The 141,334-nt window shown below is 45.2% G+C and overlaps 4 protein-coding genes and 1 long non-coding RNA gene across 10 annotated transcripts; 2 read left to right on the top strand and 3 right to left on the bottom strand.

The window, feature by feature from the left end:
- Positions 1-29,737: 29,737 nt before the first annotated feature.
- On the top strand, positions 29,738-37,505 carry nptx2a (neuronal pentraxin 2a). 2 transcript variants are annotated; one of them, XM_064315721.1, is made up of 5 exons: positions 29,738-30,685; positions 32,515-32,731; positions 33,063-33,307; positions 35,415-35,594; positions 36,281-37,505. In XM_064315721.1, the coding sequence occupies exons 1-5, from the start codon at positions 30,230-30,232 to the stop codon at positions 36,506-36,508; spliced, it is 1,326 nt and encodes a 441-aa protein (XP_064171791.1). In that variant the 5' UTR covers positions 29,738-30,229; the 3' UTR covers positions 36,509-37,505. The 2 variants fall into 2 exon arrangements, with proteins under 2 accessions (XP_064171791.1, XP_064171792.1); XM_064315722.1 differs by having other exon boundaries at positions 32,518-32,731.
- Positions 37,506-57,388: 19,883 nt separating this feature from the next.
- On the top strand, positions 57,389-89,700 carry baiap2l1b (BAR/IMD domain containing adaptor protein 2 like 1b). Of its 3 annotated transcripts, none has more exons than XM_064314409.1 (14): positions 57,389-57,828; positions 63,512-63,587; positions 63,928-64,014; positions 74,240-74,301; positions 75,718-75,789; positions 76,850-76,984; positions 78,880-79,032; positions 79,548-79,703; positions 80,118-80,238; positions 80,461-80,668; positions 82,378-82,437; positions 82,639-82,774; positions 86,960-87,000; positions 87,602-89,700. In XM_064314409.1, the coding sequence occupies exons 1-14, from the start codon at positions 57,778-57,780 to the stop codon at positions 87,672-87,674; spliced, it is 1,431 nt and encodes a 476-aa protein (XP_064170479.1). In that variant the 5' UTR covers positions 57,389-57,777; the 3' UTR covers positions 87,675-89,700. The 3 variants fall into 3 exon arrangements, with proteins under 3 accessions (XP_064170479.1, XP_064170477.1, XP_064170478.1); XM_064314407.1 differs by having other exon boundaries at positions 57,390-57,828; positions 82,639-82,816; XM_064314408.1 differs by having other exon boundaries at positions 57,391-57,828; positions 82,639-82,810.
- Positions 78,363-80,535, bottom strand: LOC135243003 (uncharacterized). Its single transcript, XR_010326526.1, has 2 exons — positions 80,399-80,535; positions 78,363-78,948 (listed from the first exon to the last, which is right to left on the bottom strand). It is a non-coding gene; the product is annotated as an uncharacterized LOC135243003 (long non-coding RNA).
- A 1,526-nt stretch (positions 89,701-91,226) lies between the features above and the next one.
- bri3 (brain protein I3) lies at positions 91,227-95,983 on the bottom strand. The gene is made up of 3 exons (XM_064314411.1): positions 95,443-95,983; positions 94,124-94,226; positions 91,227-92,993 (listed from the first exon to the last, which is right to left on the bottom strand). The coding sequence occupies exons 1-3, from the start codon at positions 95,594-95,596 to the stop codon at positions 92,861-92,863; spliced, it is 390 nt and encodes a 129-aa protein (XP_064170481.1). The 5' UTR covers positions 95,597-95,983; the 3' UTR covers positions 91,227-92,860.
- Positions 95,984-101,919: 5,936 nt separating this feature from the next.
- Positions 101,920-137,327, bottom strand: LOC135243181 (serine/threonine-protein kinase LMTK2-like). Of its 3 annotated transcripts, none has more exons than XM_064314805.1 (14): positions 136,774-137,327; positions 127,274-127,404; positions 126,440-126,599; positions 124,848-124,924; positions 124,359-124,483; positions 123,458-123,545; positions 116,408-116,538; positions 111,797-111,881; positions 110,729-110,859; positions 110,167-110,316; positions 106,387-109,591; positions 105,933-106,065; positions 105,571-105,823; positions 101,920-105,308 (listed from the first exon to the last, which is right to left on the bottom strand). In XM_064314805.1, the coding sequence occupies exons 1-14, from the start codon at positions 136,874-136,876 to the stop codon at positions 105,287-105,289; spliced, it is 4,794 nt and encodes a 1,597-aa protein (XP_064170875.1). In that variant the 5' UTR covers positions 136,877-137,327; the 3' UTR covers positions 101,920-105,286. The 3 variants fall into 3 exon arrangements, with proteins under 3 accessions (XP_064170875.1, XP_064170873.1, XP_064170876.1); XM_064314803.1 differs by having other exon boundaries at positions 101,920-105,312; positions 105,575-105,823; positions 136,774-137,326; XM_064314806.1 differs by lacking the exons at positions 116,408-116,538; positions 123,458-123,545; positions 124,359-124,483; ... (2 more) ...; positions 127,274-127,404; positions 136,774-137,327 and adding an exon at positions 116,217-116,405 and having other exon boundaries at positions 101,920-105,312; positions 105,575-105,823.
- Between the last annotated feature and the right edge of the window lie 4,007 nt (positions 137,328-141,334).

Consider the following 141,334-nt stretch of genomic DNA (forward strand, 5'->3'; position numbering starts at 1 on the left):
GAGATACAAATAATCTTTTGGCATTCTGATCAAAATGAATTTTTTGCCACACAGGCTAATAACATTTGGAAACCCTAAGAGCGATTTCTGTTTTAATTTACTCATGTTGAGCAAGCTAGCTCGAGCGTGACATCTCATTTTCGACTTTTCAACTCGCTTTCTCGCACTTTCTCTTTGAATCTCTCAGTGCTACCAGAGGCTGTGTAAATATCATGATCGATAAACAACACGAATGTCAGACACCGAAAGACGATTGACTCAAAGAAAAGAAAAAAAAAGAGTAGTTATTTTGATGTGGTTCAAAGCTGGATCTTTGCCCGTTGTAATCAATAAAACAAGTCCTTGGAAAATCTGCGGTTATAGAACGCAGTGCATTTTCTCCCTGCATTTTTGGCTCTTTCTTCTTCTCCGTAATAACTGCAGAATCCTGAGTTAACCCGGCTGATGGTGATATACAAAAGATACAAAAGGAGTTTATTGAGATAAATCATTAACCGGCCAGCCATTTAAATGCACTCTCTGACTAACGACTGAGCCAAATCCACACCTCAGTCCACTAATAGGGACGCCCATGGCCCTGCCTCTGTGAAATATGAGCAGAGTGGGGACTGAGCACTGGAGGGCTTTACACAACTCAGTGTGACCAGTGGCCATGCTGGTATTTTTCTTCAGTTAATGAACGGTAGAATCTTCGTAGACACACACACGCACGCACGCACGCACGCACTAAAGTGGTGTCAAGTACCTAAAACTAAAGGAAATTAAGTGAAATTAATCCACTAAAAAGTGCCTCAACATTGCATTTTAATTAATTTCCTGAATTGACAGAGCTGGGATGGAAATGACCCTGGCCCACCCACCCACTCACACACACTTTCTCTCTCTCTCTCACACACACACACACACCACAGACACACACACACTCTCTTTCTCACTCACACACACACTATCTCTCTCTCTCTCTCACACACACACTTCATCTCTCTCACACATTCACACACACACACACACACACACTCATACTCACACACACACTATCTCTCTCTCTCTCTCACACACACACACACACACACTCATACTCACACACAATTGCAAATGGCTGTTGTGGAGGTGCTCAAGCAGAAGGCGTGTTTATTTATTTACCGGCAGGAAAAGGGCATTGTGGGCCCTGATTCCCTCCACCTCCTCTCGAGGCCATCTGATTTCCCTCCACCCCCACTCGAGGTCACCTGATTCCCCCCACCCCCCCTCGAGGTCACCTGATTCCCCCCACCCCCACTCGAGGCTAACGCGGCATGCTGCTTCCGCCAATGCGCCGTGTGCCACTCACTCCGCATATCGCCCGCCCTCCTGTGGAAACGCTGCTCACATTGCCAGATAAAACGTGGCCTTCAGTTCGCCAACGTCTTTGGTTAAAACCCAATTTCTCCTCTTCTTCTGCATTTGGCCATGAACCACAAATGGGCCAGAGAGAGAACGTGTGCGAAAGAGAGAGAGAGCGAGCGAGAGAGAGTGTGTCATTTCCTGAAATTCTTTAACAATAGACACCAGTACATGTCCTGCACATTACAGTTTTAAAAGAAACAACCATTTTCATTGGGAGGTCTAAATTCTCAGTTTATATGATTCTCAGGGGGTTCTGCCCAAATGTTTTGAGATCTTATTGGCTTGATGAGAAGTCATTTCGGAAACACATCTGGCCCAGGTGTGTTATGAATGACCAGGCCTTTGGGAAGGATTAAGGATGGAGCCTGCGGCTAAAGACGCAGAACAGGTTCTGTTCTTCATAAGAGTCGCAACCGCCTTGGTCTGAAACTCCTGAAGACTGCTTTTCTGTAGCTGCTCCCGATTGGCCGATGTTTCTCTGACGGCGCGGGACTCAAGCGAATAGCCTGCTGCTCTGTCCTCAGCGCACCACGCGGCCGTGAACGAGCCCAACCGGCTAATCCCAGCTGTCCGCGTTACGCATCGCCGGCCTGCGTCAGCGCGCGGGCGTCCGATCGCTCTCGCTCCTGACGCGCCGCGGCGGTGACGAGATCATTTCCTCGCCAGCGCGTCGCTCGCTGGAAGCTCAGAAACGATGAAAAGATGAACCAGGGAAAAGAAAAGAAAAGAAAAGAAGAGAAGAGAAAAGCAGCGGACGGACGCGGCGCACGCTGTGACAGGACGGCGGGAGGGGCGCGGCCGCGCGGCCCGGGTTCGGGGGGACGGGTGCGCTCGGGGAGCCGCCGCTCATTACGCGCACAGCCGAGGCACGGGAGAAGGTCCGGTTGCCATAGAAATGCCCATCAGGCGAGGACCCCTGTCAGGCGTCAAGTTTTCGGTACGGCTCAGATGTGTGACCACAATACCCCGCCCGTCCCCGCTCCCCCTCCAACCCCCTTTGAGCTGAATCATCATCATCATCATCATCTTCATCGTCACTGCCATTCATTAGTGACAGTTTCCATCAGCGTAGCGACAGTAGCTCCATTGTCAGCGTTCTATTTTGAAGCTGTTGGTGAGGGACTTCACACTTGGGATGGGCAGCCTGAAACTCGCTGATCCACACTTCCATTTCCTGCCGGGAGCTGAGTCACTCCGCACACAGCTTCTCTTTTTACACGGCCCCAACCCACAGGGCTTCAGCACAACAGCCCTACATCACACAGCCTCGCTTCTCATATCTCTCCAATTACTCACTCTCTTACATCACCCTTAAATCACATACTCTCTAATACTACCCTTAAATCATATACTCTCTCATACCACCCTTAAATCACATACTCTCTAATACTACCCTTAAATCATACACTCTCTCATACCACCCTTAAATCACATACTCTCTAATACTACCCTTAAATCACAATCTACCTTATACTACCCTCAAATCACATACTCTCATATCACCCTTAAATCACAATCTACCTTATACCACCCTTAAATCCCATACTCTCTAATACTACCATTAAATCATATATTCTCTCATACCACCCTTAAATCACATACTCTCTAATACTACCATTAAATCACAATCTACCTTATACTACCCTCAAATCACATACTCTCATACCACCCTTAAATCACATACTCTCTCATACCACCCTTAAATCACATACTCTCTAATACTACCATTAAATCACAATCTAGCTTATACTACCCTCAAATCACATACTCTCTCATACCACCCTTAAATCATATACTCTATTACATCACCATTAAATCACATACTCTCTCATACCACCCTTAATCACAAACTCTCTCATACCACTCCTAAATCCCACAGCCTTTTATACCACCCCAAATTTACACACCCACTTATATCACTCCTAAATCACACACCCACTTGTATCTCACACCCTGATATTGGCCCAGCATCACACACTCTCATATGATTCCTCCCAGTCTGTGGGAGAGAATAAAAGTCAATGTGTAACCCTGCAATCCAAACCCGGGACTACTGGCACAATGTTACTAACAGCCTGCACAGAATTACCAGTCAGTGTTCACAGCAACTGGGTCACAATGCCTGCACCGAGTGATTGACATTGATTATAAATGCCGTTTGACAACACTAGCCTGCCGTTAATAGGTGCTAACCGGCTCCTAAGGATTCGCAGCAACCGCTGAAGGCAGATTGGCGTGAGATTGACAGATTGATCAGGAGGACAATTAAATTTGCAGCCCGTGTTTCAAGGGTCAGGAGAAGATATTTTCCTGTGTTCGCAAAAACATATCCAACCTTGAGCTGTGAATGGCTCAAGATGCGAGTTTGTCTCTGTTGTTACACAGACGGCCTTCTATTCATAATCAGAAAAAAAAAGAAAAACCAACACATTTTTATTCGCTACATTTTCTTGCGAACAGTACAGCTTCTGGCATGATCTTGCTCACAATGAGGGCACGGATTTATGAATTTTTCAGCGAGCTGTCGGCTGCGGAGTGATCATCTTTGCCGTGGAAACAAACGCGGAGACGCGCGCGGCGTTTGCGCGGGCGCGGCCCTCGACGTGGCGGCCCTCCAGTACCTTTCTGACATGAATGATTAATCCATCGCTGCTTTTATGTTTCCTCTGGGGTGGTTTTTAATACGGGCTCATCAACTCTTCCGCTAGCCGCTTTAATGACTGGAGGCTGGCGGATGAAACGGATCGGGCTTCTGCGCATGAAACAGCCGCTGTGCAGAATGAACCGCTAACCGCCGCCAGCTCCTCCCTACCTGTTCTCCATGTTTACCTGGAGCTAAAAACATTTTTTTTTTAAAACTCCTGTGCCTCGACGTACAGCATTAATACGTGCAATAACACAATGATTTTGCGCATGACAAGCGTCTCCTTTGTGTAGATCTGATTTTCTTTTAGATTTACTGCCTTAAAACTGAGAAGGAGGGGCCATGCTTCGCGTGTTTGTACCGGACTGCTTTTGAGCCCGTTTTTTTGTTCTGTTTTCCGGATCGATACTGTGCCGGTTGCTTCATCTATAATTCATCCGAATTTTACCTACTACTGCAGCCACTCCTTACGATACATGCGAGAATTTGCACGGCAGTGATAAAAACCAAAAAATAAAATCAATTCAAACAAGTCTAAGAACTCATCTCACTGCGTCAGACAGTAGAGGAATCATGCATGTTTATCATACATACATGTGTATTGTGCAAAAGACTGAAAGGTACATAAGAGTACATAAGAGTCCAATCGGGTTGATTCGACACTGAGCATTTCACTGTGTATGGTTCTTGAAAGAAGACCAGCAGGCTTGGGCCGTTCCTGGCAGGGTACCCCGAGTATGATGCAGTGAACTGAACTTCAATCTGGAATATAATCTTAATATACCAGTGCTGGCTATACCACAGCTGGCTGTGGCCCGGAGTGGTCACGTGGGTGACTGCCCAACCCCCGGGGAGTTACGGTGTAGTATGTCAGGTGACTATGGTCTGTCTGATAGAACAGGAAACTGCGTGCAGCAAGAAAGAGAATATGCTCAGGGCATAAATAAGGCCTTCTACTGAGCCTAAACAGAAATAATATACAATTCAGAAAGCATTTAATATGTGCGGTATATTTCCATATACATACTGTATGCATGAAATCATAATCCACCACAGCTGATGTTTACCCCCCCTGCCGATTGTAGAGCGAGGCAACAAATGTCAGCAACACCTGCAGTGCATGCCAATCAATCCTGTCAGATAAATCATTGGCCTTCATGTGAGCCATTCTGCTGAGCCTGTGGTGGGGATCATCATCCACACAGCAGAGAGGTAGACATGTCTGAATAAACTGAAAACTAGGATGCTGGCAATCAAGAGTTCAAGAGCTGAAAAAATATTACAGGTCATTGCTAGGGCACACCGTCATACCTTAGCTAAGCACAAAACAAGAATTCACAATGTCTAAATCTCTGCCTGTCTTCAGCTCTCTTAAGAAAACAGACATACCCTCTTGAAAGGCCACAGTCGACTGTTTGCTTATATTGAAGCTGAATGTTGATTTTTTTAAAACACGGGTATCTAAGTTTTGCTTGTTGAGAAAACGTCATTTTTCTGGAAAATGTAAACAGGTATTTATAAATTAACACCAGGACAGGTGTTTAGGTAACATGGTAAGTGAGTTGGCAGTACTGTACCTATTTAGACCAAGACTAATTGCAATGGACATCCATCAAAATACATTTTGACGTAAAACATGCACACAAACAGACCATAGCTTCTAAGTCTCGATGTGGAGGTTATAGTCCTTGAGGTCGGTTATTGGAAGGGCAGGAACGGGTTGTTAGGGTTACTGGTGTGTCTCATTGTTGTAAAATTCTTTCCAAGTCAACGTTTTCCATCAGCAATGATTCATGGGGCCTAATTGCCGATTTGTACATGCTTGAAGGCCTTTCCCTCGGTCTCCATGCAGACATAGAGACTTCCCCATGTGTATTTTAGGACAGAGCTCACCGCGGTGAGTAACATGAGAGTGGATGCAATCAAAGGGATGAGAATGATGTTCTGCCTTGACATTTTAATGTGAAATAACATGGGGGGGGAGGGGAAAAAGAGGGTTAGAGAAGGTTGAAAAGGCAACATCTCTGTTCGCCTATGGCTCCCTGGCCTTGGCTTGTAACGTAACCTTGACATCTTTTATCTTCTCGAATTGCAACGTCAAATTGCTTTCTTCGTGTCCCAGGTGGACCTTCTCCATTCTACAAAGCAGATGCTGTTTTACTATCCTCAGAAACCCGCTTTGATAGCTACCCCCCTGAGCACTTTACCAAACTAATTCATATTTCATAACCAGATCTGAACCCGGTGCCAAAGGTGCAGAAGGAAATTATTCTATACAGCACTCGTCCTCTCTTTATAAAAACTACTCCAGACTCACTCGTCTCAGGTATATTGAGCTTGACTGCCGTCTTAATAGCATTAGACAACCTTGAGTTCCTCTGGGGGCAATGAAGAGATTACATTTAAAAGTCATGGGTTGATTTCTCAAGTAACATACACATTCTCCAGCACAGAAAGGCGAATGTCTTTGGCAAGCCATTTTATCACTTAATGGATGTTAATATTTAGGCATCTCAGTAATATTCTGTCACATGAGGTTGCTTGCCAGTTATTTGACTTTGCAGGCAGAGATGCATGACGTTTATTTTCGCTGTAATTTAAGATGAATGCAAGCTTAACTAAATTAATATAGAATGCATTGCGGAGTATTAGAACGCTACTGCAATCGACGTGCAATCAACCGCTCTACGACATATCTGGCTGATAAGTCACAGAACGGTTGATAGCAGCCTTGGAATCAAGCTTTGGCTTGATATCAAGAGTAGCTTATGTGTAAATCAAACAAACACAAGGACGATACTGCAATGATTTATAAATTTTTTTTTGTTTTTTTTTTTGTTTTTATTGCCAAGCTTGTGCAAACAAATAATCTTGAGATCAAGGATCCCCATCCCTGAACACAACACAAAACAGGTCTTCGCACATCGATTTCATGTGGTGATGAGTGTACTGTAATTAGTAGGGGTGTGCAGAGATGTCATTATCTGTATCTGTATCTGTTCAACCAACAAAATTATCTGTCTGTGTATCTGTATTCGGATAGAAGACCGGAAGTGGGCGTGGTTTAGACAAAAGTCCCGTTAAATCGGGCAAACGTTGTATTTTCTAACCTAATATTCATTGGCAATGCAATTGTTGTGCCTTCAAAGCATCAAATTGATTTAATATTGGCATATAAATAATTCTGAAATATATTTCCACATCCTCATACTGTACTTTTCATCTCTCTCTCTCTCTTTTTATTTTTAACCAAACAAGGTTTTGTGAACTGCCTGAACCTATGGTCATTCTAGCAGTACGCTCCAGGAAACAAGCTTTTTAACGATATATGATTCAACCAGGTCAGTTTTAAAACCGTAGAGGCATTTAATCATAAAATATGTTATCATAAGCTCATTTTATGCTTTGTGTACTTGACGGTGTTATATTATCATCTAAATGAACTATTTATAACGGTTATTTAGCTTTAGTTTGTTCATTTTATGAAGCTATATAAGTTATAGAAACAAAATATCAAAAAATATCAAAATTGGCATATGGAACCAAAATCATCGTTTTTGACGGCGCTGCCTCCCCTTAAACGGCTTTAAAATGCTGGATTTTGTAGCACATTGATTTTAGAACTGTTAAAAGGCAGAGGTGTCCCTTTACTGAGAAATATATATATATATTTTTAAACCTGAACTGGAATTTTTTTTTTAAAAACTGGACCGGAATAAAAAAAAACCTGAACTGGAATTTTTTTTAAAACTGGACTGGAAGGAAAAAAAACCTGGACTGGAATTTAAAAAAAAATTGAACTGGAAGAACAAAAACCTGGACTGGAATGGAAAAAAAAAAACTGGACTGGAAGAAAAAAACCTGGACTGGAATTAAAAAAAAAACTGGACTGGATTGAAGAAAAAAAACCTGGACTGGAAGAAAAAAAACTGGAATGGAAGAAGAAAAAAAAACCTGGACTGGAAGAAAAAAAAACCTAGACTGGATGAAAAAAAGGGTCATAGTAGGGATTTTTAAATTTTTAAATTTTAATTTTTTTAGCTATTTTTGCATTCCCTCGCTACCTTTTCGTGCAACTCTGGTAATTCATCTTGCCCTGGCCCTGCATTTTGGATGGTGTAGTGGCATGCGCCCTTTTGTAATGTCTAATGTTGATAAAAACGGAATGTCATCGCTTGCAGTGATTTGTTAACGCTGTTTTGTTAACGGTGTTATATAAGGAATAAACACGACGGGCTGTCCCGTCATTGGAAATTATACAACGGCTTGGCTGAATACTCGATTCTGATTGGTCCAAGGGTGGACATTATTTCTCAGTAAAGGGACACCTCGGCCTTTTAACAGTTCTAAAATCAATGTGGTACAAAATCCAGCATTCTAAAGCAGTTTAAACAACAACATTATTCTTTCGCTTTTGAATTGTAGTTACATCCCCTCCCCTTTTCAATGTCCAATTTCACAATGTGTGGCAACCTTGAATCACATTTCTAGTTACTGTTGCTAGCTTTATTTACGCATCCCGCAAATTGGAATCGTCCCTTATTTGGACAGTAGAATAGGCGTTGCGCATTTAACTCATACGGGACGCATTTTCATCAGTATTTTTGTGAACGATTGCATTTTTAGTAACTTCTGTTTTGAAGACAATTCAATAGTCAGCTAGCTAGCTAGCTAGCCGGGACAGCAAGCATGCCGTGAGACCATTCTGAACTAAAACCAAAAATTTTAATATAGGCTAGGTAACAAGAAAGGCCAAAGCTATTGTAGAGAGAGACAGTGCTCTATCAAGAAGCTGCTCGTAGGCAGTTTACTCTCTTATACCACCCTTAATTTACCGCCTGCAGGCATCAACATAAGTAACCTGCATGATCGATATCACAAATAACGGAAGAAGCATCTGGCACGACAAGGTGAAACAAACTACAAGTTGATATCAGGGAAGACAAACATTGCTATCGTCTTGTTTGGTATAAACTGTTTTGAGGAAAAGCAATGATGAGAATTTAAGAAGTTACATTATAGCCCATGATGTCAATCAAACAACCAGTAATTGGTGGTGGAAAAAACGTGCTACAGGTGTTATTTGTCTCTGACATAATGATCTAAACAAATATTTAATCAGAGAACAAATAATCTTAGTCAATGATTTGTCAGAGCACGAGTGACTAGTTCTATTGTTGGTTTATACGGCATGATTTTCAGCACAAACAGTAGTGGTGTCTGTAATGACCGTTTATGCAGTGGCGGCCATGCACATGGAATGGGCGCTAAATTGTGATTATTCTTGAAACTGTGCACAGGGAACAAATCATTCTCATGGTGTTATTATCTTTCTCAGGAAAAAAAAAAAGATCTAATACTGGATAATACAAAAATGTTATTATTATACAAAAATTTAACTAGATGTAATACTCACAGCAAGAATTTTTAAAAAAATGTAAAAATCTAAACGCCCACAAAGAACAACAATCACATCTGGATAAGTGATCCTTACCAGGATACCTGAAAGGGATAGTTCACAGTCTAAAGTTTTTGACATTTCAGTTTTGGTATATGTTTTTGTCCAGCCAAGTTTTTGCATGTGATGAAAGCACTTTAGGTACTGAAGTTTCTGAAAAGATGACAGTTTTACTGTGGCAGGTATAAAGAAAATACACTTCAGAAAACTCCAAGCAGCTGGTACAGCTATAGTATGCTTCCAGAGACTATACATACAGTATAAACACATGAATTCATTCAGAACTATAAGCATAAAAAACAGTGATAATTATTTGCCAGCACTACTTTCCTTCTCATTACAAAAGCAACAAAAGCAGGTCACTCCCAGATAAATGCCAATATCATAAATACAGTATTGTAATACATTATAACAATGTAATAACAAAAGCAATAATAGTATTAGCAAGAATAGTAGTTATAAGGATAACAGTGATAACATGTAGACTAGGGTAGAGTGTTTAGGGGTTGCAATCCCTGCAAAATTTATGCGCTTAACAAATTTGAGAGGATGGAGTGTGGTGAGTTAGAGTTAGTGTTGGCGGTGGTGAGGGCCTGGGGGCAGGGTTTGGGGGCACACAGATACTCTGGTACTCTGTGAGGGTAAAAAAAAAAAAACCATGTTGGGGCACTGAGGCAATTTTTACAATTTAAAATAAAAAATAAAAGAAAGACCCATTAGCGCTAAACTGTCAGAACAGATACAGTTGCAGGGAATGCAGGAGCATGCCTGCTGGCCACAGCGCCCCCCCTGGGGAACAGCTGAATAATGCAACAAAGGCCTGGCTCCCCGCCAGCGCAGCCAGTTTAAAAGGCTCCTTCTGACGGACTCACCCTGGGCCGCGCAGCTCCTCTAAAACCCGCGGATTAGAGGGCGCAACTGCTTCTCTGCTCTTCCAAAATCCACCTCAACTTCCCCAGGTTTGGGCCAAGGACCTTTTTTAACCTTTCGTTTGATTGGTGGAGCAGCGTGGGCCCGCCGAGCCCGCCCCCGCGCTCGCAGGGTGTCGTCTCTCCGGGGGCGTACAGTCATACCGCGGGCGGCCAGTTAGCGGCTGGGGGCGCTAAAGCAGCCGTGGCCAGAACGCGCCGGTTTGGGCTCCGTTTGATTTCGCCGATTCCCCGTTTGTCGACGGCAGGGGGCCGGGGTTCCCGTGGAGATGAGAGCGAGCTGTGAGAGGCGGTCCTGCATGAAAGGGTGCGCGGGGCGGGACGCGACACTGGACCCACCCGCTCGGCCCCCAACCACCCCCGGGGGTGGCCCGGGACGGAAGGAGATGAGATGGCTTCGGCCCTGGAGGCAGAACACCTCTGTGCTCACACAGCTGAGACTATTAACGGCACAGTGGCACATCAGAGATGTGTCTGTCTGCCAGGGGGAAAGGGAACTGGTCTGCAGCCATTATTATGCTGTTGTTGCTGTTGTTATAGTTATTGTTGTTGTTGTATTATTATTATTATTATTATGATTAATGTAGTTGTTGTATTGTTATTATTATTATGTTGTTGTTGTATTATTATCTTTGTTGTTGTTGTTAATGTTATTATCTTAACTGATACCCTTATCCACTGCAACTTATGCGGATAAGATCTTTACATTGTATCCATTCATACAGCGGAGTGCCGAGCTGAACAGCCAACCTGGCGCAAAGATAGGTGCTTCTTTTTCAGAACCATCATCTGATTTTCCTTCCGGCACACTGACAATGTGTCCAGTGGGCGATGAGGAGGTTCATTTGGCTGGCTCCTCACGTCCGCTCTGATAGAGACATCTAAAATATGAATCTGCCCAACCGCTCTGTGGAATTAATTGTCAGTGGAATTTCTTTTTCTGTATCGCTGAAAACCAAGGGAGCCATTTCAGTCCACCTGCTCAGGAAAATGTAGAGCATGTGTTTCAATGGTGAATATTATAAATGGGCAGTTCCCAGCCCTGTTCCTGGTTATCTACTGTCCTGTAGGTTTTCACCGCACCCCTAACCACACATGCCTCATTTAACAGCTAGCGAACTCATTGAGCTGCTTATTAGTAAAATCATGTGTGCCAAATTAATTTTAAAATGAAAACCTGCAGGATGGTAAATGGACTGCATTTATATGGCGCTTTTATCCAAAGCACTTTACAATTGATGCCTCTCATTCACACATCAACGGTGAAAGGCTGCCATGCAAGGTACCAATCAGCTCGTTGGGAGCAATTAGGGGTTAGGTGTCTTGCTCAGGGACACTTCGACACGCCCAGGGCGGGGGATCGAACCAGCAACCCTCCGACTGCTGGACAACCGCTCTTACCTCCTGAGCTATGTCGCCCCTATGGTAGATGGTAGATGGTAGATCTCCAGGAACAAGGTTGGGAAGAACTGTTATCAATCATTATTCAGAATCTTGCAAACACGCTTATATTGTATTTATTATGTGATGTGCGGTGTATATTAACCAAATACATATGATCAATACATGCATTATGTACCTTATGCATGTTTGTTTTCTATGTGCGATTTATATTGTTTTTGGGGAATTTTACATTTCAGAATGCAAATCTTTTTTCTCAAGGGTGCAGTCTCTACAGAATGTTTATTGCATTATCACACATTACCACCTGAAGTGAGAGACAGGGAATGGCAGTATTCCCCCGAGTAACATTTCCTCGCTGACAGACAGACAGGTACGTTCCTCACGGGTGGAGTTCAGAAATACTGCACAACACCCGCCCACGTGATGACCGATCTCCAAATGAAACATAACGAGAACAAGAAAAATCTTTTCGCAGTGCAGCGAACCGGGCACAGGGGCCCACCAGCCTGGGTAGAGGCCTCGTTCAGAATTCAACGCACGGCGCCACCTTCTACACCCCAGGAGATCTAGCGCGCCCAATGACCCACAATGCAACAGCCAGCCATTCGGGCTCAGAGCACTCGACTCTGTTTGAGAACTAAGAATGAAAAGACACATAAACGAAGCGAAGATGACACACAGCACATCGGCACATCAGAGACGGAGTTGAGGACAGTGGGATGGGGGGGACAGGGGTACGGGGGGGGGGCGCACAGAGAGGGGCACAGTTTCCTGCTGTGCGCTCGCTCTCTCCGTCTCTCCGGTTCTCTCACTGTCTCCCGAAGCCCGTCCTTCAGAGGGATGTATGAAAGAGTGTGTCATGGGGACCCAGAGACCGAGCGAGCGAGCGGTAAAAAGGAATGATAAATCACTTCAGCTGTGCCTCATGCTCCCTCCGCCCAGCTGCCGTACGCTACGGAAAACACACACACGCTCACGAACCACCGCTCAACACACACACTCACACACACACACGCGCTCACAAACCCCACCTCTACACACATGCTCACAAACCCCCACACAACATACACGCTCATAAACCACCGCTCAACACACATGCTCACAAACCCCCACTCAACACACACGATCACACACACACACGCGCTCACAAACCCCACCTCTACACACACGCTCACACACACACACGCGCTCACAAACCCCACCTCTACACACACGCTCACAAACCCCACCTCTACACACACGCTCACACACACACATGCGCTCACAAACCCCACCTCTACACACACGCTCACACACACACATGCGCTCACAAACCCCACCTCTACACACACGCTCACACACACACATGCGCTCACAAACCCCACTCTACACACACGCTCACACACACCACTGCTCACAAACCCCACCTCTACACACACGCTCACACACACACATGCGCTCACAAACCCCACCTCTACACACACGCTCACACACACACATGCGCTCACAAACCCCACCTCTACAACAGCTCACAACCACCGCTCAACACACGCGCTCACAACCACCGCTCAACACACACGCTCACACACACACGCGACGCGCGCGTGCGCTTCAAAACCACCGCTCTACACACACACTCACACAAACCCCCACTCAACACACACGCTCACAAACCCCAACTCAACACACACGCTCACACACACGCATATGCTCACAAACCACCACTCAACACACACGCTCACACACACGCACGTGCTCACAAACCCCCACTCAACACACACGCTCACACACAAGCATGTGCTCACAAAGCCCCACTCAACACACACGCTCACACACATGCATGTGCTCACAAACCCCCACGCAACACACACACTCACACACACGCACATGCTCACAAACCCCCACTCAACACACGCTCGCACACACACTCACTCAACACACATGCAGGCAGGCACGTACAGGCACACACATGCACACACATGCACACAAACCCCCACTCAACACACCCGCATACACACACACACACACGCAGGCACCCACGCACAGGCACACACACGCAGGCACGCACGTACACATGGCTGTATTTACGCTGCAGTTCTTGATGTGTGAATCAGATTTCTTTCTGAGTGTTTACAAGTCTACGCAGGCTGTATGACTAACAACAGCGTAATGCAGGTAAGGTTGACATGGCAACAGACAGACGCCAACAAGGAGCCCAGTGAAGTGCGATGTACTGTTGCTCATTGTGCTTCAAAGGTAAGATTTGCTTGCGACAGCAATTGACAGTAAGATGGTGGACAAGGGCTATCGCATACGGTGGTTTAAAGTGCGCGATCACAAATTTGATGACTTCCAGTGGTCGGAAAATTTTAGAACGAGAAACGGAGACCTTTGAATATTTGTACCATTGTCTTTCTTGCCATTTTTCCCCACAAAGCCCTCCTTTTCACCGGCCAATTCCAGTCAGGAGGCGTGTGGGACTAGGGCTGCGGTGGCTTGGAACTGGTGCTGGATACAACACTACCGCACACCTGTTTGGCATAAGCACATCCTCGGCATGTTTGATAGCGTGTGTGCAGTTTGTAAGGCCCTGCGAAGTGAACTTTTCGGAGAGTCCATTCATTTGCGCCGAGGTAGTCAACTCCTAGAAAGTCATCAGTGGCCTCTGATCTGGGGGTTCACTCATTGCAAGAGAGCGGGTTACAGGTCCCCTATTCCCACCGTAGCCCTGGCCGAGAACCACTGCAATCATTTTATTCGCAAAGTCATCTCACAAGCAGTGCTGGACCATGAACTCTGGTGGGATTAGTATATCATATTTGCATGCCTCTGTTTTCTGAGCATAGAATTATTCATAATATACGCTTCAGAGGGTTTTGATTACTATTTGAAGGAAAAAAAATAGTAACACAAACACGGATAGCAAAATATTCTGTCGGTAATCAAGTTTTTAAATACCAGCAAACATTTCCAATTCTAGTTTTTTCAAATCTTTTAGCCAATGCAATTAAATAAAACAGCAAAAGGGCAAAATATTTCTGCACTTACACACCCATGAACACACACACACTTAGATAGTTACATACATATACACACACATGCGCACACATGCACTTATACATGCATTTACATAGCCACACACATACACACACATCCGTACACACACTTATGTATGAATACCATGTGTATATTTTTTCTCTTTTGTTTCAGCGATGTAATGCGATATGTGAGTTCATGATGAAACGATGTGATGTCATGATGTCCTGACGTGATGTGAGACAAAGAGATGTGATGTAATCACCCACACAGAGTGTTTGCAGGCATCGTCAAGGTAAATTTAAAATACCTCTCCAGATGTAAAGTACCATGAAAAAGTATTTGTCCCCTTTCTGATTTCCTCTATTATTGTATATTTGTCACACTGAATGGTTTCTGGGAACCTGCGTAACCTGAGTAAACACAAACCTGAATAAACACAAAACACGTATTTCATTTATTTAATGAAAAACGTTATCAAACACCTATATCACCCATGTGAAAAAGTAACTGCCCCCATAACTGGTTGCTCCATCTTTAGTAGCAATAACTGCGACCAAACGTTTCCTATAATTTGATATCAGTCTTTCATATCGACTTTTAGCCCACTCTTTTTTTTTTCCAGAACTGCTTTAATCCAGACAAATTGGTAGGTTTTCGAGCATGAACTGCTCGTTTCAGGTTCTGCCACAGCATCTCTATTGGGTTCAAGCCAGGACATTGATGAGGCCCCTCCTAAACATAAATTTTGTTTCTTTTAAGCCATTCAGATGTGGACTTCCTTTTGTGTTTTGGTATCATTGTCTTGCCGCATAACTCAATTACACTTCAGCTTCAGCTCACGCACGGATGACTGGACATTCTCCTTTAGAATTTTCTGGTACAGAGCAGAATTCACGTGATGGCAACTCGTCTAGGTACCGAGGCAGTAGAGCATAATCACACTACTACCACCATGTTTGACTGTTGGTATGATGTTCTTATTGTGAAACGCTGCATTTTCTTCACGTCAGACATAATTTCATGAACACTGACCTTAGGTGAGGCTAGAGAGGCCGGCAGAATGTTCTACTGGGATATTTTGTAACTTCCTGGACGAGTTGTTTCAGCACCCTTGGAGAAATATTGGCAAGCCAGCCACTCCTGGGAAGATTCACCACTGTGCTCCATTTGGAGGTAATTGCTCTCACTGTGGTTCAGTGGAGCACCAGAGCCTTAGAAATGACTTTTTAACCCTTTCCAGACAGATATATTTTAACTTTTTTTCTCATCTCTTCTGGAAATTCATTTGATTGTGATATATTGTGCTTGTAGAAATTGTGTGGTGTCTGCTTCACTCTGATGGCAAGGTCCAATATTAGTGAGGTTTAGCAGGGTTCAACAGGGCTGCCTTCAATCAACTGAATCTGATTATCTTTTAATTTGGTTAATTGAGAAACTAAGGGGGCAATTATGTTTTAATATGGGCAATATGGGTGTTTGATAAATGAAATAATAGTACAAAAATGTTTTTGGTGTTTACTCAGGTTCCCTTTGTCTAATATTACATTTTACCTAAAAATCTGAAACCATTCGGTGCGACAAAAAAGCAGTAATAGAAGTAATCAGGAAGGGGGAGAATATTTTTACAGGGCACTGACTCAGTAGCACCTCTCCACCTTTACCGTCGTTGAAAATGCCAGAATCTATGAAAACAAATCAGAAATGCTTGCTGCTGTGGTCCTGTGGTATGTAGTTGGCATGGCATCCGGATTCAAAATCAAATTCTCGGGAAAATCCATCAACTTCTGTATGAGGTTCTGGAAGCAGTCATCAGCAAAATGCATGCTACGAACACAGATTCCCTCAATGCTGTCAGGTACATCCACGTGATATTTATAAGTAAATTCCACCCATTTTTTGTTTTTAGAGTGGGCTCCTTTAGTAACTAGTGAGACAAAGTGCCTACCGCGGAATTGCATCCTAAAACTGAATCTAACATTTGTCAAAAAAACATGCATTCCATTAGAATATAGAAGTATGTGACCTTGCGAAATAAGGCCTTTTATTTGTAAAAATCGAATGAAAAACAAGTTAAGACTTTTAAACGACCCGCAGACACCCCGCCCACGTTGGTAACAGCTAAGCCTATTGACAGGAGCAGATGTCATTATGCTGCAGTATAATGCCATGGTGTCTGTGTGACACAGTCCCTCAATTCAGAACTTCAGATTGTCTGATAGTACTGATTATGCATCAGGTTCTTTCACAGGAGTTTTAGAAAGTCTGTATCGGTTGGCCATGTTTTCTGAAGCAGAGAAGGATGGCGCTATGTCCCCCGTGACACACTGCGCGTCTCTATTTCTCTCTCACGGCGGGGGGAAGAGGAGAATTAGAGACAGGGAGAGCGTTGCGTAACTCACGGGCGGCTGCTAGCGCTCGGTCCGCAGGTGCTGCGTACAGACGGCGGAAGCGGCTCAGTCATCCCGGCGGCGAGCGGCGCCAGGGACGGCCAATCTGCCGCTCCGTAACACCAGAGCCTGAGCACGAGCACGCCGCTAACCGCGACCGCCCCATTGGTCAGATCGGACGCCGCCGCTAACGCCCGCGTGTGCCCTTCGCTTTGCTGTAGGGGATGCGCTGGAGCGCCCTGGGGCAGGACGCACCATTACGCAATCGTGCAGCTGTGTAAATGAACAGGGCTTCATGCCGCAACAAGTCTGCAATAGCGCACGAAGCAGTCAGGCACACCGTGGGATATGCTGTTGTCTTTACATAAGAAGGGCGTGAGAATGCTTAATGATGAGAACGGACAACACAGCTCATCTGGGCTCGTTCACCTGCATACTAGACTAGAGTACCCTGCCGTGTCAGTCTTTCATTCCTTTGAGGGCCTTCTCTCCCTCCTACACGACTTGGCAAGCTGCTCCGTGCTTTTCTGACGGTCGGCATGAAGAAGATATTTCTCAATAACCTCTCTTTTGTGTCCCTGCAGACGGCCGAAGTCGGTCTGTAATTTTACGATGTTTGAGAAACCCCGGCGATCTCCGGGATGCGTGCGTGTCTGTCTGCCTCGGAGAACTGAGAAGAACTCGATACTCGGTACTTTTCTGCTGCTGTTTGCTTTCCAGGCAGTCCAAGCCCAGTCGAGGCTCATTACATGTGCTGAGCACATCCTCCGGGGCTGTGAGGAGAAGCCGCTCGAGCCCTCTGCACCGCAGGCCTCTGCAGGCACACCTGCCCGAAAACTCCGCGGATTAGCGGCTTCTACCGCGCTCAGGGAGAGGCGGACGCAGACTGGCTGCAGCGGGGGGAACAAAATGGCCTCAGAGACGTGGCGCAGAGCGCGCACCTGTCAATCACTGCCGACAGCGCAGTGTCATAAATACACACAGCTCTCTGCGTTGCTCTCTTTTGACTCTGCTTTGAGCGAGAGATACAAAATTCAGACCTTTGAGATACGCAAGAACTGGCCCTGATGCAGCACTGTATGCTCTCTAGGGCAGGGCAGTGTCTCCAACCCTGGTCTTGGAGCGCTGTGGGATTCTGGTTTTTGCTTTGAGGAACCAATTCGGATCCAATAATAATTAGCCGCTTTAATTTCTCAGTTAATTGCAGAGTAACAGCCAAAACCAGCAGACCCTGCTGCTTTCCAGGACGAGGGTTAGGAAGCCCTCCTCTGGACCATGTGCAAAATTGAGAAGCTTACACAAAAAGCTGGATGAACTACTTTTGTCACAAAACTTCCTTGGTTTTAAATTTTCTTGACTTGAAGGTGATATTTCATTCTATAGCTCAGCGAGCAACAAGTTCTAAATGTCCCTGGAGAAAGTGGGTATGTTTGGCATTGAGAAAAGTGGTAGTGTCAGTGAAGGAGAAAAGATAACAATGCTGTGGACAAATTGTGCAGCAACATCATGGAGACCTGCAGCATTCCTATTGGTTGTATTAGATACCTATTTGGTTGTTAGATACTTCGAGACAAAACTGCACCCGGTAGGGAGGCCCGGTAAATACATTCCATGGCGGTGTCATTCAGCGAGGGGGCTACACAGAGACATAGTCAAAGAGATGCTTGTTTGTGAATTTCAGACTAAAAGGAGCAAATGTCCACAAGCAAAAGCCTGCTGATTTTTTAAATGAGAATTGATTAGTGTGCAAAGCAGGTTCCTCACATTATGGTTGTGGCTCAGTGTTTGTCCCAGAAGTCGCAGGTATCAACTTTCCCAGTTTTTGCCATTTCTGCAACTTCCCCATTTTTTGTGCTTTCTGTGATTTTTTTTGGCAGTTTCGGATGCTAACTCGGAACCTTACCATAGCCTACCGTGTGATTTGTACAGGCCTAGCCATTTTATTGACAAATGCAGGGAGAAACAAAGTGCAGCGATGTACACAGATTATGGACTGCGCTGGGATCCAGCTCCCCGTCCTTGCCATTTGTTGCCGTCAGTTTGAGGAACAGCGTTGATGTTGTGCGCTCCTTCTCCCGTTATGGTACTGTCTGTGACAACAGGTCGCTGCATCAAAGGCTCGGACCTTGCAGTGTACACGTTGTACCGTTGTACCAAAAGTTCAGGAAATCAGAATGGACACACGGTAACCCTGTTTTACCATATTAGCAATGCAACTTAAGCGTGCTCTGCTTCTAATAACATTCTGCAAATTAAAGGAAAAAAGCATGCTCTTCCATTCTGTGATGGATGGAAGTGGTTAAATGCACCAACCTATAAGCATATTACTTGTATCTGTCCCTAATGGCAACTGGCCACTTATTTTTTGAAACTTCAAGCACATGCTGTTACATTTGCATGTGTTATTCCAACTGCTGTGCAAGAGATCTATAAGCTAATTTTTTAACAGTTTTATGTTTTTTTAAAACACTCTGTGAGGTCTGCCACTTTTTTCAGTTTCACATGATTTTGGACAACCTTGCCATGACTACTTCGTGACTTCAGCCGATATTTTTTCTTTGACCAACACCCAACCTTAATTATTTTCAAAGCCAGAGCTTCAAAGGCTAAAGCCGCAAATTCATTTGACTCACCGGATACTTCCTTCCAGTAGGTAAGAGGAGCTTCTGGCTTTATTCAAATGCGGAGCAGCCACTGCCACAGCACTGTCCTTGGTCATGTCCTTTATGAGTTTTCATGACGTGCCTGAGGTTGGAATGCTTCAACTCCAGGGGTGAGGAGGCGGGGTTATCAGTATTAAGAATGCGGAGCAGAAGGTACAGAATGTGACATAGTGGGTTCACTCGGAGCGAGTATCCCCCTAATGAAGTACCGGCTCTCTAATTAATATGTACTGAAGCAGGGAGCTGGTGTCTGCCAGGCCCCAGGGTTATGCGACTGCTTCCCCTCTGTGCCTGTTAGAACCCCATATTGCCCTGTGATAGGACTACCCTGCAGGGTGATTGGGGGTGGTAATTGGAAGAGACTGCACATTAACAGAAAATAACAGCGAGAACTGGCTATCACAGAGCCATTGACATAAGTATAAGTGGTTCAAGAAATGTATTATTTATTTTGTAATTCTCTTAAAATATCACTATTACTGAACATGTGGTTTTGTCAACTGGAGAAAGGATCGACCGAACATCGCTGACTTCCTTTTTCGGGGAAAATGACATCTTAGACGTCATTTTCTAATGGCGTATTCTCGTGTTTGTTTTTTGTGTGTGTCTCTGGGGGGGGGGGGGGGAGGGAGGGATTCTATGTACATTTATATGCAGCCATTTATCAGGTGTTCTTATCCAGAGCAAGAAGAGCATAAATAAAGGCTAGGCAAGCATAAAGTCTAGCAGGAGCAAGAGGTAGATAGAGTATACAGTACTTAAAGCAGGAAATGGATTTGAGGGTACAGTGTTAAATATAGCATAAGTGCCGGTATATCTTTGGGTATTCAGGGCTGCTGGGTGGCTCATGCAAAGGCACTGCACGAATAGACCCCATGTTCTGGTATTGAGTCCAGACTGTGCCATGCCAGTGCCAACTGTGGCTGGCAGCCCCACAGGGTGTTGCACAATATGCTGTAGTGCTGCCCAGGGATGGATGGATGGAACATTTTAAATATTATGGGAATCCAACCCAGAAAAAAATGTTTCGCGTTAGTTCAACCTAAAGTTACAGGATGCAAACAGGTGTGCTCTGGACAATAGACAGTACTGATGTCCTGACCACTGAGGTGTGTGTGTGTGTGGGGGGGGGGGGGGCAAGGGAGAAACACTTTTTGAGAGGGGGGGGCCTTTAGGGAAGAGATAGCAAGGTAACCAGCGGTTGGGGAGTAGAGTGGTCTGACAGTAGTCTAAAGTTTGAAAATAGTATGCAGGTAAGAAGATGCGTGACCTCCTGTTGCCCTGTAGGCCAAGGCGAGAGACAGTCTTTTTTATTTGGGCCATTGGTATCCAGTGGAGGGAGACATAAAGCTGTGACATACAAGTGTTCTGGCTGCTTAAAAACTGAACAGGCTGCAGCGCTGGATAAACCGTGTGTATGGACAGCAACCCAATCACGGGAGACCTTCGGTTGAGTTTGCCCTGAAGTGCCTGCACCCTCTACACTGGGCTACAACTGTTGAAACTCTCGCATATTTAAAGATTATTAAAAGACTTGTTGAGCGTCCTGTGTCGTCATGGTAACTCGGCTGCATCAGGAAGGATGTCTGGGCTTAAGTGTATTGCCCAGGCTGCCTACGTTAGGCTCTCAGGATCCTTCCACAACTCAGGGTAAAATAACTGCCTCAAGCTGACAAAGCCTGCTGTGTGTGTGTGTGTGTATAAGTGCAGGCAGTCACAGTTTGGTGTTTAATAATGTTTTTTTAATTAAGCTAGCCAAGAGCTGCAGTGTAATGACTGAAAGCCTTTTGAAGGTAATGAGCCATGCCGGCAATATTTAAGCAGGTTGTATCGCAGCGATCCTGGCTGCTCTGATATTATTGTAAATTATATGCGGCTTTCAAATGAGAGATTATTATTACTCCATGATTAATCCACAAAGTGTGTTTGCTTCTCCTTGTTTTCTTTTCTTTTATCCAGCAGTGGCATGAACACAACAAGTGCTGTCGGCATTTCTGACCCCATTTCAAGTTTGGAGAAACGAGGGCTTCCGTACGGTGCATCGTTTAAACCTCAGAGGGAAATTGTTACTGGATCTTAGATGTGTTCCCAGGAAGTGGAGCACATCAATGAAGTGTGTGTGCGTAGAGTTCATGGGGCTAAAATAATAAATGGTATAAAGTAATCACTACGTTAATGACAAGTTGGAACCAAAGCCAACTAGGGTACACAAGTATGCTACCAACTATTCAGCAGAAGCAAGGTGTGGCAATCTTTTGTTCCGTTCAGACGGTAAATTTACATTAAAGCACCCTGGGGAGTAGCATGTTGGCACTTGCCTCATTGATTCTGAGGCACTGTTGCTACAAGCCATCTCAGTGGTTGCGTGAATGCAGGATTCAACACTTTATACGCGAAAAAAAGAGCCAAGATGGAGGAGAAAATAAACACACTGCATTCTACGCACGCAAATATTCCAAGCTCGTTTTCTAAAAGATTACAACGGGACATAACCCAGATTTGAACCACAAGAAAAATAATTATTCCCGTTTCTTGAAGCCAATCATCTTTCGGTGTCTGACATTTGTGCTGCGTGTTGATCATAATATTTACACAGCAGTCGGTAGCATTGCGAGATTCAAAGAGAAAAAAGCACTTAATTTGAATGAAAAGTCAAAAACAAGGTGTCATGCTCTCGCTAGCTTGCTCAACATGAGTAAACAGAAAATGCTCTCATGGGTTGTTTTTTCCAGTGCTGAAAAAAATTGTTTTGATCAGAACGGCAAAACATTAATTGTAGCTTATTTCATCCCACTTCTGTTACTAGTGGCATAATAAAATTATAAGTGACGTACATTTATTGTTTTATTATTTACTGATTTGGCATATTATGGCAAAAATACTTATTACACATATGAATTAGGGTAAAACTCCTTCCATGGGGTACCGAGACCACAATGTTGCTGCAGTTTCTACCAAACACTCACATTCTGTATGTATTCTCAAACCAAATGTTATTTTTCTAAGGCATTCTAAAAATTACTTTCCCAAGGACTGTTAGCAGATCTGGGCCAAGACCACATTTAAAGTACTTTAAACTAACAGAATTCTGGAGAAAACACTCCTGCAGATTCATCAGATTTTTCAAGGAAACTTGTCACTAACCAAAAAACATAATCATTGAGCAATAAATTTGTTTTGATTATTGATACATTTCCTTTAAATAGTTTGAAACCTAGGTTGCTGGGTGGTTCATCCTGATAAAGCATTGTTCCAGTGTGTTGATGGGCTCTGTGGTCTGGTGTTGGAGCTGGTCTGTGACAGTGCTGGCACAGCCCCACAGGGCAATTTGTAATGTATGTGGCAAACCACAATTTGCTATAGCATCGCGGCTGGGATGGCCACATCTTGCTGCTCAAGCTAAACATGTTTCTTCCAGAGATTTGTGGAAGCAGTGGCTTGGTACTTGTTTTGTAGAGCACATAGTGGTCTGTATTGTCCTGAATTTATAGCAGAGGCAACAGTATTGAATGGACCTGCTGAACCTGACTATGTTTCCAAATTAGGCAAAAGAATTTAATTAAATTAATAAAGAATAAAAAATGCAATTAACAATAATCTGTAAAAAAAGATTTACTGGTGTTAAAACTGTTACTTCATAATTATTTCATAATTATTTGAACAACTCTCTGATCTGGGTGTTAAATGTTGAAAGAGGGGAGAGAGAGGGAGGAGAGGCCGGACTGTTGAGGGCAGGGTTTGGTATCAGTCCATAGACCAGGGCAGGAGGGTCAACCGTGACTGGAGCCTCCAGAAACAGCCTCAGCTCCGGTCCCAGTCACACGGTCGCAGAGAGCGTGGCTGAACCCGGGCCAGGCGATGATAGCATCACCATGTGGTGCGTAGGAGGGCACGGCAGAAGACTGTGGAACGGCACTGTTGACATCACATAATTATGGGCTGAGAAATATGTTGTTTGCTTGCCATGAAATGAAAACACCTTTAACTTTAGATGTGAGACTGCATAAGCGAAGCGGTTTAGAAACACGGGCAGCTATCGGCGGAGCTGCCCTGACTGGTGCTACAGGCTACAGGCGGAGCTGCCCTGACTGCTGCTACAGGCTACAGGCAGAGCTGCCCTGACTGCTGCTACAGGCTACAGGCGGAGCTGCCCTGACTGGTGCTACAGGCTACAGGCGGAGCTGCCCTGACTGGTGCTACAGGCTACAGGCGAGCTGCCCTGACTGGTGCTACAGGCTACAGGCGGAGCTGCCCTGACTGGTGCTACAGGCTACAGGCGGAGCTGCCCTGACTGGTGCTACAGGCTACAGGCGGAGCTGCCCTGACTGGTGCTACAGGCTACAGGCGGAGCTGCCCTGACTGGTGCTACAGGCTACAGGCGGAGCTGCCCTGACTGGTGCTACAGGCTACAGGCGGAGCTGCCCTGACTGGTGCTACAGGCTACAGGCGGCCAGCTCGACACTGCAGGCTAAAATGAGCACTGCCACCTCCCTGCTTAGTGCTCACATGGCGGGGGCTCTGGGCAACGACAATGGGCTGGCATTCTGACGACACACACACACACACGCACGCGCTCGCAAGCACGCAGACGCCCGCACGAACATGCATACACACACAGTCACACACGCCCTATCCACCCACACCACACTTACTCATGGATGCAAGCACACACAAACACACCCACAAATGCAAGAACAAGAGTAAACTGTAAGCAAAGCACCAACCAACTGGAGCTCACAAAGGTTCATATTCTTCATTTGTGTGGAAAAGCTTGCAAAGCTTAAACATTTTTAAAAATGTAACATTCATAAAAGATAAACCAGCTTCTCAGTAAAGTTGAGGTTGAAGATTCAAGCGTTTCAGCACCTTGCCTCAAGTTTAAAGGATAATTACAGAAAAAAAATGCCATTTCAATTACAAAAAGAAAAATTTTAAACACACATAATCAGACAGTGGACAACTGGTAGAGGACTAACAATGGAGCATTAAAACATTTCATGAAAAATAATTTTCTTTATGAAATGTATTTATGAAAGCTGTCCCACCACTTCCTGTTTTTCATATTAATCTTCCACGGCCTCACAGGTTCATCCTTGAAAATCAACCGAAATTAAATCTACTTGGTCGCTGCTCTTTGCTATTCGCGTCAAAGCAAAAGAGTCCACCCTTCACCTCGGCGTTCCGCACAAAGAGCGCAGACCTCCAACACTCGAGCCCCTCCAACACTCGAGCCCCTCGAACCCGACGGCACGCCCCTCGGCCGCTCCGCATTGTTCTCAGGAAAAGCGGTTAGACTGTCCGCGGTTTCTCAAGGTGCAACGAGAGAGCTGGGATGGAAGGAGAAAAAAAAAGAAATAAAAGAAAAGAAAGCTTAGCGCGCCTGCACGGCGGTGAGCCATTACTGAGCGCGTTCGTTCAGCGCGCTGCAAGGCCGTGCCTGAGCGCGGAAGAGAACACGCGCAAGGACGCTGGCCTCTCTCAGTCTTCAAAAGGCTCTTCCTCCCGGGTTCTGTCCGCACTGCACAAGCGCACAAAAGGGCCTCTGAGCACGACGCTTTTGTTCCCGTCGCCATTGTGACTGTCCACTTCCATAGCCGATCCGGAGGGACTTAAATAACGCTCATTGTGATGTGTTAAATATGCGGACCGCATTTACACAGTAAAGCCGCAGCCAGAGCGGCTCGCTAAAGTGCTGTGTGGTTGCGTCTCCTCCAGACCTGGGTCAAACACGTATTTGTTTTGGATTCTTTTCTGTGCTCTACTGATCTTGCCTGGTGTAACTGAGCCTGCCAATATGACCAGAAGGTGGGGTTTGCACTTTTTAAAGAGTATTTCATTGGTTCCAATGCACCAGACATGATCAGTAAAGCGTAAAAAAAAGTATTTGAATCCAAATAAATAGGTATTTGACCCAGGCCTGGTTTCCTATGAACACCCAGTGGCAAGGGGAGGGTGAGAGTGCCTGAAAGCCACCGGCAGAACGGCCCGTGGGAACCGCCAGGCCTGGCGGTGGCAGGTTTGGACCGGGTCCCGGCGCTCCGGACGGGACAGCGGGCGGACGAGCGCACAGGTGCCAGATCTCCGGCGAGTGGGCGGGCATGGCAGAGAGCTCAGCTGGGCTCTGAATCATTGACTGCTGCTCCCTGATGCGAGTGGAAAGAGAAACAGGCGGCACGTGCAGGGCCAGCGAGGAGAGAGGCACCAAACACACACCGGGAACCAGCAGTCACATGTGCTGTACACCGGGAGCCAGGAGCTATATGTGCTGTACACCGGGAGCCCAGAGTGAGGTTAGAGAGACTCTGCGAGTTGGGAGTGAGATTTTACAGAGACTGTGAGTAAGGTTCAAAAGACTGTGTTTTTTACTATGCAAGTACAGTATTCATTTTACTGTCCATATGTTTCCAGTGCTGGTTTATATTTGACCGAGACTTTCACTGAAGCTGATGCAGCAACAAAGACTTCTGAACAGGCTGCAACCTAATGGACTTGCATTCAAGGTCTTTCAGAAAATGCAGAAAATGCAGAGGCTCTGTGAGCTGAGAGTAAGATTCTATCCACCCTGCTGTTGACCTCACATGAACCACCAGACCATTTACAAATAATACAATTTGAATGTAAATAACTTTATTTTACTTCTCTTCTGTTATATTTCTGATACGAGTCAGGGGTCCCGAATTTAGTCCAGCTGAAAGTGATCAGGCTAAGTGTGTATAAAGTCTCATACCGCGCTTGACATGAATGAAGTACCAGGATGGAGACGCAAAGCTATCTTCTACAATGCCCCGAGACAGAATTAAAAATGGAGACCAAATAGAATCAAAACATACAGTCTTAAAGTGATTTAAAGTGGGGGGGGCGACATAGCTCAGGAGGTAAGAGCAGTTGTCTGGCAGTCGGAGGGTTGCCGGTTCGATCCCCCGTCCTGGGCGTGTCGAAGTGTCCCTGAGCAAGACACCTAACCCCTAATTGCTCCCAATGAGTTGATTGGTACCTTGCATGGCAGCCTTTCACCGTTGGTGTGTGAGTGTGTGCGTGAATGGGTGAATGAGAGACATCAATTGTAAAGCGCTTTGAATAAAAGCGCTATTTAAATGCAGTCCATTTACCATATGTAAATGCAGTCCAAAGTGCTCAAGCTGAAATGTCATGCACACAAACACGAGTGTCCATGTTTACACAGCAGGCATCCTGGAACATATCTACGGTCTTCAGTGCGTCACGGCAGCGCCTTATGAAAGGTAGACCATATATGGGTATAAACAGGAACTGCTTTATGTGGAAGAAGGACGGGGCCAAGGATGCTGGAATGAGCAGGAAAAATTTGTAATTACCTTCCCATACAAACACAGTAGGCCTTGCAGGACATAATATACAGGGTTAGGACAAAATAATGGAAACAGTAGATCACATGAAAAAGTACTTACATTTGAAATAACTAAATCACAATAACAAAGTAGTTATACAGGTCAGTCATATTAATTAAAGTGCCAATTAGCAATATGTATCAGCGATAAAAAAAAAGTACTGATAATTAGCAAGGTGATATGCGAGTTTCTAAAGCAACGAGGTGACTAGCAGTTCCAAATAGGCCAAATAATCAGTGTCTGAATTTCATGAGTCACAAAACTGCAAAATATGGAAATGGTGTCTGTTGCCAACTTTTAAACATGGTGGTGGATCTGTAATGGTATGGGCAGCCATTTGATGGGAGTCGCTGGGTCTGAGGATTTCTCTGTGCGGTCATATAACGGCCAAGAGATACAAAGCCATTTCACAAGACCAGGTTCACCCTGTGGTGCAAAACACGATTGCCTCATTCTTTTCCATATTCCAAGATGATAACTCCCCCTAAACATCATTGAGCCTTTATGGGAGATCCTGGAGTGTAGAGTCACTAAGTAGATTTCCACCTTCATCCGTCAAAGAACTGGAGGCTTTCACTCTTAAAGAATGGTCTAATATCTCATCGCACACAGTTCAGAACATGTATAACATCATTCCAAGAAGGACTAAAGCTGTTCTGAAAGCAATGTAGTCAATATATATATAAACATTCACACACACACAGTGCCGTGAAAAAGTATTTGCCCCTTTCCTGATTTCCTCTATACCTTTGTCACACTGAGTGGTATCAGATCTTCAGAAAAAATGTAACATAGACCAAAAGGAAACAAAACATTTTTAAATATTTCATTTATTTAATGGAAAAAGTTATCAAATACCCATGTAAAAAAAAAGTAATTGCCCCTTAGTTACTAAATTAACCAATTTAACAAATGTAATTGACGATTAGATTCAGTTCATTGAAATCAGTCAGGCTTTACTGCAGCCAGCCCTGTTGAATCTAAATCTCACTCATATCGAATCTTACCGTCAGAGTGAAGTAGTCACCACAAAGTTCAGGAAGCACACTCTGCCACGATCAAATAAAATTCCAGAGATAATAAAGTTGTTGAAAAAGATCAGTCTGGAAAGGGTTATAAAGCCATTTCTAAGGATCTAGGACTCAAGCGAACCAACATGAGAGGCATTATCTCCAAATGGAGAACACCTGGAACACTGGTGAATCTTCCCAGAAGGGGCTGGCTTGCCAATATTTCTCCAAGGGCGCATGGATAACTCATCCAGGAAGTCACAAAAGATCCCAGAAGAACATCCAAATAACGGTCACATTATGAAAAAGATCAAGCAAAAATGGAGTATAAAGGCAAACACCACTGATACAAAAGAAAAACAGAGGTCCCATTATTTTTGGAGTAAGGAAAATACAGCATTTCACAGTAAGAATATCACACCAACATGTTGGTGATAGTGTGGGATGCTTTGCCGCCTCGGGACCTGGACAACTTGCTATTACTGAAGGAACCATTAATTCTGCTCAGTACCAGAAATTTCTTAAGGAGAATGCCTGGTCACCTATCTGTGAGCAGAAGCTGAAGTGTAATTGGGTTATGCAGCAAGGCAATGATCGAGAGTGGGCTAAAATTCCTCCAAAGCAACTGATATCAAATTACAGGAAGTGTTTTGTTGCAGTTATTGCTGCTAAAGGTGGTGCAACCAGTTATTAAGTTTAAGGGGGCAATTACTTTTTCACTTGGGTGGTATGGGTGTTTGATTACCTTTTCATTAAATAAATGAAATAATATTCTTACAATGTGTTTTGTGTTTACTCAGCTTCCCTTTGTGTGAATATTACATTTTGTGTAAAGATCCGAAACCATTTTCAGTGTGACAAATACGCAATACTACAAACAAATACTTTTTTTGTTGTTTTTTACTGCATTGTGTGTGTGTGTATATACATATACAGGGCTTGACACTAACACCCGTCAAATGCGGGTAAAATCATTGTAGTTTATAAAAGGCATCTGAAATAATTAAGCCAATCTGAGGTGATGCTGTTGTTGTGTAGGATAGTGATTAAAATGAATTTTTCAACTAATTGTCTCGCTCTCTCTCTCACACACACACACACACACACACACACACACAATGTTGGAGGGTGTATTCTAGAGCCAGTGATTAACCACCACAATTTAGGGTAAATAAGCCATTTTGCTGGTATAGAACGTTTCCTTTCTTATGATAAACTAATGACAGAAACAAACAAAATATGATAGAAATCTGTTGGAAAAAACATGCAGCATAGCTATAAGAAGAATAAACTGCAGCTACGCTTGTTTTCCGTCTCCAAACTTTAATTCCCACCCCCAACGCAAAACTGCTATAGCAGGCACGCGCACGCAGACTTCAAAAGAGTGCAAGTGATGTAATGTCACTTTCGGCCAATCCGAGCGCTTCACCGGCAGCGCCAAGCTCCGTATATTCATCTGTTGAAGAAGCGTTGCTGTCTTTTCAGCACCACGGCGAGTCACTTCGGAACTGCAAGTTATCAAGAAACATCTTCATCGTCATTGGATTTTTATCATTTTTCATCTGTTTATTTTTCTTTCGAATATAGTATACTTTACTCATTTGAAGAACGCTTTCAGTGGTCAATTATAGATTGTTTAAAATGATACATGTGTAATTTAAAGCGCAAATATTTTCATTCGCGGCGCTTACACATTCAGTCTTGCTCGTACTGATAAATATATATCCCCTTGCATTTTGTCGCATAAAGACTCAGTTATTTAAAAATGTGCTTTTGACAGCTCCGGAATTCTGGACTAAAACCATTCGTCTGATTAAAGACAAAAATCAAGTAAAAATACTATTCAGAAGGGCAGCAGAGTTTCCGGATATCACTGGTACTCGCACGCTCGTGTGAGAGAAGTTAAGTTGCTGCAACAGCCTGCAATAGGTAGCTTACTGTAATCTTTATTCTTGTCGCCGGTATGTTCGTCTTCGTCGTTGGACTGCTTTACTTTTACGCGCTGGGTAGCGGGAGAATTGTGCGAGGTCATGACGCCAAGGGTACCCGCTTTGTTTGCAGTGCGATTCCCAAAAACGTGGATCCGAGCTGCTCGTTTCCCCCGAATCCCATGCAGAGCACGAGTGCGCAGGAGGACGAGCTGAAGGGCACGGTCATGCAGCTGCGCGAGACCGTTCTGCAGCAGCGGGAGACCATAGTTAACCAACAGGGCACAATCAAGGAGCTGACCTCGAAACTTTCGCGCTGCGAGACCTCCGCCCTGGACTCACCAAATGACGGAAAATATCCAGGTCAAGGGTTGTGGAGACAAGACTACGGCAAAAACACCATGGGGGACCTCCCTCGGGACCCGGCGGAAACTATCGACCACCTCGGAAAGACCATGCAAAGTCTTAAGGATCGGCTCGGGAATTTGGAGGTGAGGAATTGAGGGGTGGTGCTTCCAGGTGCGCAAGAGAATACCGAGTGAAAATGCTAGAATGAGCTTTTGTGGATTCATTATCAATCCTACATTAGGCGCCCTGACCAGTTAACATTTTTTTTTAAACCAGAAGAGTTCAAAGTAGTTTCGTGCGGAAGAGCTGGGTGTGACACTGTTCATTTGATCCAGTCGTCAATAAACTAGTTAATATAATGCACCAAGTTTTATTACCTTGAGTTAAACGCGTAAAAGACAGCACTAACTGGAATAAAAAGCACGATGGTGGATTGTGTGCATATGTACGTATTTTACTGAATTATATATGCTTTGTAAAACTAGACAGTTAGATAGATAAAAGGAAGACAGATAACTCCTGACTGTTCTACATCAGTCATCTATTTAAGTCATTTCTGTAATTATTTTCCTCAGCAGACGAGGAACGAACACATTATTACTTGCGCACACCAAAGAATACAAATCCGACGTCTGGAAATAAATTCATGAAATGCGCTTCACTGTCCACCGGTGCGCATTGATTCGGTCTCGAGCTGTTATTTGTAGTTGTATGACTACACATGACCCTAGAGTATGAACGACGATAGTCAAAAGCTGTTACGTGCGTAACCGCATCCGTTGTGTAAGAATCATTGAATTCCTCTTAGAGCATAACGGCAAGCCTTTCCTCTTGAACTAAACATGCGCTTAAATGGCACGTTCAAAACGCATTATATCGATTTGGAGCCCCTTATGTCCGTCACTACAAATATAATCTAAAAGGGGTTTGAAAAGTAGCCATCACAATTTCCACTATTACCTGGAAAAGGCCTCTTTTTTTCTCGTTCTTTTTGAACAACAGGACACACACTATCGCGGTTTTGCCGCGTTCAGACCAACAGTTAACACTGGCTCTTTCTCGCACAAAACTGTCAGGGAACCAAGTCTTGGGCGTGCTCATTTCACGCCACCGCATTTTTGTCTGATATCATATATTTTATTTGGATTTTTGTCGTTGTTAACGGTTGACGTGCAGGGCACACCATGCCACCACCAGAACATTTACAACCGCGAGCTACAAGCGTACTGACACAAAGAGAGGATTGTGGGATATGATGTCGGCAGTGCTGCGCTGTGATCATCTTCCTCTGGCACATTCGGTTTCGTTTCTAGTTCTTTGATACGTTTCCGTGTTCCATTGCCCCAGCCCCTTGGGACACCAATGAATGCTTCCTTTAAAAGGGACAAAACTGCATTTATGGTTCCCAGTGGAAACGGGATGAATCAGTTTTGCTCAAGACAGGACTCCAGGTGCTTTCACACTGAGGACTGTGCCTGATATGGGGCCAAACTCTCACCCCCTGGTCTGTCTTACACTCATGCTTCCTGTGAACTAGAGGAGGGGAACCTCAGGGCAATAGAAGGAGGATGTGTTGAAGATCAAGTTCATGGTTTATCCGTGTCACCACTGGAAACTGGCTTGTCAACCCCCAGATAACCACAGGGGGTGGGCTGTCGGTACACCACGCCAGTGCAGTTTCACACCCAGGTCACTGCACGCATCAGTTGGACCTTCTCATTAGAACCAGGCACCAGAACGATGCAGATCACATTTGAATTTGTACAATAAACTTTCATTCTGCTTTTCCCCCCCCATATTCTCTGGTGAGAGCCTAAATCCAGCATAGCAGTTCACAGATTTACATTGTGTTTATTTTTGGCGGTGTCATATGAGGTATTTTGCAGCACAGCCCGTATTTGCGCATTCACGTTGTTTGTGTGAATACATGCTAGCCAGCTGTGGCTAACGCGCTCGTCTCCCTGCCGTGCAGCAGCAGATACGGACGAACGGGTCGGCCGCGGCGCCCTCCGGCGAGATGCGCGACCTGCTGAAGGGCCGGCTGAGCGAGCTGGAGAAGCAGCTCCTCGGCAAAGTGGCCGAGCTGGAGGAGGAGAAGTCCCAGCTGTACAACGAGACCACGGCCCACCGCCAGCGCACCGAGAACACCCTCAACCAGCTGCTGGAGAGGATCACCGAGCTGGAGAGAGGTGCGCCGCTGTCACGTTCCTGCCTCTGCTTCACACACACCTGTGCACGATGTGGACACACACTCTCAAACACAAACGCGCAAAAACACACCCAAACAGGCATGCAGAAACACACAACTCATCTGCATGCACACAGACATGCACACGCACAAACAAACACACTCGCACCCAAGCATACACAACCTCAAGCACGTCCTCATATAACTTCCCGGACCTCTAGCACTTTCCTCTGTAACACACACGTACTGTAACGCTGTCCTTATGGATGTACCGTCAGGCCCTGTGTGACTGCAGCTGTCACTCACGGCCCTGTCTCCGCCCCCCGCTGCAGGAAACAGCAAGTTTAAATCGCCGGAGGAGTTCAAGCTGTCCCTGCCGCTGCGCACCAACTACCTGTACGGGCGCATTAAGAAGAGCCTGCCGGAGATGTACGCCTTCACCATCTGCATGTGGCTCAAGTCCAGCGCCAGCCCCGGCATCGGGACCCCCTTCTCCTACGGCGTGCCTGGCCAGGCCAACGAGATCGTGCTCATCGAGTGGGGCACCAACCCCATGGAGCTGCTGGTCAATGACAAGGTGGGCCGTCTGTCTGATGCTGAGAAACCACGCCCCCTCCCACACAGTCTCTAAGCCCCACCTCCGCTGTCCTCAAACCCCACCCCCAGGAAACCTCACACTCCCGTTCTCTCCCGTCACTGAGCCCCACCCCCCCACCCGTGCCTGTCACTAAGCTCTGCTCCCGTGTCTAAATCCCACCCTCTATGCTCACTTTCATTGAGCCTGGTCCCTAAACTCCACCCCTCTCTGTTATAGCCCCCACCCCACCTCTCCTAACACTGGAGCTACGCCTGGATACAAATCTTAAGTTTTCATTTAAAAAAAAAGAGTGGAAAAGTCATTTCTGTGGTGGCTTACCATAGCCAGTTCTCCAGCGATTCTGATTCTCGCAAAGAGCATTCAAAAACACTCGGAACATCGAGCCTGATTACACAACATTACACTGCATCCATTTAGCATACAGGGCCACACATAAGTGGCAGCGACTACGAAACGGAGTTAGCACTCAGAACCATGCAAGTGCAAACAGGCGCAGGAGCGGACAGCACTGTTAACATCGGCATTTAACCGCGTCTTGCAAATTGGCTCCCTCACACTTAAAATTAAACTCCTAAGACACGGCGCATAATTAAACTCGCACATTTGGGGGAGGGGTGTGTGTGTGTGTGTGTGTGCGGTGTGAAAAACGTTGCGCGCCGCTGAGCAGTGGATAACTGATTTCAACAGATGGATTTTTGCCTGAGGAAAGCGTGCCATCGGAGGCAGTGTGTCTACACAGCGTCTTCGTCTGCATGCATTATACATGTGCGCGCAGGGGAAACGAGGGAGGAGGGAGAGGACTGACAGAAGGGGGAAAAGAGAACGCTAGCTTGGGAGAGGGAGGGAGAGGGAGAGAGAGAGGGAGGGAGGGAGGGAGAGAGAGAGATGGCAAAGGAGGAACTGCAGAGGGGTCTTGTTTGCTTGTTAGTTTTTATGAAAATTCTAACAGGCGAGGCGACCATTTGGCAACATGCATGGCAGTGTTATTCCTCCCTATGTACAAATAAATTTGATGTAGAGAGATGATAGGAGAGGTAGAAAGAGGGGGGAGAAGGAGAGAGAGAGCGAGAGAGGGTGCGAGACGGAGAGCTGTGCCTTGGCTGTGATTCGCGGACCGCTGAATGGAAGAACCGCGCTCAGTGTGGGTTCTGGAAACGGTGAAAGACTGAGAAATAAACACTTCAGCCATGAATACTCGCTCCTTTCTCTCTCTCCCACTAACCCCCCCCCCCCTCCTCCTCATCCTCCTCCTCCTCCTCCCCCCTTCTCTTGCTCTCTCCATATTCAGCATCGCTGTTGCAATCATTATTATAACTCATTGAGATTCAGCCACAGGGCATTCAAGTCTGGCTGTGTGTCAAACACAGATGATGCTCTAGACCTTGCCAGTGCAATTATTGACGGAGGTTGAAGGGATGCATTTTTAAAAGAAAAAAAAAGGTAGTTAATTAGTCTTTTCTAAGATGGAAACTCTGGGTATGTGCTTACCTTATTCTGTTTACCAAAGGAGGTACAAAAAAAAACAGTATTTCAGGTTAAATGTTTCTTTGGGGAATCTGTTTTTCTAATCTCTCCTCACAGAATACCAGGTTTTACCTGTTGAGCCATGTTCTGTACAGACTGCATATACTGTGCTACAGTCTCCTTTACTGTTCCAGTGAAAATATGTTTTAGATCGATCTTCATAATAGCCCTCTCTATTGCTTTTTATAATGTTCCCATTTCCGCTGCCTACCGCATTTGCATAGCTATTATATTAATGTTCCCATATTGTGCCCTAGTTGCTTTTGCCTTCCCTTTTTCTTTCATCTGCCTTGCATTCTTTTTCCATTTCTCTGATGCACTGAAGCGTTTCCGCTGCATTCAGGTCGTCTCGTACACTTTATTTATGTCGCCTGTCTGTGCTGTCCTATATTTTCTTGAATCTGCCGTGTTATTCCGTCCTTATCTCTATTGTCTTTTGTTCTTTCTCCACCTCCACTGCCTTCCTTTTCTTGCCTCGTTTCTACTTCCTCCTCTATTTTGACGTATCCGCTGTGTTCTATTTTGCGCTCATTGCCCCCCCCCCCCCCCGTCTTGCACGCAGGTGGCACAGCTGCCCCTGTCAGTGGGCGACGGGCACTGGCACCACGTCTGCATCACCTGGACGACCAGGGACGGGTACTGGGAGGCCTATCAGGATGGGGAGAAGCTGGGCTCCGGCGAGAACCTGGCCCCCTGGCACCCAATTAAACCGGGAGGAGCCATCATCCTGGGCCAGGAGCAGGTGAGCTCGGGCTTGAGCTTCTCACGCGAACAGGAGCTCTGCTCTGCCCCTTTCCCCCCGCCCCGGTCCCCCGCAGAGACTCAGGTGATGTCACACGGCGCCGGCTGCCGTTTCCAGGGGATACTGTGCTGAGGGAGGAAGGAGCGGAGCGGTTTGTGCGTGAACGAGGCTCACGCGGGTCTCTCTGCAGGATCCACTAATCTCATTCAACATTTCACGCAATCATAATTATAAGATAAATATATTTTTTGGGATATTGTAATGTTAATATATAAAACAGAGCATACATTTGTATTGTACTGTAGATTTTTATTCTTTCTTCTCTGATGTTCCACTTCATTAAATTAAATAACATCCAGTATTAAATTATGCAACACACATCCCATTGGGATTGTTTTTTCATGCTGGAGGACAGAATTGTTACGAAATGCTGAGAATTCACTTATTTTTACATATTCCACTGACTGCATATTTCTGGCTCATTATAAAAGCCAAAGTTTGGGCTTTTTCAAAAATCAAATAATTTTAAATGTCTAACATATATATATATATATATATATATATATATGAAAGTGACTAGCTGGTATTTAGCCATCATGTGAACCTGAGTTTAAGTTTTGAATCTGAGGGGGAAAAAAGGAAAAAAAAAACATTTTTGTATTCTTGGTGCTTTTTGTCCCTGGCAGGACATCGTAGGCGGGCGTTTCGATGCCACCCAGGCGTTTGTCGGGGAGCTGAGCCAGTTCAACGTGTGGGACCGCGTCCTGCGGCCGGCCGACATCGAGGGCCTGGCCAACTGCTCCTCGTACATGCCGGGGAACGTGGTGCCCTGGGTGGACAGCAACGTGGAAGTGTTCGGCGGCGCCACCAAGTGGGCACTGGAGATGTGCGAGGACCGCGTGTACGACTCGTAAAGGACCCGCCGCAATTCCACAGAGACGCGGGAAGAATACCCCCCCAGTGGCCCCCTACCCCTACCCTCCCAAGTGACCCCCCTATGGCTATGACACACCACGGCAACAATGGTTTGACAGGTCATAGATCACTCATAACCTGTTGCTGGATCTTGTTCCCATTTCAACTGGCTGGTAAGAGGGTTTTATTCATTTTTTCGGGGGGGGGGGGCAGTTTGTTTGAATAATATGTATTCACTGTGTTCATAAACTTATATGCATATGCATGTGAGTCAGCTGTCGGTTAGCAAATTGTTGGTTTACATTTATTTTACCTTTGCTTGTGTTGTCTGGCTTTCTGTCAATGTGTTTAAAATGTAAAGTTAGAAAAGATTTCAGATTGCACTCTCTTTCTCCTGATTGTTGACAATTTTTGCGTGACCTGAGGTTTAAAAAAAAAACTTTTTACAACTGCTTTTGGAATATTTTTTTAATATTTCGTTGTTTCTATGTGCTTTTACATGAAATCACGACATGCAGGAGCTGATCTGTCAATTTGACAATCACAGCCTAATCCTGAATTTATGACATTGTCTCCAGTGCGACCTGTGTTTCTAAACACACCAGGAGCACTTTACAATGGAGGACAAAGAATGTGAACACAATCAAACTGTATGTTGTACACTGCCACAGGCGAACAGAATGTATGCCGTTTGACAAGTTCACAAACACACACACACACACACAAAACACATGTGTGCGCGCACACATACTTGCACATACAAAAACACGTGTGTACACACGCTTGCACAAAACACACACATGCAAAAATGCACTTGTGTACTCAACACGTTAGGCCTTCCAAATCTTTCATTTGGAAGTTTGTGTGTCCAAGACACTGGTACACTAGTGTCACTATTGGTCCCCAGGATCCCTTCTGGTATTCTTACGAGGACTCTGAAGCACACTTCTCCCAAAATCCTCGCTATGTAACTGTAGCCTTACACAATTTCTGACATTTTTGTAAAATGTATGTTTCTGAACATTCATGGAAACTGAACTGCGCTTGGTCACACCCCTTGATGATTCCAGAAGACGCATGAAAGCTCAATGCTTCAGCATCACCAGTAGGAAGCCAGGACGTGGTACAAACGGAGTAACACAGAGCACCTGCTGGGTCTATGATAGTACTCTACCTGTGGTACGTAGTGTGCCAACATGCCCTGATTTCCAAAACCAATAATTATCCTTAGCTTAGCCCCCTGAGCCACAGTGCTGCACTGACCAGCACTGCCACACGTGCAGTACATGTACATTAGTGCACTGCATAGTCCCTTGCTCTTATGACCATTACACACTGTGCGGGAGTGTGCTTTATCGCGGGCGGCCCTCGGCCTCGTCGCGTTTATTACTCTGCACTAGCTGTGTCTCGCCACCATGGCCTTTTGGGCTCGCTCTCGTGCAAGAGCATCTGCCAAATAAGCTAAATGAAAAATGACCACTTTAAAATTTTAAACATTTTGCTACGCAAGTAAAAATCTGTGACTGTGTATACAAAATGAATTCTAGCCAGCCCATTTTTTGGATGGTGTGTAATTATGGCGAGAGGGTTTTCACCTCTTCAGAGAATTACCAGTTTCACACCAACATTAAACACAAACGGAGTAGGTCTGCACCAATGAGACAGCGCTCTCTGATCTGCCCTGAGAGAAGGGAGCTTCTCCTGCTGAGATTAAACAGGCTCTGTGTTTAAAGGTTTTAAACAAACCGCTTTTCTCTACTTGGCCTTTGTCATGCCAGTCTGATGCCAAAATCTTGTGAACTTGTGCATGTGTGGTTGTCTGGATTTGTTTTATTCAATTTTCTTTTCTTCCAGTTTTTATGCAGTATATTCAGATGTTAAGTTAGATGTATTTGATTTGTCCAGCAATGTGTGATCTCTATTCATATGAAAGACATATGAGGGAGGGGGGAAATAATTAATGATCAACTGGTGTATAATTTGGTTGGTTTAGAGCTGTCATTCACATTTTACAATAATATTCAGGAGCGAAACCAAAATATGAGTTGCTGAGGTTATACAAAAAGAACATCTCCAAATACAGCATGAAGCCAGTCCATTAGAATAAAATTACTTTTTTTTGATGAAAAGATTCACAGACAACACCTCAGCAAAATTTACAGGCCGTGTGTTCAGGTGGATCGTACAAACAACATTACCCACAATTCTGGACACTGCAATTTAATGGCCACCAGTGCAGCTCAGTTGTACCATGGGAAAAGACTGTGGCCATGTCACTTTACTCATAGACAAAACAGTGGAGGCTCAGCCAATCAGAGAGTACATTTGATGTTTGTTGGATACTTTCTGGCTACTTCCTGATAATTTGCACAGGGACTTCTGAAATTTAGGCAGAAATTATCCACCAATCATTGTGGGCATTGTTCTACTGGTTGTTGCCAATTCACTCTATAACTTGCGGAGCTCCTCTCCATTTTCTATGAGTGAGGAGACATCACCACCTTCATCCCAATAAAATACGTAAAATGCAAGCCATATGCTGCTCAGAATAAGAATTCACTAAAGCTAGGTCTGTTTAAAAGAAGATGTTTCAAAATTCTGTGACTTCTGTGAATTTTGTGAGCTCAAAATATTTAAACAATAGAAATATTGGGGGAGGGACGGTCATTGAAAGAATGTAACAATGAAGACTATTTTAAAGAAATTACACAATTAAGCTATTATGAATTACTGATGAAGCATTTATTCTATGTACATACCTCATATGTTCTCTGTGCGTTTTTGTAAATGCATCATTTGTTCCAGAAAATACTATTTTTTAAAAATAGATTAAATATTTTATGTATATATGTATATTTCTACTCAAAAACTGAACTGTTTGTTTGTGTATGTGTAATTGCATTGTTGCTCTGTGCTAGGAAAATGAGAATTAATGTTATTTCACCTCGTTCTCCTTCCTGTCCTGTGTGAATTGATTCTCTCGATATGTGTAAGCAGAAAAGCTGCTTGGTGGAGACCTGGTTCTTTTAAGCACTGTAAACCCACCTCCAAGCAACAGGTCCTGGCCCCCTGTGAGGGGCTTTTGTTTATTTGCTCTTCTCATTGTTTGATTATTAAATAAAGCATATTTAAGAAAGTTTAAGCTTACCAAAAATGTCCTTAGTCTTTAAGTCTTTTGTGTGCGTTCGTGAAGATGAGGTGAACTCTATATGAAAGGCTGTGCAGGAGGTCAGGGTGTTAAGGCGCAGGTACAGACGCCTTAACGAGGTGGTTTAAAAGGCAGATGCACAGTGTTGTGTGGGTGTCGGATCGCTCGGAGGCAAACGAGTTTAGAGCTGCGCGGAGATGTGCAGTCTACATGCGGGCAAAGAGTTATCTGTTCTGAAAAAAATCCCTCTCTCAGCCCAAAACACAGATGCCCACGCATCGGCTCCCCTCCCACTGCCTCAGCCCCCATGACATCGGCAGCAAGGAGGCGGAGCGCCGAGCTGACTGAGATGGCTTCACTCTTAGTCAATGAAATGCTTCATAGATATTACCCAAATCAATATTCAACCATTCATGTACATAACATTTCAGCAGGCAGAAAAAAAATGCAATTTGCACTGTCATGATCATATACACTGAACATATACACTGAAGCAGGGCAAGTGGCTACAGAGTAAACACACATGAATAACACGTCAGAAACACTTGAGTTCACAAACACCGAGTTAAGAGTGAAAATACATAACATACGTCACAAATTCTGGGTCAGAACAAAAGGGCAGGAATATCCCAAACGCTAGCCTTGTCCCTTGATTGGTCGACACCGCTACGATCTCTCCGCGCCTCCCGCCTCTTTCCTCCCACGGCGTATCAAGATCAAGAAGTCGCAGAGGAGGGGCGTAGCTCAGAGCTCTGTTGAGCCGGATTCCTGTAATTAGCTCCCGTCTCCTTTCTGCTCCTGTGCTCCTCGGGACTCATTAGAGCTGTGGTCTCCAAGCAATAAAAACCACTCCTGCAGCCCTTTACTGCAGTTCTGCAATTAGCACTGTACTCACTGTACAAAAGCCATTACACTCATAGGCCCAGGTCCACTGCTGTGACGCTGTGACACGCACATTCTACACAAGGACATTACACTTGCATGCACACACACACACACATTATACACAAGGACATTACACTTGCATGCACGCACACGCACACGCACGCGCACGCGCACACACACACACACACACACACACACACACACATTATACACAAGGACATTACACTTGCATGCACACACACACACGCACGCACACACGCACACAGGCTACACAAGGACATTACACCTGCATGCACTCACATACACACACAGGCTACACAAGGACATTAAACTTGCACTCACTCACTCACTCACCCCCACACACACACACACACACACACACACACTCACACACTCACACAGCGCTTTCTCTCACAGAAGTACATTTGTACTTCATTTTCAGAATGTCAAGTTCTGTGTGCTGTCTGAAACTCTTAGATCTGTAGCATTCACAAAGAGAGAGAAGTGTCTACAATAGCCAAGATCAGCCTTGGAGCAGCTGGGCTTTTTTAAAGGGTGAATTGCATCAAACAAATAGGCTGACGTACTATTTCCAGTCTTATTTTTTAAAGGGAACTGTCAATCATACAAGGGTGCATTAAAAACACTTTAGGCAGGTGAGCACACCTTGGCGAGACTACCAGGACAAGGTTTTTCCATTTCAAACGCCGCTGAAAACAACTCCAGACTACACAAGGAAGCCATTGAAGCCACATTGTTAAGGCGAGATGAATGTGCCTCCTTCGCAATGTGCATGCAACTATAATTAGGGTCACCATTTTACCGAAAACAGTTTCCTCGCCAGCATTTCAATCATTGCTCAGCGTGAGATCAGCAGAGGCTTCTTTTACAGCACGACAATCATCGCATTACACCTCCCACGTCATCCGCATCGATAAGTCAACAGCTGCTTAATTATGATTGACAGAACTGTCTGTGCTGCACTCAGTGTGCTTATTAGAGTCACAGACATGGGGCAGTAGGATGTTATGGCTTTTTGTAACCTGTGGGAAGTAGCCTACACATATCATAGTTAGCACAACAAATTAATAGAAGGCTGTTTTTGCATATTTAGGAAGAAATCTTTTTCATATATAAAAATGCATCTTTCTGCATGGCAGACTTGGCTGGAACAGACAAGCGTTTTGCCGTGTGTGAAATACTGTGAAAGAACTTCTCGCCCCTGTTCAGAAACCCCTGCCAGCTTCGTTGCGTTGCTGTTTTCTTGTGCGAATCGTTCGTAATTGATGAGTTAGGAAGAACAGCGCTTATGAAATCCAGGAATTAAGGCCCGAGGAGTTTTGTCAGGCTAAGTGTGCAGACTTTCACGGGATCCAAAAACAGCCTCACGGAATCAGGGCGGGGGTTGAAAGGAGCCCGGTCTGCCACACACTGTCAGTTTCTCTAAACGTTTTGACTCGGTGGCTCGTTTGTTTTGACTATGCGGTGCGTCTGCTGAGCTCGTGCTCGGTATTCATTTTTCAGTTTAAACTTTTTGCGCTCGTACATTCTGATTTCTCAACTCAGAAACCAAGAGGATCATTTCCGCAAAGCTCTCGCCGCGTCCCACAATTTACATGAGCTGTGCCCTTACACCTTAGCCTCAACTCCTCTCTGGGCTATGCTAGCACAGCAGAATTTAGATGTCCATCTCCAAGCTCCCAAATCTGGAATACAAATTGAGTTGGGTTGCCTAGCTCAGGTGGGAGTTTTATTGATAGGTCTGGACCTCCATTATTGCATTCCACAGAAGCACTGGTAATTAGGTTTTATGAAATATTCCTTTCAGTCGCTAACTTCTAAAGTGCCTTGCTTTGACACTACTGAATTTAAAACGAAGGCACTTATCACAAATCAGTTAATAACTGTCAAACAGTTACAGTACTTACTTTGAGGCACCTTGTGAAGTTGCTTTCATTACCAAAAATAAATAGTGTTTATTTAGGAAGTAAAAAAACTAAGAAATTAAAGCTCCATTCTTCCAACATGTCTAACTACTATCATACCATTTTGTAACTCCACTTTCAACTTTGAATTTAATAAATAAGCAAATGAATTTAAAAAGCCATTCTTTTACACTCCCTCCACTCAAAAACATATATGTTTAACGGTTAACTCCTCTTGGAAGCGTGCCTTTGACCATATGGATTGATTTTTGTGCAGAACCTGTCATGAGAGCTTCTCCGTACTTCCCTGAAATCTGAGCTGGAACCGGTTTAGGATGCAATCCCGAGGCAAGTACTTCATTCCACCCCTCCCCAAAGGAGCCCATTCTTAAACAAAATTGGGTGGAATTTTTATATGAAAATAACATGGAGGTACGTGACAGCATAGAGGGAATCCGTGTTTGTAGAGCACATTTTACAGATGACTGCTTCCAGAACCAGAAGTCGATGGGTTTCACAAAGTAATTGATTTTGAATATGGATGTCGTGCCTACTGTGTATCCTGGGACTGCAGCAGCAAGCATTGCCAATTTGCATATTCATAGATTCTGGCATTCTCAATGAGGGTAAAGGTGTAGAGATGTTACTAAGCCATTTTCAATAGTTTATTGAACTTTTTTTTTTTTGGTGGAAAAACCATATTAATCAAATATTTACTTTTTTTTTTTATTCCATGAGGTTTTAAAGTACATCTGGATGGGCACATTAAAATACGACTTCTTCAGAACAATTTGAACCATTTTGAATTATATATTATCCAAAGTTATTAGACATTTATTTTGCTTACTAGTTATTTAAATTAATTGTAAATGTTTTACAATTCTATTTATGATTTTATGATAGAAACTGAGAGGGCCTTTTCAAATTTACTAGATTTCTGTTGGTTCAAAGAAAATCACCATACAATATGGATTCTATATTAATGCAATGCTAATACCTGATTCGAACAAATAAATTCAAAAACATAGATGATAACGAGCCAAGCCTGCGTTGTGCCTTGTGTTAAGATAAAGGAGAAAAAAATATTCAAGACTGTGCTCAGAAACCTAATTATGAGCCTATTGATTAACTTCAGTTCTGAATTTGATCAGTTAAACATTTGTGATACCTCTGTATGTAATCATTTGCAAAAAAAGCATAATAAGAACAATATTGTGAGATTTTTACTCTTTGTGGCATACATAGCCATTTCTGACTTAATGTGTCTTAAGAGAGTAAATAATCCCTCTAAACACGAAAAGCACCTTAATAAGAAAATAAGAAAAGCACCTTAATGTTCAAAATTCTGTGACTGCAAGGGGGTCCCCTAGGACCAAGGTTGGGAACCAGAGGTCTAAATCTTTGGAGCACAATATTATAAAGCAAAGCAGATCAACAAGATCTCTAGTTGTTGAATCAGGTGTGCTTTGTTAGGGTTAGAGTGAGAACCAACAGGATGGTAGATCTCCAGGAACAGGGTTGTCCACCACTGATGTAGACTTAACAGTTCTCCATTCAGATTCATTAAGCGGGTAACAATGAAAAGGATAATGACAATTATCACTGTTACACTCTTTCCTGTGGATGTGAGTGGGACACTAATTAAGTACTTAGATCCTAATTAGCATTATGTTTGCTTCAGTTTAATGTGGGTGTTACACATACTCAAGCAAGCAACTTATCATGGAAAAATGCATTATTAATTATTAACACTCTCTTGAAAGCAGCTGCAATTGGAAATGACTGTAGTTTTTAATGACAAATTAGTGAGCAAACATTAATCATGCAATGGGTGTACGTAATTACATTACAGGCATTTAGCAGACGCTCTTATCCAGAGCGACTTACACAACTTTTTACATAGCACTTTACATTGTATCCATTTATACAGCTGGATATATACTGAAGCAATGCAGGTTAAGTACCTTGCTCAAGGGTACAACGGCAGTGTCCTTACCCGGGATTCGAACCTACGACCTTTCGGTTACAAGCGCAGTTCCTTACCCACTGTGCCACACTCCGTCCGTAATAGTGCTTAACAATCATTTATTATAGCCATTAAAGGGGCAGTTCACCCAAAAATGAAATAGGACTCTGGGTAAGCAGAAATTACTATCTAATTCATCCAGATAGTCTTTCTGAGATTTGATGAGTTTTTGACTGGACCGCAACAGCGGGGCCAGCCCTACAAACGCGAATGTCTGTGACTGAGTGAGTGATGAAGTTTCACCATTGGTCGGCCGGATCACGTGCGTTAGGTCCAGCCACATGCTAGGTTTTAACCCGGTCTTGTTTTTAGATCTCCAGGAACAGGACTGAGCGGCCCCGACCTGCACCCAGCGCAGGGGTCCCCCCATGACGCACTTAAACACGCGGGAGAGTTCCGCTCAGTCGTATCGAGCTCAGTGGAGATGTGAAGAACATCTGAAGACCACCTTTCCCTCCACGGCTCAGAAACCCCTCCCGCACGCACACACCGCCGACCCCCGAGCTGGACCCAACTGAAAGCACGCCGTCGACATCCGATTAAAATTTCAACGGCAGGTCGCGGCGTAGTGCTAATGACCAAACTGATGTTTTTTTTATTTTTTTAATAACATGACAGGGAAATGGCGGTGCGCGCGCGAGGGTTCCCGGGGCGGGGCGTTGCGCGGGGCTCTCCCGCCGGGCCGCGCACTCTCCCGCCGATGCGCTGACCCGCCCCCCCGGTGCCGCTCCCTGCGCCGCTCCGGCACTGACCTTTCCGCCGCTCCCCGGCGCACAGCACGCCGCTGCAGCCGGGGCTTTTAGTGCGCGGGGAGCCCGGCGCACGCCAATTAACACGCGCTAATGAGAGAGCTCCACCCCCCCCCCCCCCCCCCCCCCCCCCCTCCTCTCCCTCCCGCGCGGCCGGCGGCTTATAGAACGACCGTGCTCAAAAGGGAAGCGCTATTTACGCTCTCACGAACAGACAGCGCCCGGACGACACCCGCGCGTCAGACAGCGCCCGGACGGCACCCGCGCGTCAGGGTGACGGAGGTGTGCGTCCACTCTCCCTCGTTCATGTGCGCGACTGCACGGACATAGAGACATGCTGAAAGTAGCAGACATAGACAGGGAGGGAGGGCGAACTGAAAACATGGTCCTAACAATCATAAATAAAAACGGTTTTTTATCCTTTTTGCTGCGGTTTCCATTTGCTTGCTCATGAACAGTCCCTGTGCTGTCCAACAGTGCCGTGTTCTTTAAAAGGAGCAGATGTAGTCTACGACAGAAAGAAACTATATTAAGTATGATGCAATAAGAGGAACAGGAGCTTTGGGAGTTGGAACATGCCCCTTCCACCAACCAATCATATCACCGGCTAATGATCTCACTCCCTACACTGTTCCTACCTCCTCAGACGCAGGCTACCCAGGAGAAATGATGCCCTGTAAACACACTAATACATTAATTATTTATATCAGACATGAATATGCACGCACATGCATGTACGTGCACACATAGAAACACGTGCAATCTCATGCACAATTAAACATTCATACACCCAAGTATGCAAATGCACATAACATTGCAATCACACAAACGTGCACACACACAGACACACACGAACAGACAGACACACACACAAACAAACATTCAAAAATAATAAATGGATAATTGGACAGTGCATTCAGAAATAATACATCGATTCTCAGACTCCCTGCAGAGACCCCAGGGGAAATCTGGTAAATGTTCTTAAACTCTACGAGACAAAACAATGTTTCTGGGAATTCTCTGCGTACGCCATAACCCTTTTTCCCTTTTTCATTATGGGTACAATTACGGCATAAACAGAGTCTATTCAACTCTTCAAAATATGCAGAAAACCTACCGTGCACCTGGGAACATAACTTTCAATTGAAAACAAGTCACCCCATATGCTCAACAAGTGAACACAAAGGCAGTTCTCTATTTTGACCACGTTCAAGAGCTTGCCAATATATCTTTTTTTATTTTCCACATTTCATTTCTATAAATTATTAAATATGGTCTTGATTAAATTTTAATTTTTATGACTGATTGGTGTGGTGTTCCACATACCTTGTGAGTGCTGCAGACTAGCTCCAAATCTTTTCCCCATCACTCCAGTTTTATTTTACTCATGCGCTCCACTGCAGTAGCGCACTAACTTTGAGCTACTCCCTGATTAATCTTTACAACGCCAGCTTTTTTAATATCTGCAAGTGCCAGGAACGTCTCCAGATTATCGTTTACCTCATGCGCCATTATCATTTTTCATCATATTCAATGAACTTTCGGTAATTTCTTCTACCTAAGCCTGCTTAAATGCCGCAGTGACACGCAGTTGCATGCTGGTCCGGCAGAGCACCTGCTGTGCTCGTGGTGCAGAAGTGCCGGAGCGGTATGGGAAAAACACGCCCAACTGCACCCGTTCCAACACCGGCCCATTTAAAAATTCGTCTGACATTAACTAGCCATCCACCTACAGTAAAACCCCTCCGAACAGGCAGCCATTTCCTAACAAAAATGATCACACGCCGACCTTTATGACATCACTGGCTCAGAATGAGGAGTGCTGTCATTCAAAAGCCAAGGCACGTCACGTGACCAGACTCAAAAGGTCAGTTCAGTAGCTACCACAGGAAAAGCGATGGAAGAACTGCATTCTGTGGAAACTGCAGAGCCGCGTTTCTGTGCGGCTCATGGCACTGCTGCTCATTAATTCACACAGCCTCACTCCTTGACTGGCACGTTCGGAGCTTAGATCATCGCACATCACAAATACATCGAAAGAAGAATTATATTAAAGTCAAACGTTACCTCCCCCCCTTCCCGCCCTCCATAAATGAGATGGTTTTACATTCACGTGCCTCTCACAATACATCAAGTGTTGGGAATGTCAGAACGTGGTCGACGCTCTGTGACTGCATGCAGCTTTAAAAGGCACGCACTCAATCAGCGGCATGTGAACATGGCATGAAAGCATGACACACAGACAAAGGCCATTCCTCTCTACCTCACCTGGAATGTGCTAAGCTTTCTGGCACAAAATGGTTGCCAGGTAATCAACCAGTTGGGGGCTACACATAGGAGTAGAGTAGAGGTAGTGGTAGAGCTGAGATCTTCCCTCTTCCACCGTGAAGAGCTGAGAGATCCTAAACGGCACAATACAAGTGTAATAAGGAATAATTTCATGGAGTCTGAGGATCACCCACACGGCGCTTTGTGGAACAGGGGGGTTTCGGCAGAAAGCAAGCCGAGATTCCCAAACCGGTGGGCCTGGCCAGCGGGACCTGCTGGAGGAGTACATGGTTCTGTGCCTTATTCCATAAGGCCTGCTGTCCCGTAATCAAATGTTACTGTGCGTTTCAGGACTTCTCCTGGTTGCCAAAATGTGCAGGGACACAAACAAGCAAATGCAAATGTGTTCGATTCATAAATATCTGGCGGCTTTGGTGAAATTGCACCTGCGTATACAAAACCCCCCCCCCTTCCCCAGCTTCCCGTCAGCACCGACGCCACATTTTCACGTTTCCTAAAGACGTGAGAGAGGCGGAGAAGGAGAGAGCGCCGGTGAGGAAGATAATTGGGGTGAGAGAGAGGGTAAGGGAGAGAGACACATGTCGTGAGACTCCCAAACTAACGGGAGGTTTTCCCGCCGGCCTCCTCTCACCCCTGGCTCGCCGCGCGGTGAGCCGCTGCATGCCAATGCGTTGGCCCGGTTACACAACATTCCGTCGGAGAGAAAGGAGCGCGCTGCGTTTGGGAAGAAGAAGGAGCCGGGGATTTTGTTTTTTCTCTCGCGATTTTCAAACGCTCTGTAAAGCCGAGCCTGAATTCAGCGTGATTTACTGCAGCCTGAACTGAAAATCTTTTGAAGTGTGAAACGCTGTGCCTCGTTGCCGGCCAACGCTTCCCAGCAGCGCGTACGGGCCGATGAATCACTCGAGGAAATTCTTTTTATCCCCCCTACGGTTCATTAAGGCACGTCAAAAACCCACAGCGTAAAGCGGCTGAATTCCAACAAGAGTTCCCACGCCAGCGCGGGATCCAACAAACAACGGCATCCTGTGAAAAATACGTGATCACAGGAAGTAAAGCAGCCGGTGTAAAGCTACTTCAAAAGCGGTCTGGTCGGCACTTGCAGTAGCCATGCCACGGTTTGGATAGTCGACGTTAGGGACAATCGAAAATATAAAAGAAAATATACAGCAGCAAGTAGCAACTAAGAGGGTTCCAAGCAGACATCACAGATACAGAGAAAACATGATGGAACACAGACAAGATAGATAGACAGAAAAAATAAGAAAAGGCTTTGTGAGTATTGGATAGGCAATTTGTAAGTTATGATTAATTTTGTGTTAGGCCATGACCTCTTGAAATGTTTATTAATCAAGGGCATGAAAAAACACTTTTTCCAGCAATTTTGCCATGGATGTTAATTAGTGTGGAAATTGAATTTACATATGTGAGATCATAAAAAACACTAATTGCACTGACAGCTTCTTGTTAGCTGATTGTTCATGTCTTGGAGATGGTAGCTTTGGGATTTGAACTGGCAACCTTCAGCTCGTTCCAATCGCTTACATTACCTCCTCTCATCCTTTCCTCGCTCCTTAGCTCCAGAGGATGCAAAGAGAAAACAGGAGGAAGGAGGAATCAAGGAAATGTTTATTAGCCAAATGGAATGTCCTTGCTCTTTCAAGCAACAGTTTGAAGCCACATCAAATACATACGTGGCAGAGGTGGAGAAATTGATCAACTGGTCAATCATTTATACATCACATGTTCAAGAAAAAAAAAGGTTCTTCAAAGGATGCTCACACTCGCTGAAGGATCCTCTGGGAGCCTCCTAGATCCCCCAGAGGATCTAAAGGTGTTTTACCAGACTGGAAAGTCCTTAATGATGGTGAATCATCCCCGATCAGGACGAAGGAGGTCCCGAGGAGACAAAGACAAATATAATGGCATGAACCCAGTGTTTTAAAGGCCTGATTCTTATCCACTAGCACACAGTCACCAGACTGATGTATAGATATGCCATCATGTTGAAAGCATCAGAATTTGACGTGATTTCATTGTCAAATCATTTGACCAATCATATATGCACATTTCCATGCACTGTTTGCTCAGGTTTTAATGTCACAGCTTTTCATATCCTTATGACTGAAGGTCATCGGAAATCAGTGCTGTGGGATCAACTTTGACAAATGTCCATGTGTGGGATCAATAGCGTGACTCATCTCTCCTTTAATCAATCTCAAAAGGGTTTTACTGACATAAGCACCATCCTGTTGTGACTGATAGCTCATGACAGAGATGGTAACTTGGGGACTCAAATGACTAAACTTCCACATCTAAGGCCCGATCCTTGAACACTAGGCCACACCCCAGTTCAGAGTGCTGGGTGGTGAATGGGGTTGCAAGGGTGGAGTACCACAACAGTCCAAGCTCTCAGTCTCAGAAAGAATATAACAACTCTATTAGGTTTTTCCATTGAGGGATCACAGCATTGTCCTTCTGAGTTTTTGCTATGAACAGACTGGGTCAACTTCGAAGTCAGTGGCAGGCAGGAAAGCATACAAGTTATCAGTCTCCGTTCTGCTGACACGTCCTGAAAATTGCAGCTCTCCAAAAGTTATGATTTTTTAAATTTTTTTTATTCAATTATTAGATGTGAAGTGATTATAGCGCTACCTTTTGACCAATTAGAGTCATATGAAAGTATTTGTTGTTGAGCCATGCCTGTTGTTTCAGCATGCTACCTTTAATGAGCCAACAGGAACAAAAAAAAAAATTGTGGCCCCATATTGACTGTTTTCAATGAAATGTTGGATTACAAGTCAAACCACTTTGGTTAACACATCTACAACATTTCATGATGATGGAACTGTGAAGAAATTCTGACCAATTATGCAGTTTTTCCACATTCATTTGTTGATAGGAGCCATGCCATTGGGTTGGTTTATAGTACGTTTGTTTATCTCAGTCTCCTGAAGCTATGCACCAACTTTGAAACAAATAGGACCAATAATAACCCTGATAAAAAAGTGATACTACAGAAAGTTTGAGGGCAAAAAAAGAAAAATTGAGACTTAAGGCCAAAATTACACAACAAATGAACTGATCAGGCCACAGAACAAAATTGCAAAAATAAGTACTAAAGTGCATAGATAACAACAGGAAGAACAGAGAAGCAAATTCCCATTCAGCTGTTATTGCAGTGACAGGGTCTGGGTGCAGGTCTTGGCAGGGTTAACAGTCCATAGCACACAGGCGGCACTAGGAGTCTGGTCTCTTGAAGGACATACAGGGTTTTTTATTTTTTAAAATGTATTTCATTTTTTCTAATGCACAATTTTTACCGATTGCTATTGTCTGCCCGAGATGAGATTTGTGAATAGACGGCCAACTTGTCCATCAGGACTTCTTTTGATCGCCATTGCCATTGTCTGGCCATGGGATGGTGAGAACTCTTTCCATTCAAAGAGCTCATTGGCCAAGAACAAAGCATACAATCAGCAGCTTTTCCATTAAGAATCATTTCTACTGGGCTCCTTCTATAAACCTCCTCCTGACTGTTCCGCAAGTCTCTTGTGTGAACGGAGCCTACATCAGTCACAATGCAACATATTCCAGTTTCTTGGTAAATGCCCACCTGGACACAAGAAAGCAGATATAGATGAGATTTGTCCAAATATGGTCTAAATCAAATTTGGACGTAGTCGGTGTCCGATTTTTCCCGGATCTGAATATAAACGCTCTTGCATGCATCTTCTCCAGCTCCTAACATTCTGCTTACAATATCATCTCGAAATGTGGCTGCAGGAGTTGCAACAGCAAAAAGCTGTGCAAAGCTGGTTGTAAAATTGGATGAAACACAAACACATGAAGCGCAATGACCAGGAGACATTAGATGTCTACAGGCACAGAAGACTGTTCAAACAAACACACTGTTCTACAGTGCTGTTCTTGACTGCTCTAGTTCTTCTGCATTCTTGCCTTGTGATTTCTGAGCACTCGCAAGCCACTTGATCTGCATCTTGCTGAGGAAGCACGCAACTGATTTTATTCCACATGCATTGATTTAAAGATGGGCTGTCTTGCTCCAGATTTGCATTTACATTCCTCATCTGCCCACAGCCTAAATTCTCCCTCCATAATTATAATCCTCCTAAGACCCAGTTGAACAGTTTAAAGCCAAGAGTCACCAAATACCATGAATTTGCAATGATGAACATCTGTGGGGTACTGACAGCAATGGCATTACCCCAAAGCAATATTAACAATGAATCAGTTTCAGACAACCTTTCGTACATCACTAGAAACAGGGGATATACAAATATGGAATTTAATGAGAAGAAGAAAAAAAAAAAAACAAGAAAAGAGTTGAAGTTTTTTTTTGATAAGCTACATATGTTAGCCATGTCTTTCGCTCAGGTCGCTATGTACCGTAATGTAACACCACCAGCAGCAACACACACTTTGCCAGGCAAATTACGGCTACCATTCGCTGACTTGTTATTCGAGCCATCTTCCATGATGACATCATCTTGTGTATGATCAGGCTCCTCGAGCTCCTACATATACGGTCTCACCACAGAGATATTACTGACGCCACTTTCCACCATGATAACTAGCAACATCGGCTACAGAGGAGGACAGTGTACAAACTAGGAACCCGCAGCCGTGCGCGTTTGTTGATGTGTGATGTCTGCAACTCATCTGCATATTGATGGAAGGACCTCTCCACCCTGTAAACCAGGCTGGGGTCCCAGACAGGGCTGTTGAAAATGCAGCAGTTTTCAAGGTTGATTGATTTTTTGCCTGTGTTAACAGTGTCACATAGTTGGTAGAGCGCACATCTCCAGTAGAACATGAAAATTATAAGATTTAAGATCAGGCTTACTTTAGCTTTATGTATTTACATTTTTTACATAATACAATTGTTTTGGATGACAAAACTATTTTGCATTGATAATACTTTTCTTATTATTGAATGTTCATTCTAGTGTGTTTCAGCATAGTAGAATTTATGGTTCTTGAGACCAGAGACAAAACCAAATAACTGAATCACAGGAGGATACAAGTGCTTCTGCTTTACAACTTATTTTTATGTCCCATTTGTACATTCCTCCAAAAATAGGAAGCCCAATTATATTTGTAGACGCGTCCAAATGCTGCAACATTCTCAGTTTATGATAGGTCGTTAAGTATGGTCCATAGCTCTTGATTGTTGTGTTGCTGCGTGATCTAAACCATATCTTGTTTCCTGACATCACTTTTCCGGTTTTTCCACTTTGCAGAGTTGTTCCCTGTTGCAGGGAGCACATCAAAATGCAAAATTTTATTGGATCGTTGATTTAATTGGTCAGCAGATTGATCGATTGACAATGCCAGCCAATCTCAAACTGCCACAACCCCTCATTTTCACTTAAGCCAGCGCGAGGCCTCTATCACTTCCTGGCCCTGCAGGTATGGGTAACCATAGAAACAGTCAGGAAGGCAAGGCAAAGAGAAAATAGGGCTCAGGGTCAATGCATTTCACAGCCAAAAATATATATATATATATATATATATATTTCCTGTATTAAAATGTTCTCCCACTGATATTTCAACTGATATTTTCAATATTTGGACAGGTTGAAAAAATGGAAGGACCCTTTCCAAGGGTCAGTGATTGACTAATCTACATCAAACCAAGGAAACAAACCTTACCCAAAGGTCTGCCTTCAGATCTTCTGAAGGAGGGTAAGATAGAATTAGTCATGCCTATCCCACACACACATACATTTCTGTCTTATTTTTGAGGCAGGTGTTTCAGGGCTAAGCAATTCATCTGCAAAGGGATTAACATAAGATCATCGTGAAGAAGAAATGTTAGTTTAAATATGAACCTTTTCACAGTGCTATCAGTCAGTCTGTTGTTACCTTTAGGTACAGAAAGGAAAGTAAATATTTTCAAAATATTTTAAATTTGGCACGTGTGCACTTTGTTAATGGGCCAGAAAATCTGTGTGTATTTATAACACGTCAGCAGAAAATGCACTCCCCAATGACTGAAGTATAATTAGATTCTTGTGCATGATTGGTTCATTTGTATCAGTGGAAAATCTGACTTGGGGGAGTTATTAGTGATAGTTATGAACAGGGAATGCACACACAGTTTCCAGGAATAATAATAATAATTACTATTATTATTATTATAAATCAATTTTAAAAATAATACACAGTAGCCCAAAATGCTTCACAAATTCAATAAGAGAAAAACAATGCTAAAACTGAACACAGCGATGATTGCACCACCTGGGGAATCGCACCCAAATTTCGACCACTGGTTGTTTGGACCCAAATCAGAATTGGTATTAGCACTGCTTAATGCCCGGGCACTGTAATTAGAAACAGTTTATCATTAGGAAGAGGACATACTCCCCATTCCTTCCAACCTTCTCTGGGCTCTACTGATGGAGCTTTTGGCAAATAGCGCAGAAACACTGAGAGTTGCTAGGTGACGCATCCTGTTACAGTGCTGTTTCCGGTGTGTGCCGTCAGCCAGCGGCCTGCTAAATGCATGATTAGTTGTGCTGTCACCCGGTAAGGGAGTCGGTTTGTTGGCGGGACATCCGCGTCCCATTGTGCACCAGCAATCCCGCCGGCCAATCGGGCGCCCGACGTCTGCCTACGCACGCTTCGCGCGAAGTGCGCGCCTCCAACTCGATGTCTGCGTGAGCCTAACTGGCAGACTGCGGAGTGAAGAGCAGCAGCAGCAGCCGACATCACGTTTCAGAGGAGCGCACGCTTTCTGTACTCTGCAGAACTGATGGAGAGGATTGTAACAATGAACTACTTACAGCAGCTCCTAATGACACGATGGCGTTATAATGGCTGGTATAGGGGCTTTTCCATGTTGGTGGTTTAAAGCAAAAAATGCACTTCAAGTAATGTGCACACAAGAACTGTGAGCCATATGTATTAAATGATTCACTACCATTATTCATCACAAGCATGCACAAATGTGCACATACAAACACACACGCACGCAAGTGCATGAATTTGAGTACAAAAATATACACACACGTGCAAAAATGCACAGACGCTTACACCTACATGTGCATGCACAACTGCACACACACAAATACAAGCACGCACACACAGAAATGCACTAATGCGCACACACACAAAGAAAAACCCGGAGAGAGACTGATTGTGAGGAGGCTGGTATGTGATCTAGTTTAAATAAAAGATTAAAAGATGCAGCAGCACCATAGTTGTTGCTGTGAATGCGGGGGGAGGGGGCAGAGTGGCAGGGGCAGGGGGAGGGGGCAGGGGAGAGGGTAGGGGGTTCACAGCTCTCTGGGCTGGAGCGACTGCACGCCACTGGCACTCCCGGGCACACACGCATCTCCTGTCTGCCATCCTTTTGACAAGCAACCCAGTTTCCTCTCATTGTTCAGTGCTTTGTCACAGATAGGCAGCCACATCAATGCAGACAGCAGCATCAAATAGGCACAAGCAGCCCTCAATACCCCACAGTCCTCATTTTCCTGAATGTGGTATTGCTAATATCCTTCCACAAAGATCAGTGAAAGGGGTTCTCCACTGATCCTAGCCTCAGCAGTTATAATTAAAACACAGTTACGGCTTTTGTTGGATCTCTGGGGACACAGCACATTTCTTAGCACTGATCGCCCCCTGGAGGAGGGAAGTAAAACTGCTGACTACATATTCAGTTTGAAATAACCACTCTCCACACAATCTTTTTTTAATAGTCAATTTCTGTTGCAGCCTGAAAACTAATTTGCCAAAAGAGATTGCATGCAAAGTTTATAGTCCATTTTCATTCTTCTTTATTACAGAAATTCTGCATGAGGTCCAAAACACTTTAAAAAAAAAAAGGAGTTCATATTTACTGTTTATCCACCCCCACCACCATTTTGGAGTGGGTTGAATCCATCAATAAGTGAAGAATGTTACACAGCCCTTAATCCATCCTCAGTTGTTGTGAAGGAGCACTATTCCGCTTAAAAAGTAGACTCGTGTGCCATGTTCCAAAACTATACGCCTGCGCTGTACTCTCGCAGGATGGGTTAAATGCAGAGGACAAATCACCCCACGGGGTTCAATAAAGCAGATCTTATGTGCCAGGACATTCAGTAGCATCTGTTCTCAAATGCACAGGAGAGTACAGACTACCAGGCAAGTCAGAGTGCAGTATGAACAATTTGACTACGTGGTTTCAAAAAGCAACGGTAATGTTTCAAAGGCAGACTTACACACTACCTAGAACACATTGTAGAGAGGGCGTGACATATGCCTGAACAGTTAGGCCAAAAGTCTTCTCATACATAAATCACTCGTTTAAACTACACGTTATTTAAACAAAACCCTCAACTCTGAGCAAATACTTTGGGGCCGAATTGTGAAAACCCCTTACTTATGCTACAGTTAACACTATACCTTCAGTCCACTTGCTGCTTAAAACACGGTATTCTCAATCTCCTCCTTACGTTTACTTTGGTACTTTAACAATATAGGGTTAATACAACTTTGTAGGTTTATGCAATGACTGTTACTATCAGTGTCACTGACAACCAGGTACCATCTCTGTTCTTTGCCTAACCTTATCATATGCACTTTTGCAAGTCCCTCTGGATAACAGTGTCTGCTACATATGCAAATGTACTCGGGGGTGTGCAGAAAATCACAGCCTGCACTTGAGCATAATGCCGTAGTTACATATGCCATACACCATGTAATATATTTACTTACATCATAGCTCCCAAAAGTCCTTACTTTTTGACACAGCTTGTTCAAATCCGGACAAAGAACATGGCAGTAATTGGAAAATGTATGTGCAGATGTCAGTGGCCAATAAGTAAGCTAGAGTTATTTTCTCAACATTGTGAACTAGAAGTATGACAACCATTCACAGAGGTGGAGAATCCAGGTTCAGAAAGTAAAAGTTCATCCCAGGATTTTGTTCCAGTCACCTGGATTTGCTAATGAGCACCATTCTTCAGCCAGGAAGTAGAGGTAAATCAGCTGGCTGAGTTCAGGGGTGGATGCAATACATGGCAGGACTTTTACTTTCTGACCCCTGGATTGTCCACCTCTGACCATTCATGGTCCTCTAATGAAATACCTCAGGAATTTATATAAATGCACTCTGTACTGTAAATGTAAAGCCACATGAGGGCGCTATATGAACTGCAATACCAACAGTCCGCATGAAGACGCCTGGCGATGCACACTGATACTTCCATAAGGTGCTGTCTAAATGGCAAACAAAAGTGCTAAGAAACCCAAAAACGAAAACTGGTGGTCATGAAGTGCAACACTCAAAACTAGCAGCTCTGTTAAAGCGATAAGTCACTTTCTGGGGTAAGCTGCATCTGCATTTCAGGGCCCCAAGTTTTCGCATTTTATTTTTGTGTTTTGCACTTCAGAGCCACCGTACTTCTGCACACAACGTAGCCTAAACAACTGAATGAGTGGCTGTGGTTTCCATGGAAACGCTTGGGTTTTTTTTTTTAAAGCCTCGTATTATCTTTGTCAAAATGTATCTTGGAACAAAATTAAGTAAACGTACAGCGCATAAGAAGCTTGGCGGTCGTTCCCAAAAATACTTTACGAAGGCGTGTGTGAACTTAAATTGTTCAAGATCTTCGTGGAGTTTTTTGAGGGAAAGACACTGAAATAGATTAACCGAGGGCATATCATTACAGTCATCATAATCTAAGTACATTAATTTACACCCAAAGAACAAAATGCTGCTTGCTGATCGTTAGCAGGTATCACATGCATCCCGGAAGCTCGGGACAGGTGAGAGTAACTCGGGCTGCCTCCGGGGAGCGCCCCTACCCCGGCATCCGACCGGTGTAAACTCGCCTTTCATAACGCTGAGCCTGCAACGGGGCAGGCGTGACGTCGGTGGTGGAGCCTACCTTTGCCTGCCTCCGCACTGCCGCACACGTTTGACAGCTCAGCTCTCGATCCGCATTGCCCGTAGGCGTACGACTGCGCGCTTGCCCCAGTCTTGCTGCTGGTCGCCTCGTGAAATAATACATACTTTATTGGGTAGAGGTAAATATCCTAAACGAGGCAAACTCAACCCCACTTGCAGGGTAGGCTATTATGTAGGGATTTACACCGTTTAAGACTTGGATGTTCCCACACAACTCGTCTGGTGGTGGCTGTTTTTATTTATTTCGGTTGGGAGAGAAACCCATCGGATTGTTCCTCATTTGAAATAGGATAAAGGGATATAAACCTTTAAAGGGATATAAACATGTCCAGGGATCCAGAAGAAGTCAGCAAGCTCACCGAAAGTACATACAAGGTAAGCGATTAATGTTGTCCTACTTTACTCTGGATTAAAAGTTTTAATTGCATGGGGTTCATTTCAATTAACGCCCGCATGGGATATTTGTAACTTATCGCCACTCATTTTTGATATCATTAATCAGGTTCTTCTTTGGTCAAATGTGTGAATGAAAAGTGTCCTATCTGTTTGAAAAGGATTTACTAAGAAGCGAGACAACGGGGTAGTTTCGGCTGATTAGTTGTAGCCTAACTTATGGAAACCAGCGACTAACGCTTGGAACGAAGTTCTAGCGAAAATACAATAACTTTTTAATACGACTGCGATCCTAAAGTCCCTTGGGAGCGTATTTGACCGCGGTGCCTAACTTGTAGCCTCGGCGGTGGCTTGTCTAGGCTACAGGTGTTTTTCACTGCGTCCGTGGCACACCCAGTAACAGCACGCGAGACAAGAAATACATGAATTTGTCATAAGCCAGTCTTCCCATGTCAAATAGTCACGCGCACACCTACCGCAGAAAATGGAAAGTGAAATATTTTACAATTAGCTGAAATTCCACTTTGTGTTGCCCGTTTTGTTTCGTGCTACTCGCGACTCTTCTTTATCTTGGACTTGGGACGTGTGCCAAATTATGATGCTTATGATTGTTTCATTGGTAAGCCTACAGATTTTAACACACTTCAATTATGTCCACAAAATGTTTTTTAAAAAGTAAACGAAGTTCTTACATCAAAACCGTAATGCTGAAAATACATTATTGATTATCTTTCGAAATAAAAGTATTTAAAAGCATCTGACACACGCTTTATATATGATAACTGGTTTGTCTACATAGATCCACATCCTGAATTAATCATGAGATTACAGATAATTTGTTCATTTATTTTAATTACTGTAGGCCAGCCAGCTACAATGAATCGCCTGAATGGCAACACATCCACCATTGAGAATGCATTGGATATGCAATTCTACTTTTACTTTCTTCTTGTTCATATGTAATACGTATGCATCTCTCCCTTTCTCCCTGTGTGTGTGTGTGTGTGTGTGTGTGTGAGAGAGAGAGAGAGAGAGAGAGAGAGCATGTTGGGGGTATGCATTTACCACTCACATCATTTTTGCTTTCCCACATATTTTCAATTCCTCACTTGGCTACTGCTCCAACTTTTCCACAACTCTTAGCCAAATTTAGACATTTTTACTGCAAAGGAATTATTTTACATACATTCAAATTTTTGGCTGGACTGCAACAGCGTGTTAGCCCTACAAACACGGATGTCTGTGACTGACTGAGTGAGTGACTGATGAAGTTACACCATTGGTCGGATGGATCACATGTGTTAGGTCCAGCCATATACTAGGTTTTAACCTGGTCTTGTTATGCATCACATAAAGTTCACAAGTATTTCATACATTTCATCTGCCCATAAATGTCAGTTAATCTTAGGTCTTGATGCACTCAAATTAAATGACCTGAAAGTAACGAGGAAATGACAGGGAGATTTTTCGTTCCTTTTCTGGGACTTGTTCCAGCCAACGCTGTTTATGATGTGGAAAATAAGAGGGGAAAATAGCCACGAGTGGGCGTCAAACAAAAAATATATATTCATGTTTAATTCGCCTCCATTTTCTGGAAGCTAATCTTAAGGTTGTATTGATTATTAAACACAAAGTTATAACTATAAGTGTTCATAGGGGGAAATCAAACTTTGCTTGCAGGAGGCAACTTTCTATGGACTCTCTCAAAATAACTCTGTTTCGAAGAAAAGTTTAAAAATGATTAAGAATCCGTTTTTGCTCCCACTTAGAGCAGAGTTTGTTGTCATGGTGCATGATTCATTTGCTTATTACACCCCCCAATCTGTGGTTATTTGCATACCCTTTGTTTGGCACATTGTGCTTTTATATGGGTATACACTGCATATAGGTAGATACGGAAGCAGCTCAGGTTTAATGCATCTTGCCCTGCAGAACGGTCTGCGCATTACACTACTGCTGCCATTGGAGAGAGTTAAAGCACACCACAACATAACAGATCAACAGAAAATATATATCACTGCCTATAGCACTTTGCAGATAGGCTATAATGGTCAAATTCTTCACAGGGTGTTGAACATTTTTAACCCAAAAGGACAAATTCCATCCACTCAAATGAAACATTTACTGGCCCAATACCTTCTGAGAGATTTAGGCATTGATTGAAGTTCCTCTGTGCTGAAGCTGAACGACCTAACAGTACAGTAAAGAGTAGCCTAAATGACAGAGATAGGTATTTTGGAATTTCAGCAAGCACCGTTTACAATGTGGTAAATAAGTTCACATGATCGTTAGTGAATCTTAACACCTGGCACGTATCCATACAGCATCTAAAGAGTATGGGTGCTGTGCTAGGGTCAGGTTTGCCCATCAATATTCTGTCAACATCTTCTATGAGAAAAAAGGCTAAACTGATCCTGGATCAGCACTCAAACTCTGTGACACACTTACAGGCCCTGATGTCATTTACCGTAACACGCACAACAGAAGTGTCAGGAAGCCTGGACTAACAGTCACCCTCATTTATCCTGAGCAATTTATTTTATGGGGAAAATGGTTTTTATTTATTCATTTTTTACAGATTCTGCGCTACTCAGTTAATGCACCGCAGTTAAAATGAAGCAGTGGTGGCCGCGTATGTTGCAGGGATAGCAATGGGCTACCAGCTAGGATGCAGCATTGGGTAAAAATCTCCAGGAATATGCCCCCCCCCCCCCCCCCTCAAACCAATCGCATTCACACCAGATCATAAAATAAGAGCGTAATGAGCAAAAGCAGAGGTATAAACTCAATAGTAAAATGCTTTTTCAAAATGATATAATTTAAAGCTTCAGATGCTGGTAAAATCATGCTACTTACAAAACTATAAACACAGAATAATTTTGTTGAGAATATTGGCAAAACTGGATGTTCTTTCAAAAAAGTAGGCTGCAGGAAATGTACTGGTGCCTAACGTGTTAGAAGTATTAAAAAAATTGTTTGACCCAGGACTGGCTGGGAGTGTGTTCAGGAGGTTGTTTGAAATGGTGAATTCTTTGGACCCATATTTGATTTTTAAAATTTTTTATTATTGTTTAATTTTTTATTGAACAATTTTATTAGTAATTTATGTGTAACAATACCTGTGCAAAACTAAATGAACGATACTTTGACGAGAATGCTTCTATGTGATGCGCCATAGGCCGTCAGGTTCTGACTGATCGTTCGGACCTCTTCCACAAGCCAGGGGAATTGCAGGGAATGCACCTGAAAACTGCCCTAGGCGGTTTGCATTACCGAGCCCCAGGAAATACAGATTCCTGGTCACAATGAGGATGTGCAGACAGAGCTACGAGTAGGGCAAGCATGCCTACCGACATGTAGTAGCGCATTGCACTTCAAACGCACTAATGCCTGTTTAAAGAAGAAACTAAATCCCGGTCTGAGAATATAATAGCCTACCAATCGAGCGTTTATAAACCCAGCTCGTTTCATTCGAATATTACAACTGACATATTTTAGCTGATGATAACTTTGAAATTAAAATTTTTTTTTTTCACTTCAAGTTCAAACGCAGGCTAATTATCAAGTTCCAATTAGTGACAACAATCTATGAGTTTCATAAAGCCGCTTACTTTCGCTGTAACTTTAAGGCCAGTAGCCGCGGTTTTAGTGAATGCCTTGATTTATACCAACTTTTTGTCTAGACTTATTAATCGGTAGACATGTTGCACTGCAAAATGCGTTTTTTTTCTAGAGACATATGATTAATTGTATTTCATCTTGTGTAGAAAGGGGGATGTTTGTGATATTTCACACAGAAAACTTACCTGAACTTCGAAACGGATGCATTCCTCCAAACTGCTATCAAACACTCTTTACCTTTCACAGGACGCGCGTGCGTGCTTGGTAAAAGCAAAAAGGCGTCCTGTCCTGTACAAAAGATGACGTCACTACGCTAGACCCACGTTTCTAGCGTTTTTCGTTTTTGCCCGTGTTGTCGTTTTTAATGGTATGCATTGATGGATCAGTGCTTTTGCACAATTAACGGCGAAATGTCTCGAAATCCGAAATGCATGAACTTGGGGTACCCTAAACAAGTTCCGTGGCGTCCTCATCGATATGAAAAGCAATTTACCTACATAAAAATAATTTTAATTTTAATAAAATAAAACATTCCTTATTTATGCATCAAATGATCATTGTTGTCATTAAATATTTGTAAATCTGTATTTTCTTTTTCCTTCAAGCACATATATGTTCAACTTTCAATTATTTGTATTTACATCTGTGCCATGGATGTTGGTTGATGATCTTCTGTTTTATTTGTTTAATTATTCATGCATAAAAAAGGAAGGGAAGTGCTTTATTCAACAACAAGTGATTGAAGTAAAGTGCCCATGGTGCTCTGTCATTTGGCCTGATACACTTGAATCTTGTCATACCGAGATTGCCTCTCTTTTGCCTCTCTCTTGCTCCTATTCAATAAAACAGATCTCTGATCAGTGCTTGCAAATGAACCCCAGAACATGCAGTATTTTCTAGTTCTGACAGGATTTTTGATTCCCTTCAGAAAATGTCCACTGTGCAACACTGTGTGACATTCAGTTTCTAAATGACAATATGGTTATTTTGACAAAGAAAGAACAATATGAAACACATTTTAAGTCCTGAAATTTTGAGAAATTTTTTGATATACAGCCAAGTTTTTTTATTTAGTGTTGGGCCAGAGATTATTCTTACTCTCTTAAAACAAAAAGGTTGTATTATGTCAGAATTTGTTCTGCAATGAACAATGAATATTCCGACTTCATAATCAGGCAAATTATTCCTGAGGCAAGTAATACAATATTTTCATTTTGTGCCATTTCGGCAATGAGCCAAGTCAACATTCAAGTAAAATCCACTGAGGGACAAAATAATGGAAGCACTTAGACCAGTCCAATTCCAATAACTTCAAATGAGCAGGGATCTCAACTGGATAAATAAATTAATCAAGGGACAGACTGGAAAGGGCAACACGTCTGGGACGTCTACTTGGTGTTATCACTATTTAAACCACTCATTACCATTTGGTCACTAATGCCCCTCCCCTGCCAAGTGGAATCAGGCCGCCTCCTTCAGTTCAGTTTCCAGTCCAATTTGGCTCCACCCACAATCCAGTCACAAAAGCCAGTCAGGAGTTGATATGGTTACCAGTAGGCCAGGGGCAGGGCTTAGGAGACTGCATGGTGATGTCACATCGGTCCCTGCCCATGCCACCAGGAAGAAGAAAATATTATTAAGGCCCTTTAAGAGTATTGATATTCTGTGCATAGAAGTGTCTGGCTAAATAATAGTTAAATGATGTTTTTGCTCTACAAGGGTTACATCACTTTACATCATCCATGAGGAAGCACCAAATTCATTAATTAATACTTTATGAAGCAGTAATATCAGGCTAATTAAGGTGGTGCATACACATACTGAGTTAATGACATGGTGTACAATGGCAGTACGTGTGTAGTGAGCCCACTGAGCCCAGCTGTCATTGACAGTGAGAAACCTTCATATTGCCAGGACTGTTCACACTCAGTTGTGAGATCTTAAGAGGCAGAAAGATTTAATCTGATGACTGATATGGTTTTTTTATTTTCTTCTTTTGTCTTTTTGTGTCTTCCCTCTTCTCCACTCCTCCCACCGAACCCAGAATGTTATGGAACAGTTCAACCCCGGGCTACGGAACCTGGTCACCCTGGGAAAAAACTATGAGAAGGCAGTGGGTGGTGAGTGGTTCAAGCTTTTTGTTCCGGAATGCCGAAAAGCAGACTACTTATACTAATTATTTTACATTCCAGCTGTTGTTTGGGTGGGATGGACTGGAGGGCGGAGCAGGGTGGGGGTGTCGATGTTAAATTGCTGTTAATTTGTGAATTTAGCATTGATGATAATAACTGCCAAAATTATCACCAAAAATGTTCAGGAAAACTGACAACTACGCTATTTATTGCAGGTGCACTACAGTGTAATAGATAACATTAAAATAGCATTTTAAGGGAATGTAAATAAGCCAAAGTCATGCTGTGATGGTACACAATCTTTTTTATGAATTTTCTCCACGTACAGCCATGAACCTTGCCGGAAAAACGTACTTTGAGGCCGTGTCAAAAATAGGGGAGAATGCCGCAGTGTCACCAGTCTCCAGGGAACTGGGTAAGAATATGCTGCAGGAGATACCCAGCTCTCCTCCTCCTTTTCTTCTTCCTCCTCACCTGTCTCCTCCTTCCCCTTCCTTCCCCCGTTCTACTCCTCTTCCTCTTCTTTATCCCTCCTCAGGAGATAGAAACTGAACACGGAGATCAGGTATTATTGTGCATGCTTTGTTTGATTAGTTAGATAAAGCCTGGGAACAATCATGGGAGAGATGGACCACAGGCCTGTGTAGTGAATCTGTAAGACCCTTAAGGCTATTGAAGGTCTGCCATCCTGAGTGCTGCGTCTGGCTGAAGCACTGGCACTCAGTGCTCTGGCGTGTCCCCTGGACATGCAGTCCTCCAAGCCAACGGCTGTGCAACTGAGCTGCTAGATCATCAGGTTAGGTTGGCAGCATGTGCTTGGGGGGATATGCACACAAGTTCACCTGTGCTATTAATTAATGGAGGATGTGGAAGGAAGGAGACAGGCCTGTAAACATGTCTAGGCATGGAGAAAATGAGAAAAAGCAGGGGAGAATCTGCACAAAAACTGCTGCAGCTGCACACTGATCAGGCGCTGAAGACATGCTCAGTATCAGGAGTTGCATAGTATCCCTCTGACCTCACAGCATTCCTCAGCATACCTGAGTCACACCTTAGCACTAAGCACAATACGCAATACACAATACATCATTTCATGATTTGTTATGTGAAATTCATAAACAGTTAAATGTTCAGTATTAAATCAACTCTTACAGAGTACACGTGGTCCCTACTGGTCTCATTTATACTCTGTTAAATTTTAAATTTATTAACACTGGACATTTTACTGAGTATGTCCATTCATTTGTAAGGGGAAGTGATGCATGCTAGTATTTTATTTCCTTGTGCATAATCCAGTTTAATGCCCTTTCATGCAAATGTTGGTGTGCAATGTGTAAATGAGTCATTCAAATGATCATTCCATTGCCATTCTCCTTTCTGTTTCTACCCCACCCTCTCCTCCACTGCTTTTGAGTGACTGGACTGTATAACAGCGTACAGATCAACTGCGTTTGCATGCTACACCTCCAAAAGCACATTTTATTGTGAAAACTTTTTTGTTCTGTGAGGTTATTTGCTGGGTCATTTGGTCTGTTTGCAATCAAAATACTTTCACATTAATGCGTTTGTTTTGAGAGCAATAGCAGTATCTGGGTACGGGTTTCTTGTGTCACACTGGCATTATGCATCAGGAATTTTCTGTCACACTGAATGCGTTGTAGCATTGAATGCACAGTGATGTCACATCAGTCCCTGCCCATGTTGTTGGACAGGACAGGTTACTGAGGGTCTGTGTTGATATTCTGTGAGTTGGAGCTTTCAATTCAGCTATCGAAGAGTTTGGCTACCCCTCTTGTTACATGTCTGCGTTTGCCATGTCTTGTGCAGCGCCTATTTAGCAGTTTATAGGGTCGCCAGATGCCTGTTCAAACTATTTGTACAGGTCCAGTTTGCGGTCTCGACCAGATAATGTAATGTCGGGTCAGGGATTGAAAGAATTTACTGTTAGTTTGTTCTGAATTTGCATCTCAACCACCGGTCAGTAATCTGTTTAGATAGCTAAGCGCCCAGTCCATCAAAGGTTCTGATAGCAATAACAACCACAATACCCACCGCCCCCCCGGTTTTCTATTGGTCCTGACAGCAGACACCAATGAGAGCATCCCACCCCCCCGCTTCATCATCGGTTTCAGCAGCTCCCCTCCTCGTTCGCATTCAGGCTTCCAGCTGTGCATGTTTTGACAAATTCTAAATCTGCCCGCCCAAGCAGTGTAGGCTGTGTGAGAGCTGCTAGGTTAACTTTCTACATAGAAAAAAGGAAGCGCTATCATATAAAGCACAGTTAATGATCCGGAGAGCACCAGAGCTAACTGTGCAGCCTTGCAGGGGCAATGCACAATTGGCAATCAGTTTGCCCGGGGACAAGAGGGTTCAGCTTGTTCACAGTCCGTGTTTCATTGCTAGGTAGCAAACCCCTTCGGTTGGACACGTGCCCTGGGTCTGCCTGCCGAAGATGCACATGTAGCGTTTCCTCCAACTCTGTTCTGTGCGAGCTTGACCTGTGGGCTGCACTGTTAGCATCAGCAGGCCGGCGACACCACATGTTTCAAAGAAGAACAGTGGATGTCTACCCTCTGAATCGAATTGGCTGTAGAGATTGCTACATGGATGTGACATTGCTGTAAATCACTAACTGCACATTCCAAATTGGGGAGGGAATCGGCCATGCTGCATTTTTGAAAACAGAGCACAGGTAACACTGTGCCTCCCCAGTTACCCCACCTTAACACAAGATATGTACAAAATGCAGCCTACTGAACTTTTTAAATGTTAATTAAGCAAAGCTTTTATTCTGCTAACACATTACAACTGGGCATATCTCTCCTCATGTTAAAATTGCTACGACATGTTAGAGCAGGACAGGAAATTGGATTAGTCTGAGGGTAAAATCTGAGTCTGTCTGGATGCATGTATTTGTGTTTTCTGTAATCTTCTATCCGAGAGAAACCGTTTGTCTTGTGGCCCTCTTGTGCACTTGGGCTCAGGAATATGAGATAAGGAAAAAGCCCAGCCATCACTCTATTGTAAATATGACACACTTTCACATTCCTCGCAGAAACAGAGATAACACAAGAAAGAATTTGGACTTTACCTGCCTGTTTTCCACACATACCTGAGATTAGGGCATATGGTTGTGAAATATTGACACTGCCCCGTGATAAAACACCTGCCGTGCTTTGTAAAGGCATGCTTGCAATCTCAATCTGAATGAGCTTCGCAATAGGATCTCCTCCATCTGACCTTCTTACACGACTAATCTGTGTGTTCGTTTTGGGTCCGTTGACTGTACGATAAAATTGTTTGGAAATGGTATATTGTTACTGTATTACAAATGAATGGCTAACATATACGGGCTAAAATTAAGATGAAGAGATCATTAAGACTGTAGAGTACGGTCATGCAAACATAGCGTATGTTTCATCTAGCTGATACAGCATCAGGACAAAATCCCTTAGGTAAATTGCTCTGGGCTGAAGAGAAAAAAATGATTTAAAATATTACAATGTAAAATGTAGTCCAGAAATGGTAGGAAGCACAATTTATTTTTTCCTAAAAAAAATTCCTCAGGCACCCATAAAATTTCATATTCATGGGCATTATATGGTGGGGTTTTCTTGGTGTGTTGTTTCCTTTCTCTCTCATTGGTTGGGAACTCTGAGGGCCTTCCCTCACTTAGTCCCGCGGTCCCAAGCATATGGACTACAGATCCCACAAATCCTCCCTGAAAGGAAAGCCAAAGACCGTCCAGCAGGTGCACCATTCCTTTGGGCTTGTTGATGCCAAGCTGCTCATTTGGCGAGTCTCCTGAATCAAACTGCTTCCATTGACATTTACATATAGGCTATTTATTAAGCAGACGGCATTAAAGGATCGACTTGAACCGCACCGTGCACAGTGAGCTAGGAACTGATTACAACACAAGCGAATCAGTGTGTCAGTGTAAACACCACAAACGGAGCACTGTAATAAACACACTGTCATGCCTCGGTGCTGCACCAGCCACACTGGCTGGTTCATAGGCTTAGTGCGGTTTCATTTGGGGTCAGCACGTGCAGTGGGTGTGGCATTACGCGGAGCTCATGGAACAGGCTTGGCAGGTTGGCGGCAAGGGTTTCAGTAGACCATACAATCCTTTTCTAATTGAGCTTGCTCAGAACAGATCGGCACGGTAAGTGCAGCTGTGTGTGCCTAGTGATCCCTTTCACAAATCTGGCGACCTCAGGCGCTGTGACCTTATACCGTTTCCCCATCAGGTGACTGAATTTGTTATAGAAACGCAGTCACGTCATTGCAGGCTGTGGAGGTGTGACCTGCCCTCTAACGTGACAGTGTTATAGATACTGCGTGTGCGTAATGACTTGGTAGGGCAGTAGGACCTGTCAACCGAAAACAATTTAAGAACAGTGGGGATTCCATTCGTTCTTGTGTGATTCAGCTAAACACAAACTATTTTGGCACACGGTTTGGTTGCAATCAACTTGTAATGGTTTTCGCATCAAAATGTGCAAGCTCTCTGCAAGCACTGCATGTACTGTACAAATATTATGTGTCTTAATTTAATTTGTGATGTAAAGGATAGCTGCAAAAGATTGAATGTTGTTTTCAAATAATTATTGTATTTGCATCAGTATTAGAATCATGGCTTTGCGTTTATTGATCATTTTAGATTGCATAAGATATTTGCACATTATCGATATCAGAGCCTTTGTCTGTAGTTTTTTATAAAATGATGATGTCCATCTTGCTGCACCACAGGCTAGGAATATAGATTTGTACTTTACTCGGGCCATAACCAGTATCCAGGGGAGGGAGATGGGGAGAGGCGTGACATGCCTGTATTTTGGCTGTTTGTAGACGAGACTAGCAGCAGCAGTACCTAGGCGGCAGCTTCTGGAACACAAGCAGTGAGAGAGTAACAGTGGTCCAGAGAGGACAGGGCCTGAATAATGAGCTGGAGATTTTTTGGAGTGAATAATAACACTGTTTCCCTGATGCTAGCATCGTGCTACCATTGAAAGATGTCGGTATTATGATAGCGAGGCACCCATGGTAGCCTTTGGCTTGACACTTACTGCACTCCTTGATCAACTGGCTTGACGAGGACCAAAGGGAATTAGAAAGGCCAGGTGTGGGCTTGAAGCACCAAGAAGGCACACCCGAAACACCACAAAAGCCCAGAAGCGTCGGTTCTTGTGTTGGGTCCTGCATGAACATTCTGTGTCATGCCTGTGTTAACTCACACGTCAAGTCACACACTGTGCTGGATGAATAAATAATGTTCAAATAAATTTAATATCACTGCTTTATTGCTTTCTGACCAGGGCTGGTTTATCACAGTCTGAAATAGTTGGACGGACTGCTGATCGTGGTGAAATTGAGAGATTTGCTCTGAATGTCTGCGCTAGCGGTGAGAGATGAAAGGAGTTTTTGATCGAGGTGTCTGACGGTGGGAAAGATAACAGGCAGCAGCTCACCTCTGTTTCCTGAGCGACGGCTCTAATCACACCAGATGTGCTGCTGGAAGATTGGCAGAACTCGATGCTTGCTTGCTCACGGACATTGACTCGCCAAAGATGCTGCACAGATACGCAGATCTTTATGTTAATTGAACAGGGCTGATGATAGATGCTGGTGAGCAGATAAATCCATCCATATGACATGTCGATTGGTGGGGCAGTGCATACTCTAAAAGTGATGGACTTTTTAAAATAATAAATTTGGCGCCCAACACGGGGCTGAGTATACTCAATCCCCACCCCAATGTGGAATGTGCAATCGCCAGCAGCTGCGTTTGTGCTGCGAAACCCCACTGTCGATTCAGAAGAGTGTAGACAACCACAGTCTCTGAAACATGTGGTGTCACCAGCTTCTTCTTGACACGTTGCAGACAACAGTCAAGATATAGAGCAGAGTCAGAGGAAAACTTTTCATATGTGGCCCCGCAATTTACTGCAATTTACAATAGACCAGAAGGAGTTGCTAGGTAGCGAGGATTTCACTGTTTGTTTTCAGACTTTAGATCAGGGGTGTCAAACAATTCCCAGAGGGCCGCAGTATCTGCAGGTTTTTTTGTGGTTTCCTTTCAATCAGCTGCCAATTAAGGCCTTGAGAACAAGGTATATGGATTCATTAGCCGATCAATGGCTTAAATTGACCACTGGTGCCAAGAACACCCCGAAAACCAGCGGACACTGCAGCCCCCCAGGTTTGAAGTTTGACACCTGTGCTTAAGATGTTTTGTAGAATAAGTAAGCACACCCCCTCACCTAAAACCTATAGGAATCAGGTGACTACCAGTTGGGGGATCCACATCTGACTTGAGGACGGTGTAACTCACTCTGACCCTGTCCAGGCTCACTGACAGGGTACGTAACAGTGAGGTTAAAGACAGCATGACCACAAGTAACACAGCAGCATAATTAGTTACCCCAGTACATGTTTAAATAGTAATGTGACCCTTTTTCCCAGGTACTGTCAATCCCCTTTGAATGGCTACAGTTGCAATATGAGACGTGAACCACAGCACAATGTACACCTTTTTACATCCTGCGTCTTTTTCTTTAAGACTATTTTAGGTCTCTCATGTCAATCAGGTAATTATTTCCCGCTGGGTACTGTACAAAAGACTGAGCAGTATCCATAATAAGCAACACCATATGGGTGTAAATAATGACACAGAACTCATATAGAGAGAGAAGAACTTCCTTTAGTTTAATTTTGTGGGTAGAGTAAAGGATGGGATGTCTATAATTATTTTCTACTGTATGTACAGGGTTGGAAACACTTAATGCATGAATATCGAGTAACCTAATAACACGTAGGGCCGCCCTTTGCCTTCAGAACAGCTTCAGTCCTTCTTGGAATGCTGTTATACAAGTTCTGAACTGTGTGTGGTTGGATATTAGGGCATTCTTTATGAATAAATGCCTCCAGTTCTTTGAAGGATGATGAAGGTGGAAACGTACTTCTGAGTTAGTTGAACAGTGCCTTATGTGGGAATTGCCATCTTGGAATATGGGGACACCATGAGGGGACATTGTTTGAACCACAGCGAGCACCTAGTCTTATAACATAGATTTATATTCATTGGCTGCTATACGACTATACAGAATCAATGGACCGCCATGAAATGGCTGCCCATAGCATTACTGATCCTGCACCATGTTTCCCAGTTAGGAACAGACAGTGTGGGTTGAAGGCTTCCTTTTGTTTTCTTCAAATGTAAACCCTTCAGACTGTAGCCATTCTGTCATACACTGACTCTGATGTGGCAAGCAGGAAATTGGCAAGTAAATAACGTGTCAGATCCAGTAAAGCAAGGGTGAAACCATATGGCTAGCCAGTTTTACTCATGTTAGGTTGTCTACCACTTCTTTGCTATCTGCTAGATAGCTAATTACAGCTTTTTAGTAGCTAGGATCTTCATGGCAACTCTCATGTCTGGCTAGTTAGACTTAGCTAACTGTCTAGCTAATTTGATATAGCTAGCTAGCTAAATGTAAATGTATATAACGTTACATATATCGTGTAAATTCACATTTTTGATGTCTTAGCTTTGGCTACTTAATGTTGTTAGCTGATTGTATGCAGGGTGGGAAATTAACACCAACCACCTTTATCTGTGAGTGGTAAGTTTAACAACTACCCATTATCTGGAAGGCCTGTTCTATTCTGGATACGTAGTTGTCTGGTATATCACTGAAATCGGCTCATGAATTTTGGGGTACACCAGCCACTGTGGCCTGTGGACAAAAAAGTTAGTTTCCTGCTGGTTGTATGCTCATCATGAGAAGAACTAAGTTACGTCCAGGAATACCACTGCTCCTGTTTTTACCAAGTTGGACAGATGACGTCTTTAAGTATTTGTTTCTGGAAAGAATAGCTATATGTAATTGTTATGGTTTAAGTTATTGAGTTTTCCATGATATTTTGTGTAATGTAGGGGCATGTCTTTGCGAAAAACAAATGTGAATTCAGTTTTTTTTTTTTATTAATGGGAAATTCCATTACATTTGATCTGTGAGTTTCTTACTTGTGGAAAATAACACTTCGCTTCAAACATTTTTCTGTGATTAATACAATGTGATACAGACTGCACTGGTGTTCCTCTGACTCAGCCATCTGAGCAGCAGGTGCTGGAGTCCTGAGTCAGCGCTTTGTGATCTCACTCCAGAGATCTGGTCATCACAATGAATCCAAGGCAATGCAACAGCACATACCCATTACACCCTGTCAGTGCAATTAATACAGCCTACATCGGTGTTAAAAGTCAGTGTGATCATGCCAGTAGAAATCTTAACTGGAAATAACCAGGAATTGTTTTTCTTAATAGATTTTGCATCTCTAATCCAGAATTTGGAATGTCCGATTCACAAACTATGTACAAGTGTGCTCATATAAGCCCCCTGCTGCCAGCTTCGGAGAGTGAAAATAATGAATGGCTCCCCTACAAAACACATGGTGCCAGCCAGATGCTTCTTTTCACATTGCAGTATGAGACAATGTGAGACTACTAGCTGCATGTTCAGAGCAAGGATGGAGGAGACCCAATCATACACGTGTACAGAGAGTGAGCCAAGGGCACCCAGATCGCTCGAGCAATGGCCACTGTTATCCCCACCAACCAAATCCCTCTCATATATCCCTTGGGCGATGATTGGGCACCACCCATGCAGGGCTGCCGGGCATAGTCGGCTCTGGTACGAGCCGGATTTGATCCGAGACCCTGGTGCTCACACTTTTACAGAGAAAGCTACCGAGCAGCCACCAATATTAGAATATTTTAAAACTTTAAATGGGAGACTGTCAGGTGATAAGAGTTATCTTGAGTAAATATAAGATGCAGTAATTTATTTGCACTAAAAGCATTATTATATGCAATGCGTATTATATGCAATGAAAATCTATATTAAGTTAGTTGAGGGAGGGGATTTGAAATGGTGGTGGTGATCAGGTGGAAAGACACCCCAGCTAAAGCCTATTAGCTCTTAGAGAGATAACACAGCAGGTTCTAAGGGTGGAGTTAGTCAGGACAAACTCCATTAATGACATTAACCTCTGTTCAGATTTGCGGAGTTGGTTTTCCACTTGAATAAGGATGCTCGAATTGGGTTGGCCTTATAACAGGTCGACGTAAACCATTTTAAGATATATGTGTGTACAACATGAGAGTATAATGGGGGACAATGCTGGGTGTGTAACTCAGATTGCAGGCTCAAATTCCAAGTGGAGCACTCAGAATCTGTGCCTTTATTTTCACTTGACAAATACAGTTGACCTGGTGGTTATCCTCACAATTTAAAATGGCAAGCTTGTCCTGATCTAAATGATAAATTATTTGTCAAAGCTACCCTGTTTCTTTTAGTCCTGAACAATAATAACCCTTTTGTTACAACAGATGTATCATAGACTCAAGTCTAAACCATTGGCAGACCATTCCAGGCAAATATTCATTGGGGGCTGGGATGACCTTCTCTGCCACCTCAGTGTTGGACTTGTTTTGTTATGCAAGGCTGTGTAGTAAAGATAATATGGCAAACAGGTGATCACCTTGAGAGAACTTCAAACTGTGCTCCTGTCACCTGGCTCAGTGCCTCATTAGACATATTTTTATAATCTTCCCAGTTGCCTAGAGACATAATGTCCGGGCCAATGATATGTTGGCTAAACAAAACAGGCTGAACCGCAGGCAAAGTGCAAATCCTGTGGTCTGAGGATATGTGGGTCTTCTTCCTCTGCACTGCTTTAGTACCCGGGTGGGAGGGTGCATAAAGGCTGTAATCACTCACCTGGGTCAAATAGTTAATTAAAATATTTTTTTATGTGCAAGTAAGTATTTGAAAACACTCCCTGAAAATCCCTGAACATTTTCAGCATGCTACCAGTCAAAATATGCATTCGTATTAAATAATTTTGCTTTCAATATTGGAGAAATCGTCTTTTTTTCAAAATATCAGCAATGTACAGGAGCTGCACTAATGTCTAAACGGTTTTCAAGCATTTTTTTTTGTTTGTTTGTAAAGTTGAAAAAAATCTTAAAGTAGTTTGCAATAGATGCCATTACACTGTAATAATATCAGCAGTAACCTTTTTCTGACAGTTATTTTGAAAACTGGCTATTAAGAGAAACGAGAGTTGTTTAAATAAGATGAATCATGCGTTTAGTCAGCTTAAAGAAGGGCACTTCCGGAAAACGGTCTCTTGGAAGAGTGAATCACAGAAGGTGGAAGGTAACCCTGTGCTGCTCGGTACAGTCAGCGTTTCCTTCTTTGGTGTCTCTGAGGAACGTCTCCCAAGTGACAGGAGAAGCATGGAACAGAATTTCTTCAAAATTCTTAACATGGAGAGTACTGGCTCCCTACTGATGAAGTGATACATTCCAGTTTATTTTATTTCTACATCAATTTCATTAAGGGGCATTTACAGTACTGTGGTAGGACATGTTCTGTGCTGTAAGATAGCAGTACAATGATACTCAAGTTACGAATGTCTTGTGGGTGAATAGATTATGTGGTTCCAGTTGATTGCCGATCATCCGATCCTAATCTTTATCTCCATGCAATCGACTGAAATAATGCTTGCACAGGGAATGTTATTTAAATGTTCTTTAAGTGTTTCACTGATGTTTCTTATCTTCTCAGGTGTTGTGCTAATGGAGATCTCTGAAGCGCACAAGAAGATCCACTTAGAGTTAGAGGAGAATGTGAGTGTTCTAGTTCCCTGGGTTTCTTAATACCAAAAAATGAATAGAAAAGTACATTTTCGACATCAAGACATTTTCTTTTTTGTCTGTAAAGTTGGGAAACTCTTTTTTCATACTGTGGCCAGTGCTAGTAAATCTGTCAAGCAAAAAGGGGTATAAATCTGGCAACAAATTCACCAGGTTGGCAACACTTTATCCCCCGAACTTTGATATGTTTGACACTGTTGCCGTGGTGATTCAGCAGTAAAGCCCACTCTTTTATCAGTGACCATGGGATAGATACTGTAGCACATTCTCATATGGTAGGGCAGGCACTGCTTGCTGTTATGTTGTAAAACAGTTACACACAAAAGAGTCGATGTTTTAGGCCTTTTGTAGAGATGCCAGCAAGATTTCTGAAGAACATGCTGAAGTTAAATATGCACTGTGGGAGAGAGGAGAGAGATCGAGGGGGCACAATGACATCCAATCCCCAATACACACACACACAAACACACAAGCAAGCATTCACACATATGCACATGCATACATACACAAATATGAATACATATACACACACTGTCAAGCACATACACACACTCACTCTCATGTATGACCATAATGCACACATACGCATACGCCGCAAGGTATAGTAAAGAAACTCTAGTGGAGGCGAGAATCCAGGACATGGCATCAGGGAAGGATGGGCTTTGCCTCACACTACGGAACCACAGAGCCAGCAGTGGAACCATGGGAACCATGGTAACCGTACCGTGGTAACCGTGGGCATTCCCTGCATCACTGGGCTGAGTCACTATTGCCCCCAAGCTTACACAACAGCCATATTTACACTAATCAAGTGTCTTTCCAGGCTTTACCTCACAGACAAGCTTAAACACAGAATATTCTCTCGCTGTAAGTTACTCTGCAAACTTTATCTGCCACGGGATGATGCAGCCCCACGACCCGATGACCGTTTGTTACAATGTTAGTCCAAACAAAATCTTTTCAGTGTCTTTCTGAAGAATAACCTTGGACGGTCAGAGACAGTCTGTTTTCCAAGACATTGCTATTAACTCCATGAATGTGGTTTGTGTTGATTTTGTTTTGAAGATAGCTGCCGATTTTGATCGAACAGAATTGCATTATAGTGTATTGTTCTGTATTGTACTGTATACTACATTACACTTAGGCATTTAGTAGACGCGCTTATCCAGTGAGACTTACGCACATTACATTTTGACATACAGTGCATTCATACAGATGGACATTTTACTGAGGCTATTCAGGTTAAGTAGCTTCATGCCCAATTCCTTAGCCATCATACTCCACAGCTGCTCTGTACATAACTGCTGTACATTACTACTGTATATTACAGCACTGCTGCATTCTCCCTCCCTTATGTTGGTTCTTTCCACATTCTCCGCTTGTTTACAGTTCAAAATATTTCACAAAGAGATCATCACAGAGCTGGAGAAGAAGACAGACATGGATGTGAAATATATGAATGTGAGTATGTTCGCTGTCACGTGTGGATGTGTATTTGTTCTTGATCTCATGTGCACGTACAGTGTGTTCACCCACAGGTGAATGTGCAGGGGAGTCCTTCAGCTGTGAACATGTGTATGTTCACATGGGAATGCGTGTTCATTTTCACTGGGGAATGTATGCGCATTTGAACATGTGAATGCACAGGAATGTTCATTCTAACTGTGGAGTTGCAGGAAAAAAGTCTACCCTTGTCTTGAAATAGAGAGGCTATCCAGTCAGCAAATCAATTCACACTACATCCAATTACAAGAGTTTTTATTTCTGCAGAAAGAGTATGTCTGCCAACAGTCAACACTATACAAAAGAACATTATTTACAGTAATCGATACCCTCCCAGACAGTCTGTGCAACCATATGTGTCAGTAACAAGGACACCGACCTCATTAGGTAGAAAAGTATAACTTAGTTTCCCAATGTCCAACTGCATACTTCCTTCTTGGTTTTTGCTCAAGGTCTGTTGGACCTATGGCTAGGTCTCAGGGGATATATTTGTACCTGACTATCACACTTACTCAGTCAACCCTGATTGGATGGGACATAACAAGCAATGTTAAATATGACAGAATACACCATTTTATGTAACCTGAAAAATATAATGTAATGATAAAAACATGTTAACCGTTCATAACCTGCGACTATATTTTCACTCTTGCATATGAGTGAATTAATGTTTGCTTGCTTTCATGGGTGAATGTATGGTTGACATCAACATAAAAATGTGAACCTTTTCACTAACAGGGAGAAAGTGACTAAAGTATGTTTAGGGAGGGGGCTGGCAGGGAGTTGGTAAGGGGGAGGGGGGGGGGGGGGGTCACAGTTCCTCCAGGTAGTGTGGGTGTGAGCAGCCCTTTCCTCAGCAGGAAGAGTGTGACCCTCACTGAAAAGCACACACACACACACACACACACACACACACACACACACACACACACACACACACACACACACACACACACACACACACACACACACACACACACACACACACACATGCGCTCACGTCTCTCATCTCCCACAGGCCACCTTTAAGAGGTACCAGTCGGAGCACAAAATGAAGCAAGACTCGGTGGAGAAGTCCCAATATGACCTGAAGAAACTGCGCAAGAAGAGCCAAGGAAAAAACAACAGCAAGTATCAAAGCAGAGAGAATGAGGTGAGAGAGAGACACATGCAGACATACACACACCCATCCACACACACACACATGCATATACACTCATACATACACACACACAACACACACACGTATACACACACAAGCATAAAATTATGATTGAAGTATACAGATTGGTGATACCCTTTTAATCCTTTCTGGAAAAAACACCAAAAACAAGATTAATTCAGTAGTTTTCATTGAAAGCACTATTGATTATAAAAACCTACAGCGATATTTAAACCACTATCAACCATAAAAACCTATTTTAACTGCCATTATCCTTCTATTATGAAGCCTGAACATCAGTCATCATTGCTGGTAGTCACAGTGTATTTCAGTAGAGGTGTCCTACGTTGGTAAGCATTCATTACTATGAATTACACACTGAAAAGCTTAAATGTTACTTTACTGTAGCATGACTGCAGGCAAGTAGTGTTGGTCATCTGTTTAACAAGGTAACGGTAGAAAATATAATTAACATTTTTATAATTTATAAAATTTGAGCTAGTTCATTAATATGCTGCCTAATGCCACATTTAATTAATATGCATAACCTAAGTTCACACATGCTTTTGATATTGGCAACATTGGAGCAAGTGAATGCACTCAAGTTCTATTTCTTGTTCGACTTGACATCTGGTAAATAGAAGTTTGCAAAAGAAGAATTTCCACATTCACATTGTCACACACAGTCACGCAGACATGTTAGCTCTTCTGAATAGATAAAAGCTTCAGTGTATCTGATTACCATGGCCTGAACACCAGCACCCTCTCCTGAAAGCGAGTCGCTGATTTCAGATGATTTCATCATGTGTGTATTTGACCTCGATTTTCTGCTTGAAAATGCAATGGAACTTGCGTAAGTTGCATAAGTTTATTAAAATGTGCGTCATAACAATGCCCTTGGATCCCCAAATGATCCAGCTGAAAAATGCACCTGCCACGAAGGCTTTATTAAATTGAAGCCACGCTTTATTAAATCAAGGGAAACGTTTTATTAAATCAAGACTTGTTGTACAACACATCCACATTTTGTCAAATTTTTTGAGCTCTGTTAGATATCTTCTTGAAAAGTTGTTGCTGTTGCTGCTGCTGTTTGGTGCAGTTAGGCTATTAATAAACTCATATGGGGCTCATTTTATCTAGTTGATAATGAAATCATCAAGTTGCCTGTCTTATCAGGAGGTGGTCCTGGAATGAAGCTCTTTAAATGGTTGGTTTGTACAGTAGCTATCACTTCTTTGGTAGATATTATAAGCACTTGGCATGAATTCGTGGTTTTCTAGTAAAAGGAACCTTTGCTCCATTCCGTGACCAGCTATGCAAACTGCCAAACCGCACCATAAGAATGAATGCAAATGCAGTGTTGACTAGGTGGACTTTCCTGGCCATGTGAGTCATAGCCATATTTATTTGGTTATCCAGGAGAGCGTCTATGGCTTGTCTGTTTTACATACATGTCATCTCATCAAACATTTACTGGGCCAATTCAGGTATGCTCTGGGATAAAATATGAAGAGCACCACACATGATTCAAAACTGAAACCTTCTGATCTTGTTTATAAAAACACTGCTACCCATCTGTGAATAGTACAAACTCATTTTTCTATTCTCATATTCAGGGTGTTATCAAGGACAACTCCTCTGCTGGAAAAGCCAAAGCTGGCCATTTTGGATGGCACTGTTCAATTGGTTCCTCTACATTTCTTTGTTGCCAGTCACCATAGAAATGGCATTCTGATCGGTTCCTTTGCAATGCTCTCTCTGTCCAGACCATTTGAGATGAGATGTTCTGACTGGTTCTGTGACCAGACCACTTGAGATGAGATGTTCTGATTGGTTCTGTGACCAGACCCTTTTTAACATCAAACATTGTGACTGGTTCCCTGCAGTATCTAGAGACGCTGTCATCCCGGCAGATGGACATGCAGATGTTCGTAGCGGACGGCTGTAAGGAAGCCCTGGTGGAGGAGAAGAGGCGGTTCTGTTTCCTGGTGGATAAACATTGCGCATACGCCTATCACGTTGCCACCTTCCACGAAAAGGTCAGGAAAACACCACAACAGAACACCAGCCGCCATCAGCACACAGGCGGGTGGCCTGTTGACACAAGAGCTAATAATGTACCATGATGACTATCAACGATGACTATCCTGTGCGCAAGAAATTACCGTTGTTTTCTTTTCATTGTGCCCTTCCTTTGGAACTATCTGATTTTAGATAGACCCAACCCATTACAGACAGAGACGTGTATTTCCAGTCTCGTTATCACTGGAAAGTGTGAGATTTACATGACTTATCAAAGATTTAAAAAAAGAGAAAATCTTCTGAATATCATTCTTAAACTTGGGGAAGAGAAAATATCAACTACATCCCATTATCTTCGCATTTCCAAATTTGGTATTAAGGTATGGAAACACTCCTAGTGCTGTATATACAGTATAGATAAATGGATATTTTGAATAGAATGTATAGGCAGAATATATTAGGGAGGTCTGAAAAGGCATGAGCATGTTGGTGGTCTTTCTCCTGGTGGTTTGTGGGACGGTGTGCGATGCAGGCGAAGGAGCTGCTGGCGTCGAAGGTGCCCTGCTGGCAGGATAAGTGCTGTGATGCCACAGACGTGCCAGAGACTGTGGTGTCCATGATCGAGGGGCTGAAGTCAGTCACACCCCAGCCGTCCCCCTCCTTTCCTCACGAAGGGAACCATGTCAGGGTGAGCTGTGAGGAGCCATCACAGCCACTGATCGACCTGCGATCAACTACACATCAACCACTGATCAACCACCTTAATAAATAATACCATCTCGGCAATCATAGCACCTATCTCAGCAATCACAACCACTGATCTTCCACTGACCAACCACCTTAATGAATAATACCACCTCAGCAATCACAGCTACTGATCAATCACTGGTCAATTTAATACATATTAATAATACTTTGCTCCAACTTCACTGCTGATAATATTAGAATAATGTGCATGTATGAGGCCCATTGTAGTCAATGCTTGTTTATTCATAATTTCTGTAGCACCATGGAGGAAGGGAGGGAGTTTGAAAATGAGAGTGAAAGCATTTTGAGGTTGAATCCTTTCCCTTCCCTCTGTTCTCATGTTTGTGGTGTCCAGGCAAACTCAGACTCCGTGATCCCACCCCCAGCCCCGCCTCTGAAGGCCCACTCCAGCCCCCTCACCAGCATGTTCACCCCGGACCCTCCCACGGCACCCATCGTAGCCGACCACTCCTCAGGCAGGTTCCCTTACGTCAGTTAGTCTGTCTATGTCCCTCTCTGTCTGTCTCTGTACCAGACATTTGCCCTGTTCTTTGTTAAAATAAGATTAAATAATAAGATAGAATGACCTAACGAGCAGAGCAAGTCATTCAGCCCCTCTAGAACATAAGAACATACCTGTGTGAAAAAATCACATGTGCAGAAACCACATGTGAGAATGTCTCCCTCCCGGCCTGCAGATTACAGCGAGGCGTCCAGCCTTTCCAGGTCTGTGTCCGTCTCCTCGGGCCTGAACACGGTGAAGAGGCCCAAGGTTCAAACCATCTTCCCCCACACGGCCGAGAACAATGACACGCTGCTCAGCTTCGAGGAGGGCGACGTCGTCACGCTGCTCATCCCAGACGAGCGGGACGGCTGGCTGTACGGCGAGCTCGACAGGACCGGCCTGTGAGTCACAGACGCCAAGTCACTGACACCGAGTTACTGACGGAGAGTCACTGACACCGAGTCACTCATGGAGAGTCACTGACACCGAGTTACTGACGGAGAGTCACAGACGCCGAGTCACTGACACCGAGTTACTGACACCGAGTTACTGATGGAGAGTCACAGACGCCGAGTCACTGACACCGAGTTACTGAAAGAGAGTCACAGACACCAGGTTACTGACGGAGAGTCACAGACGCCGAGTCACTGACACCGAGTTACTGAAAGAGAGTCACAGACACCAGGTTACTGACGGAGAGTCACAGACGCCGAGTCACTGACACCGAGTTACTGACAGAGAGTCACAGATGCCGAGTCACTGACACTGAGTTACTGACAGAGAGTCACAGATGCCGAGTCACTGACACTGAGTTACTGACGGAGAGTCACAGACGCAGAGTTACTGACGGAGAGTCACTGACACCGAGTTACTGACGGAGAGTCACTGACAGAGAGTCACAGATGCCGAGTCAGAAATGCAGAGTCACTGACAGGGAATTACAGAGAATCACAGACAGTCACAGACAGAGCTGCTGATGAGCGAGGAGCACGTGGGGGAACAATGTGACTGTGGGGTGTTAGCGTAGCGCCAGGGCTAAGGCAGGGCCATCCAAACGCGACTCATCAGCGGTGCGGTGGTCTGCGAGATTATGTGCTGTCTATTTTGTGCTGGCACACTAGTCCAGTGACACGGTGCATTAGCTATCTACGGTATACGCACTGCATTAGTTTTGGTGTGAATGCAAGTGTTCTGGAATTTGCCTCAAATGTGTCCGAACAACTGCAAGGCTACCCTCCTCTCGCTCCCCTTCCACTCCCCCAACGTGTTTTTAGATATTTTTCGGATGAAGGAATCTCCATTAGATGTATTTATGTAACTCCGGAGGACATTTTTAAAATAGCTGCGGAAGTGGAAATACCAGTTTTTTTGCATGCGTGTGTTTATTTTCATTATTCTTTTTTTCCGCTAATATGTTCTCTGCGCATATTTGAGATGCTGAGCGTGGTCTTGCGCTGAAGGGCCGGGGGGCCGGGGTTATCGTACGACTGACTGCCGGCAGGAACACCAGCAAACAGCCTAATCCTCCTTCAACTTTCGCTTCCTGCGTTTCAGAAAAAAAGCTTTTCCAAGAATGGCTTTTCCTTTAGGAAGAATTACTTGGGTGTACTGTTACGTACTCCTGGGTTTCCAGCTCTCATGTTTTTTGCATGTGATACAGTACATGCTATCAGGGTCTGGCTCACACTCATATACCAGATTAAAGAGACTGCAACCGGTTGCTCCCTGATTAAACAAATTATCAATTAGCTCGCAGGGTTTTGATTGGTTCATAAACATTACAGAGAGACTGTTGATTAGCTACCTATTCCACCCGCCCCACCACCCTGGTCCTTGAACTCAGACTACAAATCTGCCTGGTTTGTGATCCCAATTTCCTCCCCATGTGAACGCATACTTAAAGGTTAAAACAGTTGTCCCTTTCTTTTACCCCATGACACTATGTACACAGAATATACTGTACAGGTACACATAGTGTTAGTGATGGTACTACACGATAGTCTACAGTGGGTACTTGGTAGTACAGTATTAAGATGTAGAAGTGCAGTCATGATTGTCGCTTGTAGTTTCCTCCTGTGTAATAATTCCCTGCTGCATTTCTCTGTTGTAGGAGGGGCTGGTTTCCATCTTCTTACTGCCGTTTATACTCAGAGTCACTGACAAGCAGCAGGTAATGTGATCGCCTCTGTTTCCCCCCATTCTTCTGTTCCACTGCGTTTCAGGAATATCATACCTGCTTTCTCTTATTTTTCCGACACATTTAGATGGCTTATTTCTGCAAATTTTATGTGAAATGAATTTTTTTAAACAATGATAATAAAGGAAGAACACGAGAACAGCAAACACACTAATGGCGTTTATCGTGTCCCAGCCCGGATACGTCCGCACACAGCTCGAGCATGCTGAACCTCACGCAGCCGGGCGGTGAGGAGTATGATGATGATGAAGATGACGTGCCCGTGATTCTGCCCCCAGCGGACTACGTGGACTCGCCCAGCAACAGCGATGTCAGTCTGCCTCTCACGCCCACATCTGAGAGCCCCGTGAGTGTGAGTGTTTGTGTGTGTGTGTGTGTGTGTGTGCGTGTGTGCGTGTGTGTGTGTGTGTGTGAGTGTGTGTGTGTGTGTGTGAGTGTGTGTGTGAGTGTGTGTGGGTGTGTGTGTGTGAGTGTGAGTATGAGTGGTGAGCGTGTGAGCGTGTGTGGGTGTGTGAGTGTGTGTGTGTGTGTGTGTGTGCGTGTGTGTGTGTGTGTGTGTGTGTGTGTGTGTGTGCGAGTGTGAGTATGAGTGTGTGAGCGTGTGTGGGTGTGTGAGTGTGTGTGTGCGTGTGAGTGTGTGTGTGCGTGTGTGTGTGTGTGTGCGTGTGTGTGTGTGTGTGCGTGTGGGCGTGGGCGTGGGTGTGTGAGTGTGAGTATGAGTGTGTGAGCGTGTGTGGGTGTGTGAGTGTGTGTGTGTGCATGTGTGCGTGTGTGAGAGCGCGAGAGAGAGAGAGAGAGAGAGAGACCTGTGGGTGTACATGTGTGTGAGAAAGACACGTGTGTCAGACATGTCAGAGACTGTGAGATTAGATGTGTATTTTTCCTTCCAAATGCTTGAATACATTCAGCTATCTCAGAACTCCCAAACCTTTTGATCTCAAAGGCCCCTAAATTGACAATCTGTTGCTACTACTCAATGCAATAACCATTTGTCACCATTAAACACCCAATACAGGCTACCATGCAGGGGCTATTTATCATTCTGGAGTACTGAAGTGTCACATGACCAAAAAAGGAACAAAAAGGGAGGCTTGGCTCTAGATGATACGGGGGTGGGGCCCACAATATTATAACATCAAAGATTCTGTTTTGTCAGAAACAACAGAATTCTGAGAACAATGAGTACAGTGCTATATTCTGATTAAAAAAGAAACTTTACACGTATTACAAGTGAAAGCCATTTTGAAATGTACACATTATCTAAAGGCAATGATACAACCCATAATCCCAAACGGAACAATCCAATTCAGTCACAGAAACCATCACAAATTAAACCATTTTTCAAATTAAACCATTACAGAGCACATCTAAAGCTCAATTATAGCAGTGGAATACTGCTTCTTTTTAAAATATGTGTATTATACTCATTTACTTGCATTCAGATAAAAATATTTAGCCATAATGTGCCAACCTTTGTCAAATTTTATTACGACACTTGTAACAGAAGCAGGATGAAATAGCATAATTAGTGGAATTAAATAAATGACAAATAATGTTTTAGTGCTCTGATCAAAACAAATTTTTGCCACACGGTAATAATTTTTAAAAAAACTCCAGGGAGCGAGCTAGCTAGGATTGTGACATCTCCTTTTTGACTTTTCTCAATGCTATCAACGGCTGTGCAAATATTGATCATTGATCTATAAGCACAAGTGTCAGACAATAGAAGATGATTGGCTCAAAGAAACAGCAGTAATTACTTTGTTGTGGTTCAAGTCTGGGTCAGCGCCCATTGTAATCTTTAAAAAAAAAGACCAATGTATATTATGAATCTCAACAGACAAAGTATTTCAAAATATAAATAGGAATATTGGCTGAGGGGGATCTCTGTCTCTCTCTGACTGATACACATACACACACACACACACACACACACACACATCCACGCCTATAAGTGGATTGACTTATATGACTTATATGGCAAATCCCCAATGTCCGGACAATAGGCAATCTACCTGCATGTACACCTACCTAGCTACCTGTGAGTGTGTGTGTGTATGCCTGCGTGTGTGTGTGTGTATGTGTAGAGTGGAGGTGGGGTCAGGGTGAGGGTGAGGCTGTAGGGTAATAGGTGCAGTCTGCTTGTCACCTCCCTAATCTGTCTGTTCTTGATTACACGCGGGTTAAAGATCAGCACGTGATTATAGCTGTTATTTTGGCACAGCTCTGTTGCAGTAGTGTTACGAGCATTATCTAGGAAATAATCATGTTCACAATTCTGCAAGCACACGCACATACTTATTTATATACTGAGCTGGTTGGTTTATATACTGTTATTGTAAGATTAATTAAGGCTGCGGACCAATAAAGAGAGCAGAATTGAACTCTGTCATGACTTACTGGTCTGATGGTCTCATATGGCAGTGGCGGTAGAGAGGGGCAGGTCTTACACAGCAGAACAGGGTGTGATTGGTGGCGTTTAGCCGTGAGTCTGTGAGTGATAAACCTCCTTAAACAGAATCACACGCTCCTCCACCTAGCTTAAGTCACCCTGCTCTGGGCCGCTGTCAAATATTCATGACCCGCCGAAGCCTCTCTTGTTCAGCTGAGGGGGAAAACCTGACACCTGCCTGCCCCGCCCTCAGGTGTGCGTCTGAGGGCCAGGTGATGCGTGCAGCCTGTGAGGACCTCAGAACGTATGGAAAGTTCATTCTTATCCTTAAACCTCAACCATGCTGGAGGAGTAGGATTCTATTTATGTAGCTGCCCCACACTGGGGCTATTTAGTGTGGGTGTAGGGCTAGTGCCTGCTTCTGCACATAAATAGCAATAAATAAACTCTGTGTAGTGAATTCCCTGTTAGATGTCACAATGCATATCCATTTAAGGGCGTGTGCTGACTCGCGTGTCCCCATGGAAACAGTGGTTGAGGATGTAACCAAACCTTTGGCCATCTCATTAAGGAAATGGCAGGGATCACCTGTGTTGCTAATTACAGACAGGTGCTGTTGGCCTGGAGGAAACCTCCCTTCAAATCCGTCCTGAACCACACCCTGCCTGAGCATAGATCCAGTCAGGATCCAGCATCAAACGGCATCCTCAGGTCCGGTTTAAAAATAGGCACGGTTCCGGCGGCGTTTCCGCGGGCACCGGTTGCTATGCGCGGGCGAGCGCGGCGTGGGCGACAGCGCGGTCGTTTCCCCGCGGCGGTCGTGCTCCTGTGTGGGTCACACGGTCGCGCCGCTGCCGGCGGAGACGCAGGGGGGAGAGGGGGACCGCGCGAGGGGGACCGCGCGGGGGGGACCGCGCGGTGAGTCATCGCAGTCAGGCCCCCCCCGTTCCGGCTCTTACATAAACACGCGTGTCTGAAATACACGCGTAGCCAGGCTCAGACGCCCCCAGAGCTAGCCAGGCCCAAACCACAGGGCTGCTGTAGCAGCCTTATACAGTCCCACTGAAAAACATCACGCGTGGAAGTTGGGCGCATTCTAGAATGCTAGAATGTTGAGGTATGTTCTAGAATTCTTGTTCCGGTCGAGAGAGTCTGGGTTTTTTTCCCATGCAGTTTTGGAAGCAGAGGAAAGAGGAAGGGAGGGTAAGAATGTTCTGAGCTGGTGTCATATGAAAAAAATGCTCCCTCTCTTGTTTTGCCTCTGGGCGGTGTGCGAGCGTGCATGCTTGTATGTTGTGTGTGTGCGTGCATGCTGTGCAATGTGTGTGGGGCTGGGGGAACAGCTTACAGGAATGTGAGGGTCTGAGGAGTTGTGTGGAGATATTGGGGAGTTGGGGGGGGGGGGGTTATACAGGTTAATTGTCACATGTGAGCTAAATAAAGGTGAAATGAATTGATTGTAATAAGCTCTCTTCAGAACCTCATCAGTGGACGAAGGATTGGGTATTAGGACCCCCCTAATCAATAATAACAGCGCACCTAACAAAGTCCAGAGCCTTCTCCTCCTGTCAGACACTGCCCTCTATAGGCTTCTGTCTGCCACTGCATTCCTGTTTGCTTCCGAACACACTGCTCACAATTGGGTAGTTTGTGCTTGGTTTTGTAATGCCATATAGTGATCCATAGGTGTGGGTGTGTGTGTGTGTGTGCGTGTGGGCGTGGGTGTGTGTGTGTGGTGGTGTATGTGTGCGTATGTGAATGTGTGTGTTTAATGAGAAATCAGAAAAGGAAGACGCTTGGTTAGTAAGTGACTCGGAGAGCTCTGGAGCAGCAGGGTGAAAGGCAGAGAACACCGGTGATACAGGCCCGTCTGGATTCCTAGAGCATGTCTGTGACCGTGCCAGTGCAGTGCTGCGTGTTGCTAAAGGAACACGATGACAACCTGGTCAGACCAGTTAGCTGAGCCTGGTGGTGGTGGTGGTGGTGGTGGAGGGTGGGGGAGCGGGGGTTAATAAAAATTAGTAGCAAGAAATAGTGACAGAAAGATGCCTGTAAGCGTAGTTTTTAGTGAGCCTGATGGTTCTACCTCTGCTCCACTTCCAGGTGTCTCAAGCCAATGGCCTCCCTACGCTGCCCTTCCTGGGGTGAGTAACTTCAGGGTCTCTCCCCTGCCCAAATCCTCATACCCCCTCACCCTGAGCTCCGCCCCAGAGCCCTCCCAGCCACACCTCGCCCCGCCCCTCACTGCTGCATTTCCAAACTCTGTACTCTCAGTGGGTGCGTCCCTGTTCTTTTCACTCATCACCTCCTTTACTCCACTCCCCCACTACCACTGCTGCCTGGAAGTATGTGGAGAAAAAGAGGGGAGGAGACGGGCGGAGGAAAGGAGAGGAGAGAACGAGGAGGCAGGAAACAGTTGGGACAGCTTATCTGCTTCTCTGTCATCAAAGGCCCATTGACCGTTGAAGAAGTAGCCCTACCATAACTCTGACTTATGCCAAGCATAGAGCGTACATGCATGTCTATGATGCTGAGCCCACAAATAGTCCCATAGCCAATCGAAGATCTTACACATGGTCAGCCCATTTAAACCTGCGAAATAGCTTGTAAGTTTCAAGTACAAGTAATTGCTACCTGACATTACAGTTCATGAAATGATGCATCATATTGTCATATTAGAGTTGTTTCACCGTTCACATTATGGCAGCTCCTCCCACCACTAACACCGTTTCCCCGTCTCCGCAGGGGGGGGAACCCCTTTCTCGCGGTCAAACTCCGGCCCACGGTCACCAACGACAGATCGGCCCCCGCGGTATAGCGCTCAGGCCAGCGTGGAAGTTTCTCCATGGCAACCTCCGAGAGGGGTGGAGCCAGAACCAACGACCAACGAACCTCCACCTCACAGCCTCCTTAACATCTTAAACACCGCCCCACCCTCACCCCACCTCCCACCCCAGGACCCAGACTCTTATTGTAAGCATGCCTGTGCACCCTGCCCTATGTAGCCTGCTCAGCAGTGAGACAGGAAGGACCAAAGTGGACCGGGTGGGACAGTAATCCTCTATTCCCAGATGCCATGTTTCATTTGAACAACCAAAAGCTGAACAAAAACAAACTCTCAGCTGCACAGGCTTAGGGCCACACCGTTTATTTATGTCAAACTAATCCTCAGATATACATTTTCCAATATTATTTCGTTTAATATGCAAATGAATGTTTTGTCATGCTCTACGTGGACAAGCCCAAGCAAATAATTGCTTCTGTTCCACACAAGTTTTAGAAATGTCTATACATGGTGAGATTTTGCCTCTGCTTGTTAAAAATGATACGTTATAAATGGAGTGTTCCATAGGACTATAGGTAAATGTGTTCTACACAGGATACAAATGAGGTTCATCACACACCATTGCTGCGGTTCACAGCGAGTCCAAAGTAAACAGCAGATCAGGGTAAGGTGCATGTGTTGTTATACATTGATGGTTTTTTGCGAAGCAAACCCTTCCTATGTTGGGTATACATGGTCAATCTGTCAGATTTGTTTCTTCATACAGATGTAAAAATTATCTTTTGAAGGGAAAAAACTTCTGAAGGCTTTAGGATTCAGCTCCTGCGCACCCTGATGGCAATATGTGGGCTATTATAAAAATAATTGTCACTTTCAGATATTGCAATATATTTTTAAAAAACACATTGCTATGAAATATATTTTTATTTTCCATAAATTCCACATATTTACGATATATTCCAGAATGCTCAAGTTCAGGGCAGATATCAGTGCTTACTGTATTTCTGTCCCATGGGCAGGCAGGGGGGGTGGGGAGGAGGGGGGGCATGTAAGATACTCAAGAATACTCAACTTATTGTAGATGCATGTCAGCTTGATAACAGGAAGTAGAAATATATGCCTTAAACATATTTATATTGTATGCTGATATCGGTAAAGAAAATCCCATTTCCAAGCTTGAGGATGTACCTAAAATCCAGGATCTCCCAGGTCAACTCACTTCCTCCCCTTATAATCATATTTACTCCTTTACAGGAAGAGGATGTTGGTTGTTTTATTCTCTGCCTCTCATTCACTCTAAAGGCCAGATTTACTAAAGGATTTCACACATGCAAACCACCATGTTGACCAATGAAATCAGTAGATGTGTTGGCTTTTCTGGAGGTACCAAATGCTGCAGCCTTGAATAATTCAGACCACTGGTTTGGGAAGGCTGCTGAAGAAGAAAGGAATCAGAAGGCTAATTTATAAAAGCGCTTCACTTGGCTTAATTTTCTAATGCACTTGGAGGGAGGAAATCACTAGAAATTCCAAAACATCAGCATTTCCGCAGTAAAATAAAACTCTTTGTTTCTTATATTAGCATTGAAAAAGTGTCTTGTTTTATTGTGTTTATGGTCTGAGGTCAGGCAGGTTGTGTGAGATGGTTTGCAGTCAGCTGTTCCCAGATCAGAGCTTGCTGAGTGTTTGCGTGGAGCAGCGTTTACGTCAGCTGGTCTTTGTTCTCATCTTAAAAATGAGTGACCAACTGAGGAGAGTCAGCTGTGTAATCAAGTGCTTTGATTGGCTAGATTCTGAGTAGTGATGAAAACCTGCTGGAGGTCTGCTAGGGCGCGAGTGAACACCACTGGTGTGAGGACATGGCTCAACCTGGCCCTCTCCTGTTCCTCTTCCTGTCATGGTAAAATCTGATCATTCTAGAACTCTTGTTGGAAAAAAAGAACCTCTTGTGTAAAAGTACTGATGTTATTATTCATTAGGTTGAAGGATATCCTGTACTGAATGTTTTTGTTTGTTTTTTTAATTGAGCCTGTAATAAAACCATCCAGTTTTAATCTCATGTCGAAGTCTCCAGGTCTGTTCACCCCCACATTGCACTAGCTGTGAAAGTGATAAAGCCTAACCTAGCATGTGTGTGTAACTACAGCTGTGACAGGGCTAAGGCCTAACGTAGCCTAATCTGTTTGTGGTGTATGTGGCAACAGTAAACACAGGTGAACCACAGTTAAACCACCAGTGGGGAGACCCCAATAAGAGAGAGTGAATTGGACTCACCTCACCCTCCTCCTCCTAAAACCCACCTGCTCTGCCAAGGGTCCGGCTCTGTGGGGGTTCCCTCCGTTTGCTCATTGCAACCAGTCCATTCGTTTAAGGACAGACGAAACGCAAAACAACCACCGCGCCACGCAGTTCATGCAAGGCCCTTCAACAGGGGCACCAGCTCTCCAGCAGCATTTGATGGAAGTGTCTCCCAGTGTTCCAGCTACTTCTGTCAGTGGCTTATGTCCAGGGGACTTCCAGGGGATTCACGAATGAGTGTTCATCAAACAGCAAAGCCGACGGGTGACGGGAAAATCACACCCCTCCCAAGGTGAGTCAGAGCCACAAACCCTCAAACTGAATGCAGCAAAACAAGCTGCTTACAAAGAACCCATTTTTATACCTTGCTGCTTCCTCTGGTTGAGTAAATAACACTGCAGCACAGCCCAAAAATAGAAACCGCGTCAGACCGCAATCAAAGGGCATCCAGTCTTATCAGAGAAGGACCAATGTGGGTGGAGACTTTCCTTCCATTCCAGCAATACACACCTGATTCAGCACTGCCGTGGTCTTTAATCAACACCTTAATTAGTGGACTCAGGTGCTTCAGCGCCGGTCAGGAAAACATGCACCCAATCACGTCCTTTTTGGATAAGACCGGACACCCCTGTCCTGATCCTTCACCAGGAAAATTGCCTGTTTATATAGAGATGTTTAGGATACACTTTCAGTCTTGGCGGTAGCTGCTGTTTATACAAATGTCAGATCACAATATGATTGAGCCAATTAAACAATTAAGAGCAGCAGCTGGCACGTAATCCTGAAACGGATCAGACCTTGCTGTGCACCCCGGTTCTAAAGCCTGGGATCGAGCTGTAGCACAGTGGGTAAGGAACTGGGCTTGTAACCGAAAGGTCGCAGGTTCGATTCCCGGGTAGGACACTGCCGTTGTACCCTTGAGCAAGGTACTTAACCCGAAATTGCTTCAGTATATATCCAGCTGTATAAATGGATACAATGTAAAATGCTATGTAAAAAGTTGTGTAAGTCGCTCTGGATAAGAGCGTCTGCTAAATGCCTGTAATGTAATGTAATGCCTTTTCAATGATCTAAAGCACAGGTGTGCAGTGAGGGCCACGTGCGGTTTCCATGCCAACTTCTGCCCTTAATCAGCCCCAACATTTACGCCTTCTGACATTTAGGCTGCATTTCTCGATATGCACTCGATGTGTCAGCCACGGACTTTCTTGGGTCCCAATACTAAATGCGTTACCGTGTTTTACCATAACCCAAAAGCATGCAAAATAAATTCAAGCCCAAAGCAACTCAGTTTTCGCTCATAATTTTATTTACAGTGCCTTCATATAAAAAGTCAACTTACATTGTAACGGCGAGTGCATTGCATCAAAGCAAAAGCATAAATCATTAAATCTCTTTAAATACACGTTGACACACGGACAGTTTTTTTTTTAAGCGCTCTCACAGAGGAGACAGAGGAGCACAGGGAAACACGCCCTCCACTGACTGACCAATCAACAGATTGCCTTTCATTAGTGACTGCTGAGGGGCTGCAGGTAGCGCTCGCCCCCAGTGATTGGGTAGCATTCTCCTGCGTTACAGAACGGCCAATTGAAAATGCGAAACCTGGCGTGATTTTTGCCGCCCTGTTAAATTTTGAACATTGAACTCAAACACCCATGAACAGAACCTGTAGCTGGGATCATTCAAACTAAAAAGAACGAGTTACACATTAAACTAAAATTCAATTTGAACTTGGCTGGAAGTGAACTTGGCAGGAAATGACTGTACATCCGCACAGGCTTTATGAGTCATCACAAGCGATCATAAAAAACACTTACGGAACTTTCTCCTGTGTCAGAGTCATTTACCCGACAACTGCAGGTAGCCTGTTTTTTTTTGTTTTTTTTTAAACAGCTGATTACAACAGCAATAACAATGATTATCAGTGCAGTGCAAAAATGGACCCAACAATTAACCAGACCTCAGCGCTGTGAAACCCAGATTTGGTCTCCCGAGAAAGGCATTCCATTGCAATTAGGTCATCAAACATCTCGATCACCTCAGTGCTACGTGGACAAAACAAGGCATTCGAGGCCACCCAGGGCTGTTCATTGTAAAATGAATAATGGCAATTACTGTCATTTCACACTAGCCTTTTACTTTTGTTCCTGGAAGGGGCGGGATTCAAAACAATGAAACAAAAACAAAAAAAAAAACACAAAGACAGTAGGCCCTAAATTTCACCGCAAGAGGAACTCTGGGGAGGTTTCGAATCGCACAGGCTGATGCTTGGTTCAATCAAGGCGACACGTGGCACGCCCAAACACGTTGAACACAGGGTGGGGGGAGGAGGGAAACAACTTTGGTTAAGTTGTGACAACCACTGTGTTTACTGCACTATGTGCGCCGTTCATAGCAGATGAAATTTAACCACAGCAGAGCATAAACTAGTCTGCCACCAGTACAGTTCATTTATAGACGACAGCAAGAAAATTAAGAAAAGGTCTTAACAATCTTGCCCAAAAAAAGCAGACAAGCAAAAAAGTGTTTCAGACTGCACATTCGTAGCAATTGAACATTATTCCCTTTGATTGTTTAGTTTTATAGGAACCTCGCTTAAACCACGTTACTCTTATTCACCTTTTTAACGAAGAGAGAGATAACTGAATGAAGGATGACTGGAGGAAGGAAGTCTAGGATTTGACAGAAAGCAAAGAGGATCTTTTTTTGACCATGTCTGTGAACAAAAAATGAAGCCTTTTCACATGCATACTGCTTTTCTTCATTTTTTCCTAATATTAGCCATCATAACCTCGTTTATAAAGAGAAAATCATCTTTTCTGGGAAAAGTATGGCATTATCTGTTAAAACGAGAAGGAAAAAAATCAATAAAAAGGAGCAATATATTTGGGCCTTGAGTGAGCCGCAGTTTGGTCCTTCTACCCAAAGGTGGCGCCACAGTTGGGACACATCCTCTGGCGCATGGCGAGGCAGCAGAGGATCCCAATGGGGAAAAAGATGATGGCACACAGGATCCCCAAGCAGGTGAAGTCTTCTTCCAGCACTCCGACTCTGCCCAAAAAGATACGCACAGGTGTGAGGGCGTGGCACCTCCGGCGAACAGCTAAGATCAGGTCAGATGTGGGGAACCCGGGTTCCAAGGGGCCAAAACAGGTTTTGGATTTTGTCTCCAAAGAAAAAAAACCTGCATCCTCATCAAAATATTTCACACAAACCTGCTCAAATGCATCCAAATTTCTATTGTAAAAAAAATGAATTAAAACTAGAGAAATTACTACTATGTTCTGCCTGCCTGGGAATGACTGAGGGCTAAATGCTAATCCAGACTCCTGTGTCATTAAATGCATTGTGTTTATGTGCGTCTCCTGGGGGAGGATTAGAGACCACAGGAAGGACCAAAACTTCCAGCCTCACTGATGACTGCCAAGCCACAAGGCTGTGGGGTACATCTTCCAACATTCTGAGATTAGCCAATACCCACGAGTCCATAGGCCATATATTTTACAATCAGTCATGATGTGTGTGTGTGTGTGTGATTAAATTATCCAGCTCTGCAGATCATTGACACCAAAGAGAACTACATATCACATGATCTTACTTCTCCAAAAAAAATTTTTAAAGCAGTTGCTCTATAAACAGCTAGCACATAGAACACACACTGTCCACGTCACGCAGTCCAAGGGTGTCCGCTAAGCGCATGAATATTATACGATTACTGTAATGAGGAAAAAAATAAGAGAAAAATTTCCCACAGCCTTCATAACTCAGATATAAAACAGGCAGTTATTGTCTGAGAAGCCTAATTCGGCATAACTATTGGTTTGTCTGGAGGCAGTCACATGACCAAAAAGGAAGTGTTTCCTTCCCACAGAGAACAGAAAAGTATTTGTCACAAAACGTCAACTCCATATAGAACATCTCTCATTTTACAACACATCAAACACCCACTCTACTTGGAGGCTTTTAAGAAGCAACAGGGTCACCCTGTTTCTGCTGAACAGAGGCCAGCGGGTGTACAGTAGAGTCCCACTTGTGCACTGTAGCAGTGACTTCCACGCACCTTTAAAAGAGTGCCACATTACCACATTTTTCGTTTTTTATTTTAGGCCTGAATGAAGAAAGGGCACTTTACCGGCAGCACTTCTGCCCCCCAACCCCCCGTAAAGGTACATGCCACTCACCTGCAGGCCGGACACCCCCCCACTACCACCACGGAGGGCTGGATTATGGTGTAGCTTCCTGTGCAGTTTGGCTGTTGGGCAACAGGAGGCACCGGGGGGTATCCTTTAGTGAAAGATTAAAAGAGAGAAGGAGAGAAAGAGTGAGGCCCTGACAGTGGCTGGGGAACTTATCTCACAAAGGCTATAGGATCAAATCCCTCACTGGTAATTATCACTGCTATGCTAGTGAGAGGGAGCCCAAGAACACCCAACTGCTTAGATGGATCAGGTATAAAATTAAAGCAGCTGTATTTAAAGGGGGAAAAAAACGAATATAGTGACTTATGATTGGGGGGGGTAGTCTCCAAGAGATCCTTTCCCCCCAGAAACCAGGTTTTATAATTTAAAACCATGACTCACTCTGCAGTATTATACCACACATGAACAAACGATGAAAACAATCTTGTGACTCGCAGGCCAAGATTCCTTGTGTTGTGTACGCGGAGGAGGGTGGGAGGGAAGGGTCGGGTGGGGGCGGGCGTGTACGCATTAAGAAAATGAAGGTCGCTATACAAAAGTAGCAAAAGCTGGGTTTCAAATTGCCGGTTTTAATGCAAACATGAAAGATACAGACAGACTGAGAGCTAGGGCGGCCCACAGGTGGACAGACCGTCCCAGTGTTGCCACGGCTGAAACGAAAGTGAAACATGTTTTTGTATACATATCGAATTACATATTAATTCGTTTAGGAGGAGACGTCTTCGTACAAGGCATCATCAGAGTGTTAAAACATAATGTGCGTACATTTCTTATACTGGTATCTGAGCTCAACATCAACTCGCGACGAATCAGGAAAAAAAATAAATTCTGTAACGTTAACTTCCTCGCGAATCATGTTCCTTGCATACTGTACTGGGTTAATATAAGTTACCAGCTAAACTGGCCAACATTGCACATAATGGGAAATCACATAGAGACGAAAATGGTTGAATCCCTACGGCCCTTCTAAAATAAAATAAGTTTGTAGGTCAGGAAGTCCCCTCCTGGTAGCAATAAAATTCCGGAGGCAGGGTTAGCTACTGCAGCTAACGCAACTCATCGGACACAAACGGCTGCAAAAGGTCACACTAACGTTGGGGATTTTTCAGCTGAATTGAAATTTGCGATACGTTATACTAGCATCTGATTAGGTGTCGACCTAACGTTACCTAGCAAATCAGCAAACGTATCATCAATGTAACCACAAGGTAACGGTAGCAACATGCATTTAGCGTGAAGTTCGGCAACAACATGATTCGAATCATGGCACCACAGGTGAATTGCAGAATCACCGTACTTACCTTGTCCGTGGTACGGCGGGGGCGGGTGTTGCGGGGGCGGGTGTTGTGGTGTAGGATTCGGGGGTATCGCTCCGTAATTCTGGCCGTAGTCATAACCCCCGGGCACGCTGTGGTATGGGGGAGGTCTGTCTTGCAGAAGTGGCTTGTTGTCCATTGCTGATCCCCTTCCTTTCGGTTGTGATGTCCTTCAATTTACAGTACACTCTAAACGTGGATTAAAATTTCTCAAGTTTCCTTGAAGATCATGAATTAACGAGCGAGCTAGCTAGGTATGTAAACTAAAACACGCGACGAATAGTTAGTATGCCCACCCCTCATTCAAGCGCCAACTTTCGCCCAGTCTCGAAGTCCACAAATCGCCCTCACTACGTTCAACGCAGGGAAAGAGTAGCGGCCTCAATTCGGTCAAAAATGTGTACACCCTCGGGTCGCTGTGTTATCGACTCACTAACTTCGCAGTAAGTATTAAACTTCAAATTTTGCCTTCCCTGCCGTCTTGTGGGTCACGAGACATGGAGGTCACATGACACGGTCAGACGCTTCTTGCGGGGAGACGTGGCTCTTAAAGCTATAGACCGCATTATACTCACTGGCCGCTTTATTAGCTACACCAGCTTGTTAAGGCAGATAGTACGCTCCTTCTAACTGCGAATCATATGGCTGCAACTCAATATATAATGCGTTTTGAGATGGTGAACAAGTTTAGTTTTTTGTTCGACCAAACATTAGAATGGGCAAGATGCGTGATCTAAGCGACTTTGACACTACTATGATTGCTGGTGCCAGAGGAGGTGGTTCCAGCATTCCAGAAACAGCTGGCCTGGGATTTTTCCACACTACAATCTCTGGAGTTTACTGAGGATGTTGCGATAAAACAAACAAAAAAAGAAACATCCATTGAGCTGCAGTTCTGTGGTCAAAAACACATTTACGAGAGAGGTCAGAGGAGAATGGAAAAATAAATAAATGAATGAAAATTGTAAAAATGTCACCTGGTCTGACTAAGCTCAATTTCTGCTGGGTCATGCAGATGGTAGGGGTAGTATTTGGCGTAAACCACTTTAATTTCTGAATCTATGCTGCCTTGTGTTAATGGTGCAGGCTGTTGTTGTTTGTGTGATGGTGTGAGGAATGTTTTCTTGGCACACTTTGGGCCGCTTAATGCTAACTGAGCATCATTTGAATGCCACATCATACCTACAGTAAGCATGGTTGCTGACCATGTGCATCCCTTAATGGCCAGTCTGCCCTTTTACAAATGGATGATTCTAACAGGATAATGCGCCATGTTACGAAACACACATCATCTTAAGCTGATTCCACAAACATGACGGTGACTTCAGTGTACTCCACTGGTCTAAGGGCCTTACTCCACAGTCTGCAGATCTTAATCCAATAGAGCACCTTAGGAATGAGGTTTAACGGGAAGTTCGCAGCATGAATGTGTGGCTGAAGAATCTGCATGAACTGCATAATGATATCTAATCAGCTTGGACCAAATTCATTCAGGAATGTTTCTTGCACCTTGTTGGATCCATGCCACAAAGAATTCAGGCTGTTCTGGAGGCAAATTGGTGTCCTGTCCGGTACTAGATATGTGTACTTCATACAGTGGCTGGCTGGTTTACACATAACTGACATACTGTAAGCTCCATACTGTTTGGGACAAAGACATATTTTTGCTTGATTTGGCTCTGTATACCACAATTTTAGATTTGTAATCAAACAATTCACATGTGGTTAAAGTGCTCAGCTTTGATTAAAGGGTATATTTTATACATTTTGGTTTCACCATGTTTAAATTATAGCACTTTTATACATAGCCCCTTCATTTCAGGGTGCTAAATGGGACAAATTACATCACAGGTGTTTCTAATTTTTCTGGTGTGTTGCTTCCTTAACACAGATATAAGAGAGCTTTCAGTGTCTAGTCTTGAATCCAGGCTTTCGATTGCCATTGAAGTTCCAACTTCGTGGGGCCAGTACAGACAGGAATTATGACTGGTAGGAGTGACCATTCAGGGAGGGGAGAGCCAGAAGGAGAAGATGGATTAGAGTTATGGTGGTCCAATTGTGCCCTGTAGGCAGCAGCTGCTACTGCTGCTACAACTATTACTGTTACTACTGTTACTATTGCTGCTGATACTACTACACTGCTACTGCTACCACTGCTACTACTACTTCTACTGCTGCTATTACTACTACTACTGCTGCTGCTATTATTATTATTATTATTATTATTATTATTATTATTATTATTATTATTGTAACCAGGCAAGGCCCGTACTCAGGACATTTGGATACTAGTAAATGATCTAAAATTACTGCTTTACAGCAAGCTTTGTGTAAGATCCCCCCCCCCCCCCCCCCCCCCACCCCCACCCCTCTTTCTCTCTCTCGCTCTCTCTCAACTTTTTCAAAATGAGGCAATAATAGATAAAGTACATTCTGGAGACATTCTGCTGCATATAATCACTTGGTTTTCCCTTTTTATTAAACTGACACTGAATTACAGCATGGAAAACATTGCTTAGGCATAAGGTAATCCTCAGTCATTCATCCTGTTCTGACAGGCCCCAGCTGCCTTTGACAATTAATTCTGTTAATTCAGTAATAGCTACCTTCAACTGCTGGAGATCAAGCTGTGATCAAGTGGAGTCCTGCTTCTAAAGGGTTGGCAGGGTCAAATCACTCACTTGTCTTAAACTTCAAACCTTTGAAGCCCTACCCTCTTAACAGGGACATAAAGTGAGAGAGTCATGGCTCCAGACTTTCAGGATAAGCCAAAGATACTCTATTTAGCTGAGATATACTTGAATCTCTTTGTACTTTACACCAAGAGGTCTGCACAAACACACACAGGGAACATTATCAGTTTCTGGGCAGTCAGGTGGTCCTGAACTTTGTCATCCGAAGACCCACCACTTCCAACTGCATCTTGGCTCCGCTCCCATTCCCACCTCCTTACGCCTGATTAATTAGAAATTAGTCTGCATGGGCCAGCTGCACATGACGTACACTCCTCTAGCACAGTGACAGGGCAGCTGAGCCTGGGGACAGCAGTGAGAGAATAAGCACTGGCTTTGCAGCACATTATTTTATAGGACAAGTATGCTGGTCTGCACTTTCCAAACTGCCGGAATGAGCCTAAAAATAGGATTTTGTGTTCCAGACTTGGAGAAGAGAGAAAAATCAAGGTTATAAGGTACTAACTAGTATTTACTCACTGCTCAAATGACTGCTATTTATACAAGTAAATTTGTATCTTATTTATATTTGGGGCAACACATTTGTGATGGTTGCAGTGAGTGTACACTCCCTCACTCTAACAGGCTTTAAAATTCTGAAATGTGCTCACATTGCTATTATTTATAATTATCAGTATCACTAGCAGTAGTTTGTTAGTAGTAGTCAGTCAGCCTGCGTGGATTTTGAATAATTGCTGTTTGACCACCAGATGTCAGTACAGCACTACATTAGAGACTGTTTGAGGTCTGATTCACAAGCACAGAATCTTTTTTTGACTCATTCTGTGCTGTTCTGCCAGATTTCAACTACAGTTTGCTGTTTCCAAAAGGCTATTCAGTCAGCAGCTGCCATACAGATCCAGTAGAAAGCAAAACGCTTTTATTGGGGTGCGCTCATACACTTGACCCCAAGTCTAGCATGCAACAGAGTTGTGGGCAATTATGGGATGTCGGCACAGGTGTTTCCACAATCTCGCTCTCACACGACTCACTCATTCAAATATACACACACTCTCACTTATTCACTCACTCCCACCCACCACTCAAGCAGTCACTCACTGATTCATATTATCTTAAACCCATTCCTGTCTGAGAAATACTGGTCAGGTAAGACTAAGAAAAGCAGCCGGAGAAAATTTGTGTTTGAATGAGGGCCGTCACAGGGTGGAGCAAGGGAAAATAAAAGGTCTTTAGCGCTGTCAAGCACTAATCCGGAAAGGCTCTCAGTGCCTTTCTTTCATGTGAACATTTTACTGAACCAGTGTAGTTTGATATATCTAACAGGTATCCTATGAACAATGTATTCAACAGAATATTTTATCTTGGATTGCCTGAGTTTAGGAGGACACTTAGTTCCCTTGTTGCTGTAAAGTATTAAAAGTATTCGTAGGCTACTTTCCGACGAGGAGAAAATAAACATGTTCATATCCTGCCGACATGGTACGCTCATCGGGTCCACTCCAGGTTTTGTCAATGAGACAGAGGCTTGTGGAAACGAGTCATTACAAAATTGCCACACGGTGTAACGCTTGTGATGACTACTGGCGCAAATATCACAGGGTGATAAACAAGGGGGAAAACCTTGTTAAGTCTAATACAGTTTTTGGCTGTACCCAAACCATTTTCCTATTAAGCTTGTTTCCCTAACGGAAACAACGCGATCACATTGAAAGGACGGAAAGGGGGTAGAACAGAATCCACTTTAAGTTTTCACTCACGTCGTTCAATTTTGAATGGTGGCCAAAAATAAACAAAGGGAACTTAAAATCCGAGTATGTATTTTTTCATTTGATGCGGATATGGCAGAACTGATGGTAGCCTACTAAATGGATCAGTCTGTGTGGTAACACAGATATAAAGTTATTACTCTCTTTTCTTATATCAAAACACAATCAAGGCCACTCGCGTGCATGTTCTCATCTCTTTTTGGAGAACACTTATTCAAAACGCGTCCTTCAGGGGAATCGATACTAGCAGACTAGGGTTGCATTCGGATCCACATTCCCGTCCCTTGCCCTCCTCCCTCGCGTGTTGTGACGAGGTTTGTGACGTAGAACAAGTGAATTTAACAGGTGCACTGGATAGATGAGGATCAAACCAAAGCGGAACTTAACAGCCCTCAGGGGAATATAATTGCTCCCTCCACTTTCATAAATTGGAACCTAACACCACTCCGTGTAGCTTCTGTATTTCATCCCAGTATTTTTGAAGATTCACCTCTTCAAGCGAGGGAAGGGAATGTTTGGAAGAAAGCATAAAACACCGAACGCATACTGGTTCTCATACTCTGCCGTTGCTGCGCGCATATTAGAACATAAAACATCATTACATCTATCCAGCGCTCCGCATACCGATATGCTATACGCCTTTCGGTAACTTAACTTTTTTCTGGTACTCTCGCCCCCTCCCTGTCCTACAGTTACCACCCCTTTGCTGGCATGCGCGGGGCAGGCAGAATCACATTACTCTGGGTGTGTATTTCTGAAGGGCTACACTTGCTCATTCTCAAGCCCGAGTTTGCAAGCGCTGCAAACTCCCTCCACGCCCTGTCAGCCCCGCGCAAGCTGAAACACGAGCCTTAGCCGCGCGCTGACCGACCGGTCCATGCCAGCAGTGGCCGGCCCAGCCTTATATATACAGTACCAATGTCCAGAATTTAAGATTACCATATCGGACTCACATCATCTAATTATGGCTGCGCGAGGCATCACATCCAGTCGGTGTACGCATTAGCAGTGTTCGTGTATGTGCGTGTGTGTTTACAATTGCAATCAATCTCCTGCAGTCGCGCGCATGTAGGCTATTCAATGTATTGATTTCAACAAAATTATTTTAGAAGTATTTGACTATATCTGTCGACTTCATTTTGCAATCAGTTGCACTCCTTGTAACACTGAATACACAGTTTACATTTCAACTGGAAACGCGTTTACTTATAACTTAAATACCACATGAATTCTCTCGTGTTCTGACATCACACACTTGTAAGGACGGGTGAAGTTTATTTATCTATCCTTACAAAAAAACTCAATTTGATACTGGCTGATTATAAGTCATTTTAATTGGTGTTGCCGATCATTCGTACTTCACCCATATGACATTGTGGGGCACAGTCAGCGCTGGTGTCGTCGATCCGAGTAGAAAGTAACGTGCACAGATGCGTTGGTGTGTGAAAACCTGAAGCCAGTTTGGCAGAGGCCCCCGAACCCAGGCTGGTGGGCCCTGGTTAAAGGCCATTGTATTTTAAACTAAAGCCTATTGTACTTTTTATATGCCCCCACCTCCCCCTTCTCCCAATTTTATTGAACACCCACACTCATTTCTCTGTGGGGAGTGCACACTCGCACATGCTCTGCCCTAAAACGTGACATCGAACCACTGCTGCTTTAAACTCCGCAGTCCACAAGCTAAGCTTACACAGACATGAGGCAGAGGAAGACATTTCATGTGCAGCTTGAGGAAACAGGTTGTGGGGGGAGACAAGTCCAGGGGTGCCATATGTGGGGGGTGGTGCTGTAATTGTGCAGGGACAGGGTGGCCTGGATTGGGGGGCCCACTGTGAAATCATGGGGCCCAGAATCCCAGGGGGCACCCTGGACTACGATACTGGACCAGAGCCCCATCCACTAATAAACTGAATTTCTGAGAGGTCAGGATAGAGTGAACATTCTATGGTTTATGTTACAGAAGAAACTTGGAAGCATACTACTGGAAAAGACAGGGTAAGAAATAACATAGAAGTACATTTTAATTTATTCTCAATGTTAAATAAACAGTATATTTTAATTATAAACAATTCAATTGCATTATGCATGATCATTGATATCAAGTAAAAATATTATATTTTATATTTTACATGAAGGTATTAAGAGCAGGATGACCTGCATAGTCTCATTTCTTCTTGTATTTATAATTTAATTGCTTATGCGTTTCTTTAACTCCATAAGTTCAGTCAATGTAATTTAAATTACATTACAAATTGAAATGTCATACTTAAGACTTGATTACAGAATTTCCCTGTTTACAGACCAAAATTAAACATTTATATACGCCAATACAATTTGACATTAAGTTACACTTCCCAAATGTGCAATATTAAGCAAATGCTGAAAAAGTAAAATCATAGAATTTCTTTCAGTGACAATTCAAGTTTGACTTTAGCACAGGTTGTTGGTACAAAGATTTACCTTTCTTCAAATACAGTGACTGGCATATATTAGCTACAAATCTGATAATGGGGCACGTTAAGTGCTCATCACTTTGTAATCTTTGGGATTCCTCTGTGAGTCAACCACAAATGACTGGCTCTAACCGACTGCACGTTACTGAGTCTGACCAATCAAGCGTTACTGAGTCTGACCAATCAAGCGTTACTGAGTCTGACCAATCGAGCGTTACTGACTCTGATCAATTTGACCAGAGCTTCAACAATATACATGTACGTACATATATGGATATTTTATATATGCACATACGGTACACATAGATGTGCATGTAATATATTTACACTTGTGTAATCAAACAGTCATCGAACTGAACTTGTCAATGTCTAGTATGCAAACATACGTATTGAGATTCTGACAAGCTCAATTTGCGGACCCTCAGTCTGTGCTTCTGAAACGCAGTGCAGCGACTCACTCAGAATATCAGTGACCCATGACCCCCACCCCAGCTTAGTCCACACAGTGAATTTAGAGACAAAGAAAGAGACACAGTGAGGCCATCCCTCTGCCCTGCAGCCCCTCAAATCCCACCGCACATCCACACTTGAGTCTTCAATGATATCGGAGAGCAGGGCAGGGGGCGGGGCTATTGGGAGGGGACGGCAGGCAGCGAACAAATAAAAAACGGCCTCTGAGGCTCTCCTGGGTTTCCACCGTTCCAGTGAGGCTATAGCAGCATGTTGTGATTTCACAGACGCTAAGATGCCTGCACGGCACCACGTGTGAATATGAATGTTCAGGCACGGCACCACGTGTGAATACGAATGTTCAGGCACGGCACCACGTGTGAATACGAATGTTCAGGCACGGCTACGTTTCCACTGAAGCGCCATACGCACCAGCACAAAAAAAAACAAATCAAACCAAATAAATTCTCCTTTGCACCAGAGCTCTGTACACCACATCTGCTCGTATTACATTCCGGCTTTTCGAAGAAACCCCTTTCTTCCTGTGTCTCACCGTGAACAGCGGCCAATCAGCAAGCAGCATGATGAACAGGGAGGAAACGGGTGAGGTCAGGATGTGCGACTGGGTGGCTTTTACTTTTTTTTTTTCTTTCTTGGTTTTGCTTCGCTGTAAATCCTTCATTCGTACAAAATAAAAACAGTAAATCTCTTGAAATCACAATCTGTAGCCAACCATGCTATATCCCCTCATCGCTTCTCAGGCTATGCGACAAATCATACGCTGATGCTTAGAGAAGATTGGTTCCCTTCACATGGCACCCAGCCAATGAGATGGTGAGGAACATGGTGGTTCTGTGCAATACGATCGTTGCACAGGTCGAGTTTCAATTTCACTGAAAAAATATAAAGATCCAGATTCAAATAGAAAGATTCAAGAGATTTGTTTTAACACACTAAAATCTACAGTGTATATAAAAAAATCACTTACTGCCACTTTCATGTGTACTTTCACATGGAGAGTATATACATTACAAATGCATGGGCACTGTTACATAAATTTTATGTGTATTAAAATATGTACACAATAAACTGGCAATAACTGATACATATTTCCATTATATGCAGCTCTGTATTTTGCCATTTTAGATCAGTCACATTGATTTCAGACATGCTCATGATTCATTTCCATTTTAGCATTTTCACAGGGCACTGAAGGGTTTCTGCTTTTCCCAAAAGCAGCTGGTTGCTATCTTACTCTTAAAAATACTTTAGACAATCCACTCGGGAAATCAAGAACTGCTTGATTCATTTTCCACACAACACACTGCACCGCATCTACTGATGCGGATCCTGAGGTCATGTGACACACTCCACACAGATATCCCATAATTCTCTGTGATGGGATGTGGTAAGAAGGTTGTTCCAGTATTACAGTAGTATTCACTCTTGCCCAGCATTAGACAGCTACAGAGTGCACAGGGCAGCACTGAATTGCTTCAGAGGTTTTTCACACAACTGTGAACACTACCTCAACTGGCTCTGTGGCTCTGAACTGGTTGCTGGCTATGGTGAAAACCAAAGCCAACACACTCTGTGGCTCACCAAATGCAAGAGTGAACACCACTGCTGCAGCCCAGACTCGGACTGTTTTGTCACAGATGTCCCATAATGCTTTGCGGCAGGCTAATTTGCCTGGGACGAAAGGTTACAGCTTGGGTTTGAAACTGGCTTGTGTGCAAACACAATCTTCTTCACCAGTCCAGCAGCTGCTTGCCAATCTTCCCATCTCTGTGGGTGAAGTTGATGGTTGAGGACAAGTTGCTGGGAGAAACTAGTCTGTAAGTTACAGCAGTGTGTGAGAATCATTTCTCCATTCCCAGAGACGATGAATCCCAGAAATGCTCTGGTGAACACTAATCAGTCACTTCTCCTTTGTTCATAACTCCTGAGTGTATAAAAATAAAGACTTCTTACAGAAAAATACAGTGGATTAGAGACAGACGCCTTTGCAAGATTCTCGAGCCTTGTGGTCAAGTCCAGTTTGTGGCGTGAATGCATGTGGTTCACTGATGCCAAAGCTTTGCTCTGTCCTTCTGAGGCATGAGCCGCAGCCCGTTAGCACGTTAGCTTCGGGCAACGCATACCTTCTTTGTCTCATGCCAGAACATCCTCTTGCAAGGTTTTAGATTTCTAAACCAAGAAAAAACAAACATTAAAAAATATATCTGTATATTTTCTTTTGAAAGTTTTGATTGTCCCAGCCCAGGTTTGGCTCATTGGCCTGGGTGTGGGCAGGTGGGCGGAGTTTATGCAAAGAGGGGCTGGTCCCTCCATGTCCGCTTGGCTACCGCCATCATAATGGTGATGTACTCATCCTAGCAGGCCGTGGGGAAAAGGCCCCTGGTCATCAGAACTAGGTACCGGCCTGATGGCCCGCCTCCTCTGCAGGACATACTTTCCTCACGTGCTACTCCTTCTCCCCGTCACTGCTCCCTGGAGACAAAAGGACAGGAAGGAGGCAATGAGCACACTTGACTCTGCATCACCGCCATCATTACGTGGGGTATGTGTATGTGTGTGTGTGTGTGTGTGCGCATGCATGTCCATACACGCATACTAGTGTGTATATGTGTTTCGTGCATGTCTTGTCCCATGTTGGAGGTCATGAGATTGTGCTTGCCTTACTCCATATTTACTGTAAGTTGTTGAGATTGTGTGTGTGTGTGTGTGTGTGTGTGTGTGTGCGCGTACTTGCCTTGTTCCATGTCAGAGTCAGTCAGGTGAGTGAGGGAGAAGTTGGCAATGCTGGCTGGGGAGATGGAGAAGCGGGAAAAGGTGGAAGGGCGTGGCCAGCTCGGCTCAGGGGCGTGGTCTGGAGGGGGCGGGGAGAAGTACTGCGAGGCCACAGCAGGAGGTGCCTTCGACTTGTCTACATCTCCGGTTGCCTTGGAGATGAAGGAAGATTCTGGGGATGGGAAGTCGTCATCCCACTCGAACGTGCCACCTGTTATCAATATATCAATCAATCAATTAATCAATTTTATTTTTGTAGTTTCATCAGTGAGACACTCTGGATTTAACTGAAGGGAAATAAATACAGGAGTGCCGTGTACCCTCTTCATCGGTGGAGCTCTCTGAGTTGGTGAGTCTGTTCAAGAGGCTGGAGGGGGGGGCTGGGCTGCCGAACTCTGACACCTGACTGGAGGATTCAGAGAAGTGGTCACCCAGGTCTTTAGTGGGAATCTCCTGTAGAGAGAGAGACAGAGAGAGAGACACAGCTCAGCCACACACTTCCTGTCTGTCCATCTACATACCCATCCACCCGTCTTCCATTTTATTGATTTTTATGTTTCTACAGCCCAAATAAGGAATTTCGGATCCCACCCCCAGTATAATGGAGAACTTGTTTTTACAAGTATTACAAGTTTTACAGGGCAGGCATTCTCACAATGCGTCAATATTGCAGCTGATCACTTTTCATTAATTGATATGAATGATTGATAATGGTTAATTGTGCTGCCCTATTGTCTCCTATAGGCTCCAAAGACAGCGAAAACACAACAGTACCTGGTCAAAGAGGTACAGGGTGACATCATCAAAGAAGGAGACTGCTTTCTTCCTGGGCAGAGAGTGGGCATCGGCAGCCGCTGACGAAGGGGTAGCAGCTTTCAGCAGGCTCCTGAGGCTGTGGGCGTGGCTGGTGTCCATGATGACCACGGGGGCGGGTGGCAGGGGCTCGTCGTCGCTGTCAGAGGCGGAGCTGTGCAGGCGGTATGCCTGCATGTCCTCATCGTCCGAATCCTCGCTGTTCTCGTCCTCCTCGTCTGCCTCCGAACCATCCTCGGCCCCGTCGCCCCCGGCGACCAGGTACCGCCCCTCCACATCCCGCTCCCTGAGTCTGGGCCCCGGCCCCGCCCCCGCGTGCGTGCGGACGAGCTTGGCGTGAAAGGCGCCCTCGTGGGCCTCTGGCAGAGAGGGGGAGGGAGGCCCAGCACGTCCGGCTGGATGGGGCTCCTCCCCGCCCCCGAGCTTGGACTGCTCTCCTGTCTCCTCACAGCTGCGGACGGAACCCGCCCCTCCCTGGGCAGAGTCTGCTGGGGTGAGCACCAGCTCAGGAACGCTGTCCCAGCTGCAGGGTTTTTCGGGCTCCAGTGGGACCTCGCCCTGGGGCTCTGGGCACCCCGTGTCGTCCTCCCCTACCTTGCTGGGCGCCAGGACGTCGCTAGTTTCGCCACTGGGCCTCGAATCGTCCATTTGCCAGGGCATGCTGCCAGTGGGGTCGCCTGTGCCGTTCTCCTCCAGCCTCTTCTCTGGCTCTGACTCATTGTCGGAGAAGTAGGCGGAGTCCCGATGGCTCTGATTTCCGAGGGCAAGGGGCTCTTCCATGGGAGCAGGGCTAGAAGTGGACATGCCCTCCTCTGCGTCCAAAGTACTCTCTGCCTCCAGCACAATGACCTCTGGGGCGACTGGGGACGGCCCAGCTTCCTCTTGGTCAACAGGCTGGGAGCTCCACTCAGGCGACTCCAGGTTCTCGGTGTCGTAGCCGCTGTCAGTGGTTCGACTGGGTGGTTGGAGATGGTGAACGTTCAGGGATTCCACGGAGTCTGGCGTCTCGACCGAACCCTCTACCTTTGTCGCCGAAGCCAAGCCACGGTCATCAGGGAGGGCCTCCTGGCCTGTCTGCTCCAGGAGGGGGTCGGGAATCAATGCCGGGGGGGTTCTGTCCTGAGTGGGAGGGTCTTCAGGGAGACTGGAAGGGTGCTCACCATCAGTGGCTTCCTGCAGCTTGGAGTCTGTAACTGAAAGTCCCACCAGGTCTATGCTGAGGAACTCTTCTCTAAGACTAGAGGCTGAAGTGCTGTCATCCACAAGGCTCCTCTGACCTGTATCATTCTCATCCTTAAGACCCTGGTCTGAAACGGTTCTGTCTGTAGGGCCATGATCTGAAGAAGCCTCCTCCCTAAGACCCATCTGGTTCGAAGCATGGTCTGAAATGGCCTCATCCATAAGGCCACTGCCTGAACCAGTTCCATCCCTAATACCTGATGGGTCTGAGAGAGTTCCGTCCTTAAGGCCACAGTCTGAAGCGGTCTCATGCACAGAACCCATCAGGTCTGCAACGTTCTTATCCACGCGGCTGTGTTCCAAAGCGGAGCCATCCCCAAGATCAATCTGATCTGAAGCAATTCCGTCCGTAAGGCCACAGTCTGAAGCGGTCTCATGCACAGAACCCATCAGGTCTGCAACGTTCTTATCCACGAGGCTGTGTTCCAAAGAGGAGTCATCTGCGATCTGATCTGAAGCAATTCTATCTGTAAGGCCACAATCTGAAATGGTCTCATCCACGAGGGCATGGTCAACATCTGAAGAGGCTTCACTGGCATGAGCGGAAGGAGGGGAGAGGCTACACTGCTCTGTTGGGCGTTGTGTCACCACAGACCAATCATCCAGATTTTTGGCATCATCGCACAAAGTGTCTGTGTTAGCACATGGGCTCAGCAGTGGGGGCTGATGGTTACTGACTGGCCAGGCAGTGTCCTCCAGGTGCTGGGAGGTAGGGTGGAGGACCAGGTCGGTCCCGAGTTCAGAGGAGTTCAGCAGAGTGCATTCCACGTCTGGGGAGGAGGTTCTATTGGAGAAGAGGCTGCTGGGATTATCTCCCCCAGCGTCTGGCATTCCTGAAGGCACCAGGGTTTCGGTCTTCATCGAAGGCAGCAGGAGCGGCGTCGGGAAGTTCGGAGGCTCTACCCTGGCGAGGGCGGGGTCGGAGGCGGACTCCACCTCGTCAGAGGTCGCGACCTCAGAGTACTCCATGGAAATGACCCTGAGGTCGGGGTCGGAAACGCAGTCCGAATCAGCCACCGGGGTGTCCTTCCGCGGAGCCCAATTCCCACCTTCCCTCGCCAGATTCCCCGCCTGAGGGAACAGGAAGTCATCAGACAGATTCGGCAAGTCTAGGAGATGTCCTCCAGCCGTGTCCTGTCCCTCAGCTTCCCCTAAGAGCCTCAGATCCATAACACCCCTGAAAGATGAGCTGTTCCCCATCCCAGCCTCCGCTAGTGGCGCCCCCCTCTGGAGACTGCCGGTGCTGAACTCGGGCAGCTCCAGCAGGCCGCTCGCCCAGGGGCGGTCCGGGGCGGAACCACCGCTATCGCTGAAGATGTGGGCGCGGTACGGGCTCTCCGGCTGACTGGCCGGGTTGGAGTCCCTGGAGTCCAGGCTGCGGTGGAAGAAGTCAGGGTCCGTCCCCGACTCGTCCAGACCGGTGTCCTGCAGGATCACGTTCTGCTGCAGGGGTCCCCCTCCCGCCTGGCCGCTTTGGGGGTCGCCCTCCCCGGCACCCGGCTCCTGCTCCTCCAGCTGGATGTAGTACTCCTTCCCGGAGCCCGCCTGGTGGGCGTCGAAGACGGACAGCGCCCCGTGGGCGGGCTCGGACGGGGGCGGGGCCTCGTAGCACGCGGCGGGGAAGAACACGCTGTGGTGGTTGAGGGTGGCGGGGTCGTGCCGGGCCGCCTCCCACACGTACTCGAAGCTGAGGCCGCGGCTGGTCTCGGTGACGGTCAGCAGCTCGTCCGGCTCGCTGAAGCGGTCCAGGATGGGGAAGGAGGCGTGGCCCTGGGCGGGGCGGGGCCGCAGGGCGTCCCAGCGCTGCTGGAAGTCCTCCTCGGCCTGCCGCTGGCCCTGCATGCGCAGGTACGTCAGGAGCCTGTGCACCTCCTCCGCTGTGGCGCGCTTATCCTGTGGCAGCCAGCAGAACTGCAGAGCCTCGTACCTGCAGCACACACACACGCCTATCAGTTACACACACTACACACACTGTGCCTTATACCTGCAGCACAAACACACACACAGTTACACACACGCTACACACACTGTGCCTTATACCTGCAGGACACACACACATTTACACACATGCTACACACACTGTGCCTTATACCTGCAGCACAGACACACACAGTTACACACACGCTACACACACTGTGCCTTATACCTGCAGCACACACACACATTTACACACATGCTACACACACTGTGCCTTATACCTGCAGCACAGACACACACAGTTACACACACGCTACACACACTGTGCCTTATACCTGCAGCACCGACACAGACACACAGTCACACACACTGTGCCTTATACCTGCAGCACACACACACACACACACACACACAGTTACACACACGCTACACACACTGCGCCTTATACGTGCAACACACACACACCTATCAGCTACACACACAACACACTGTGCCTTCTACCTGCAGCACACACACACACACACACTGTTAAGTGTACACAGAGTGAAGACAGACAGACAGTAATGCAGATGGATGTGGGCTCACCATCGGTCAGCGTAAGGCAGGTCCAGCTGTGGTTTGGACAGTCTGACGTGCTGCTCTTTAATAACGTGGGTCAGAACCTCCTGGTCCGACAGCTGGGAGTACGGCTGGGCTGCACTCTCTAAGAGCTCCCACAGCGTCACCCCCAGGGCCCTGCACACACACCAGGGCACACTGGATTACCACTGTGTTATAGCATGTGCATATGCACACGCACAGGCACGCACGCACACGCAGGCACGCACACACATACACGCATGCATACACACACACACACACACAGTTTTATCTCTCTTATTTCTAGTTTTTTTACATCCGATTTTTATCCCAAACATCCCAACATAGTTTTGAATGGGATGGACCTATGAATACAACTTGACAAAAGAAATGTTTGGAATGCCAAATTGTATTTTTCGTCAATTTAAATGCTGCACTCCCCTCAGTTTGGGCATGCCCTCCTCCCCAAAGCACCTAATAGTGACGTCCCTTCCTGGGACTCGAGCCTGACACCTACTGGATCGCCGTGCACTGTTCCAGCCTCAGCGGCCGGCGGAGGGAAACCTACCACACGTTGCCGGGCTTGGTCTGTTCTTCCATGACCACGCCCCCCACGCCCCCGTGCAGCTCACTAAGCAGCTCAGGAGCCGTCCAGCGCAGAGGCACCATCGGCTCCGCCTCCGTGGTGATGTAATCATCCTGAGACGGAAGACAGTGTCACAGCACGGAAGGCACGTGTCACACATGCACACAGAGGGACAAATGTGTACATGAGCACACACACACAATAAGGCAATGTCTGGCAGCTAATAAATGAATTGTGAATGCTTTCGGCAAGTTTCCTTTGCCTTTGGAAACTCTGGCCCTGTCTGTTCCTGCCAATTTGGGAGGCTTTAGTCCAGGGGTGTACAACAAGGGCCGATCCGTTTCAGGATTTTGTGCCGACTTCTCTTCTTAATTATTCAATTAGCTTAATCATATCTTGATCTGAAAATTGCAAAAGCACCAGCTACAGCTGCACACTGCAAGCGTATCCTAAAGAGTGTACTGTGCTCAAGTCCAGGAGTTAACCAGCCTAGTTTATAGAGCTGTCAAAAAACTAAAACTAAGGTAATTGGTTGGAACAAAACCCAGCATGCACACCGGCCCCCCAGGACCGGAGTTGTGCACCCTTTAGTCCCTAAGTCTCCTCAAATGGCAGGAACACTGAGTGCCGAATTGTGACAGCTTGTTTCATTGAGAATTCGGCGAATGGTGTCTCCGCGGTAACACCCTGTTCTGGCCAGGACATATGCCTGGCGTTAAATTACGCGCTGGTAAGGCTTTTGCTCTGGGCTGGGCTCTAGGGTCAGAGGTCAACAGCTGAACATAACCCGCCCTGGACAACCAACTTGACGGATGTCGCACCCATTCAAAAAAAAAAGGTGGGAGGGGGTGGGGGCTAACAGAAATATGATTATGTTTGAGACTGTACTTATGATGTCATGATATCACACGGGCCTGTCCAAGTTACCACTGACTGGTGTGGCAAAGCTGGCAGCCTCTGGCACAATCCGGATTGGATGCCAGACCCTGAGGCCCACCCACATTCAGGGGACCAATGCCTTAATAGGACGAGCTCAGAAAAGGGGCCCACCTTGTACCGAGACGGGCCAGTCCCGTAGTCGCCGACTTTAACGGTCAGGTCAGAGGTCAGGAAGCAGTTCCGCAGAGCCAGGTCACTGGAGCAAGGGAAAAGAGACAGCTGGGGTCAACTTTCCCTGAGCAGATTCACCTGCATTCAAAAACCCCTGAACAAACACCCCTGAATTTAACACAACCTGAACAAACACCCCTGAATTTAACACAACCTGAACAAACACCCCTGAATTTAACACAACCTGAACAAACACACCGGTATTTAAAACAACCTGAACAAACGTACCTGCATGAATAATCGCACAAAATGGCCAAGAAAAAAATGTCTATTTTAGAATACATCAAACACAGTGCAAAAACACTGTGTGAAACATGCTAGACAAGACAAGAGCAAATGTTATCTTACACTAATAAATATATATATTGGACCATTTGGTCAGATTTTTAATGCAGAGAGTACCCAGCCCTTTTCTTCCCCTTAACTGATTAATTAGAAAGGAATGGACCCCAGGGCTGGGGCAGGTACAGGTGTACTTTGTTCAGTATACATCCAGTCCAGCCTTCATTCAGGCACAGACAGCCTGCAGGTATTTTATAGACATTCTGCTGGTCAAGTAAACAGACCGAGCAAGACTAATAGAGAAGAGGAGAGATATCTCAGTCATTTTATTTTTATGAAGGGTCTTATACCTTTCAATTAAAATTTACTGTACACTGTATGTCTCCTGTCATGCTATGGAAGCCTGTTTTAATCCTCCAGAGGGGTACAGAGACCAAAGGGAGTGTGTACAAGCCCTTCTTGAGGTTGGCTCTGCACTGCCCTCCAGTGGTGGCAAGCAGAACAGAACAGCAGAACATAATTTTCTGACATTACTACCATCTTACTGGCAGAGAGCACCGCAAGGCAAACTCAAACAGCTTCAGTTTTACTCATTATTTTGTAAACTGAAGCAAATTTTAGCAGGAGCCAATCTGATTTAGGATTTCCCTCATGGGCACCAGGGCTGCACCCCTACTGCCAAATGAACCAGCCACCATTAAGGTGAGAAAGCACTGCTCACTCTAGCACTGGAACTAAGGGGCCTAGCCCAAACAATAACAAACAGCCCCAGACCATTATTCCTCCTCCACCAAACTTTACAGTTGCCACTCTGCATTCTGGCAGGTAGCGTTCTCCTGGCATTTGCCAATCTCAGATTTGTCTGTCAGACTCCCAGATAGTGAAGTGATTCATCACTCCAGAGAACACGTTTCCACTGCTCCAGAGTCCAATGGCGGTGTGCTTTACACCACTCCAGCCGATGCTTGGCATTGCACATGGCAACGTTAGGCCTGTGTGGGGCAGCTCGGCCATGGAAACCCATTTCATGAATCTCCCGACAAACAGTTCTTGTGCTGACGTTGCTTGCAGAGGCAGTTTGGGACTCTGCCTGGTAGTGAGTGTTGCAACTGAGGACAGATCATTTTTTCACGCCATGCGCTTCAGTACTCAGGAGGCCCTGTTCTGTGAGCTTGTGCGGCCCACCGCTTCACGTTTCTTCTTCACAGTAACAGCACTTACAGTTGACCGGGGCAGCTCTGGCAGGGCAGACATTTGCATAGCCATCTTTGCACTATTCCCATATCTCTCTCTCTCTCTCTCTCATTCCCATCTCTCTCTCTCACACCCTTGCCAGACTGACAGTAAGATATCCTGAGGTATATTTTAGCTGGGTGCTTGGAAGTGACGGTGTGCAAGCACTGCCAGCCCCCCACTCGCCGGCCCCCTCTGCTTTCCCCTACAAGGCAAAGCCACCTCGCCACGGCAACGGAACCCCGCTCCATCACTACACCTCGCCATGCACTGCCACGGCAGCGGCTGCAGTTTTGAGCATGCATTCAAAAGGATAGCCCTATTTGGGGAAGTGTGTAACCTGCGACAGGTAGCAGTTGGGGGGCATGGGAAGGGTGAGGACCGGGGGAGGGGCGGAGCCTGAACCAGCTGGATCAGCATTCACAGTGGCGTTCCATTGTTGCCGTGGGCGCTGCCACACGCCCCTCACTGACTCCCTGCAGCTGATGAAGCGCAGAGTCTGAAGTGCCCGGTCACTTGCGCGACCCCAATTTAAAAGCACAGGGGGGTCTCACAATTGAACAACCCCCCAAGTCCGGCTAGGTCCGCCCATCTCTGTAAAACCGCTACCCTTTTCTGACACCTTTACTGCTTCTGTGTGACCAGGGGGCTGGACCCAGGAGTGCCGTGCGCATCCCAGAATTCCACAGTCGCCGGCGTTCGGGGGGGAGGGGGGAGGTGGGAGACAGGGGGGTTCTCATGTGAGGGGTGCGTGGAGGGGGCGGGCCGTAAATTAGCGCAGGACCAAAAAGAGGGGCGCAGCGAGCGTTTCTATTGGGCGTCCCCCCGTTCCAGCCGCTCGCCCGACGGGGAAAAAATGGGCAGAGCGAGGGCGAAATATCCCTTTACACGAGAAGCGCAGAATCATCAACATCCGCGCGGCGGACGACAGACGACACCGCCGCAATCCCCGTGAGCCGGGTAATTGGAGCCAGCCAGGCTTATTCTGAGCAGCCCGGCGGCCCGGACCCTCCCCCCGACCCCCCCACCGCGCCCCACACGCTCCGGGGGCACAAGCGAGACCTGCGCGCGCACTCACGCCTTTTTTGGAGAACGCCGGGGGAAGACCTCGCGGGTCCTCAGAATGAAGGCAAAACACGACACGCTTTCCACACACATGCACACACACATACACACACACACACGCACACACATGCACAAATACACACACACACATACACATATACACAAATACACATGCACAAATACACACACACACATATGCACAAATACACACACACAAATACACACACATACACATATACACAAATACACATGCACAAATACACACACACACACATACACATATACACAAATACACATGCACAAATACACACACACACATATGCACAAATACACACACACACACACACACACAAATACACACACATACATATGCGCAAATACACACATATACACAAGCAAATACACGTGCACACACAGAAACACACGCACACACACAAAAACACACATGCGCGTGCAAATACACACACACACAAACACACCCACACACAAATTAACACATACAAGTCAGACACATCAGAAAACACAGTAACACATGCACACAGAGAGAACACAGCCTCACACACTTGCACACATGCACACACACATACAGATACACACACGCACATAGACACACACACACACGCACGCATAGAGAAACACACACACACACACACACACACACATACAGAAACACACACAGATACACACACACACACACACACACACACTGCTGAAATGGGGGTATCCCTCTAATTACAGTCAGGGGGCTGAACATTCCCCAGCTGGCAGTCAGCCAGGGGCAGTAAACCCCGCTGCTGACACGGCAAACAGGCGGATTGAGCTGTGAAGCAGGGGGCACTTTAAAAGCCAGGGGGCCACAGGTTCAAATCCTGTGCCATTGGACCCTTTAGAAAGGCAGCAGATCTGAATTTGATTTGAATTTGCACGCACATACGCACACACACACACACGTTTTCTTAGAAAAATGCCACCCACCCCCAAACTGCAAGCACATATCCCACCTTTCTTTCTGGTTGAGTAGAGAATAAACACAAGCCCTTTAATCCAGTGCTGCACTGCACAACATCAGCAGATTATAGATCTACACCAACTACAACCGTAAGTATAATATTAATATGCAATCAGTCACAATGCCACAATATTGCTTTTTGGCAAATAATGCTGTAAAGCCATGGAAATCTCTGAATTAATCTTAAAGGAGAGAACGTCTGAGACCCTTTGATGAGGAACCCCTGGGACTCGGGTAACGCTGGGTCCCATTTTCGGGAACCCCTGCTGCAGCAGACACACACAAATCACTCTGTCAGCAGTTATTAATAGCTGGAGCAGAGAGGACTGGGACAGGCCCTCTGAGCTGAGCAGGGTTACAGTCCATAGTGTGGACCCACAGTGTAGATACAGAGTGTAGACCTGCAGTGCAGACCCACAGTGTAGATACAGAGTGTAGACCTGCAGTGCAGACCCACAGTGTAGATACAGAGTGCAGACCTGCAGTGTAGACCCACAGTGTAGATACAGAGGAGCTGCAGTCGCCCACATGAATGGTGTAGTAACATTAAACATTAGCCAAATCAGAACCGCAGCCCTTAACCATGCATTTGTGTGAGGGACTGTCACCTGTGCTGGTGTGTAAGAGAGTGGCCCTGTGCGTGTGTAGGGAGAGTGTTCCTGTGCAGGGTTGTGTTGTCAGTTGTGGAGGAGATGTTACCTGTGCAGGAATTGTTGAGTGTGGGAGTGTTACTGTGCAGGATGTTTTGTGCAGGTGTTAGGAGACTGTTACCTGTGCAGGAAGTTGTGTTTGTGCAGGTGTGTGAGGGAGGAGTGTTACCTCTGCAGGAAGTTGTGTTTGTGCAGGTGTGTGAGGGAGGGCTGTTACCTGTGCAGGAAGTTGTGTTTGTGCAGGTGTGTGAGGAGGACTGTTACCTGTGCAGGAAGTTGTGTTTGTGCAGGTGTGTGAGGGAGGACTGTTACCTGTGCAGGAAGTTGTGTTTGTGCAGGTGTGTGATTCCGGCAGCAATCTCACAGGCCATCTTCTGCAGCTGCAGCAGCTCGATGTTGTGCAGCATCCAGTCCTGCTGCCTGAGACAGCCTTTCAGGTCCCCCTGCAACACACAAACACACACACACGCACAAACACACACACACACAAACACCCACACACGTCAAGGGAATTCAAACATAAAAATGCACCACACCCAACAGAAGCAACACACTTTGCTCAACAGTACTAATGAACCCAAAAGATGGCTACTGCACTTGTACATTAACATGAAAACTGAAATGATGATTCATAGGCACTGCTCCTGTTCCACACATTTCACAAATCAATCAATAAATCAATCAATACATGAAACAAAACGGACAGCTGTGCTATGGGCTAACAATAAAAAACTAAAATACACATAAAATACTGCTTTTATATCCACAGGACTGTGATTGTGTTCCAGGGTGCTGGCCTTCCTGTGTGTACCTACAATACCACACACTATGTTTTGACTAAAATCCCAGAATTCACACCTGATGATTTAAAAGTGGTTGGGAGGGGAGCGTGATTGTAAGGACCACATAAATTCTCGGTGTGAACCTCACGTGCACAAATTCACACTCACACACACTCATTGTAAAGTAAAAGATGTTTTGCGCAGTGTGACTCCGCCCACAAGGGGGCAGCAGAGATCTCACCTCCTCAGCCCCCATTCAGAGTCTGCTGCACCGGCTTTTCTGTGCTCTGGGACTCAACCAAATAAGGGCAGGGCTGTTTAACGGGACTGCACTCTATGCTGTGCTGTGTCACAGAAAATTAAAAATAAAAACAGCAATGTCAGGCTGGGGGGGGGTGCTTTGGGGGAGGGGTCATGCCCCCCCCCCAACCTAGACATCTCGTTCACATTTCTCGGGTCCAAGACTGAAGCATGGGGGACATCAGCCACAGTCCCCAGAAATGAGGCCCAATTAATTGAAATCCCCATCCACCCCCCTGGAGGGCTGGGCTGCTTTCAGGGCAACACTCCTATCTGTCCAGTTTGTTCCTAAACAGGTAGCAAAGTCTGAGGCGGGGTGGGGATGGGGGCTGGCGTTATATATAGCTGCTGATAGGGGCGGTTTTGGAGACACAGGCGGGCAGACGTGTCTCTGAGGGAAACTGGCCCTTTGGCCCCTGTCACCAGCACGGGGAGAGGCACTTTCTCCACCGCGGGCGGCTAACGCTAACAGCCACCGCCGCTGACAGCCACTGCCATGTCCTGCCTTAGCAGCTAATGCTAACTCAGCTGAATCAGATGATAGGCATGTGGCCACTCTAACCGCTTATTTTGCTGCATGTGAGTATGTGTGTGACACACACGCACACACACACATGCACACAAGCATGTATGTGTACACAAACACAGCCAAACATGTTAAAATACATATATATATATATAAATATATTTTTTAAATTAATTTATTTGACTAATTTCATTTTTATTGAATGTCCCTTGTAGTGCAGGTTTCAGCATAGTGGAACATATACTGTGTGATAGTGGGCTGGGGGAGCACCAGTGTGAAAGGCCAGGTGCTCCAGTGCTCGTGGGAGTCGTCACTGGGGAGCAGCTCCGGGCGAGAGCGTCGGGCTGACGACTGAATCGTGATGACGAGCGCCCGCGCGAAGGCCGCTGGGACGATTACGCTGACCCCCGCGGCTAATTCACATTCCATCCCCCCCAGCCCAGCTACCGAATCCTGCCCACCCAGGGGACCACTGAATGATTTCTGAGCTTCCTGCCAAAGCACACACACGCATACACACACACATACTCATATACACGCTCATACACATACACACATGCATGCATATGCACACACACGCATGCACATGCAAACACACATGCATGCACCCATGCATATACATGCTCAGACATACACAAGCATGCATGCACACCCATACACATGCACCAACATGCACGCATATGCATGCACATATACACACACTCACGCACAAATGCATATGCACACTTGCACAAATGCACGCACACACACATGCATTCACAAGCACATTCACACATACACACACACACACGCACACACACTGTCAGTGAGCTCTTCCTGTTCACTAACAGAGGATGATAGCAGACGGCATGTAATGAGGGGGATTTCAACCAACGGGATCAAAGAAGGTGTGACATCACCACAATTTGTGACTTCACTAAAAATACTTCAGTGATCACCATGGGAAAGGTAGATATAAATAGGTTAATTTATTACTATTAATAAATTATTACCATCAGTATTATTAGCCTTTCTATATTTCCACACTACCCATTTATAACAGTGGAGGTTTCAGGCTTGGTACCTGGCTGAAGGTACAGTGGAACTCAAACCAGCAGCCCACACTGCAGCCAGTGAGAAAACCAGGAACCGAAGCACAGATACTGTACTCTACCCACAGACCACAGAAACAAAGCACAGACCAACCCCCAGAGACTGCTTGCTTACTTCCACAGCCGTTTATAATTCACTAGCCGCACACCCTTACCTGATGGCTCAGACTATTTACATCCTATCCTTCGATGCTTTTACTCTGCTAAAGCTGTCCAGGATGGCTACTGTACGTTCTGAGAGCACAGTAGCTATGCCCTACCTGGGAATCACCCGCGCCTGTTCCGTGGCAGCGACCCGACCCACAGCCCCGTATCTAAGGCCTCGTATCTAAGGCCCCCGTACCTACAGGTCCCGTATCTATGGAAACGTTTCTTAGGCATTGCACTCCCGCTGTACCACACTCCAGTACACCGCACAATTTAAAATGTTATTTTCAAAATTCTGTTATACGATGGTGTGTTCAGTTACTTGGTTGCGCGATATGTTGCGTTCAGTATTACATTTTCTATAAATTCCCAGGGTTACGCAGATGCTCTTTTTGGGTTTTACGGGCATGTGAAGCTGTAAAGCGTCTCGGACAAATGTGTGACCTTTGACCCCGGTCTGGCATGTGTGTGAGGGGTAGCCCCACAGGGAGTGCGTGCAGGAGAGCCTGTCAATCACCCGCACAGCTGCTGCATCACTCTGCCTCACACACGCACCCCCGCGTTCCCCAAAATGTCCTGATTCGGGGTTACCAGGGGTTACAGCTGAAACAGAGGGGAAGCAGCCATCAATCACGCAGCTGTCGGGTATCCCCCCCCCCCCCTCCCTGGGGGGTCTGGATAATCTGTATTTTCAGACCCCAAAATTCACCGTAAATGGGAAGCTGCCCCATCGGCTCCCCTGGCCCTGTTTCTGCCGTTGTGTGAGATTCGGGTCCTAATCGCTACGTCATGATCAGGGTGGAGGACGAAGGCGGCTTGCGCTCCGGTGCTCGCAGCGCTAATGCTAACGCTAAACGCACACTTCAGGCGTCCCTCGGGGACTGCGCATCCGACAACATGGCTGCAGGCGCTCAGGGAGGAAGGAGGCCTACTTTCCGCCCAATTCATCAAGCGCACGGAGAGGGCGGCGGCCCTGCCTGAACCCCTCCCTTCCTGTCACAGGGTCCAGTCCCCAAACTCCCACGCTTCCGCGCGGACCAGCGCGGCGCGTAACCCGCTAAAGTGGCGGACATGCAGAGTCTTAGCGCATTACAGCCAGGGGAGGCCACAAGACTCTCATTCACCCCATCTGCCCAGGCCGCTGGACCCATCCAACCCCCCTCTGTATCTCTCTCACTACACGCACCTCTCATCCCTGCCCTCTTCCTCTGCTGCTAGTCATCCCTCTTTTGCTCTCAATAAATATGTATCTCCCTTCCTTTCTCCTTACATCTCTCCCCCATCTCTCTCCCTTTCTTCCCTTCTCTAACCCGGTCAGAGGAACACCTCCATAGCCATTAACATAGGAGAGCCTGACTTAACAGAAACATTTCAGTGGACTGATTAATGAATTATCTAGCTGAAGTGAAACATCCCGTCTGACTCCAGCGGGCAGGAATCGCGCTGATGGAAAGGAGGAGGGGGAAATTTGAGCAGGGGAGAGGCAGGGAGCCACGGGCAGGCCAGATGCCGTTACGCAACACCTGGGGGAGTGAGCTCAGCGCTTCGCGGGGGGCGGGGCGGGGCGCGGCAGGGCGCGGCGGGGCCGGGGTCGGCGGGCCCCTCCCCGGCAGGGCGCTGGCGCGCTCGGGCCTCGGTGATGAAACGGGCGCTGGCGCTACGGTCGCCAGGACACCCGAGCCGCCGGGGCTGAGCGCACCGTCTTGGCGTTCGCGAGGTGCTGCGGTCGTGATGGCGGGCGAGCGTACGGTGCAGTGACACACGAGCGCACAGCCGCCCCCCTCTCAGGCCTCCACCCCCGTCACTGTCTGCCCCCGCCGGAGAAACACCCCTCTGCAGCGCCCAGCCGGCCATATTCGGGAAGGCAACCCGCCCAGCTCCACCCAGCTCCCTGCAGGCCCTCCACACTCCCCACACGGCTCCTCCAACACAGTTCGGTTTTTTGCTCCCTGTTCTTGTTTCTCCGGTCTTGGTCTCCGGGGGCTCGAACCTCATGGCGGAAAACCTTCTTGCCCAAATTTGGCTCCGCCCAATAAGGCAGTCTGTGATCCATTCACCCCACCCCGCGAATGCCAGTGACTCCTCTCATTAAACAAGAACAAAATTTTAATCCAACTTCCTCTCATGTGGCACAAGCAAACCCCCCCCCCCCCCCCCCCACCACAAGACTGTCGCCCAACCCTCTTAAGATCCACAAAGGCCTACAAAGAGGTCACTCTGGATCATTTCACTTTCAAACGCAGTTCAATAATTCATGCAGACAGCAGCACTTAACCTCAGGAGCGCGCGCTTATTTTAGGGTGAGAAGGGCCGGCTGCACTGAGCGGACAGCGTGCGTTACCCTGCGTTTGATATCTGTTACACATAAAAAGTCCAGCAGGGTCTGGCCCAGCCAGGACTGTAAATCAGGGGTGCGCTGCGGCTCGTAAAGTCCCTCTCACATCAGGGGTTAATGCCGTTTCCTCCAGACTTATAGCGACCGCAGATTTATAGCGACCAGAAATGGGTTAGGGTCGCTTCAGGGCTCAGACACACGCATAGGGAGGGACACACACACAACCGTGAGAGACACACGGACGTAAACGCACAAAACACACATACACACATACGTCAGGTAAAGAATCCACAAAAACACACACACAGATACATATACACAAACATAAGCACTGAAACATGAAACCAAATCATACACAAGCACACACACACACACACACATACACAGCTGGACACAAAAAGTCAAGAAAAGAACACACAAAGAAACACATACACAGAGATACATAGACAAATACACACACATACACACACACACATTACTGTTTGCTGATTTAGCGTATACCGTGCACACACTGGCATTACAGTGCATCTGCCACCCATACCCCACCCTAATCAACCCCAGGGAAGCAGCGCAGGTACTACAGAGGTAAATGAGGAAAAGACTTAACCCCGCCGAAACGTGTGGAAATCAACCCAGACACTCCGGGGATGGGTACGAAGCGGCCGAAAAAAAACCAACCCAAAGCCCCATCTTTCATCGTGCAGACAGCGTGGTGTTAAAAAGGCCCAGCGCAGCGAGATGGCACAGACACTGGGGAGGGGGGTAAAAGAAGCCCGCTGCTTTACTGGGACATCAGGAAGGGGTGGGGAGGGGGGGGGGTCGAGAACCCGAGAGGTCCGTCCTGTAAACAGCACTGCAACCTTAGACCCTGCCGGGCCCGGCCGGCCACCCAAAATAGAGCGGGAGAAACTCCAAATAAATCAGGGGGCGGGTGGACCCCACTGACAGCCCAGAGACTGCCCAGGGCCTGATGGCCAGAGGGACAGAGGGATGAGAGGGACAGGGGGGGGAAAGAGGGGGACAGAGGAACAGGGGGACACAGGGACGGGGAGACAGAGTGACAGAGGGATGAGAGGGACAGGGGGGGAAAGAGGGGGACAGAGGAACAGGGGGACACAGGGACGGGGAGACAGGGAGACAGAGGGATGGGTGATGTGGGGATTGGGGAACAGAGGGGGCAGATGGGCAGTGGGACAGGAGGACGAGAGGACAGGGGAACAGCGGGACGGGGGGACGCGGGACAGAGGGACGGGGGGAACAGAGGCTACTGTACTGTACTACTTTACTGTTAATTCTAACATTACCATTGGCAAGTGATTGAACACTTCTTCAGCAACACGCAACAGCGAGGCCGAATGTCAGCGACAGCATGCACAAGATGGACACACACACACACTACAAACACAACCACAGTAACACCACACACACACACACACACACACAAAGCACACACACACACAAACACACACACACACACACACACACACAAACAAACACACACACAAACACACAAACACACAAACACACACACACACACGCACACACACACACACACACACACACACACACACACACATACGGGCTAGGTGAGGATGTCCTGGGAAGGCGCTCATTCCCGTGCTGATCATTCTGAATTACATGGGACTCCCACGCGCAGCGAATTCCCACCGCACAGCACCCCTGCTCCCCAAACTGCCCAGCCCCTGCGGCTGGCTTCCCCTCAGGGGCGGCAAAATGGAAACAGCTGGGGGTTCGGCTCTCTCGTACCCCTCTCTCTCCCCCCTCTCTCTTCCCGGGGCTGTCCGGTACGCGGGGCGTCCCGCCTCACCGATTCGGCCAGGCTCGGGAGCGGTGACCGCAGACGTGCCGCGCGATATCGCTCCTCGGCCACTCGGTGGCGCTGTTATTACCGTCCACAGCTGCGCAAGGCGTTCAAAATCACAAAGCAAACCGGCAGAAACTACACACTCCAGCCCCTCTGGAAACACAACTAATTTCCTTCTGAGGCTAATTTGGAAAATTGGGAAAAAGAATGGTCTTTTGTACACAGTCCAAACTCCCCAGTCAGGGAAGACCAGCTGAAGCTCAATGAGCTACACTGAGGGAAGCCCTGAGGAGGAGGAGAGAAAGGGCACAGGACAGAGGAGAGGGGAAAATAACAAACCTGAGACAGACACTCACCAGCTCACAGTGCTCAAACACCAGAAGGAACGGGATGGAGTCCACACACTGACCCAGGCAGTGCACGATGTTGGGGTGCTGCAGAACCCTAAAAAATGAATCACAGTGAATAAAATTCAACAGGGTCCTACAACCTCCCCCAAAACCTGCTTAATATCACTCGCGCGCACAACCGGACTACACGTAACGTTGAATCTGTGTGATGCCTCTGCATACAGACAGAGGGCGCTGTTCAACTGCGATAACGCCTGCACTACAGCCCCTCAGGTCTAAAACAGTGATTTTCCTCTTCATCCACTGGTAGGGTCCGTAAATCTACGTGCCAAAGCCCATCATTACCAGGCCTGCTCTTGCACTACTGTCTCCCAGTCATAAAGAAAATAAAGTTGTTTTTTTTTTACATAAATTACATTTTATGTCACCTATGGCTGTCTATCCAGTGAAACAGTTTTGTTGGATATAGCAAAGGTTCATATATCTCCTTTTTGAAGGCTGCTGACTCAAAGTGTGCTTGGTTTGTGCAACAGAGCTGTTTACCATTCAATAAACCTATAACACTGCAAGATAATCCAGCTAATCTCATCTGATGCTCTTCGTTACCAGAACTGGGTCAAAAACTGACAATTTTATTATATAAATTTTATAATACAACATAATACTGACTGATCGCTGGCTATTTTAAAAGAAATACCAATTTTCACCAATGTACACCAAGAAAACACTTTGTTCATATTTTTGGTTAGTGACATGTTTTCGCAGGGATCAGCAGGGTTGTTTACAGGTTTTACCAGCGTCTGAAGTGCCTGACTCAGGTGTGCCAGCTCCGCTTCAGTGAATGAGAAACCGGAGCGCTCGCGCGTCTGAGGGGACGCCGTGGCTCCGCCCCCTGGGCCGCACTCACCGGTAGGGCTCGGCCTGCTGCAGGAAGCGGCTCTGCTCGGGGGAGTCGGCGCTGGCCTTCAGCTCCTGGACCAGCACCCGGGAGGCCCCCAGCTCCTGCTCCGAGAACATCTCGCTCAGCAGCACCTGCCACGCGCGGGGGGGGGGGGGGCAGGGGGCACGTAAAAACCAGGCGCCAGGCCCCACACACCGCCGCGCCCGCGCTAAATGCCCCGGAGGCTACTGAGGCTTTGTTTGCCAATCACTGATTTCACGCTCTCCGCTATGAAGAGCAACTGTTTTTCGATTGGTTGATACGATTCAGTGATTGACAGCTAATTTTGGCTATGTTTTTTCCCACGGCTCCAACGCCAAGGACAGCCTGCGGGAGGGAGACTGGGTTGCTGGGACCAGTGTCCCTAGCAGTGCACTACAGACCATTATAATATTTAAAACGGTAACATTCAAATGTTTAAAATGTTATAAAACAGTCCTGGTGTAAGACACGTACCTTGCCGAACCAGCCAGTTCCGATTTCCTGGATGTAGCTCAGACTCTGTCTGGTCACCTGGGGGGTAGAGGACCCCTCTGCAAAGGTCACAGGTCAAGAGTCAAGAGTCAAAAACAAAAGGGGTTACGTGTGAGGGGTAAACGCCCATTCCGATCACAATGTAGAGAGACAGTTTGTGTGACAAATAGGTATTAGCCCAGCTGCTCTCCATTTAAATACATGTTAGAACAAGGAGTTTTGAAGCATAACTGCTGAAAATCTCTGAACTTTGTAGGTTGTTTTCTCAAAAGTGCAATGCAAAGTAAGAAGCCACTGTCAAAAAGTGCCATATTATACTAATGAGTCATAACTTCTGCTATTGAATCGAATATGAGTGTGTCATTTTAGTAATTATTGACAAAAGCCCCGAGTTGCCAAAAGTGGTCACATTTTACTCACATGGTACTCACAGATGACTCACGTGTTACTCACAACGCAACCGTTCGATTGGCCCTCTCTGATCAGAGTTCAGGGGAGGATTCACAGACCTGTGAAAATCCAGCCCCCGCTCCTTTATTAACTCGGGATGACAGTGGGTTCATACTGGCTGGAGATCAGAATCAGAACCGGGCACTGAAGGCAATGACACGTGCAATGACCCGCAACCTAATTAATATTCATGAGCACCTGCGCCCACTAAGCACAAAGCACAGCCTAAGCACAGAGAACTGTTTATCTCTGCTTCCCACAGCAAGGTTCTGCGCAGGCAGGGAAACAACACTGACTGCCAAGCGACCCAAGCGTGGGGAGTGGAATGAGCAAGGCAGCTAAATGAGGAACATGGTGGCATTTGCATGAATGAATGGATGAGTATGGAATGGATATTTGAATCTTCGAAAAAACTCAAGCTGATTTTTATGGGAGGTCAACAGGGTTTGAGCGTCAGGCAAAGAGGGGGAGGGAGAGAAGTGGTGAGAGAAAGAATGGAGATGGAGCAATGGTTTCGCTGACAGATGTTACATCCTCATGAAGATGCAAAGAAATACTGCAGCCTAAAAAGGATGTGTCCAACTCTGCATGCACGCATGAAATAAAGCATGCACACACACACTAAAAAATGCACACGCACACATGCATCATGCACACACACACTAAAAAATGCACAAGCACACACATATGAACTAAAGCATGCACACGTGCACACTAAAAAATGCACACACACACATGCACATGCATGAAATAAAGTATGCACACACGCACACTAAAAAATGCACACACACACGCACATGCATGAACTAAAGTATGCACACACGCACACTAAAAAATGCACACACATGCATGATCTAAAGTTTGCACACACGCACACTAAAAAAATCACATTTACTCATGCTTGAACTAAAGAATGCAGACAAACACAGAAGCATCCACAGACAACACACACACACACAAACATGCAAGGAAAGGACACTACATGCAATGAGAAATAGCCATGCGGCCTCTCAATAAAGAGACAGAACAGCTGAAAGGAACTGGCAAAATATGCTGCATTGTAAATGTATTTATATAAATATAATAAATCCATAATAAATACATTTATATAATAAAAAGCTGACCTCTGACCCCTGCGCTTGCAGGGGGGTCCAGGCGGGGGGGTCCTGGCAGGGCAAGGGGGGGCACGGCCAGCGTGTACACCTCGGTGTTGGGCTGCAAGGAGGGCGTGTCCTCCGCAGGGGGCGTGAAGTCGACCTCATCCGGAAAGTTATCGTCGAACTCCTGAGAGACACAGAGCCCAAAGTTCCCTCTTCAGAAACACGCTCTCTCACCCTGCCTGGGACCGGGGCAGGTCAGCAGCCTCTCTGGACTACACCAACCCGGGCTAAGGGCAGGGTCACCATCCTTTCAGCATTCTGCTCAACCTGAAACAGCTAGCTTTTCACAAGAGCGTACAGAGAACACATTCTTAACATCTTTTTTAATTAAAAAAAAAAATTATCTTTCTGTCCCAGTTTGTAATGTTAATTTGTAGAGATAAATTTCTGACGTCTGACGTCAAAGCTGTTTGCAGCATGAGAAAGTTGTTCATGAATAGGAGACCCTCCACAGGGCTGGAAGCTCTACAGCAGGGGTGGGCAATTCTTGCCATCCAACTTACGCTCTTAATTAATTATGCAGATCATTATGAGATCTGACATTTTAGCCTCATTGATTGATAATCTGACTGATAAGGCTGAAAGAGGGAAAGATTTGGGCACTCATAAGAAATGTTTGACTGTGGTCTAATCTAGAAGTGAGCCGGTGTTGCTGTACAGAGCCAATTAGCTAAGTGAGCTGGGTAATTGCAGGAAACAAAGCTTACACATACGCTGGTAACCGCATGGCTCTTGCTGATCGGCCAGATTCCGGCTGCACGACTGGGTCTGCTTGTGCAGCTGGTTCCGGTGACTCACCTCAAAGTTGATGTCCTGCTCCTTGCAGCAGGAGGTGCAGTTGAGGAGCAGGAGGAGCAGAGCGAGGAGCGAAGCCACAGACACGGCCAGCGAGAGTCCCAGCAGGGGGAGCCTCTCCTCTGCTGTGAAGCCTGCAAAGAGCCACAGGTCACCCCAAATATCCCACGCACCCCACTCCAACAACTCCCCCTTATTCACAATATCGCATCTATAGTCATATTCACCGCAACGCACCACCCTTCCAGTATTCCAAATCTGATCTCCTGTATTTCTCTTTCTCTCAAACTGAAGTGTTCAGTCGTATTAGTAAGTCTGGACATTTCATCACTGCAGTATCCCCTGTCGATTCAGGAGAGCAGCGTTTGCGCAGATGCATAGATTTTCAGTCCGCAGCCGACCAGCTGAGCTGCGCAGCCACTGCAAGGGAAGAGCACGCTTAATGTACAGCAGGCATAGGCAGGCTGTCAGTCAATGAGACAGGGACAGCCACCCAGCCCAGGAACATTCCTCCCACCCTGGACAGCGCTGTGGCCAGCTCTGCTTTGCCCTGCAGGGTACTGGGCACAGCTGCCGCTGGCACGGTCGCGATACAATACCAGACCTTGGGAGCCCATCCACATGCTCGAATGGTCTTCTAATTTCTGTATGTTTCATGTATTTTTCAGTTAAAAACAAACAAAAAATGAGTATAATTTTGCTTATAACTTGTTTTGTTGGTTAAGTTAATATAAGTCATTAGCATTAGCAATAATTTTTGCATTAGGATTAGCGTGGCAAATGGTCCTGGCAGGAGAGCTGTCGCCGTCTCACTGCAACCAGCAAACCATTGAGTGCGCTTGCTTATGCGACACCAACGACAGCACCGACCAGGAAAAAATACACAAATAAAACTTGACTCTTCTCCAGATTGCCAAAAATAACCTGGTACACAAACAGGTGCACCATAACAGAACAGAACTTGCTTAAAGAACCCCATGCATCAACATTTTTGCCTTTTTACAAGCCCAATTTCTAAAACGATTAAAAAGGCTAATAAAGATGTGTCCCTGGGTGTTTCAGTTCTGAAAGAGTAGAGTGCAGTGACATATGTCGCGCTCTGGCTCCAGAATGTGCTGTGGCAGCCACGGGCAGGGACAGGTGGAACGCTGTGTAAACTGCAGCGCTAGCAACAGGTGCTAAGGGCTCAGCTCCAGCCACTGGCTCCAGCTCACTCACTCACTCGCTCCCTGTATGAGTCACTCGCTCCCTTACTCAATCATTTATTTACCGACTCACTCCATCAACCCCTCTCCCAGGTTCGCTCGCACGCACGCTCGCTCGCTCGCTCACTCACTCACTCACTCACTCACTCACTCACTCACTCACTCACTCACTCACTCTCTGCTCACCACGTCAACAGTCACCACGCTCATAACTCACTCACAGTCATCGCTCACCACTCTCCACTCACTCACTCACTCGCTCCCTGTATGAGTCACTCGCTCCCTTACTCACTCATTTATTTACCGACTCACTCCATCAACCCCTCTCCCAGGTTTACTCACTCACTCACTCACTCACTCGCTCGCTCCCTGTATGACTCACTCGCTCCCTTACTCAATCATTTATTTACCGACTCACTCACTCAGCCTCAGTGAAAGAGAACACTGGAGCATCCAGTTTACTTATTTACAGCAGGGTTTAGCCCACATTCCACAGTACAAAGAGCACTTCAGCAATGCTACACAAGTCCCAAAAATCACTCCCCCAGGGCCAAATCAGAATCAGAATCAGAATCAGGTTTTATTGCCAAGTAGGTTTACACATACGAGGAATTTGTTTTGGTCTGGTGATGCATAACAGTGAACATAAAATAAAATAAATAAAATGAAATAAAATAAACATAGTGCAATAACATAAACATAGTGCAAACAGTAAACAATAAACAATAGTGCAAGGGGACTATTAGCCTATACCGTATAGTAAATAATAATATACTGTATAATGTATGTATGCATGTGTATGTGCCTGGGGAGTGTATGCACATGCAGTTATGTGTGTATGGGTGGGTGTCCCTGAGTTTGTCCTTAGCCTCCAATGAAGAAGTCATGCTTTATGCCTCTGGGAAAACAGACTGGCACCCCCGCCAGCCCTTACGGGGAATTCCGTGGAAGGGAACGCTGCCCCTGCTCCAGGGTGTGTAACACAAGTCACTGTGTCAACGCCCTGCGTGGCGCAATAAAGCACTGCTGTGGGGTAATGGGCGTGTATCATCTACAGATCTCCCAGCTCTGAACCCTGACCCCCCAATGGCCACGTGCAGCTGGGAAATGGTGGCCGCGCACATAACATTAAAGCACAGTACTACACGCCATGCCCGCAGGCCTCGCAGACCAAGCTCACCATGCTGACCAGGTGCAGGGTTCAAAGGTCAAAGGGACACCCCACTTTCCTTTCCTCTCCAGGACAAGCGAGAGTGAATTTACAGCACAGATTTTGCTTCACGCCCTCTGAAATTCAGGTGGTTCACAGAGGCCCAAGAAACTTCACACAGATCAGTCAGTATTTTACAAAGAGGTAGCCTAGCTGGAGATATAACATGCAGATACACTATATTTATTTCGATTCAGTCATTTCAGGAAATTAATTTAAATTCAAATCATGAATTGAAAGATTTCCATAATGTTTCATGAGGATTTTTCAATTCTAAATACCTAAACTGAAACAGAAATGACCCAAAACTCGGCCCTCCACTTGCTTTGGCTACGTAATGCTCCTTCTCAGAACAGACTGCTACAGAGCCCCAGGCCTGGGCATCTGGCACCTCCCCCACAATCCCCCACCCCCAGGCCTGCACGTACAGAAGAGGACAACATCACTGGAACTATAGATAGACTTTCTTTTTTCTCTCTTTCCTCAGAAATCCTTTTGGAAAACGTTACAGAGAAGGTTGTAACGTTGAAGGTTATCCGTCTAGTCGTACATTCTTGTGTTAATGTCTTTCATGAGCATTTCAATACCCACTACTAGACATACTAACGGGCAGTCAGTCTCATATTGGTCACTCACAGTTTAATGGCTTGGACTAACTTGATGCAAGCTTGGTGCAGGCAATTGTGTTTCAAGTGAACTAACTCACACAAAATAAGCCTTTGCACTTCAGTCTAAAGAAATCAAAAACTATATGCAACATTTTAGAACTGTGACTCGATGGCATCTTCATCTTGGCTATCGCACCTGTTCCCTGTTAATTAGGCAGAGCAGCTTGGGTCACACACTACTATACTTTCTCCCAACCAATAGGTGGCCACAGGGGGCATTGCTCAGTTAACCTTCATCCTCTGTGTTCTACTTTCTTTTCATTATTTTCACTTGTAAGCTGTGCTCTGAATGGGTGTGTTTCAATGTTCCTACGGTATTCATGGATATTGTAAAAACTCTGGAAATTTTCTGATGTTGCACCTTGGTCTTGGAATAACTGGTAAAAACTGAAACTCAAAGCACAGATGTTCCTGAGTAATTTTAAAGCTTTTGTTCATAACACTGTGATTGAAAATAGTAATTATTTACACAGTAGGAGGTTATGTTATGTGGGTTTGAATAAATGAACTTATTACGTAGTAATACTTAATACTTATTATGTGTTTCCTATGCTTTATTGTGCTGTCGAGCCTTTGTTTTGACATTGAACATTTCATATAGTAGTTAAGGCTGCCATCTTGGCCAGATCTCCCTTGAAAAAGATATTCTAATCTGAAGGGACTTCTTGGTTGAATAAAGGTCACAATAAGAAATTGTGTCCTGTGATTTGAACTCAGTTCAGACATGGCGGTTCCTCTGCTGTGGGGCCAGAGATGGCATGGGGCAGTGTGAGGCACGGGGCCAGAGATGGCACGGGGCAGTGTGAGGTATGAGGCAGTGTGAGGTATGACGGTGGAATAAATGGTCATTACGCTGCAAGACCCTGATGTCTGATCTAAGGATAGAAAACTCGGTCACATGCTCAGCTTTTATTGGTGCTTACCACACAGCACCAGCAGTTATTAGCTGTATATCACTTTATGGAAGCTATTTGATGGCTTTATAGTGGATTTCCGTTGGCTTCATTGTGTCAGCTTGGGCAGTTTTACATATATTTCTTCCCATTAATTCTAATGTGTTAACAGGTCAGTTCAGCAAGCGAATCGCAGTGCATTGTAAAAAGGATGCCCTTGTGATCGCTCAGTAACCTGTCCTGTCTAGGGCTGACATACAATTCCACCCCATTTACTCCATCTTTACCTGACAACTGTTAATATTCTTATCATATTCTTTAAAAATGGTCAAGTTATACGGTATGACATGTGCAGATCCAAACGGGCAATTACAGAAAAGAAGCAGCAGCTGAAGTATCGGAATAGATTATGATTTACTTTGCATTCGGATCACCAAAGTACAACCATATTTAATCATTCACTTTTCTGCTTAGCATACACCCTCATGAAGAAGGGACTGGAATGCTTGGAATTTTGTACTTTGTACATTCTATGTGTGTGTGTGTGTGTGTGCGTAAGAGAGTGAGTGTGTGAGAAAGAGAGAGAGAGAGAGAGAGAGATACACACAAAGAAGTCCACCCAGCTACCCATTCAGGGCTTAACCCAACACATCCCAGTTTAGTGATGGTGCACTGTGCTGACAGGTCAAATTTGGATAAATATGACTGATGTGTATGTGTGTGTGTGTGCGTGTGTGATATTTCCAATCCTAAGGGCAAGTGGCAAGTAGGAGAGAAGCTCCTTTGGTCATGTGACCACTGAAACCACCCCTTCAACCTTGAGCGTCCAATCTGCAAACCATTTTGTTGCAGCAAAAGGCATGATTGTGTACTCACTGACTGCATCTCTATTTCCTTCTTTGGTCAATCCTGCTCTGACAAATCAGCTGACGAAAGATCAACCAACTCTGGTTTGCTATTGGATTAGTCATGGAGGGGTCTTCTGGCCTTCAGTGTGAAAGCTCCCAAAATCACAAGGCTCAACAAAAAAAAGTCAGGGGATTATGGATTTTCTGACCTTGTACTCTGTGTGGCTTTATGCTGCCATCTCAACGCAGCTGTGAACAACTGAGAACATCGGGCTCGCTTGGCCAGCTGGATTGGATGTGTTCTTCAGATGAGATGTTGAACAAAGACCTTGACTCACCGTGATCATAAAAAGATCCTGTGGCCGTTTTCTGAAGAGTTGTGGGTAGTATTCTGTTCAAATTCCCACAAAACTATCTCTCTACATTCAGCCACCTGATCATCCCCCTGCATCTCATTGGCTACAGTCCCCCACATGCTTTAATTCCCTAGGTCATCATTGCAAATTAGTCCTGAGTTAACCTCCCAGGTCATATCATGGTAAAATAAAATTCAAATAGTTGGCTAAACTATGAGGTTTTCCTATAACAGCGAAAAAAATTTTTGCAGAGAAAACCCCAGGGGCCCCCAGGACAGAGGCTGGACACCACGAAAACACTTAATCCCTGATTTACTGACGCACACATACTGATATAACAAAGAATAGGAATTATGAGAAAACCAGTATTAGATATTTTTATGAAAAGGGGGTACAGCAGCATTTCAAACCTTTTGAAAATCCACCAAGAAAACATTTCCACTTTCATCTTCCTTAATGAAAAAATAAAACTCACTTCCTCTGGTTTACGATTTCATTTATTATTTTAATTCCATAAACCTTCTCAGCACAAGCTAAAATGTCAGTTTCTTTGTTCTTTGGTTCTTCTTTGTGCTACTAAAATCACACAAGCTGAAACAGAGGTTTGTTTTAGTCTCGTTTTACATGAGGACTGAAGCCTGGGATTTTGGCTTTTGTCTCTCAGCTGATCTGGGCTTTCATTTTCACACATCGAAAATGTCCAGATTTCCAGCATTCTGGTCTTCTGCATTCTTACAGAATAACAGAATTGCACAACAATGTAATGAGTCAGATATCAGATATAAAAATAAAGGAATAAATAAAATAAAAACTGATGACGCAGGGCCCAGAAGAGAGGAAATGGAAATACAGCCTTCATAAAATATGCATGAAGGGACGGAATGACCTTGAGTGACATAAGCACCCTTACGGCACTGGGCCTTGTTAAAAGAATTACAGCAGAGGCTGTAACGACGGGAGAAGCAGCCCCAAGCCAAAGGCACAGAACACTGGCCCTTTTTCCACAGGTCAGCAGAGAGGAAGAGCGGGGCCACTTCCGCGCCGGGAGATGGCTGACGACAGGGCCACTGTCACTGTTCCCCTGTAACGGCGTGATGCTGGGCCCCGTGAGGACCGACGCCTCGCCCCCAACCAGACCCCCAGACCCCCAATCGGTTGCACTCAAACGCATGTAAAGCCCTGAGAGGCTCAGACACACAGGTGTACACTCATGCATACGCAAAAGCGCACGTACGCTCACGCACACACATGCGCACAAGCACACGTACACAAATACAAACACACACACACACACAGGTGGAGGCCCTGTACTTTGGATGCAATACATTGGAGAATTCAACTACAAGCCATACCAGGGATTCATTTTATTTGAGGAAACAAAATTGCAGCGAGGCTTCAGTCAACTGACCACCTCCAGACCATATAAGAAAGAAGATGACTCAAGTCTTTAGTTTTCCGTCAGCTTCTGTGTTTTGTAGTACTGCACACTTTATTTCTGTTTTACACATACTGTCTTGGCAAAACCCACATTTAAGTGGTGTGAAAAAAAGCTGAGACTAGTTACAATAAACTGAATTAAATGCTGTTTTTTACATTTGTCCCGTAGACCCTGCAGGCAGACAGTACATGTACATGTTTTAACTCTAGTTCTGGCAGTGCAGGCTTATGATCAAATTGAGTTGTTGTTTAACAAGATCTGTTACCTAAATACAAACTCAAGTGTGTCTGATACCTGGCTCTCTGTGACCGTCAGAGTTGAGTCCTGTTCATTTCTGACACTCCTCACTGGTCTGAGTAAGTGTAACTAGCTGTTCACTGAATCGTGCTGAAGAGTAGAGAGAACTCAGTGAACTGTGACGGGGAGCCCTATCCTTAATTAGAGCTAAGGTGGCGAGGCATTCGACAAAGCAAGAGAAGGAATACCCCTACAGTGGATATACAGTACACGTTTTGCCCGGGTCGTTTTTAACCACATCCCGGCCGGCACGTTCCCTGGCGGTGGACTCCGGGCGGATTAGCCGGTGAGGGATGCGAGAGGACAGGCGGGGATGCGGCTAGCAGCTCTGCCAGGCCTAATTAAACGCTAGGCGCTGCTGTGGGAGTAGAGCGCAGCTGGCGTGCGCACGTGGCCGCGGGCCCGAGCGGGCCTCCATTGCGCCGGTCCCGTTCACGCCCGCTCATGTGTACCGAGCGCCGGGGCTCCGTCCGGCTTACGTAAGGCTGTGATGTAATCATGTCACCGCACACGGGAGCTGGACCCAGCAGTGGGAGCGTTCATTGTATAGTCCTGGTTAGGATTAGCATGTCAAGGTACTGTGCAGCTCAGCGGTCCAATCTCGAGGCTTGAAGCAGGTCTAAGGTCTTCCCGGTTGGCACGCTGTCTATGGTTTACTGCACCTGAATACCTGTAACGATCTAAAATCTATTTCTTTATGGCAAGAATAAAAAAATTCTTTACGGAACATTACATTACATTACATTACAGGCATTTAGCAGACGCTCTTATCCAGAGTGACTTACACAACTTTTACATGGCATTTAGGCTACATGGAACAAGAAACCTCTTTACCAGTGTCCTACTCCTGACCTGCACTAAAACAATAAACATTCATCTTCCGCGTTAATTATTCACCAGTGCCGATAAGGAAAGAATGCTTTAGGTAACAAGGTGTTAAGGCAAACCGGACGACCTCCTACCCTGCAGTACTACCAGGCGGTTCTAACTGACAGGACAATGACACGGAGTTCGTGATTGAGAGAACATTGACACATTTCAACAGCGAACAAAAATCCATTCACTGAGCTGCTCTGTCCACACTGATCCTTAGTAACAGCTGACTGTGTATGACAGCTAGAGGGAGAGATGGCACTCACAACGAATGCGCAATAATAAACATTGCACCCACAATCAAAAGAATACCGCTAAATAGGCTTTGGAGAGGTACTTTTGGAGGGATTTTCTGACTCTTTAAAGCGAGGATTTCATTGTGATTTATTGTTAGAAGGTTTTCATTAGCGCTCAACACAACTTAGTTCCTCAGGAGGAAGTCAGCATCTAATCTTTAACCTTTAACGTCAGTCAAAGATTCCTACTGAAGGGGATCTGGCTGTAACTTAACTGCACTGAAGTTTTTAGAGCGAGGTATTTCATGCCCGGCGGTCAAACAACACGTCAGTAAACAATCCAGCTATTACAATTTCCATTTATATACTTTATCTACTTTAACCCGAGGAATGCATGCATTAAACTGTTTTGTCTAGTATGTCCTACCTTTCAGAAATACTTTTTAAAATACTTGCCTTGAATTTTATTCTTGTTTTACACACATATCCCATGTATTTTTTCTCTAAAAAAACATTTACAAACCATTGAAAACCTCGTTAAAGCATATGAAATATGCTATTTTTAATTAGTAAAAGTGAAATATCCATGAATGGGTTTTATCAAAACTCCATTGCCTATTGTTATGAAGTCAGATGAGGCAAATATAAAACCTTTTAACTTTAATTTACAATGTACGTCACATGACGGGCTATTAAAACTATCAAAAACTTGTGGTTACAAAACTACAATACTGCAGTTAATATAAACTATTTTTAGTATGCAGCAATACCAATCAGATGTTCAAGTTCAATCTTATTGTCTTTCAAGATGTTCACCTTGTGACAGTTCTCATAGCCATCGACCAATGGCATCACTCGCCACCCGAGCATTAATAAAATATATAGGCCTACTGAACTCAACACGGCGTTTGATCATTTTGCCTTGTGTTTGCTAATTGTTGGAAATGTCGTAAAATGGATAGGCACAGGGTCCACAGGACAGCTGCTAGTGTCCATAGTCAACATCAAACCAGCGGTGTACTAAGCTATCGAACGAGTCAACTCAAAAGGTCCAAGGTATTTTATCTAGCGAGTTACACCACTGATGCTACAAACAATATTGATTACAGCTAGCTAGTTAGATGATTCCCTTAACAGGACGTAACATTACGTTATTCAAAAAAATTAATTGTGTAAATGCATGGGACCCAAAAAGTAAACCGTTAGGTTACAGGTGCCAGCTCAATACTGATCCCTGTTTAACTCGTTAACTATTACTGTAACTAGTTACGATTTGTGTATGTTATTTGATAGCTAGTTGTGCTGAAAGTTGGTATCACTTCGTCCTAGGAAGCAAAATGAATATGTCACTCATAGACCCTTCCCTCACGCCTCTAGCAAAAACAACCGTTATCACTGAGGCTGACAGCGGCTAGCGAGTTTTGCAAACAGAGACAGTGGTCGAGCGTCATAGCTAGCCATCTCCATGATATTTCTTACCTGCATCTGAAGGAAGCGGTGCACCTTCGACTAACGTTACCAATGCCAACTGTGGAATCCCAACCGCCAGCAGCAGATAAAATCCATGACAGTTTTCCATCATCCTGCGTTTAAGAAGCTAGCCAGTTCAGTTTGTCGTGTGCAAACATAGATCTTGCCACAATTAGCTAGCTATGTATTTTTCAACTAATTTACTGTAGGACAGATAAAGACGTCTGCATTGCGAGCCAGTGATTTAGGCATTTCCCACGTCTGATTCGGCGTTAGCCTTAGCTTGCTAGCTCACGACGTTGTTAGCCTGGAGGGATAGCTAGCTAATGTTGGCTATATCGTAAGCTCAATTCGCCTTCCCGTTATATCGTCCATTCAAAAGAAAACCGAAAGTCTCAATACCTTTCCTGACCAATCATGTCTCTATTTACAAATTTAACTGACATTACAGTATGACAAAGATTTAACGTTACATTTATCAAGACTTTATAGAGTCAAACACCGACATTCCCCAACAGCGCCATGGTCCTACGTCATGTGAGAAAGGTGTGCGACAGAGGCAGAGAGAAGCGACGTGGGAGTGCGCCAATCATGTGCCATCTTATTTTCAAGATATGGGATCAGGTCCAATCGTCGTTGCTAATTCTTCTGGGCGTGCACACCCGCAGGAAAGTGACGCCCAGCAAGGAGTGAGTACAGATCCGTCAGTCAGTTGAAAACCATGTGAGGAAAGCCTGGGATGCTGGTCGTAGGTTACAGGTAAAGTGTTTACATCGAACGAGTTATTCCTAGATTACATTACATTACATTTATTTACCAGACGCTTTTATCCAAAGCGACGTACAAAAGTGCATATCATGGTCATTGGAACAACTACAAAACACAGGTTCAATAAGGGTTCGAGGGCAATAATACGCCTCTATTTGTCTCAATTATAAGGGCGTCCAGAAGTGTATTTTTTTAAGAAAGCACCACTTTCCGGAACCGTTCGTAACACGTATACCCTAAGGGGCTTGCGAGCTACGGTGTCTTAAGCTCAAACATTGTTATCGCCTAGCAACTATACCAGAAATGCCTTGAATAGATTTCCCCCTGCGGCTAATATGCTCATTATTATTATGCATTATAATATATAATACGCACAAGCACATATTATTAATTCGTAATTCATATGCATTACTTATTTTACAGTAATTCTTATCCAGAGGGGTTAACACAGTTGTGGGATGGAAAGTTAAATGCTGCTTATCATATCACAAGAAATTAGGCGCATAACAGCCAGCAACATACTGTATGTCTATAAGAAGAAGAAAAAAACGGTTAAGAACATAGCCGGATTAAGCTACCACAGGGCACTGGGCATTGCACATAAATGTGGACAGTAAATGTCTTGGAAATCTGGGTATTTAGGGCCCACAATACTGGCCATGATATTGTAGTTTTACTGTCAATTCTGTACTGGAAATCATATATTGGAGCCCATTCAACCCTCTGGAAATCACATGACAAAGCAGATAAGCATTCACAAGGTATTGGTAAATGGTAAATGGACTGCATTTATATAGTGCTTTTATCCAAAGCGCTTTACAATTGATACCTCTCATTCACCAGAGCATTTAGGGGTTAGGTGTCTTGCTCAGGGACGCTTCGACACGCCCAGGGTGGGGCTTGAACCGGCAACCCTCCGACTACCAGACAACCGCTCTTACCTCCTGAGCTATGTCGCCCCCGCAGGAGGGCGTCACGTATGGAAAATAATTGCCAGTTTTCTTCTTCTAATCTATTCTGGAGCTCAGTAAAGTCTCTCTAGTATCAGCTGATGGTGTCCTGTGCAGCATGTTTCTCCTCTGGGTTTTAATTGTTCTTGTGTATACAGGCTGTGCAAATAACATGGGAGTACATTAAAGAATAATTGCTATGATGACCCAGTTGGTTTCAGAGCAGTATTTGCTGTTAATGTTAAGTCTTCGCCTGTGCATGTGCCTGTGTCTGGTCTCATCATACTAACACCCCACTTAATGACCTGTGTCTAGATGCTGGTGGGAGGACTTTCAATAAAATTGGGTCACTCAATTTTGTGCATTAACATTCTTTCTCATTCATTCACTTACCATGCCTTATTTAGACTCTTTGTTAGCGTGATACTTGACCTATACATTGACACTGCTTGACAGCAAATTTAATGGCAATCCAGTCTTTAGTTTTTGACATATATTTGGTCTGATGGTGGCGCTAGAGGAAAGGTCCTGGGGTCACCAAAATCAATGGGTTTCTTCCTCTTGGGAACATGAATGCACACAGCTAATTTCATGGCATTCCAGTAATTACTTTTGAGATATGTTTGGCCTGATGGTGGCGCTAGAGGAAAGGTTAAGGGGTCACCAAAATCAATAGGTTTCTTCCTCTTGGGAACATGAATGTGCACAGCTAATTTCATAGCAATCCAGCCATTATTTTTCCAGATATATCTTTCACGGACAGACAGACAAATGGACGTCATTACATAACCGTCTTGGCAAAGATAATAACGTCAAAATCCAATTCCCTAACTAATTCCGACTCAATTTCCATCAAAGAAAGTGCACTCAGTCCTTGCTGCCTCATTGTGGTCCTGAGTTTGTTCTTTATTCCTGCTAACTGTGAAATGGACTACTCTCCCTCACAGTTGGTTATGGGTAGAGTGACAAAAAGACGCAGTGCAGCAAATACATACTTCTGATATGTAGTGGGACAGTCCTGGCTTTTCAGAAATGAAACAGTTGAATTAACTGTAACTAGTTGACTGTGAAGATGTTTGAAATTAATTGTTAACTGTACATTACACATATATTTTACACATTATATCTCCAGTTCTGTAATCCCCTTGTTAAGCAAACATACAGTATTGCTGCTGTATTTTCTATGCAAATTAGCCATGTGCTTTCTTTAGCAGAATGCTCATAAGGAGGTGATTATGGTTGGGCTGACATTATTGCTTTGCCAAACAATTTACTTACCAATAGCCTCATCTAAAATGTATTTTAATTATGACAGAAGTGTACCTCTATTCTTGTGGGTCGGGACGCAGCCGATTGAATCAAACGGTCGGACAGTTTTCGGGTAGTAAAAAAAATACATTCACAGGTTGTGGGATGGGCATCATATGGCCCGTTGCAGGGGCGACTCGGGTATGGGGTTTGACCCATGCAAGACTCTTGCACTTGAAACTCTGTCTGGGGGCCTACTTCAGTACCAATGGTGTCCAGGCCCCCTGTCAATGGAGACTGTTACTGGGGCTGCCTTGCGCTTGTAATTGTGTCTGAGGCCCCATTTAAATTCTGATTGGCGAGAAATAGCGGAATTTTCCCTTTCGTGAACTTGTGAACCCCAATTTCTGCGATGCCCCTATTGATCCGGGGGCCTGGGGCATGTGCCCTCCGTGCCCGGTCGGAAATCTGTGCATGCTTAAAAATGTAACCAATCATAACTGGTTAATATTAATCAGTTTACACGTTCCAGCTTTACTCCGTAAACAAAGATAAGGAGGGCATCATTATCTTCAGGCTGGCTACAGAAGGCAATATTACATTCATTCTATTTAAAATTAGCCATCTGTTAACAAGGATTTCTACCATCTGTTTCACAATATTTAAGGTAATTCCAAACATGGTCATTTAAAGTTGTTGTTTTTTTTTGCAATGAGATTACCTTCCGGGGTGTACAGTGAACTGCTGGTTCTCTGTGTTTCTGTACACAATTCATCAGCAAGAAGACTCTTTTGAAGAGGTCCAGTTACTGCATGGCAGGCTTGGAAACTTTTCTGATTTGTTAACTTCAGGTACATGCATGAACCCCAAATTCTGAGAAAAATGTACTTGCCACAGTCCATCAATATGCAGCCTACAGCATAATTAAATGTCAACATAGTGGTACATTTCAGCTCTTGATTCAGATCTGACTCAAACTCTAATCCCAAATCTAACCCGTACCCTAATCCCAACAGGAACCCAAACCCTAATCTCAGTGGGAACCCTAATTCCAATCCCAATTGATTTGACAAGATATATCCAGCCTGGGCGACAGAAAGTCCAAACCCTAACCAGTGCAGATAAAGTATTTGATACATCAAAAAAAATTTACCTTATCAAACGCTACAAAAATATTTCAGCCTTTTTTCGGTCACCTTTTTCTCTTTTTTGCTTAATTTAGTTGTTTATTTAGCCTTTTCCTTGGGGGGTTGCGAGGTGGAGGGGGAGTAGGTGTTCTTAATGTGTTTATATGCATTTATATATGCTCAAATGAATCAAAACATTACGTGTTCTTTATTTTATCAAACATGTCTTAACTCGTTATTGATGTGCAGTTTGGAAGTAATGGCATGGTATTTGTCTAAAATGTTTGATGTTTAATGTCATGTGCTGAGATTCTCTGTGATTAAACAGCATCTGTTCAGAGAGTTCAGCTTTTTCATAGAAAAATCCACAATGTAGCTCTAATAGTCAGCAACTGGAACACACTGTCTGCATGTCAGTGTTTAATCAGGTAAATTTGATTATTGTATGGGTCTATTACAAATGAATGCTTTGCAGTT

Source organism: Anguilla rostrata, chromosome 17 (assembly GCF_018555375.3).
Source record: "Anguilla rostrata isolate EN2019 chromosome 17, ASM1855537v3, whole genome shotgun sequence".
Classification (NCBI taxonomy): Eukaryota; Metazoa; Chordata; class Actinopteri; order Anguilliformes; family Anguillidae; genus Anguilla; species Anguilla rostrata.

Coding starts and splice junctions, on each gene's coding strand:
- LOC135243181 (XM_064314805.1), bottom strand. CDS start 136,876: ATGATGGAAAACTGTCATGGATTTTATCTGCTGCTGGCGGTTGGGATT. Junction 123,546..124,358: donor CAGCAGGCCGAGCCCTACCG/GTGAGTGCGGCC, acceptor TTCATTTTTTAG/GGTTCTGCAGCACCCCAACA. Junction 109,592..110,166: donor CTGCCTTACGCTGACCGATG/GTGAGCCCACAT, acceptor TGTGTGCTGCAG/GTACGAGGCTCTGCAGTTCT.
- nptx2a (XM_064315721.1), top strand. CDS start 30,230: ATGTTCGTCTTCGTCGTTGGACTGCTTTACTTTTACGCGCTGGGTAGC. Junction 33,308..35,414: donor AGCTGCTGGTCAATGACAAG/GTGGGCCGTCTG, acceptor TCTTGCACGCAG/GTGGCACAGCTGCCCCTGTC. Junction 35,595..36,280: donor TCATCCTGGGCCAGGAGCAG/GTGAGCTCGGGC, acceptor TGTCCCTGGCAG/GACATCGTAGGCGGGCGTTT.
- baiap2l1b (XM_064314407.1), top strand. CDS start 57,778: ATGTCCAGGGATCCAGAAGAAGTCAGCAAGCTCACCGAAAGTACATAC. Junction 75,790..76,849: donor TGGATGTGAAATATATGAAT/GTGAGTATGTTC, acceptor CATCTCCCACAG/GCCACCTTTAAGAGGTACCA. Junction 82,438..82,638: donor GAGTCACTGACAAGCAGCAG/GTAATGTGATCG, acceptor ATCGTGTCCCAG/CCCGGATACGTCCGCACACA.
- bri3 (XM_064314411.1), bottom strand. CDS start 95,596: ATGGACAACAAGCCACTTCTGCAAGACAGACCTCCCCCATACCACAGC. Junction 94,227..95,442: donor CCCGCCGTACCACGGACAAG/GTAAGTACGGTG, acceptor CTTTCACTAAAG/GATACCCCCCGGTGCCTCCT. Junction 92,994..94,123: donor GGGGGGTGTCCGGCCTGCAG/GTGAGTGGCATG, acceptor CTTTTTGGGCAG/AGTCGGAGTGCTGGAAGAAG.